This window comes from Carassius auratus, chromosome 12 (genome assembly GCF_003368295.1).
Source record: "Carassius auratus strain Wakin chromosome 12, ASM336829v1, whole genome shotgun sequence".
NCBI lineage: Eukaryota > Metazoa > Chordata > Actinopteri > Cypriniformes > Cyprinidae > Carassius > Carassius auratus.
The window spans coordinates 19,094,709-19,217,983 of record NC_039254.1 but is presented as its reverse complement, the minus strand read 5'-3'; the positions used below and the strand labels follow the sequence as shown (position 1 = coordinate 19,217,983).

The 123,275-nt window shown below is 38.5% G+C and overlaps 7 protein-coding genes across 12 annotated transcripts; 5 read left to right on the top strand and 2 right to left on the bottom strand.

The window, feature by feature from the left end:
- The first annotated feature begins 29,762 nt into the window (after nt 1-29,762).
- Nucleotides 29,763-48,816, top strand: LOC113112073 (collagen alpha-1(I) chain-like). The gene is made up of 51 exons (XM_026277454.1): nt 29,763-29,977; nt 31,127-31,315; nt 31,703-31,722; nt 32,374-32,406; nt 32,745-32,840; nt 33,420-33,485; nt 33,730-33,774; nt 33,947-34,000; nt 34,108-34,161; nt 34,244-34,297; nt 34,509-34,562; nt 35,096-35,149; nt 35,251-35,295; nt 35,364-35,417; nt 35,755-35,799; nt 35,957-36,010; nt 36,237-36,335; nt 36,592-36,636; nt 36,837-36,935; nt 37,409-37,462; nt 37,548-37,655; nt 37,740-37,793; nt 38,403-38,501; nt 38,585-38,638; nt 38,728-38,826; nt 39,072-39,125; nt 39,217-39,270; nt 39,362-39,415; nt 39,515-39,568; nt 39,657-39,701; nt 40,628-40,726; nt 40,816-40,923; nt 41,268-41,375; nt 41,468-41,521; nt 41,955-42,008; nt 42,091-42,198; nt 42,279-42,332; nt 42,768-42,821; nt 42,916-43,077; nt 43,150-43,257; nt 44,044-44,151; nt 44,254-44,307; nt 44,425-44,532; nt 44,706-44,759; nt 44,837-44,944; nt 45,027-45,080; nt 45,609-45,716; nt 45,793-46,069; nt 46,334-46,524; nt 46,759-47,001; nt 47,450-48,816. Exons 1-51 carry the CDS (start codon nt 29,896-29,898, stop codon nt 47,594-47,596), a joined length of 4,332 nt encoding a protein of 1,443 aa, XP_026133239.1. The 5' UTR covers nt 29,763-29,895; the 3' UTR covers nt 47,597-48,816.
- A 4,077-nt stretch (nt 48,817-52,893) lies between these two features.
- LOC113112072 (ras-related C3 botulinum toxin substrate 3-like) lies at nt 52,894-58,906 on the bottom strand. 2 transcript variants are annotated; one of them, XM_026277452.1, is made up of 6 exons: nt 58,727-58,906; nt 57,444-57,515; nt 56,909-57,026; nt 56,069-56,131; nt 55,747-55,966; nt 52,894-54,747 (listed from the first exon to the last, which is right to left on the bottom strand). In XM_026277452.1, the coding sequence occupies exons 1-6, from the start codon at nt 58,759-58,761 to the stop codon at nt 54,617-54,619; spliced, it is 639 nt and encodes a 212-aa protein (XP_026133237.1). In that variant the 5' UTR covers nt 58,762-58,906; the 3' UTR covers nt 52,894-54,616. The 2 variants fall into 2 exon arrangements, with proteins under 2 accessions (XP_026133237.1, XP_026133238.1); XM_026277453.1 differs by having other exon boundaries at nt 52,895-54,747; nt 55,807-55,966.
- A 2,422-nt stretch (nt 58,907-61,328) lies between these two features.
- Nucleotides 61,329-79,458, top strand: LOC113112070 (WD repeat-containing protein on Y chromosome). Of its 2 annotated transcripts, none has more exons than XM_026277450.1 (21): nt 61,329-61,771; nt 62,296-62,368; nt 64,146-64,365; nt 64,457-64,603; nt 64,742-64,864; nt 64,943-65,114; nt 65,210-65,256; nt 65,380-65,517; nt 66,417-66,605; nt 67,495-67,686; nt 67,845-68,090; nt 68,164-68,328; nt 70,676-70,825; nt 71,039-71,223; nt 71,389-71,528; nt 72,352-72,500; nt 72,988-73,205; nt 76,105-76,241; nt 76,893-76,981; nt 77,460-77,597; nt 78,950-79,458. In XM_026277450.1, the coding sequence occupies exons 1-21, from the start codon at nt 61,714-61,716 to the stop codon at nt 79,085-79,087; spliced, it is 3,114 nt and encodes a 1,037-aa protein (XP_026133235.1). In that variant the 5' UTR covers nt 61,329-61,713; the 3' UTR covers nt 79,088-79,458. The 2 variants fall into 2 exon arrangements, with proteins under 2 accessions (XP_026133235.1, XP_026133236.1); XM_026277451.1 differs by having other exon boundaries at nt 61,330-61,648.
- A 9,268-nt stretch (nt 79,459-88,726) lies between these two features.
- Nucleotides 88,727-106,310, top strand: LOC113112067 (pseudokinase FAM20A-like). The gene is made up of 11 exons (XM_026277446.1): nt 88,727-89,218; nt 92,417-92,610; nt 92,703-92,753; nt 92,869-92,947; nt 93,036-93,128; nt 101,936-102,051; nt 102,309-102,489; nt 102,831-102,940; nt 103,089-103,170; nt 104,078-104,137; nt 104,246-106,310. Exons 1-11 carry the CDS (start codon nt 88,878-88,880, stop codon nt 104,496-104,498), a joined length of 1,560 nt encoding a protein of 519 aa, XP_026133231.1. The 5' UTR covers nt 88,727-88,877; the 3' UTR covers nt 104,499-106,310.
- Nucleotides 95,425-97,702, top strand: LOC113112069 (uncharacterized). Its single transcript, XM_026277449.1, has 2 exons — nt 95,425-95,592; nt 96,381-97,702. The coding sequence occupies exons 1-2, from the start codon at nt 95,581-95,583 to the stop codon at nt 97,614-97,616; spliced, it is 1,248 nt and encodes a 415-aa protein (XP_026133234.1). The 5' UTR covers nt 95,425-95,580; the 3' UTR covers nt 97,617-97,702.
- On the bottom strand, nt 97,986-101,340 carry LOC113112068 (THAP domain-containing protein 1-like). 2 transcript variants are annotated; one of them, XM_026277448.1, is made up of 6 exons: nt 101,164-101,338; nt 100,845-100,993; nt 100,530-100,574; nt 99,914-99,946; nt 98,953-99,107; nt 97,986-98,738 (listed from the first exon to the last, which is right to left on the bottom strand). In XM_026277448.1, exons 1-6 carry the CDS (start codon nt 101,305-101,307, stop codon nt 98,665-98,667), a joined length of 600 nt encoding a protein of 199 aa, XP_026133233.1. In that variant the 5' UTR covers nt 101,308-101,338; the 3' UTR covers nt 97,986-98,664. The 2 variants fall into 2 exon arrangements, with proteins under 2 accessions (XP_026133233.1, XP_026133232.1); XM_026277447.1 differs by having other exon boundaries at nt 98,008-99,107; nt 101,164-101,340.
- A 3,310-nt stretch (nt 106,311-109,620) lies between the features above and the next one.
- LOC113112066 (ubiquitin domain-containing protein 1-like) lies at nt 109,621-116,577 on the top strand. Of its 3 annotated transcripts, XM_026277444.1 has the most exons (4): nt 109,622-109,924; nt 110,008-110,149; nt 113,640-113,867; nt 114,431-116,577. In XM_026277444.1, the coding sequence occupies exons 2-4, from the start codon at nt 110,086-110,088 to the stop codon at nt 114,811-114,813; spliced, it is 675 nt and encodes a 224-aa protein (XP_026133229.1). In that variant the 5' UTR covers nt 109,622-109,924; nt 110,008-110,085; the 3' UTR covers nt 114,814-116,577. The 3 variants fall into 3 exon arrangements, with proteins under 3 accessions (XP_026133230.1, XP_026133229.1, XP_026133227.1); XM_026277445.1 differs by lacking the exon at nt 110,008-110,149 and having other exon boundaries at nt 109,621-109,924; XM_026277442.1 differs by having other exon boundaries at nt 109,622-110,149.
- The last annotated feature ends 6,698 nt before the right edge of the window (nt 116,578-123,275 follow it).

The following is a 123,275-nucleotide window of genomic DNA, read 5'->3' as shown; positions in this document are numbered from 1 at the left end:
CATCAGGATTTGGCACCTGCCCACACTGACAAAATCATTAAAAGTTGGTTAAATGACCATGATGTCATTTCTCACCAGACCTGAACCCCAGAGAGAATCTATGAGCTATTGTCAAGAGGAAGATGAGAAACAAGAGACCAAACACTGCAGATGAGCTGAAGATCACTGTCAAAGAAACCTGTGCTTCAGACCACCTCAGCAGTGCCACAAACTGATCACCTCCACGCCACGGCGAACTGAGACAGTAATTAAAGCAAAAGGAGCCCCTACCAAGTACTGAGTACATGTACAGTAAATGAACATACTTTCCAGAAGGCCAACAATTCACTAAATGTTTTTTTTTGGTCTTATGCAGTATTCTAATGAGATAGCAAATTGGTGGGTTTTTGTTAAATGTGAGCCAAAATCATCACGATTAAAAGAACCAAAGTCTTAAACTACTTCAGTCTGTGTGCATTGTATTTAATAAATAAGTTTCACAATTTGAGTTGAATTGCTTAAGTAAATTAACTTTTCCACGACATTCAAATTCATTGAGAAGCACCTGTAATTTACTTTTTTATTTCATGGTGGAAACCTATTGGAAACCTGGTGAAAAAGTAGTCCAAATTGTGAGATGAAAGGTCAGATTTCAGAGAGAAAAGTCAGAAACAAGCTTCCATAGTTTCTCTGTAATTATTTGTGAAACGCTCTTTTTGAGTAGAAATTGTTTCAAAGTAAATCATATGCCATAATCTTTATTATTATTATTATTAATTTTTTTTTATCAGTCTAATGCAATTTATCTATATAATAGAATGCCTATGAATTAAAATGATATGGTAGAATTTCACTAAAAGGTGAAAGTGCAAAGGAAAAAGTTAGTCTGTTCTACTTTCTTAAAGATGTCTGCTGGTTCACTCAGGTAAAGCAGCACGTCTTGATGCGATTCCAACAGTAACGAGGATGTTTTCCACTGGCAGTGTTCACGCTCGTTATAACAGAGCATCTGGAATCATCACTGGGTTTTAAAACATCTCTGAGAACTAAACGTCAGTCAGAAGGTGGCCTGCGAAATGCATTTAACCTGGCAGACGTCTCTGAAGATCAGAAACAAACCTGCAAACTCTAATATCTAATTTTGGATTGTTTCTTTTTATCACTTTGTTTGAGTCAAATCCATTTCTCAGTCAAGATTTTATTAATGAGATGTGTTTTCCTTTAGGTTCTCTGAGGGTTCATGTCTGATTTATGCCACCCAGATCTCCTCCTAGTCTCAAGTCTTCTCTTCTTCTTTACTTCATCCCTGAATTTGTCCTCAGTTTTACTCTGCAAACATTCACAGATAGTTAAAGGGCACGACGTCTGACAGGCTGGGTAGAGTTTTAGAAAGGTGCGTGATGTTGTTGATGAAGTTGAGTTGTGTTGCAGATTCAGATCCAGTGACAGACAGAAGAAGGAGAATAAACTGACTGGATGTCCTCCAGAAGTCTTCTCCCTCTGTTGCTGTGTGGGACATACACATCCCTCTAAACATTTTAAAGAGCTGCTTTGCCACTTTTTTCCCTGTTTGGTTTACAGCGTCTCATTTTGGTCGTTTATTTTAAGCAGAGTTTACTGAGCCTTAACTGAGTGCCCAGTGAGTCCACAGTGATATTGTCTGTGCCCCATTGCTTTCTCTGTGGAAGTGTGTGTCTGACCACAACTGACCTATAATTAAAGCACTCACAGCTTCATTGTATTATAATGTTCATGTGTTCTCTCCCATGAAGAGACAGTCAGTTCTCATGTGTTTATGTGGCTTCATGTGATTTGTAGTTAGGCTACAATGAATGTTAAAACCTCAAGATCAAATCCATGAGAGCATCGAAAGTGTCATTTATGGGAACGCACTTCCGCCTCAGAGTTATATTTTGCAATTCCAACTTCATATTTTGCAATTCTGCCTTAATTTCACACAATTAAAGCAACGTGTGACTTTGTTTCTCATAATTGCAACTAAATTTTGCATAAGCATATTCATAATACCAAATCAGACAGGACAGTTGATTAACTTCGGAGGACTTAAACCTGAACAATAATAAAATATGTTGTGAAGCTCATTCATGTTTATTTCATAGTTTAAGTAAATGTGAAGAAACGATCAGGGGTGCGTTTCCCATACAACGACGTAGCTCGCAGATTAACCACCATAGTACGATGCATCTTTATGAAAACGAACGACCTAGTCACGACTGTTTCCCGAAACCATCGTACCTGTGTCGCAGATCCATAGTTCAAACTACGTTGGTTTGAGCCGTCGTTCTTCTTCTTTTTCGATCTAATGGCTGACTGGAGACATGAGCACATACCGCCTCCTACAGTAATTTGGTTTTATTTTCTCTTTTTTTCGACTCGAATTACGCTTTTGAAATGACGTTACATAGGAGTCGAGTAATAACGAATCATTTGTTTGTTCTGCAATACATTATACACACACAGAGTTAAAAATTTGCTCCTTTCTGGTCCCAGTAATTACACAATTTCAGATAAACACTATTTCTTATTTAATATTGATAGGCTACTTAACCACAATTGAAAAAAGATGGGTTTTGAAAAACCTCTGTGATGTATTGTTGTGGATCGCTTATTTTGCTCAATCTTTCCTATTTATGTCTTCTTGTCATTCTGACGTGTTAATGAAAATGACACGAAAACCCCAGTTCTCAATGCTTGAAATTGCAGTTATTTTTGACAAGGTGGTGGAAAATAGTAAAGTCCAGCTATTTTCAAAGCTGAAAAATAGCATTACAAATAATGACAAAAATAAAATCTGGGCAGAAATCACTCAAAAAATAAACGATGCTAGGTATGGATATGGACAAAGCCCAGACAAAGTCAGGAATAAGTGGAGGGTCTTCGCAAGTGTGACAAAACAGAGGGCTGTGGCACTTAAGAGGGAAGCAAACAAGACTGATGGGGTATCAGTTCAGTTCCTCTTGTCCCCACAGAGGAGAGACAGTTTTGGCCATCCTGGGGCCTGTTGCAGTGGAAGGATCCTTGGAGATATGGATACATGTGCATCAACCAGGCCTTTGCCTTCAAAGTCCAGGCCTCCACCATCAGGCCCTCTCCAGTCTGGCCCTTCAACATCAGGCTTCACATCTTCAGAGGGCAATAAGAAGAAACAATGCTTTAAATTCAGTTGTTAGCTACACTGAATTATTATGTGTTGGAGATTTATGGAGGTGGTGGGTGATGGAAGCACGCATGACTCTTTTGTGTGGGACACTTCTGCAGTTTGCAGGTGGCTGAAGAGGGTACATGGCTTTGGTGATAGCTGGCTGCTGGAGACATGTCCTCTTCACCCATACGTCCTGACACCTGTGCAGCATCCAGCCACCACTGCAGTTTAAACCATTTGTTTAAGCTGACATAATTTCTGTTAAATATTTGGTTTCTTTGCCGATATGTATTAAATGAACACTTAAAAACATTAAAAAAAACTTTTGCAAACTCTCTCTCTCTCTCTCTCTCTCTCTCTCTCTCTCTCTATATATATATGTATTCACACACAAACACATTTGTAGAGAGTATTCTATATTCTAATTCTGTAAAAAAACAAAATAACTCACTTATACATTTTTTGTTATTTTAATTAGGTACATTCATATAAAATTTAAATTTAATTTACTATAAAAATACTGTAATTTGAGTGTTAACATTTTATATGTTGTGAAAACCTCTAACACACTGTTTTACCAATATTGTTATATGAGACATATGTATTTTGGAATGTTTTTAAATTAAAATTAAACAAATAACCCACTTTACAGACTCACAGTTTCTTCGCAAAAACGAAACAATGGCTGCGTTCTAATCGGCAAGGTTAAAGCTTTTAGAGGGCACTTCGAAGGGAGAATAATCGCGAGGGCCACGCTTCTATACAGTTTCAAATTGAATTTGTAATAATAATAAAAAGGCGATTTATGTGATAAACTTAAACCACAACTTCAAGTCTTTTAAATCACTCAAAGTGGATGGTGAAATCTTCTAAAGGAATAGGGCATATGGTCGATAACTCTGAATAGAACACAGCCCACGTGCGGCGCAATCAATGACGTCGACACAGCAAACTAACGACGAACTATGCCTCTAACCACAGGGGGAGTGCTGTCATTCCAACGACACACGTTTGTGATGCAGTTCGCGAATGTTCGTTTGAACTAATGTTTCGGGAAACACCGAATCATTGAACTACATTGGTAACGACAGAAACGCTCCCCAGATCATGTGTGCTGCTTGTGTGACGGATTGAAGATATTACAGTGAAAGAAAAAAGTACTGAGTAATAATAGGTAACCCAAAATTATTATTTTTTCTCTTTCTTCAGTTCAAGTATTTAAAAGAGTCTAAAACGTTATTGTAATGCTACATAGAATTAAGTGTATTTTGATTGAGGCCTGTAGGTGGCACATTGCACTAGAGTGATGAGGAATGACGTTAGGGTCAAAGGGCAAAGTCATTAAAAGAAAGCGCCAGAACGCTGCAGACACTAATGTGTGTTTTCTCATCATTTTATACAGTTACCATATCTCATCCTTCTTTGTTGAGACCGGTAACATTTTGGGGGCTCGTCCAACGATTAGGATCTTGGTATCAGCTTCGAGACTGATGACGTGGGAGACCAGTGTGACCCTCTGGATTGAGCTACAAGGAATGCTGTGAGTTTGTTCACCTTGTGAGTGCAAGTCTTCTGGGTTCCAGTCAAGATGGCATCTTCAGCTCCTCTTCGTGCGTTGCAATGGGATATCCAAAAACAGCTTCATCTGCTGAGTGAAGAACAGCTGTAAAGTCTTGCTTCGTCACTGGAAGATGAAAGGGGCTTGGAGGTTCCTAAAGTGACGGGTACCAATGAACCTGAACTTTTTGAATTCATCGTGGACTACATGAAAAGCGATCAGCTTAGAACGCTTGAAGATGAAGGTATGTCGTGTTTGCTGATCCTCAAAGACAAGATTGATGAACTAAAATCCAGCAAGGGGAGTGAATCAGACATGGACACTGCAAACAATGGTAAAAATGTTAGTGGTGGGTCATCAATGACAGAACAGGTATCTGGGCTGGTTAGATTGACTGATGTTACTGCTTTGTTGCCCCGCAGAGATTTCAAAATGCATGGTGGTGTAATTCAGATGCTAGTTCAGATATGAGTTACAACAGTGTATGCAAACAAATTGATTATGGTTTGAAAGAAAAATGATCTGAATCTGAAATCATACGCACAGTGTTAAGAATGATCAAACCAGGTAACTTTAAAGATATGTTGACCAACAAAGATGATCTCACTGTTGCAGAACTGAAACGGTTTTTAAAGTCGCATATGAGAGAACGAAGTAGCACTGAATTGTTTCAGGAGCTTAGCAATGCTAAGCAGCATGATAAAGAAACTCCACAGCAGTTTGTCTATAGACTAATGGGGTTGAAACAAAAAAAATTCTCTGCATCACAACATGGATCAGAGTTTAACTATGACAAACGACTGGTGCAGGGAGTGTTCCTTCATACACTGTATCAGGGGCTAAATGAGAAAAATGGTAATATAAGATCGGACATTAAGCCTCACATCTCTGACTTGACAGTGACTGATGACTTCATCTTAGAGCAGGTTACTAAATCAGCTAATGAGGAATCCTTTCAAATGAAAATGTCCTTCCAAATGTGCCTATCAAGCCTATAGATGACTTACTTTCTGACCATCAGCTTCTAATTACTGCTGCCAATGGCTGTGTGATATCATTTGTTGGATGGATTGAAGTACTCTTTGAACTCAAAAGTAATGGATCTAGAACCTTTTCCATTCAGGTACCAATGCTTGTAAGCGACTGCTGTAATGACAATCCACTTCTGGGTTTTAATGTCATTGAAGAATTGATCAGTGGAAGCAGTGACCAGACAATTAGCATTGAAAATCTAACCATTCTGCCGAGTAAAGCTATGAATGTAAGACAGGGCATAGCTAACAATATTGTCAATGATGTCATGCAATTAGCAGATTCAGAGGAAATGTGGGACAGTTGTGTGGTAAAAGTAGGGAAGAAAGGACTCACTGTTAAAAGAGGGGAACTCTGCGAAGTCAAATGCAGAATTAGAGGTGGGCCTGAAGGGGGAGTCATGCCATTCGAACCACTTCCAGAATGGCCAGTCCAAGATGGCCTTGAACTATTTCCGACTGTGGTTGATGTGCCAAATGGTGTGTCCAAACTAGTGAAGATACCTGTCCTGAATTCCACTCAACATGACATTTACCTCCCTGCAAGGACAGTGTTGGGTACTATCACTCCGGTATCTGAAGTCCTACCCCTCATTTCAACGGTGGTGCAAGAAAAGAAAACAACAAGGAGGGAAGGGAGGTTCATGTAAATCAGTTGAGCCAGGTGGATAAGGGAAGTCAGTTAGCCGTCAACAAAACAATTAAGTGGCACCCACCTGTCGATTTGGAACACCTATCAAAACCAGAGCAGGAGTTAAACGAATGATTTATGACGAATCTGATGTCTTTGCTCATGATGATGGAGATATAGGATGCATCCCAAATCTGAAGTTGAAGATTAATTTAAAAGATGACACTCCAGTTCAGAAATGTTACAATTCAATTCCAAAACCCCTATACAAGGAAGTTAAAGAGTATGTACAAACCCTCCTCGACAGTGGCTGGATTAAGAAATCTTCCTCGGCGTACTCCTCACCAGCAGTCTGTGTCCGGAAGAAAGACAGTAGCTTACGGCTATGTGTTGACTTTCGAGAGTTGAACCGGAAGACGATTCCAGGTAGACACCCACTACCAAGGATACAAGATTTACTGGACAGTCTAGGAGTATTCACATGGTTCTCCATTCTTGACCAGGGTAGTGCATATAATCAGGGATTTGTGGATGTGGAGTCAGGGCAGATGATGGCATTTAGCACCTGCTGGGGGCTTTATGAGTGGAAGCGGATGCCTTTTGGATTAACTAATGCTCCAGCAGCCTTCCAGAGGTGTATGGAGAGTGTTCTAGAGGGCATAAGAGACAAATGCTGTTCTCCTTACCTGGATGATGTGCTTTGCTATTCAAAAACCTTTCACGAGCATGTCGAAGACCTGAGGCAAGTGCTCTGCCGAATGCGTGAGTATGGTATCAAACTCCGACCAAAGAAATGTGAACTTTTCAAGACGCAGGTCAGATACCTTGGTCGGATGGTGTCAGTAGAAAGGCATTGAGATTGACCCGAAGGATCTTGAGGCTGTATTGCAATTGAAAAAGAAAGAACCAAAAACAGTGGGGGAAGTTAGAACTTTATTATGGTTTTTAAGTTACTACAGATCCTTCATCCAGGATTTCTCAAGAATAGCGAAGCAGCTGTATGAGCTCCTGCAGAACCCCAAGGAAAAGTCAGTTGTGAAAGTAGCAAAGACCAGCCAAAGTAAACAGAACGTGAGGAATGAGACCAAAGAACAAATGCCATTGAGAACCCCTATTCAGTGGACATTTGAACATCGGCCATTGTGTCAAAATTCATAGAGATGCTTACCAATCCACCAATTCTGGCATACCCTGATTTTGACTTGCCTTTCGTGTTGCACACCGATGCATCAAATGAGGACTTAGGTGCTGTACTTTACCAGCGACAAGCCGGTAAACTTTGTGTTATCTGATTTGGCTCAAGAACATTGACTCCAGCAGAGTGCAGTTACCATTTACATTCAGGTAAACTTGAGTTTTTAGCTCTCAAGTGGGCGATCTGTGACAAATTCAGGGATTACTTGTACTATGCCCCAACATTTACCGTGTACACAGACAATAATCCATTGATTTATGTCTTGAGTACCGCCAGATTAAATGCTGTGGGTCATCACTAGGTCTGTGAATTGTCCGATTTCCATTTCGATATAAAGTACAGACCAGGTAAACAGAATGCAGACGCAGATACACTTCCGCGATATCCAGTAGACAACACAGACCACCTGAGGGATTACACGGAGACTGTGCCATCTGAGGTTGTGTCAGCCCTGTGGCAAGGGAGCAAACCTGTCATTGAAGAGGAGGTACCGTGGATGGCTTCACTGACTCTTTATTCAGCAAGTGATGGGGAAGAGGAAATGTTGAAAGGGCAGATGGTATCCCCAATAGCCCAGGAGGATATCAGAGCTTCACAACAGGATGACATAAGTATTAAAGAAGTGATCAAGCTTAAGGAAAGCAGCTGGATCCCAAATAGCAAGGAGAAAAACGTCATGACCAAAGGAACCAGACGTTTGGTTCAGGAATGGAACAAGCTAGTAGTGGAGGAAGGAATTCTATACCGACACTCTGGTAATCGGAAACAGCTAGTCCTACCTGAAAAACTGAAGCCATTGGTCTTGAAGAACCTCCACGACAACATGGGTCACATTGGGACTGACAAGGTAACCCATTTAGCATGGCATAGATATTACTGGCCTTTCATGCAGAAGGAAATTGAAGATTATGTGATCAAAAAGTGCAACTGTATCAAACGGAAGCGTCCAAATGTTCCTGAGAGAGCGCCCATGGGTTCGATTATCACCAGTTCACCCTTCGAATTGGTCTCCATTGATTATCTGCTCTTGGAGCCAAGTCAAGGAGGGCACGAATACATACTCGTCCTGGTGGATCATTTCACGTGCTTTGCACAGGCATATCCGACAAAGAATAAATCAGGGAAAACGGCAGCAGAGAAGATCTAGAGCCAGGTGATCGGGTTTTAGTAAGGAACCTTTCTGAGAGAAAAGCTTTGTCCATACTGGGAGGAGGAAGTGCACAAAGTAGTGGAGAGGATCAAAGAAGGGCCTGTGTACAAGATCCAACTTGAAACTGGTAAAAAGAAAATTCGAGTATTACACAGAAACCTTTTACTACCAGTGAATGATTTACCTGTTGAAGATCACACTGTAAGAGTACCTGTAAAGAACAGAAAAGTGAATAAGAGGAAAGTCACAGAGTCGAGTGTGGATCAGGAAGAGGAAGGCTCGGAGGACGAAAAATGGTACTATCCTTACTTGCCAGTGACTGCAGGAAATCATGACCAAATTGAACTACTACAGAGGTCCCAGACTGAAAAGAGATCTCAGTTAAGACCGATTGCGAGAGAGTTTTACCCTTCGGCAACACCATTGTCAGAACCAGTGACCAGACAGGATGATCAAGCAGAAGGCGAGGAGCAGGTTCTAGAAGAATAGGATATTGTCGGGTACGGCCCAGAAGAGCTGCCACCGTCAAGTTGAGAATTACCTGTAAAGCAAAATGAACAATGTGAGAGTGCTGATGAAGGGGACCAAGAGACTTTACGAAGATCAAACAGACAAGCAAAGCCAAAAGGAATACTGACTTATGACATATTAGGTCAACCGAATTACAGACAAAGTCATTTAAATGCAGTACAGCCTTACATGATTCCGAGAAGTCCAATGACTTACCAGGTATTTAATGCAGTTCCTTGGTGGCAACCAATACCTATCTGGACATGTTAGATGAATGACTGAGAGGAAATAGACTGACCTAGTTTTGATGTCAGGACTCATATAAAAAAATAGGGGAGAGTGTGACGGATTGAAGATATTACTGTAATGATAAAACCTTCCTAATCATCCGGAAGAACGAGGCGGGAACCGGCGCACAATCAAAATGAAACTTTAATGACAAAAATAAACACAAAACAGCGCACCAGCCCCTCACGGATGACTGGTGCGCACAAAATAAAAAGCAAACATAAAATATGTCCCAGGCCTGGTCCTCTCTCGTCCTTCACTATCGTTGCTCCAGTTTTATATCCTTCCATCTCCTACGTGGGACTCGAGACCGGCGGTGGGGCGCAGGTGTCACTGATTTCACAATCATTCTGCCGCCTCCCTCCTTGTTCCCACATCTCTCAGCCTCGCCCCACTCGCCACAATTACAGTGAAAGATAAAAGTACTGAGTAATAATAGGTAATTATTTAATAGTAATAATTTTGCAACCATACTTATTGTAATGATTTCAGTTTTGCAATTCACAATGTGACCTTCTTCCATTTATCACAATTACCTTTTTTTTTTTTACTGAAACAGAAATTCAGGGTTATCTGTGATCTCAATTCATAGCGCAGTTTGATATTAACACTGTCTTTATGACAGTTACTGATGTGGGAAGAGTATCAGTCTGTATCCTTAGGAAAGGTCCTCTTGACTTATGTTCCTCTGTGCATGTTCGGACAGGTTACCAGTCTGTCTTCTCTCTTTGTTCATGAAGTACATGAAAGTTCAAAACATAATCGATAGCAGATTTACAAGACTGACAAGAGGCCCTATATGGAGCTGTCACAAAAAAAGTCAAACCTGAAATATATCATATTGTTTTCCACCTATTTTATGATAAGGAAAATTTTCAAACATTTTGAAGAACAACATATTAATTTGCAATATTTATTGTAATATTGTGAAAATTATGTAAGAAACTTATTTTCAACTCTGAAGAGGAAGTGAAGTGGACTTTCATGGTCATTTGTCATCTCAATTTCTAGCTTAACTTAGTCCTTCCAGGTCTTTGAGCAAAAGGGATCACTTAAAGGCTCTTAATACATTGTTAAATCCTTTCATTATCAAATCCCTTTTGAGTCATATGGTTAGGACATTTCTGTCATACTGTGATGTTGTTCAAAAGTCAGATTTTGGTTTCCAAACAATATAAGAAACATTGGAGAACTAGTGGTAGTGTTTAATGGGGATATTATTGCTGCCTGGGTTCGACAGGATGAAGCTGTGGACATCTGAAAGTGATTAGCAACATTTCCATGGTGAAGAAAATAAATTCTCTTTCTAGTCCCACAATCAGAACATATGGTGAGCACACTTTCTCTCTCTCTCTCTCTCTCTCTCTCTCTCTCTCTCTCTCTCTCTCTCTCTCTCTCTCTCTCTCTCTGTGAGTGTGCGGCTATTCCAAAAACTGGAGTAAAACTCAAGATGGGAAGTAAAGCAGAAACAGTCAATTAATATGGTGCATGTGTCTATAAAGAATACGTTTGATCTTTTCTTTTTTCATTGTTGGGCATTATGATTATGATTATGGTGGACAGCTATGAAAACACTTGTGAGTTGTCCTTACAGAGACTCCAGACTGACTCAGACGGCTGATTTACTCATCTGAAGACATGTTCGTCACTGCTCCGGGTTCGTGAACATACGGGCATCAGACGTGGCAACGCTACAGAAGTGAGCGAGCCAGAGGAAAAGTTAAGGAAGGCTGTGGTCATCACATTGCAGTCCTTCCTATTCACCACAAAACTGTGGGTTTGTAAAAGTGAGAGAGAAAGAGAACATACTGGCCGAGTCTGGGGAGGGTTAAGACATTCTTTTCCATTGAAGTCACTGTATTCTCAAGTGCTCAGCGAGGTCGGAGCAGATGCAGGAGTTAGTTCTTGAGAAGCAGATTCTGTGCAGAGAGAGTACTGATACGGTTCAGATAAACACAGACAGGAATATTTAGGTGATCTAAAGTTTCTGTGCTGGATGTTCACATGCATCACAAACGTGTCTGAGCATAAACTTGTGTATAATCATGAGGAACCCATCATGCCTTTAGTGCACTGTTACGGGCCTGTGTCCTCCTCTTCTCTCTCTCTTTCTGTCTCTAGATGGACAGTGTGATCGTTAGGCTGTTAGAGATCCTTCATTCAGCTTCATTTCGTTCAGTTCCCAGGAATTACTGTCTTACTACACTGAGCTTGAGTGAAGAAACAATGGAACACATTCGGAAGTAAAGACAGAAACAGCATTATCCTGTAAAATGTGCTTAAAATATTTTATCTTTTTAAAATAATTTTTTTTTTAACACTGTAGCACTAGTCATATATGCTGTCAAACAAGTTGCATATTTATATGTATAAAATGTATATTTTTACAGAAAATATACAATTTGTTGTTTCTATATGCATAATCAACAACTTAACTTACATACTTTAAATACTTTTATTTTTAAAAGTATTTTCAGTTCATTTTCAAATAATTTTTTGCTTCAAATCAAAGTTTGTAATTTTGTGATTCTCCTCGTAGCTGGAAGGATGGGTTCATGACTGATTAATCTTAAAAGATGATTAAAAATAATATGAATGGGGAAAAAATACTTTACTGTATTGTTCAAAAAAATGTAAATCTTAATTTATATATATATATATATCCTGTATATTGACAAAATTGATATATTGAAAAAACTGACATAGTAAATCCAGACACACTAAAACAGAAGCAAGTATTATATTACCGAACCTACTAAAATATTATAACTTTTATTTATTTTTCATGTGGAGTGTCCTAAAAGAAGTTTCATTGCAAATAATTTTAGATATACTGCTTTATCTGATATAATTTCCTCTCATAAAGTCTAGAAGAGATTTGTGGATGACTTTGTTGGCATCAGTGGAAGTGCATTAGCATGGTTTAAATCGTACTTATATGACCGCCATCAGTTCGTAGCAGTGAATGAAGATGTATCATATCGATCACAAGTGCAGTATGGAGTACCTCAAGGCTCAGTTCTAGGGCCGCTACTCTTCACGCTTTATATGTTACCCTTGGGAGGTATCATCAGGAAACATGGTGTTAGCTTTCACTGTTATGCTGATGATACGCAGCTTTATATTTCCTCGCAGCCCGGTGAAACACACCAATTTGAAAAACTAATGGAATGCATAGTCGATATAAAAAATTGGATGACGAGTAATTTCATACTGCTAAATTCAGAAAAAACAGAGGTGTTAATCATAGGGCCTAAAAACTCTACTTGTAATAACCTAGAACACTGTCTAAGACTTGATGGTTGCTCTGTCAATTCTTCGTCATCAGTTAGGAACCTAGGTGTGCTACTTGATCGCAATCTTTCCTTAGAAAGCCACGTTTCTAGCATTTGTAAAACTGCATTTTTCCATCTCAAAAATATATCTAAATTACGGCCTATGCTCTCAATGTCAAATGCAGAAATGTTAATCCATGCATTTATGACTTCAAGGTTAGACTATTGTAATGCTTTATTGGGTGGTTGTTCTGCACGCTTGGTAAACAAACTACAGCTAGTCCAAAATGCAGCAGCAAGAGTTCTTACTAGAACCAGGAAGTATGACCATATTAGCCCGGTCCTGTCCACACTGCACTGGCTCCCTATCAAACATCGTATAGATTTTAAAATATTGCTTATTACTTATAAAGCCCTGAATGGTTTAGCACCTCAGTATTTGAATGAGCTCCTTTTACATTATACTCCTCTACGTCCGCTACGTTCTCAAAACTCAGGCAATTTGATAATACCTAGAATATCAAAATCAACTGCGGGCGGCAGATCCTTTTCCTATTTGGCGCCTAAACTCTGGAATAACCTACCTAACATTGTTCGGGAGGCAGACACACTCTTGCAGTTTAAATCTAGATTAAAGACCCATCTCTTTAACCTGGCATACACATAACATACTAATATGCTTTTAATATCCAAATCCGTTAAAGGATTTTTAGGCTGCATTAATTAGGTAAACTGGAACCGGAACACTTCACATAACACCGTACTTTCTACATCATTAGAAGAATGGCATCTACGCTAATATTTGTCTGTTTCTCTCTTGTTCCGAGGTCACCGTGGCCACCAGATCCAGTCTGTGTCCAGATCAGAGGGTCACTGCAGTCACCCGGATCCAGTACGTATCCAGACCAGATGGTGGATCAGCACCTAGAAAGGACCTCTACTGCCCTGAAAGACAGCGGAGACCAGGACAACTAGAGCCCAGATACAGATCCCCTGTAAAGACCTTGTCTCAGAGGAGCACCAGGACAAGACCACAGGAAACAGATGATTCTTCTGCACAATCTGACTTTGCTGCAGCCTGGAATTGAACTACTGGTTTCGTCTGGTCAGAGGAGAACTAACCCCAACTGATCCTGGTTTCTCCCAAGGTTTTTTTCTCCATTCTGTCACCGATGGAGTTTCGGTTCCTTGCCGCTGTCGCCTCTGGCTTGCTTAGTTGGGGTCACTTCATCTACAGCGATATCGTTGACTTGATTGCAAATTAAAACAGACACTATTTCAACTGAACAGAGATGACATCAATGAATTCAATGATGAACTGCCTTTAACTATCATTTTGCATTATTGAGACACTGTTTTCCAAATGAATGTTGTTCAGTGCTTTGGCGCAATGTATTTTGTTTAAAGCACTATATAAATAAAGGTGATTGATTGATTGATTGATGAAGTGATGCTGTTCTTCTTCATACTGTCAGGAGCGGAGTGGGCGGGGCTCAGCAGCTGTGTGTGTGTTTTGATTGGCCAGTTCTCTGGACAGATGGATCTCCCTGATGTGCAGAAGTGAACAGCAGAGATCTGTGATGAACACAGACAGCGACTGGGAACGGGACAGAGCTGGCTCTCTTCAGCAGCAGCAGGACTTGGACGTGTTCAGGGAACTTCTCTCTTGTAAGAGTTTACTTTCAGAGTTACACAGAACCGCTGCCAATCACATCATCTCTTGAGAGTCTTCCACTCCTGTTACACACACCTGTTCAGCTCATCCAACTCAACCAATATACTGCGCACAATTAAAGCCTTTTACATTATTGTCACAACATAACAAATACAAGTAATGCATTGAATTAAAAATAACACTTTAAAGTAGAAAAAAATGAATTTTTTTCCTTGTTAAGAAATTGCTAGTACATTTGACAAAAAATACAAAGAAATGACAAGTAACACATTATATTAATGTGAAATTTCAAAGCAAAACCTTATATATAAACATATATATATATACATAGCATAAATGAGAATTACTTTAAAAAGTACTGTTCGTGTTATTACAGGGTTATTAATCAATGGTACAGTATATGCTTTTAACAAAGCGGTCATTTTGCATGTTTTGTTGTTGTTGTTGTTTTCTGGCGGAAAACCACATTATCCACAATTCTGCAAAGAAATCGCCACCAATCAGAGAGCCAGATGAGCTCTTTAGCCCCGCCCAATCAAATTTGGTAAAAAAAGATGCATTTATATTGTTTCTATGTACACAAATACTCAAAATGAATTAATTATTATTATTAATTTATTATTGATATTATTAATTTATTATTGAAATAAATAGTTTAGTCTCTGACATTGTTAATTAATTGATGTCATTTGCAATGCTTCATGGGATGGTAGTTCTTTCCCTCATTAAACTAGTTAAGTTCACAGTCTTGTACCCTTTTTTGCTTTAAATTAAAGTTTGTAATATTGTGATTCACCTCATTGCTGGTTGGTTTGGATCAATGCTAATAACCCTTAAAAGTTTTTTTTTTTTTTTTTTTAATCCCTATAAAAAGCCAAGACTGCTGACAAAGTGGCCATGCATAATATGCTTTAATTAAAAAAAGAGCCCACCCTTTACAATTCAAAGCTTCTTTCTCAGTACCATTCATGGGGAATAAGATGCAGAAATGGGTCATTCAGAAATCATAACCATATTGTCATCACATCTCGATTCCCATTCAGCAGTTCAGTCCTGAGCGACAGTGAGCAGCCAATCATCAGAGAGGTCCCTTCATTACACACGTCTTAAAGCTACAGGAGCAGCTCTTCATCTCCAGCTCCATCTGTTCTGGAGAATACTTCAACTGTGTGGAGAATATGAGCACTGGAAAAAGGCTTATCTCACTTTCTATTTTTGTCTTGTTTGTAGTCAAAATATATATATATATATATAAAAATCTTAAATTAAGATGCATTTACTCGTTAAGCAAATTGTAGTTTTTGTTCCCATAGGAACAAGATTAAATATGTTGTTTCGCATAACAAGTAAGTGTTGACACACACACACACACACACACTCCTTCTGCTTCTCTTCAGGATTTTCCAGATGCTTCATGAGACGCTCACTGCATCTGTGTGCAAAACAGCTCTCTTTATTCTGTGCACATACAAACTGCTAGAGATCCTTCATTCAGCTTCATTTCTTTCAGTACCCAGGAATTACTGTCTTACTACACTGAGCTTGAGTGAAGAAACAATGGAACACATTCGGAAGTAAAGACAGAAAAACTTTCTTTGTTTGTTTGTGAAATTTACGGGCAATATGTGAGTGAAAATTGTTTCTCCAGCAGATTTTTCTCCATGTCGCCCCACGATCTCTTTCTCTGTCTCAGCTCTGTCATGTCTTCTGACTGCCCTTTTCTCCCCCACATCTCTGTGACTCTTTTTTCCCCTCCTCCATTTCTCTAAGTGCATGCAGCAGTATTTATGAGTTCTTGTGCGGTGGCGTCAGGGAATGATGAGCTTTCCAGACGCTGCGCTGAGCTCATTTCCCCACACATCTCCGAGTCGCTCAGCTCTCTCACAAATACTAAACAAGAGAATGGATTCTCCTCGCCCACAGGCAGATCTCAGGAATGCCACTGCCACACTGTGATGACACATACATTTATCTGATAAATGTGCATCTTATGAAATTAGCAGATGCTTTTAACCAAAGCAACTTCCATTGCATTAATGCATTCAAGGTCCAGCAGCTCATGCATTCAGGCATTGCAGCAAAGCATTTCAAATGTCCATGGAAAATCAAAAAAGGTTGAGATGCCACTGAAATGAACAAACTTTGAAGAAATTAAACAAGTCAAACAAAATAGTCCTTATGTGGAAAAATACTACAATTTATATAATTTATATGATGCCATTATTATTATGATATGCATTAATATTATAACAACTTAACATGCTTCCAACACACTTTAACAATATAATATAATTATTGAAAATGGAATTATGGAGTAATCTATGACAGAGAAATTGGCACTTTTTGTAAAATTCAATAAAATCGAGAATCTGTGATTTGTTCATTCTCTTTAACTTTCATTTACTTTTATTTAATTGACAAAAGAACAAAGGAAAGATTTCCAAAGTTTTCACTGATCTACATAAATGTAATATTTTATTAGTTTTTATTAGTAAACGAATCAGAATGAAAACAATGTAACATCTCAGTGCAACAACATTCAGAAATGTATTTCGTAAATATGAACAAATTTAGTTTTTTATATCTGCAACGTATTACAAAAAAGTTGGGACAGAGGCATGTGTCACATCAACCTTCCTCTTAGTTCCAATCTTTCATTGTTTGGGGATTGAGGAGACCAACTGTTAGAGTTTGTCTTGCTTGATAAAAGACTTCAACTTCAGAACTTCAAATCCATTTATTCCTGGAAACAAGTTGAAACATGGGCTCATTAGGATCTCTTTGACTCTCTGAGATGAGCTCTGGCGCTGCACAGAACTGATCTATACCTGTCTCCTGGAGTAAAGGAGATTCAGGTTCATTTCTTGATGACAGTGGTTTTCTGAAGTACTCCTGAGCCCATGTGGCTGTATTAAACACTGCAGCATGACACTTTCTTGTGCAATGCCATCTAAGGGGTCAGAGGTCAAGCACATTCAACTGAGGTTTACTGCCTTGCCCTACATTATACTGAGATTTCTCTGGATTCCCTGAATCTTTTCAGAATATTATGTATGGTACGTGGTAAAAGACCCAAATTCTTTGTTATTTTGAATTGTGAAATGTGACTTTTGATTTAGTTCGACACTTCTCTCATGAAATTTGGCACAAAGTGATGAGCCATGATCCAGAGAGATGCTCCTTTAATACTCAAACATGACACCTTGACAAAATGATAAGTGATAAGTCAGTGTGAATTGCAAGAATTGCTCGTCCCTGACTGAGCTCTCAAACCTCCTCAGAGAACATGAAATAACTATTTATCTTATGCCTCTGAATCACAGCAGATGTTTAGACACATGGTCCAGTTTACAAACGAATCAATAGTGTAATGTAGCTTCAGATAACTTCTCCTCTCATTGGAAATGTGTTTATCTATTTGGTAGATGGCTTTATTCAAAGCACTTTAAACAGTTTTATCAGTTTGTGTGTTTTTTTTTTTTATGAATTCAACCCATGATCGCAAGTGCTATGCTTTACCGGTTGAGTTACACTGAACACACACAAAAACCACAAAAGAGAAAACAGTTTGTGGCCTCCAGTTGTTTGCCACTTAAAGAAGTGCATACTAACAGAACGAGGAACAAGAGACAGAACAAAACAAGTCAGCAGCGCCAGGGAGTGTTGAACAATGTATTAGAGCTCTTTCTGTGGAAAAGCTCTTTCTCAGATGTTTCTCTAGGCAGAGGTTTCTGACAATGTCTGCCAAAGCGGCTGGAACTTGTGTCTGGAAGAGAATAAAGAATAACCTCAAAGAAACAGATCTGTGGTGTGTTCATCCTGATGTAGTGTGTGTGAACATCCAGTACATCGCATAGTCAACAAATGCAGTGCTTTTCAGGATTCGGTTTCTCTGCATTCTGAGGCTGTTTTTAACTGTTTTTTTCCCCAAGTCTCAGTGTCTTTCGCTTCAGCAGGTTTTGTCATGAGTTCCAGCTGCGCAAATGCATTATCTGCAGTCTGCGTACAATTCAGTCAGATTTTCCATTCTGTTCAGTCTCTTTCTCTCTCTGAATAGGGATGAAGGAGGGACTGAACTTGGAGGAGGAGAACAAGACAAGTAGGTGTGTCTGCAGAAAGTAAAGCCAGCCATTAATGAGAATAAGATGGACTATGAGAGAGAAACTCTGTCATATACACTCTAACTTTCAAAGTTTGGGGTTAGTGCATTAACTGATGCTTCAGGAAAGAGGTATTAAATTGATTTAAAAGTGACAGTAAAGACATTTATAATGTTACAACAGATTATTATATGAATAAATATGGTTCTTTTGAACTTTTTACTCATCTGTGAATCCTGAAAAATAGTCAATTTTCACAAAAACAGTTTTCAATATTGATAATAATCAGAAATAGTAAATCATCATGTTATTCTGATTTCTGAAGATCATGTGACACTGAATCTGATTATCATCTGATCGTGGTTGTATCTCTCTATTAGTTTTATTGGATCTTAGTGCTGTGTTTGACACAATTGACCACAACATTCTTTTGCATAGACTTGAACACTTTGTTGGCATTAATGGAAGTGCATTAGCATGGTTTAAATCATACTTATATGACCGCCATCAGTTCGTAGCAGTGAATGAAGAGATATCATATCGATCACAAGTGCAGTATGGAGTACCTCAAGGCTCAGTACTAGGGCCGCTACTCTTCACGCTTTATATGTTACCCTTGGGAGATATCATCAGGAAACATGGTGTTAGCTTTCACTGTTATGCTGATGATACTCAGCTCTATATTTCTTTGCGGCCCGGTGAAATACACCAAATTGATAAACTAATGGAATGCATAGTGAATATATAAAAAAAACTGCATGACAAGTAATTTCTTACTGCTAAATTCAGAAAAAAACAGAGGTGTTAATTATAGGACCTAAAAACTCTGCTTGTAATAACCTAGAACACTGTCTAAGACTTGATGGTTGCTCTGTCAATTCTTCGTCATCAGTTAGGAACCTAGGTGTGCTACTTGATCGCAATCTTTCCTTAGAAAGCCACGTTTCTAGCATTTGTAAAACTGCATTTTTCCATCTCAAAAATATATCTAGATTACAGCCTATGCTCTCAATGTCAAATGCAGAAATGTTAATCCATGCATTTATGACTTCAAGGTTAGATTATTGTAATGCTTTATTGGGTGGTTGTTCTGCACGCTTAGTAAACAAACTACAGCTAGTCCAAAATGCAGCAGCAAGAGTTCTTACTAGAACCAGGAAGTATGACCATATTAGCCCGGTCCTGTCCACACTGCACTGGCTCCCTATCAAACATCGTATAGATTTTAAAATATTGCTTATTACTTATAAAGCCCTGAATGGTTTAGCACCTCAGTATTTGAATGAGCTCCTTTTACATTATACTCCTCTACGTCCGCTACGTTCTCAAAACTCAGGCAATTTGATAATACCTAAAATATCAAAATCAACTGCGGGCGGCAGATCCTTTTCCTATTTGGCGCCTAAACTCTGGAATAACCTACCTAACATTGTTCGGGAGGCAGACACACTCTTGCAGTTTAAATCTAGATTAAAGACCCATCTCTTTAACCTGGCATACACATAACATACTAATATGCTTTTAATATCCAAATCCGTTAAAGGATTTTTAGGCTGCATTAATTAGGTAAACCGGAACCGGAAACACTTCACATAACACCCGATGTACTTGCTACATCACTAGAAGAATGGCATCTACGCTAATATTAGTCTGTTTCTCTCTTGTTCCGAGGTCACTGTAGCCACCAGATCCAGTCTGTGTCCAGATCAGAGGGTCACTGCAGTCGCCCGGATCCAGTACGTATCCAGAACAGATGGTGGATCAGCACCTAGAAAGGACCTCTACATCCCTGAAAGACAGAGGAGACCAGGACAACTAGAGCCCAGATACAGATCCCCTGTAAAGACCTTGTCTCAGAGGAGCACCAGGACAAGACCACAGGAAACAGATGATTCTTCTGCACAATCTGACTTTGCTGCAGTCTGGAATTGAACTACTGGTTTTGTCTGGTCAGAGGAGAACTGGCCCCCCAACTGAGCCTGGTTTCTCCCAAGGTTTTTTTCTCCATTCTGTCACCGATGGAGTTTCGGTTCCTTGCCGCTGTCGCCTCTGGCTTGCTTAGTTGGGGTCACTTCATCTACAGCGATATCATTGACTTGATTGCAAATAAATGCACAGACACTATTTAAACTGAACAGAGATGACATCACTGAATTCAATGATGAACTGCCTTTAACTATCATTCTGCATTATTGACACACTGTTTTCCTAATGAATGTTGTTCTGTGCTTTGACGCAATGTGTTTAGTTTAACGTGCTATATAAATAAAGGTGACTTGACTTGACCTGACCTGACTGAAGACTGGAGGAATGATGCTGAAAATACAGCTGCACATCACAGAAATAAATTACACTTTAACAGATATTCACAAAGAAAACATCTTTTTTACATTGTAATAATATTCCACTATTTATACTTAATTTTTATTAAATAAATGGAGACGATGGTGTGCAGAAGAGACAAAATTGTCAAAGGTGTTGTTCTATCTATTAATTCAAGTGTATATATATATATATATATATAAAAGCCCATAAGAAGGACGCAATACTACAGAAATTGGCCTTTGTACAAGAATTTTTTATTATGGGGCAAAAAAACTAAACAAATAGGGAGCAGAAGAATAGATATTAATTGCAAAAGTAAAATTAAGGTAACAACCATAAGGAAAACTAGTCGGTGTCTTTTAGTGACTTTTCCAAAGCTGTAAACTCCCTGGAGTCTCCTGAAGGACGAGGTGTCAGGTTCTCAGAGCCTCACTTAACAACAATCACAAGCTGAAGAGATGGGAAATACATGAAGACAGATCTTAGAAGGATTTACAGATGGATTAAGAGTGACTCTTTGTAGCACGCTGTCTGTCTGCCTGAATCTGTATGGCAGGAAGTTTTGGGAGTTTATAAGTCCATCTCACATGAAATATACATCCAATGGTTATTTAACTATGTATAAGGTTGATTCACCAGTGAAACCAATGTAGATGTTGTGGGAAAAACAGAGGTGTCTCTCCTCTGCAGGATTTAAAGTGTATAGCCCACAGACCAGATATCAGAATAATCCCAGTCGTAAATATGACTTGAAAGACTGTTCATGTCCAATTTCTGAATAGGAAACTCAGATTTATGGTAATTCTGATCATATGTGAAGGCAGCGGATGTCCTGCAGAGTGTAGCTCAGACCTGAAGATTAAAATAGAATAGAATACTTGTTTACATCTCACACTTTTTCCGTAGTTATCTCTAAGCTCTATATTTTTTTTCCATCAGACTTGAATTCTATAGTTTGCATTTGTGAGTTATAAAGTCAGAATTGTGTGATATAAAGTATGCAAACAATCGTGATATACATATAAACTTGTGATGCTGACTATTTTCATCACAGTTCTGACCTCTCTAAGAATTGCGAGTTAAACTCATAAATGCGAGTTATAAAATCCCATTCTGAGAGTCTTATGCAGCCCTAGACTCTTGAGCGGAACGAGAAATCATCTTTACGATCTGTACTGGGGTGGTCTGAGTTTGTGACATGTCTGTTTTCTCCTCTTTGCACTTTTTTCCACAGTTCTTCAGCTAGTGATGTGCTAACCAGGACAATGCTTGTCTGGGCTGTCGTCTGAATTCATTTCACACAGCCTTTCGTTAGCCATCAGCTTCCTGCCAGTTTTGGCAACAGAGAAGATTCTCAGAGTAACATCTGAACCTTTAGTCCGTAACAGCTTCACTGAAGTTAACGGCGAGACTCAAAATGAAGCTGAAATGAAGGAGCTGCGCTGGGTTTACAGTGAAAGCCGTGTGATTACTAAATAAATACAAATCACAATGATTCCAGCTTTTCAAAGTGCAAGAGCCAAGCAATCGGAAGCAGATCTTCCATCCTGTAATCAGCGTAAAGCTTTTATGATTCAATGCTTGTTGCATATCACAAAGAAAACATTAAAGCAGCGATGCAGTGAACGGAAGGTGGCATGAAGACACTTGTTGAAGGAGATGTACGAGTTTGCCCTCAGGTGTCTGTCCAAGATTAACTTCTCTTCATCAGTCCTCGTCTTCAGAGGGTGAATGTGATTCTGAAAGCCTGTCCAAGCTGTTTAGATATTTTGCACTGACGCATCTGAACCTATAGATGACGACCTGTTGCAATCTGATCTCCCAGATTCCTGCCTTTAGCCCGAGGACACAGATCTCTTCTGGAGGAGTGAAGGAGGATGGCCTTCCTAACATCAATGAACAACGGAAACATGAGCAGAAATACTGATTAAGATTTGTTTTCAAGTATAGCAATAGTTTTCAGTATTTCTTTCAAAACAGAGAACTTTTGCACTACAGAGTTACTCTTTTAGAAGTGTGCTTCTTTGAACTTCAAATCTTAAAGGTATATTTAAATGTAAAAAAGTGTACTTGCAGATTAATGAAATAAAAGGTCACGTAAAGAGAGTACAGACTTCTAAAAAGTGCACTTCTTTTAACAAGGAAACCACTCAATTCATGTTAATGTAGAGGACATGCCAAATTCAAACTTGACGATGCTTTCTTTTCTCTTTCTCTTTTTCTCTGGTAAGTATGCAGCATGTTAGGATATCTTGCAGAGCTTCTGGAATGCTTCAGACTGAGCTTGATTTTGCAAACAAACGCTGGACACGTTTCAGGAAAGCATTAGTCAGACGCAGATCTTGCTCTCGTGTCACCAGCAGAGACGTCTGGTTATAGACTCCAGGTTTTTAACTCCATTTTTATATTTGTCTGTATTATAGGCTATGCATTGTCAATCTCTTATTGTACAGTCCAACTGAAATGCTAAAATCCAAGATATTTGGATCAGAAGTCAAGACGTTGGTAGTCCAGAAGAAATGTTTTAAACAACTGAGCAAGCGTTGAAGTATTCTCTTGTAGTGTTTGGTTTAGATCTGTGGGAGGCCCTCGGAGGGGGATTGAACAGTGAAGATGCAGCGAGGACTGATGGACAGAATGGAGAAAGGAATCAGGGTTTTGGTCTCTCTCAGCACTTCAGCTGCAGCAAGTAGAAACATGTGTTTCCTGGCTGTGCTTGTAAAGAGAACGGCTGAGGAATCCCCAGCACCTCCCTGTGCACTAAACACCATCCAAAAACACCACTTCCCAGCAGAACATTCATCACATCTGGGACGTCATTTTATGTGAGAGAGGCACTAAAACATTTACTCCATTTTAGTTTAAAACAATGGAATTTTATCAGTGTTAAAACATCAACAATCACTGTCTTTGATCGACTCTTCTGATCTGAGTAACACATCAGCCAATGGTGTGAGTTTGGGGCGGAGCCAACCATGTGTTGACCAATGGCAGAAGAGGGGAGTGTTATTCAAACCTGTTTGAAAATCATTAACTGATTTTTGTGTTTGTTTGTTTTTACAGTTTAGGGTACGTTTACACCAAAACGATGTGCTAATATGGAATAGCTGCTCCTTCGTGTTTACACAAAATAATCTACATTCACAGAAATCTGTGAAAACGCTGTATTATTCACGCCAGGGCCAGTAGATGGCGATGTCACTTTTTAAAGAAATACTACAAATTTGCGTTTTCACAGTTTACGTGGAGATGATAAGGGTATCATACATTACACTTTGATACCTGTTTTCAAAGATTTTAATATTCAGCTCCTGTAACGTAAATGAATGGCCAAAACTATTTAAATGTGAAAACAGTGTTGTGTCAACTCCTCCTCAGGTTATAGTGACTGATTTACAATACATTACAGAAGTATGAACTGACAAAAGAAAACAGATCAAGTAACTGGCAATACTGTGTGTAATATTTACACCACTCAACCTTGTTTTTTGAAATCAATAACACACGTGTGAATAGTAATGTAGGAGATCAGTGAATCTGCGATCACATTTGTTTCTTCCTATTTATGTTAGTTTGCTTACTAGTCAAGACTTTTGGGTAAATGTGTAATAGCTGTTGTTTTAATTGAACATTTTCATTTAAATTTTCAGTTTATATTTAATTCTCGGTAACTTCACATGTGCTATAATGTAAGGCTAGAAGACTGCTAAACTAATGTTTCCAAAGAAATCTATCGAAAAATATTTCTGGAGTCAGTCTGTATCAAACTGGAGAAAGCCTTAAGGATTTCAAGCATGTAAATCTAAACCAAGTTAAACTATTTTACTTACATTAGTATAATTTAATGAGCTAATGTAGTTCCAGTTATCAGCATTTGGTGGCACATGTAAAGATTCCTGATTTCAGATGAAGCATGGTTGTGTTGGTCAGCAATATGTTTTATACAATAAGCACAAAGTAGTTGAGTCAAATCCGAATGAATACATGTGTTTCAGATGAGGCTGGTGTAGTTGTTTGTATAGCATTACTGGTAGCTGTTTGCTTGTTTGTGTGCTTGTTATTTGAATTTGATCTGAAAGTGTGTTTTGGTTTGATGTGATGAGCATTTGAGTGGCTCTAGGGCAGTGTTGTAGCGTCTTGTTTGGTCTCTGGTAAATGTTGGGGAACACGGAAATTTGCAAAGAGCTTTAGAGTGGAAATACAGCTGTGCTAAGAATGAAAGGTGACTTTTGAGTCATATTTGAGCATGTAATAATTCATACACCTGGTTCAGAGAAGGCTATATCTAATTGTGTATACCTCCATCTCAAACGCCGGTCACCACAGAGGTGCAATTTAATTTTAAAATGCACAAAAAAATCACCACTTCTGTTTAAACCTTGTCCAGTCCTCTTTGAAGAGGGAGAAATGATTGTAAGTTGTTGCCTAGCGATGGAATGTTTGGGCTTAGATTTAAATGATGATGAGGATAAGGATGAGGATGAGGATGATGAGGATGATGAGGATGATGATGAGGAGGATGAAGATGATGAGGATGATGAGGATGATGATGATGATGTGGAGGAGGATGAGGATGATGATGAGGATGAGGATGAGGATGATGAGGATGAGGAAGATATGAGGATGAGGATGATGAGGAATAGGATGAGGAAGATGATGAGGATGACGAGGATGAGGATGATGATGATGAGGAGGAGGAGGATGATGATGATGAGGAGGAGGAGGATGATGATGATGAGGAGGAGGAGGATGATGATGAGGATGAGGATGAGGGTGAGGGTGAGGATGAGGATGATGATGATGATGATGAGGATGATGATGAGGGTGAGGATGAGGATGAGTAGGATGAGGATGAGGATGAGGAAGATGATGATGATGATAATGATGATGATGATCAATCAATCACCTTTATTTATATAGCGCTTTAAACAAAATACATTGCGTCAAAGCAACTGAACAACATTCATTAGGAAAACAGTGTCTCAATAATGCAAGATGATAGTTAAAGGCAGTTCACCATTGAATTCAGTGATGTCATCTCTGTTCAGTTTAAATAGTGTCTGTGCATTTATTTGCAATCAAGTCAATGATATCGCTGTAGATGAAGTGACCCCAACTAAGCAAGCCAGAGGCGACAGCGGCAAGGAACCTAAACTCCATCGGTGACAGAATGGAGAAAAAAACCTTGGGAGAAACCAGGCTCAGTTGGGGTCAGTTCTCCTCTGACCAGACGAAACCAGTAGTTCAATTCCAGACTGCAGCAAAGTCAGATTGTGCAGAAGAATCATCTGTTTCCTGTGGTCTTGTCCTGGTGGTCCTCTGAGACAAGGTCTTTACAGGGGATCTGTATCTGGGCTCTAGTTGTCCTGGTCTCCGCTGTCTTTCAGGGATGTAGAGGTCCTTTCTAGGTGCTGATCCACCATCTGTTCTGGATACGTACTGGATCCGGGCGACTGCAGTGACCCTCTGATCTGGACACAGACTGGATCTGGTGGCTACAGTGACCTCGGAACAAGAGAGAAACAGACTAATATTAGCGTAGATGCCATTCTTCTAATGATGTAGCAAGTACATCGGGTGTTATGTGAAGTGTTCCCAGTTCCGGTTTACCCAATTAATGCATCTTAAAAATCCTTTAACGGATTTGGATATTAAAAGCATATTAGTATGTTATGTGTAAGCCAAGCCAAAGAGATGGGTCTTTAATCTAGATTTAAACTGCAAGAGTGTGTCTGCCTCCCGAACAATGTTAGGTAGTTTATTCTAGAGTTTAGGCGCCAAATAGGAAAAGGATCTGCCGCCCGCAGCTGATTTTGATATTCTAGGTATTATCAAATTGCCTGAGTTTTGAGAACATAGCGGACGTAGAGGAGTATAATGTAAAAAGAGCTCATTCAAATACTGAGGTGCTAAACCATTCAGGGCTTTATAAGTAATAAGCAATATTTTAAAATCTATATGATGTTTGATAGGGAGTTTGATAAATGCATGGATTAACATTTCTGCATTTGACATTGAGAGCATAGGGCGTAAATATATTTTTGAGATGTAAAAATGCAGTTTTACAAATGCTAGAAACGTGGCTTTCTAAGGAAAGATTGCGATCAAGTAGCACACCTAGGTTCCTAACTGATGACGAAGAATTGACAGAGCAACCATCAAGTCTTATACAGTGTTCTAGGTTATTACAAGCGGAGTTTTTAGGTCCTATAATTAACACCTCTGTTTTTTCTGAATTTAGCAGTAAGAAATTACTCGTCATCCAATTTTTTATATCGACTTTGCATTCCATTAATTTTTCAAATTGGTGTGTTTCACCGGGCTGTGAAGAAATATAGAGCTGAGTATCATCAGCATAACAGTGAAAGCTAACACCATGTTTCCTGATGATATCTCCCAAGGGTAACATATAAAGCGTGAAGAGTAGCGGCCCTAGTACTGAGCCTTGAGGTACTCCATACTGCACTTGTGATCGATATGATACATCTTCATTCACTGCTACGAACTGATGCCGGTCATATAAGTACGATTTAAACCATGCTAATGCACTTCCACTGATGCCAACAAAGTGTTCAAGTCTATGCAAAAGAATGCTGTGGTCAATTGTGTCAAATGCAGCTCTAAGATCCAATAAAACTAATAGAGAGATACAACCACGATCAGATGATAAGAGAAGATCATTTGTAACTCTATGATGAGGATGATGAGGATGAGGATGATGATGAGGATAATGATGAGGATGAGGATGACGACGATGATGATGATGATGATGATGATGATGTCAGCCTAGTGCATGTCTGCATTACAAAAAAAACACAAAATAATACTGAAACCATTTTAAAAATAAATGGCAGCATTTTCTCATTCATACTGTACCACATCATGAAACTTAAAACAGCTCATTTCTATAAAATCTACATTATAACTTAAAAAGCTGAACTATTGTGAGGTAATTGAAAATGCAGAATGATGATTCTTTCATATGAAAGGCTTGGCTGTAGTAGGCCACACTGGAACGAGTCAGAGGGTCTATCAAACATCTGCTTTACGAGAACAAAACTACAGCTGTGTCTCAAACCCTAACACCTTATAAGTGTCTGATTTGAGATGTTCACCATCAATAACTAAAATACCAATTTCATGATGAATAAAGGCCACAGTCTTGAGAGGTAGCTCCTAAAGATTAAAGACAGTGCCGATTATGTAGAAAAGTGCTGAGTAGGCAGAGACTACAGTAAATGTCATATGTCTGTGTTGGACTAGTGACAACAAAAAAACAAGGGTTTTAACCTCAGCTTAGACTGTATCAGCGTATGGTTTTCCTGGGAAAGGATCCATCTCCAGCTGCACAATAAAAGATGATGGAGGACTTCGCTAGCGTGTGAGCCAGTCGAGCATCTTGAAGCATCCGAAGACAATCCTCAGGCTTTTGCATGTGCATTAAATGCAACAATGCAGAGAAGAAGGAATAAGAATGCATACTGAAAGAAATACCCCTATTCAGCTGCTTTCAACTCAACAGACATGATTCCACATTATTATTAGGAAAAACATTCCTGTGGCGATATACAAGTGATAGTGAGCAGGCAATAAGTGTGTAAATGTAAAGAGAAAGGAGGTCAGACAGGGCCATGGATCTTGAAGTTGCAACGTGTCCACAGAGCATTGAGTGGTTTGATCTGATGCCAGATGTTCTCTCTCTCTCTCTCTCTGTTTGTCTCTTCTTAACATGCTGCATATGGACCTGCTAATAGCTCACAGATTGACTCATGAGTTCAGGCACGCAGTGGTCATTTGCACACGTATTCATGTTCTCTCTCTGGCTGGAACATCAAACATCGTTCATCATATCTCTGTTATCATTTTCTCACTTAACGGCTTTCTTTTCATCTGTGAACTGCAGAAGACAACATGTTGAATGATGCTGGGGTGCTAAACAAGTCAACTTTCATTAAACACGGAGACATTTTTACACAAAATCACTTCTTCTGTGATTCTGCAGGAGAAAATCAGTCACAGAGATTTGGAACGACGTGAGTAAATGATGACTGAATTTTCATATTTGAACATTTGGAAGAAGAGTAAACCCTAATGCTTCATTGCATTCTCAGTCCCTCAAACTCAATCAACTCAATAATGTCCCTGCAGCACAGAAGCAGTCATCGGTATCACAGACGAAGATCTGTAGAAATACACAACAACACACTGTATGAGTCACAATTATACATTTCTCTTTTATGCCAAAAATAATTAGGATATTAAGTAAAGATCATGTTCATGAAGATATTTTGAACATGTTCTACCATAAATATATCATAACTTAATGTTTGATTAGTAATATGCATTGCTAAGAGCTTCATCTGAACAACTTTAAAGATGATTTTCTCAATATTTAGATTTCTTTGCTCCCTCAGATTCCAGATTTTCTAATAGTTGTATCTCAGACAAATATTGTCCTTCGAACAAACCACACATCAGTGGAGAGATGATTTATTCCGCTTCAGATGGACCCTTATGACTGGTTTTGTGCTCCAGAGTCACAGTTCACCGTCATGTAACGCAGCTACAGAATGTGATCATCTCATGGCAGATAAAACAAATGCTTCATGAAATAAAAGCCCATGAAATGATCACAAACACATCCTGGATTCTCAAAACACATCACAGTTTTCTTTCAGGCTGATGCATCTCAAACCCCTGACCCACTTCTTCTCCATGTTTCATACGTCCACGTCGTGAGGAGGACTCTAAACAGTTTGACATGTTCGAGGGCGGCCCTCTGTTTTGGCAGAAGGAGGGACTGGCTCTGACTTGAACATGCAGCAGATATGTTGCGCACTCAGCACCTCCCCAAACCCCAGCCGTATAAAAGCCAGGGTCACAGGTTTGTTTAGGCAGTAGGGTGTTTCTGCTGGGGTCTGGATTGGAGTTACACAGACCGGACCCTACGTGTATGATCGAGGACAAAACAGGATTCCCCTTGCCTCAAAGAGTCTACATGTCTAATATTTAGACATGTTCAGCTTTGTGGATATCCGGTTAGGGCTGCTGCTGTCCGCGGCGGTCCTCGTGGTGAGAGGACAAGGAGAGGATGATAGTGAGTATATGATTCTTACTCCTGCTTTAGCACAGATGCTTGTCTGAGGACGGAGACTGGAGAGCTCCACAGGGGATTTCTCATTGCTCTTGTTTACAACCAACCTGCCACAGAAAACTTTCGGGAATGACTTGAGGAGGAAAAAACGGCCTTTTATTCCCATCAGCACTTGTTTTAATCTTCTAGAGATGTTCATTTTTCCATCTTGGGGAAGTGCTTTGTTTGTTTCGCATTGTATGATGTCCTGAAGCGAAGGATGCGCTGAAAGAAAAACGCAACACGGATAAGAAAGAGAGAAAGAGAAAGAATGAAAGGGATTTTAATGTCACGCATCCTTTTTTCATCTATTAATGCTCTGTCATACTTTTTAGTCTTTTGATAACTGGATATAACTGCCTTTGGATTACAGTGATCTATCGCTTGAGTAATACACATTTTGACAGTTTTAGCCTACTAATATGTTAAGAGAAATTAGCGTTTTAGAATTTTCTAAATGCATTTTGTTTGATGGGGAAAACCTCTGGTTTTGATTTCAATTAATTGCGAGTGATCGGGGTGTGACGGGGTTTTTCTGCGCGAGACTCTGGCGCCCCCCAGCGGTGGGGTGTAGTACTGCATGGGTCTGAAACACACAGAGATGCAGGCCTTTCTTCATCCAGTACTCATCATCGTGTGCACCTCGCTCCATTAGGCTATTTTAGCTCCTGCTTATAACATTTTAATTAAACAATAAGTAAATAATTAACACAGTGCCACAGCAGATCATAGGTTACAATCATCGTTCCTGTTTAGTTAAAACTTTCTGCATACAGAGTGAAACTCTATTGCTCTCATTGTGCCTTCAGATTGTGAAAAGCCAAATTCATTCTCTTGAAAGACACAGAAGTGTGTGTTTTCAGATTTTTTTTATCATTTAAATTGACCTTTTTTATTCCTTGCCTTAAGAGTGAAACCAGTGCTTAACTAGCAACATACTAGCTTAAGTTAAATTAAAAGAGTTTATTTCGCTTCATATATGCAGACAGTCCATATCTAGGATTTGTGTGTCTGTACCATTTAAAAAAACATCTTTTAAATGTTTGTGTGGAATCCTTCAGCGGTGAATGTGATTGACTGTGCTGTGCTGATCCAGGTTTGTCGTCCTCTCAGGCTCATTCGGTAGCTGTACATTGGACGGTCAGAATTACAACGACAGGGATGTGTGGAAACCTGAGCCCTGCCAGATCTGCGTGTGCGACAGCGGGACAGTGATGTGTGACGAGGTGATCTGTGAGGACACATCAGGCTGTGACAATCCAGAGATCCCCGAGGGAGAATGCTGCCCCATCTGCCCCGACGGTACAGACGCTCAGTCCGGCGCCCTCTAGTGGAACTATCTCTGCCTTCACTCATGCGCTCACATGGGACTCAGGGATTCAACCATTTGGCTAATTGCTATTTTTTATCACTGATATATCATTATTATTATCGTTTTTCTTTTAATTGCACTTTCTAATTTGACCTAATTTCTGAACCGTATATAATGCATAGCATTTTTTTCCCCTGTGCATTCAAATATGAATATATATTAATGAAACTTTTTGAATGCACATTAACTGCAGATCTTTTGATCTTTTGTTAATCATTTTCCTGAAGTAGCCCCTATCTCTGAGATACTATATATAAATCACTTAATTTACTTATGCTGATTTAGGTTCTAAAATATATTTGTATTTTGTTCCTTAGATGCAGACTATGTGACTGAGGTTAGTGAGAATTAATTTTCATGTGTGTGTGTGTGTGTGTGTGTTTACATTTTATGCATTTAACAGATGCTTTTATCCAAAGCGACTTACTGTGCATTTGGGCTAACATTTTTTACCTAACATTTATGCATGTATTTATTATTAATATACAGAACAATTATTAATATTAACACACAAACATAAAGATTGAAGTCATACATATATATTTATACACACACACACACACACACACACATTTGTTTCTGATAATTGTGGGGACTTCCCATTGACTTCTCTTGTTTTTATAGTGACTAAATGATATTTTCTATCCCCTAACCCTAAACCTACCCTTTACAGAAACCTGTGTGCATCGTTACACTTTCATATAAACATCATTTACTATTCTTAATCATTTTTTCCTGCAGGTTGGTCCCCACAATGTAAAAAAAAAATGTTTTACTATCCTTGTGGGGACATTTGTTCACACACACACACACACACACACACACACACACACACACACACACACACACACACACACACACACACACACACACACACACACACTACTTTTGTCACAGCATATATGAATGTAGATCAAACACATAATTGTTATGTTTACAACACACACCGATGTAGAGAATCTTAATATTTCTAATTTCCCATCTTTAGGGTCCTGTTGAGGTTGGTCCACCTGGAGATCCAGTGAGTACAGTATTTGTTTATGAACAAGCTGCTTATGATTATCATTGTAATGTATTTATATTTACCTGGGTTAGTCTAGCACAAAGGAAAACAACAACAACTGCACATTTGTTTTCAAGACTTCAAAGTCTGCAGGAGACAAAAAGTTTGCATTGATATGAAATTCTGCTTCAAATGGAAATAATTAGGGTGATTTATGGGACATCGGTGGCTTTTAGCCGGCTGACCTCTAAATGTCCCGGTGACCTTTGACCTTTGTAAACTTGTATGCAACATGAGTGTGTTATCAGATGAACTGAGCGTTGCTGATCTGATTGTGTTCTCTGTTTGTCTGGAAGGGTCCTCCTGGGCCTCCTGGCAGAGACGGTATTCCTGGACAGAACGGACTCCCTGGACCTCCTGGTCCTCCTGGAACCCCTGGCCTCGGCGGCGGAGTAAGCAGCTTATAATATTACAATCTGCACGTGAGGCTTCACTAACATTAGGTTTGAGAGAATCTTGTCAAACTGGCCCGGATTCAGAAACATACATTCTTCTGTTGTCTTCATGATGCACACTGCTGCTGCCCCATAGATTTCTTCATTTGGGATTAAAAAAAAAAAAGTATAAAATAAATAAAAACAAAAAACAATAATTAACATTTTTCAAAAGTTTTATTTTATTTTATTTTAGAACTGGAAAAGAGATGCATGAAGCCTCTGTTTTGGGTAGTTCAGTACCAGCTCCAGTGAACAGCTCCTATAATGAAAACTGTGGGTCGACAGGGATGGAAGCAGACTATGCACTTTATAAAAGCACAATAGCTGTATTTTAAGGGTTTGCCGTAGCTCAGGTACACGGGACATGTCACTCAGGTGATGTCATAGCAGGTGTATTAGCTAAGAGTTGATTCTCTCCAAATACGTCTGAATTAAAGGGCAACTCTCCTCCAGGAGTTCAGTCGTACAGGCTTCAGTAGAGATCCCCACAGAACAAACCTCAGCTCCTCACTCTCTGGTTCTTGTCCCCTACAGTCTTTCCTCTCCCAGATGGCTTACGCCAGTGAGAAATCCAGCGGCCCCCCGGTCCCCGGACTCCCAGTGAGTCAGCTCCTTTCCTTCATTAACTCATAAAATACATCATGTGCAATCTGCCCTCAGGGATCCCTCACTTATTATCCCTGTTGTGTACATCTCATGTCTCATAACTCACTTATATCATGCATTTACCTGATGATTTATGATATATGCTTAACATACATCTGTCATTCAAAAACTGGTTCAAAATTTCAACAGGGTATTAAATGTCAAATATTTTTCTAACATTGTGTTTTCTGGTTCTTAGGGCCCCCCGGGTCCCCGTGGCCCCCCTGGACCTGCAGGTTCACCTGTACGTCTATTTCTAGAGTTTTACCTCATACTACAATGCACTGTTCATTTGTTAGAGATAATAAATCAGCAATTCTTTCTAGACAGTTATTGATTATATTCTTCATTGCTCCAGTGGTTTATTGTGCGTGCAGCGTCTGATATATAACTGTGTTTATCTGTGTTTATCACAGGGCCCTGCGGGATTCACCGGACCCCCAGGTGAGCCTGGAGAGCCTGGTGCTCCTGTGAGTATCTTCTGCCTCCTTTCTGGAAATGTATTCTCAGTATAATATTATGAAAACAGTCAAAAGCATGCACATTGTGATTGTTCTTCTGCTGTTGATGATTGCAGGGCCCCATGGGTTCTCGCGGTCCCCTCGGTCCTCCTGGAAAGAATGGAGAGGATGTGAGTTCTGCTTCCCTCGCTGCATCTGTTATATATAATACCGCTCTGAGTCTCCTCTTATCTTCCTTCTGCTCTTCTGCAGGGTGAAGCTGGTAAATCCGGGCGTCCTGGAGAGCGTGGAGCCGCCGGGCCCCAGGTGTGTTTCACTCATCCACACACACAAACTAACACCATAACACACACATACAGCAGATGATGAATCTCAAACTAGAGAAGAATGAGATATGATGCTTGGTCATTGGAATTAAACCATTCTAAACTCATTATTTCCTTTAGTCAAGTAATCAGTATGGGTGGAAAGAGATTGAAGCAATCATCCTCATTATATTCTCTTGCTTATTACTCAGGGTGCTCGTGGATTCCCAGGAACCCCTGGACTCCCCGGCATCAAGGGACACAGAGTGAGCACCTTACACAACCTTTATTCTGTTTACACACTATTCAATTATTCATGTTGATATATTTATATATGTGTATATTTTATATTTAATTTTTTTTTTTCATTTCATGTGAATATTATTCATTTTAAAGATTTTACATATATTTTATCTATTTGTTCATGCATTTTTATTAATATTTTATTTATTTTTGTTTTGTGTGAAATACTGCTTAAAATGTTTGTGTGTGTGTATATAATTCGATTCATTTATTATTTTACATTTTATATATTTTTATATATTTAACATATCATGTTTTTTTATCTATTTATTATTTTTTAATAATATTGTATTTTTTTGTACAATACTGTGTAATATTTATATATATATATATATATATATATATATATATATATATATATTTAGCACAAAATTTCTATTTAGCATTTTATTACGTTTGATCTTTTTATTCATTAAGATTAGCAACCTATGTTTTGTTCATCTGAAAGTGTGTAGCTGTGTTCCTTCAGCAGTAGTGATGTGGTGTCCTCCTGCAGGGTTTCTCTGGTCTAGATGGAGCTAAGGGAGACACTGGACCTGCTGGACCCAAGGTTGGATTCTCTCACACATGCAGATATGAGTGATGTCAGATCTGACTCTGTGAACACGTGTGTGTTGTGTCTCTGTTGACTGAGTGTGTCTCTGATCGCAGGGAGAGCCCGGTGTTCACGGTGAGAGCGGTGCTGCTGGAGTCATGGTGAGTGTAAGACCAGGTGAAGTTCTTCTCAACGAGGTCCATCTTCTCACATCTTCTGCTTGTTTCAGGGTGCTCGTGGTTTGCCCGGTGAGAGAGGTCGCCCTGGTCCTCCCGGCCCTTCTGTAAGTGTCACGTCCATGCCCTGTTCCTAAACACCTGCTTTGCGTCATCTTGTGGACTAAAACTAGAACACCATCTCCTATTCTGACCAGTCAATTAATAGCAGACTCATTTTTGACTATAATGTCTGAGACACCGTTCAGGTATTCAACACAACACCAGAAGCAAACATGTGTACATGTCAAAATGAGGATGCATCTTGAACCTAACACAATCAAAACAAATGACATGTGCAAACTCAACACATGACACAGTTCTGGAGGCATGCAGATAACATGCTAGCAGGGTTCAAGAGCATGGTAAACGCCGGTGATTGTGATGTTTTCTTGTCTTCTGCAGGGAGCACGTGGTAATGATGGACAACCTGGTGCTGCGGGACCTCCTGTAAGTCTCTGAAGAACAATACCCTCATAATACAGCAGTTACTGTTTACAACAATCGCTTGCAAATTCAAGAATTTCTATTAAAGTAGATGTATTAATACATGAGTTGCAGTTGAGTCAAAGTGCATGAGTAATAAAATGCATTATTATTGTATTAGGGACCCACTGGTCCTTCTGGTGCTCCTGGATTCCCTGGTGGTGCTGGTGCTAAGGTACAAACACACATTTATGTTTTTATGCTCATTAGTGCAGTTTATGTGTCCATAAAGACAAAGCAAAAATGATTGCATGTGCTCGATCATACACTGCATTTTCCTGAAAGCATACAGACAGCGACTGAGTTAACCCCCTGTTGTCGTGCATATAGTCTACCAATATAATATACTAAAAGAATCAATGAGACAAGCTGACGAGCCAGTGGTTTCTTGTGGTCTGCAGGGAGAGAGCGGTCCTGCTGGAGGTCGTGGTTCAGAAGGACCCCAAGGAGCCCGTGGAGAGCCGGGTAACCCTGGACCTGCTGGAGCTGCTGGTCCTGCTGTGAGTGTTCATCTCCTGCTCAAACACACCGCTGGAAAGATTTACAATGAGCTGCGTTCTGTGCATTTGAGTTGATTTAAGAGATAAAAGATGAAATGTAGCTTGAGATTGATATTAATCCATAAAAATGCATGTATTAAATGTATGGAAAATGCCCACCGAGCATTTAAATTATCTGCAAAGCAAAGTAAGAATATATTCTAAATCTAAACTGAGTTAATAAGATGATTCTGTGTTTTTTCTTCTCATTACACAGGGAGCTCCTGGTGCTGATGGTTCTCCTGGTGGCAAAGGATCTCCTGTAAGTGTTTTATATGTACTGTATATACACATACATGCATTTATACATTCATACAAACATATATATGTACTGTATACACACACACACACACACACATACATAAACATACATGTACATCTCACACCAATCTCTGTTTTATGCAGTTTTAGGCCAGTTTTAATCACACAACTGATTTGATTGGTTTGCCTGATGTTTTGCAGGGTGCCGCTGGTATTAGTGGTGCTCCTGGGTTCCCAGGATCTCGTGGACCTGCGGGACCCCCTGGTCCTTCTGGTGCTCCTGGCCCCAAGGGAAACAATGTGTGTAAACGCCATCTTATTATTATACACACATGCATCCGTGCATCCAGGACATAACTTTAGCAGCCTTTAGTTTATCTGCATCTGAGATGACAGGAGATGTGATGTAGTTATAGTTCAAGAACAATCATCTCAGTGCCACCGAGCAGCTGAACCTCTCACAGATGTACTTTAAAGGGGATAGATCATACATCCCTCGTTATGTACTCACCCTGCCATGTGCCATTTAAAACCTGTATCCACAGTCACAGTTCCTGTTGATTTCCATTTACATGGACAAAAATACAACGAAAGTTATAAAGAAATGGAACTGTTTGCTTACCAACATTCTCCTTTAGACGTAAGAAATGCATACAGGTGTACACAAATGATGGAAACACTTTACTTTAAGCCTTTATGTCTAATGCATTATAAATCTGAAGAACGAAGCATGACAGACTGAGATCAGAAACGGTGTGCTCTTTTATTCCCAGGGTGATCCAGGACCCCAAGGCTCTAAGGGAGATGCGGGTCCTAAGGGAGAACCTGTAAGTCTCGCTGAGGCTAACATGATTTCCTAATATTCTCAGAAAGCCCCTCTGTGATGGTAATAGCTGCTGTTGTCTGTCCCAGGGCCCAGTTGGACCGCAGGGTTTGGCCGGACCTGCTGGTGAAGAAGGGAAGCGAGGAGCTCGTGGTGAGCCGGGTGGAGCTGGACCTGTCGGACCCCCCGGAGGCCGTGTAGGTGTCTCTCACCTGTTTGATCCATTCATGACTGCTGTTCTGTTTGTTTGTCTCTCATATTTTGTGTTTTTCTGTCTGAAGGGTGCTCCTGGAAACCGAGGTCTTCCTGGCAGTGATGGAGCTCCTGGACCCGGGGTGAGATTACTGATCCGCACTAAACCAGACCCTAAATCTGGACCCAGCTCTCTCTGATGAATGGAGAATGTGCTTTTAAAGTTTGGAATCACTGAGACTGCATTCACTTTATCGAAAAATACAGTAAAAACGTTTCTTATTTTAATCAGTGTTGAAAAGAGTTCAATGTTTTGTGGAAACTGTTATACATTATCGTTTAAAAGTTTGGGGCAAGCACGATTAACGATAAAGAAAGAAGACAACTATGCATTAAACTGATTACAAGTGACATTTAACATCTTGTTAAATTCTTCTATTTCAAATAAATGCTGTTTATTTGAACTTCCTATCCATCAAAGCATTAAAAAAACATTCAAGCCGCAAAATATTATGCAAAAATATAGGCCAAATATTTTAAAATAGCAAACAGCTTTTTTTAAAGTTGTAATAATATTTTTACTCTATCTTCGATAAAAAGAAAAAGCAGCCTTGGTGAGCGTAAGAGACTTGGAGTGTTTTAGTGTTAGCCTGCAGACTAATGTTTTAATGCATTGAGAAGGAGCTGTCCAGGGTCCTGTAGATGGGTTCTGCTGCTGAGTCACTAAAGCGGGTCCTTTCATCACATTTCAGGGAGGCCCTGGAGAGCGTGGAGCCAACGGACCGATGGGACCCCAAGGAGCCACCGGAGAGTCTGGTCGCCCAGGAGAGGCAGGATTGCCTGGATCCAAGGTGAGATAGAGATTACAGCTCTGTAGAAGCACATCAGCAGCATGAAGAGTCTGCATTGGTTCCTGACCTGATGGTTGTTGTAGGGTATGACTGGTGCCCCTGGGAGCCCTGGACCTGATGGCAAAGCTGGACCCTCTGTAAGACCAATATTACATTCATAACTCACTGCAATATAAGACTCATATGAGATTTTGAATCTTGTGTTAAAGTAATGTGTGTATGACAGGGTGCACCTGGACAAGACGGCCGTCCTGGACCCCCTGGACCGTCTGGATCTCGAGGAGCTCCTGGTGTGATGGGATTCCCTGGACCAAAGGGAGCTGATGTGAGTTACTCCATCGATCATGAACTATACACCTGTGTCCTGCAGCACAGAAGCAGTCTTCAGTAGCACAGGGATATCTGCCAACAATACATGTTCATTAAACTGATGCATTTTCATAAATGTTTTTCTGACTGATATTTCATATGTCAGGCTATATGAGGTTTGTTTTACTGATTTCTTCATGAATGTTGGAATAGCATGCTTTTTTGAAGTGATTTCTAACACATCTGATGTGTTCCTCGTAGGGAGAGGCTGGTAAGACCGGTGAGAGAGGAGTCGCTGGACCTCCTGGTGCTTTGGTGCGTGGCATTTAAAGCGGTTTCTGAGCTTTATTCAACAGTGTAACCTGCAGATCGTGTCTGAGCAGTGCATTGTGGTGTGTTTCTGCAGGGCGCTCCTGGCAAGGATGGAGATACTGGTTCTCCTGGTGCTCCTGGACCTGCTGTAAGTGTGTTTGAGCATCTCAGGGTTCAGGGTGATGTGAATCTGCTGTGGCAGTGTGAACTCTGATTTGTCCCGCTCCGTGGTGTTTTAGGGCCCGTCTGGAGAGAAAGGAGAGCAGGGTCCTGCAGGTTCTCCTGGATTCCAGGTGTGCACATCTTCTTCATCTGACTTCAGATTAGTGCCTGATTATCTTTGGTTTAGTCACTGGCTGGAAGTTAAACCATCCCTGTTTATTCTCTCGCAGGGTCTGCCAGGTACACAGGGTGCGACCGGAGAGTCGGGCAAACCTGGAGATCAGGTCATTAGACACAAGTTTGCTCTCACTATCTACACAGTACAGATCTGTGCTCTGTTTGTTCTTATTTCTTATGTTTGCTGTTCAACAGGGTGCTCCAGGTGAAGCTGGTCCTCATGGTCCTTCTGGTCCAAGAGTGAGTATCTCCTGCATGATAATAATCAAACAAACAGATGAGTCTGAATCAATCAATCATTACAAGAATAATAGAACAAGAGTAGTACAAGACTTACAGTCTGTTCTGATACAATAATGCTTATACTGAAAATAAAATACAATTAGAATCTTGTTAGTATCGTTTTACTCAAAAAAAATGTATTTGGAGTAAATTTAATTTATTTGTATTTCTCATAGCAATGTATCTTAATATATTAAAAAAATAATGTTTTAAATTATATTGCAATTATATATACTTATTATTTATTTATTTATTTATTTATTTATTTATTTATAGTTTAGTCAATATCAAGATACAATTCTTGTAAATCTCGTTTCAAGAATAAAAACTGTCCATGTGCTAATTTTGTAGAAAACGTATAATATCATATTAAGGAATCAAATGATTACATGAATTGTATAATTTGCAGTATACAAATTGAGCTAAACACATTTTTGTCTTTTATCAACTTAGTCTTATTTCAACCACATTAATAACACTTAAACAGGGGGAATGATGCAAAGTTTATATATTTATAAGTAAAAAAAAACACTCGAAATTAGTTTTCCAAATAGTTCAAGAGACCAGAAAAGAGTCCAGTTTATTTATTGAAGCCATTTTTTAAAGCGCAAGTTACAGGCAAACAATTAATTGTTCAATATGACAAAATTTTCCCAAATTCTTATATAAAGAAATAAATACAATTATAATACTTTGGGAGAATTAGCACTGACCTGTTTGGAATTCTTGAAATTAAATTAAATTAAATTAAATTAAAAATGTTTAGAATATATAATATAATATCCGTCTAATGCAGTGGTTTTCCTCTTCCTGCTCCAGTGCACAGATTGTGTTTGTCACTGGATGAGATGCAGGAGACTGATGTTAGTGAATGTCTCACACAGGGTGATAGAGGTTTCCCCGGAGAGCGTGGAAGTAATGGACCTGCTGGCCCCACCGGTCCTCGAGGGGCCCCGGGTTCTCCTGGTAATGAGGGTGCTAAGGTAAGACTCATAGTTCGGTGTCATTGTGACTCAGAATGGTGATATGAGAAATGATGGATCTCTGTCTGTGTGTGTGTGTGTGTGTTTAGGGTGAGCCTGGAGCCGCTGGGGCCCCTGGTGGTGTGGGGCCCGCTGGGATGCAGGGCATGCCTGGAGAGCGCGGCTCCGGAGGGATGCCTGGGGCCAGAGGAGACCGAGTAAGACCTCAAACACTCTGACTGAAGAACTTCAGCTTCTAATATTAAAAGCTGAATAATAGAATGAAAAATCATCTCTCCAGTGATGTCTGGTTTGTTAGGACAGATCAATATTTGTCTGAGATACAACTATTTGAAAATCTGGAATCTGAGGGAGTAAAAAAATCTAAATATTGAGAAAAATCATCTTTAAAGTTGTTCAGATGAAGTTCTTAGCAATGGATATTACTAATCAAAAATGCAGTTTTGATATATTTATGATAAAACATTTACAAAATATCTTCATGGAACATCTTCATGATGTCATATCCTGCTGGACGCTCACACCTTGTCTTCCTCTTCAGGGTGATGGAGGACCCAAGGGTCCTGATGGAGCTCCTGGTAAGGATGGCCTGCGTGGAATGACCGGCCCTATTGGACCTTCTGGACCTTCTGGTGTTCCTGGTGAGAAGGTAAAAAGATCGTTAACACTGGAAGTTATTGATGCTTTACCTAAACTATTTTCAGCTCTGAATCATTTGATCTAAGTTCCTGATTGTTTTAGGGAGAGCCTGGTTCTATTGGACCTCCAGGAATGACTGGTCCTCGTGGATCCCCTGTAAGTTATCAGGATGATACCGAAAACCTCATGAAACATAGACGTAAAGACCAAATACAATCCTAAAACTGCATGCATTCATGTGTATAATCCAAACGAGACTGCACAAGTACTCAATAACTTTTTTTAAAAAGTAAAAACACACAAACAAAAACAAACAAATCACTCACTCTTAAATTGCTAGTAAATGTCACAAATAAAACAGATGACTTGAATTAACCAAGCACTTAAATCAGTTTTCACTTAGAAACTTTCAAAAAGAAATGGCAAGTAAAACATTGATTAAGTTGTGAAATTTTAAAAGTAGAAAAAACAAATATAGTACTTAAGTCATTTTTCTAGCATGTGCTTTTATTTGAAGGAGGGCATCTGAATAGTATGCGAGTGTTTTAATGCGAGCCGGTGTGTGTGTGTGTGTGTGTGTGTGTTCCAGGGAGAGCGTGGAGAGCTCGGTCCTCCTGGACCTGCTGGTTTTGCTGGACCTCCTGTGAGTAACAGTCTCATCCCAGTCAGCTCCATCATCTGGTCTGGAGCTCCACTGAGCTGAAGTTTCTCTGTTCTCAATGCAGGGTGCTAACGGACAGCCTGGAGCTAAGGGTCAGAGCGGTGACTCCGGACCCAAGGGTGACGCTGGGGCTCCTGGACCCACTGGACCGGTCGGAGCCGCTGGCCCTCAGGTGGACACACACAGCCCCAGCTCCACTGCTCTGCTGTATCTGATCATCCCTCACTTACTGACTGCTGTTGTGTTTGACAGGGACCTGCTGGAGCTACTGGAGCTAAGGGTGCTCGAGGCGGTGCTGGACCTCCCGTAAGAGACAGTGCTGTCACCAATCAGAAACACACTACGCAGAATTATCTCGATTTACTTATGATTTTCTGTTTTTATTTCAATTTTAGTTAAAGTTTTAGTTTTATATATATAATATGCCTTATATAGTCTATATGAACTTTATATCATTATTATTTTAGATGACAATAAGAAATGTTAAAAAAAAAAACATTTTATTTTATTTCAGTAAACACTGCAACGTAAAATGGTAGTTATTGCATATTAAAATTATGTTGTTGCATATTGCACACAAACACACAAACACACACAAACACACAAACACACACACACACACACACACACACACACTGACAGTAATATTTTTTAATATGTAGCCATACTCTTTGTTGCCAGTGTTTGTGCTGTCTCCTGTGTAATGTGTGTGTGTGTGTGTGTGTGTGTGTGTGTTAACAGGGTGCTACTGGTTTCCCTGGTGCTGCCGGTCGGGTCGGACCTCCAGGTCCTTCTGTGAGTCATCCTCAAAATCGTTAAAATAAATGTAAAATTAAATTGTTGTCAAACTGTTGAACATTTAATTGAATGGCATGTGTTCTTGGCTCAGGGTGTTGCTGGACCCCCAGGGCCCCTCGGTGCTCCTGGTAAAGAAGGGCCGAGAGGAGCCCGTGGTGATCGAGGTCCCGCAGGTCGCCCTGGAGAAGCCGGAGCCTCTGGACCCCCAGGACCCTCCGGAGAGAAGGGTGGCATCGGCCCCGATGGCCCTGCTGTATGTACTCACTAGCTTCAGCACAGATCCATGAGTCTGAGAGCTGCACATTAACACAGCTCTGCTCTCTAGGGCGCCCCTGGTCTTCCTGGACCCCCTGGTGTTATTGGAACTCGTGGAATCGTCGGTCTTCCTGGACAAAGAGGAGAGAGAGGGTTCGGAGGTCTCCCCGGACCTTCTGTAAGTCATATTTGCTGTTTTAACACATTGAAATCATTTACTTTATTAATGCATGTTCCTGATCGTATTGAGCAGGATTCACTGATGTGCACATTTGATTTCATAATGTTTTATAAAAATGTTCAGCATCACCAAACCGAAGGCTTAATTCCTCCACACCATTGATGGATTTATACATGCTCAATCATCTACAGCCAACAATAACACGAGTCTTTAAGTTTAAATACAGGTTTAAAATCATAAGATATAGTTTAATAGTTACGTTTATAGTTGTTTAAATCAAATCTTTGCACAGGAAACACTGCATCTAACAATGATTTGGAAAAAACAGTTCATCTTAAAAAAATCAAGCATATACACAAACCCAGATAGGAAATAAAACAGTTATGGAAAAATCGTGTCCTACACTGTTCGTTCATGTCTCTTATTTTATAGCAAGCACTGCAATTTTGGAGCAAAATCAATCATATCTATACGTGCGTGAAAATATTCAGATGTAACCTCAGATGAGTTCAGATGTGTGTAATTGTTAACATTTTCATGAGTAACTCTAATTTAACTACACCTTTTTTCTCAGTAACTGTAACAGATTACAGTAAAAAAATAAATGTAGGTAACACTTTATTTTAAGTTGTCTTTGTTTCAGTGTAATTATACATTTAAGGACTGAGTGATATTAATTAACTACATGTACGTACTATGTGACTTGGGGTTACATGCATGTAATTATGCATAATTGTTATTCTAATGGTGTTATTATAAAGAGCATGCCCTTCATCTCCTCAGGGAGAGCCAGGGAAGCAGGGGCCCTCGGGGCTTGTTGGAGAGCGGGGGCCTCCGGGACCCATGGGTCCTCCTGGACTGGGTGGAGCTCCAGGTGAAGCTGGTCGTGAGGTGAGATAACTCCACCCGTCTTGAGAGTTTCCTTTAACCAGAATCAGCTTCATTCTGCGCAGGAAGATGGAGTCATGTGTGTGATGTGCCTCATGTGTGCAGGGTAACCCTGGACATGATGGTGCTCCTGGCCGTGACGGTCCTCCTGGACCAAAGGTGAGCGCAACCCTGTCCAGTCCAGCCGGATCCAATCTGGGAGCATGTATTATCCTATATGTAACCAATGAATGCCTAAGCTGTAGATATGAACGAGCAGTTCTGTGTTTGCTGTAGGGAGACCGCGGTGAGAATGGCAACTCCGGTCCTCCTGGGGCCCCTGGTGCTCCTGGAGCTCCCGGCCCCATGGGTCCATCGGGCAAGACTGGAGATCGTGGAGAGGCTGTGAGTTTCTATACGCAAGCAGATTCTAAAAAATGAATAAATCATTTAACCAGAATCCTTTGAATCAAAAACCTCTGTTTGCATTTTTAAATTGATCAAATAATGAAACACAGGTGCCATGGTATACGTATTGTTTTAGTATCATTTCTAAACTATCTTCTTCCCTCTTCCAGGGTCCCGCTGGTTCTGCTGGTCCTGCCGGTCCTGCTGGTGCTCGTGGTGCTCTAGTATGAGCTTCTCGTTTGATCAGTTCTCCAGCTTGTTGTGCCTCCGCAGGCTGATGGTTGTGGTCTCTGTCCTGCAGGGTCCAGCTGGTCCTCGAGGAGATAAGGGTGAGGCTGGAGAGGCCGGAGAGCGAGGCATGAAGGGACACCGCGGCTTCACTGGAATGGCTGGAGTTCCTGGACCCCCTGTGAGTCAGTCTAAACATCTCCACAAACTCCTTCACAAATGCTCCAAGTGTCTTACTCACGTTGATTTCTAAACGTTTTTAGGGAGCCCCTGGTGACCAAGGACCCGCCGGACCATCTGGCCCTGCTGGACCTCGTGTAAGTAGCACATGGATGATGAACTTTATATAAAGTCTAATTAATTTCCAAAGAGCTTTTCACAGTACAGTGAAAGATGAAAGTAGATGTTCGGAAGAATGTGCATGCTGCTCTTTTCCATACAACAATAGTAAGGTGTGCGACACCTGAAAATACCATGAAAGTATACTTTTCCCGATTTTAATCAATTCTCATTTTTTCAATACAATATAGATTCTTAAATCCCAAGAATCAATTCATCTAGACAGTTCTCAGTCAACGAATGGAACATTGTATACAATAAATCACAATACGTTTTGTACTTTGTTACTCTTAATAAGAAACAAAGTCAAATTCTTACCATTTTATTGGAAAAAATCTAACAATAAATGCTGTTTTGGCTGTGTTTGATGTGAGTGAAATCTGCTGGCCATAAACGTGCTAGTCAGCTGGAGAGATCTAGAGAGGAGCGTTTTGCTAAATATATGCACCATGTAACATATTGACAAGCTGTGATTTAATCCTCAAATGGTTTTCTTCTGCTGATAGGGACCTTCTGGCTCCAATGGCATGCCTGGTAAGGATGGTATGAATGGTGTGCCTGGACCTGTTGGACCTCCTGGACCCCGAGGTCGCTCTGGAGAAATGGGAGCTGCTGTAAGTCTGAAATCAGTTTTACTGCTAAATTAATCTTCTCAGCTTTTGGTCTGATGTGGTTTTCTCTGTTCCCCAGGGTGCTCCTGGTCTCCCCGGACCCCCAGGGCCTCCTGGCCCCCCAGGCATCGGCGAGCAGTTCCAACACATGCCTCTGGGAGAGAAGGGTCCAGATCCTCTGCGTGGAGGCTACAGAGCCGACGACGCCAGCGTTCGTGACCGCGACACCGAGGTGGACACCAGCCTAAAAACTCTGAGCCAGAAGATCGAGAACATCCGCAGCCCCGAGGGAACCAAGACCAACCCTGTCCGCATGTGCCGCGACGTGAGGATGAGCCATCCAGACTGGAAGAGCGGTCAGCAGCTTCAGACTCCTGGACACTAGTCGTAGCAAGCTAAAACTCACTGCATTATTACAATTAATGGCTAAATTAATGTTTGGGAATGTGGCCTGATATTTCCTACTGACACACTACAGCATAAGATAGAAATAACTGACTCAAAACCATTCTTTAGCTGCTGGACATACTGTGTTCTTATCGTTTTGGCCAGCACTGTGTGTTGTACTTGTCTTGCACTTTGAAGCTCTGAAATTCACTGGAACCTGTGTTTGCTGCAAGGTTCCTACTGGGTGGATCCCAACGAGGGCTCTCCTCTGGATGCCATCAAAGTCTTCTGCAACATGGAGACCGGTGAGACCTGCGTCAACCCATCTCAGAACACCGTTCCCATGAAGAACTGGTACACCAGCAAGAACATCAGAGAGAAGAAGCACGTGTGGTTCGGAGAGTCCATGCCCAATGGCTTCCAGGTACATCAAGAGCTTACAGAGAGAGTTACAGTCTGAGAAGAAACCTGAGAGTTTATAAAACATATTACATTGTTTAAAATATATTTGACATTTGAAATAATATTTAAATACATGTTTACCCATTTCCACTCAAGCATAAGATCTTTGGAACATGAAAGTACAACACTGCAGCAAGTTCTCTGGTGCTCTGGAACCCTGCGACGGTAGTCATGTTCTGCTGTGTCTTCTGTACAGTTCCAGTATGGCAGCGAGGGCTCTGATCCTGAGGATGTTAGCATCCAGCTGACCTTCATGCGTCTGATGTCCAACGAGGCTTCTCAGAACATCACCTACCACTGCAAGAACAGCATCGCCTACATGGACCAGACCACAGGGAACCTGAAGAAGGCTCTGCTGCTGCAGGGCTCCAACGACATCGAGATCAGAGCAGAGGGCAACAGCCGCTTCACATACAGAGTCAGCGAGGACGGCTGCACGGTGAGAGCTTGTTCATCATATATGACCACCCTGGAACACAAAACCCGTCACAAGGGTCTATTTCGTGAAATTGAGATTTATACATCATCTAGAAGCTGAATAAATCATCTCTCCATTGGTGTCTGGTTTGTTAGGAGGACAATACTGTCTGAGATACGAGTATTAGAAAATCTGGAATCTGAGGGAGCAAAAAAATCTAAATATTGAGAAAATCATCTTTAAAGTTGTTCAGTTCTTAGCAATGTATATGACAGTTTATGACAGCTCACTGATGTTACCGATACATTTTCTGTTGTCTGTTGTAGAATAAAGTGGTAAAATATCCTGAGCTTGGTTTCTAACCACAGATTGATGTCAGGATAGTCAATTTGGGGTTTGAACTACAAAAATGCACGAATGCTTCTCTTCTAATTGCATCCGTCTTTTTCTTCCTTGTTTTTCTCCGCAGTCACACACTGGCACATGGGGCAAGACAGTCATTGACTATAAGACAACGAAAACATCTCGTCTGCCGATCATTGATATCGCTCCTATGGACATTGGTGCTCCCGATCAGGAATTCGGTGTAGAAGTTGGCCCAGTCTGCTTCTTGTAAAAAGAAAAATCTGGACTTTGCTGTTTTGTTTTTTCTAGCAGTCATCTTCAAATCTTTTCCTGTTCATAAAAAAATCCCGAACTCTTATTCGGCTGCAATCGGTCCATGTGCTTAACCCTGAATCCCTGAGGACGGTGCCATTCCAATCTCGAAAAAAAAAAAAGTTCTTAAACCTAAATTGAGGACCACTGCATCGCCATCATGGACACTTATCGAGAATCCTTTGCATCAGCTGACAACAAGAAAATAATATATACATGTAAATTGCCCCACCCCCTGGAGTCCACAGAAAAATGACCATCTGGTGACTTTCTGTGCCGTTTTTTTTTTTTTTACCACTGCAAAAGGACAATGAGAAACACGCAAATGCTAATGTACCATTCTCTGGTGTTGAATAAATATGACAAACGACAGCCGAGTGTCTTGTTCCTTCTAAGTGAGGAAACTCACCAAACATCACAGTTAGCTCAATGGTGCAACGTCATCTTGATATAAAGGCTACCTCAGGACAGAAACAGATGTTGGGGGGAACACAATGGGACTTTTTTTTTTTTTTTTTAATTCACGTGAAGTTAGCGATTAGTAACAGGTATGAAACGGTGCTACTTGCTCTCCAGGTCCTGTCTGTGGTGTGTTTGTTTGCTAGAAAACCAAGCGCTTGATTTGGTGCTGTCACTCGCAGGGCCGTTTTGGTGCTAATTGTCAACAGAATGTCAATGTGATGCATTTACCAAAGTGTCAGCAGATGAGGAGAATAAAACGGCTGGTTACTGTAGATTTGCACTTAATCTGATATGGCTTAAGCGAATGGACTGATTGCCAGTTCGTCTCATTTCCGTTTCCCCTTCCTGAGAAGTTTTATTTTTGTCTGTACATGCCACTTCCCCCCATTTCCAGATTTTATTTCTACTTTCAAAATGCAATGCACATCTCTTTTCACTTTTTGATTTTGTTTGTTTGATTTGTTTCCAGTGAAAGGTTTATCAAGGTGGCAAAAAAGAATAACCACAAATGCGAAAAAGACCTTCAGACAGTTTCCAACAAAGGATCTGTACTTATTTTGTACATGTATAGTATTTCGAGATGTTTTTAATTATTTTGGATGTTGAAATAAAGCATGACTGTGTGGTCAACTGGATGCTGGATATGTTATCTTCTTGCCATGGCCTCAATGCCTTTCTCTAAGCATGAATTAAACAAACCATGATGCTTTCACTCAACTACCTTATTTTCTACTTTATTTCCAGGGGGTTGTGCTTGGGATGGATGTGGATAAACGGGTTGTAAAATTGTTTTATTTTTTCATTTTATTTTAAAATAATGATCCTATTCATAAGCAATTTCTACATTACAGTCTAGCAAGAAAAAATAGGCTATATAGTCAAGCCATAATTCAGTTCCCTTTCAAGGGAATTCGAACTGAATCCTCGAGGGGTCACTATGGGGAATGCCTCGACTTGACCAATGTCTGAAGCATACACTCAAAACAACAACGACACAATGGCCGGCAACAGCCTTTTCCGGGGTGCCCACAGTATAGGTGCCAGGAGAACACGTCATCCTCTTCTTCATTTTCAAGTGACTGTTCTGTTTGAAGCGTGCATTCCTGTGGTAAGAACAATCTTTTCTTCCCATGTTAAGGCATGCAGTAGCAAGACGTTTAAGAGGTGGATCCGTGTCCTCGTTATCTGACACCTGATGATCTCTGCATTGTTTGTTTTGGTGAAGAGCACGCACGTAATGTCCTCGAGGGCAGTCTCTATCCACTGCAATATGAAAAAGCTCTGCTCTTGTCTGTCTCTCTTTTCGGGGAAACAGGGGCAGTTGTCTGCTCCCTGCAGTTCAGGAGCCGCCGCTGCTGAGGCATGGAGAAGATGAGTTTGTAGGGATCGCAGGCGGATCAGGCCGATGACTTTAAGGATGTGATTTCAAAGTTGAGGCTGAGCCCTCCCAATCCTCCTGTCCTGCGAATAATGCATTATTTCAGGTTATGGAACATGGCACAGCTTTCTACTTGATACTCTAGTTTCACATTCAGAACTTTTTGATACGTCCGTAGAAACGGTGGTCGAGAAGTTTTGGGAGGTGAAGGTGCACTCAGCGGCCTTCAAAACATTCATTACACAAAGTTCCAGGACTGAGCCTGAACAAATGAAGGGATCCTGCCCAGTCTCGGTGTGAGGATCAGAGACGGGCACAGAAGGCTAGTGTCACGTCCCGTACCCCTCCCGACCCGTGGGTGGGGTTAGGAATAAGCACAGGTTAATGGGAGGTAGGCAAGATCTGAGGGAGGTGATCCAGACAATGCATTCCCAACACTCTGAACCAGAGAAAGATCTAAACATCTCATCTCCTTCAGGGGGCTTAATATCTGCCTTAATATCTCATCTTACCATTCCTAAATTCCCCTATAACCACCATCAAATCCACCTGACCAAGGCTTACGCCTCTTAGGCGGCACTGACTCGGGCGCCATATCCATGTTTGTCCAGAGGAGCTTCCTGTGTCAAGATGGGGCTCTTCTCACTGAGGTGTCAAGCGGGTTTATTCCATTCTGCAGTCCTCTTATTGCATAGTACTGCCATCATGGTGAGCCAGCGGGTCACCCCTCTGTGGAGTGAGTCTCAGTGCACTGGGTTCCCTGAGGTATAATGGGGCGGCATTTCTGCGTAAACTCTTCCTGAGTGTTCTGGCTCTGAGAAGAAACAGCTCTCTGCCCTCACTGATGAGAAGGTCCCTTTGAGCTCACAGATTCTGGCTAGGTCCTCTACCCTGAGCTATTGGTCACTTCGGTCGAGCTGGTTTCCTCTCTCTCTTTGCTAGGGGTTGAACCCTCCGCTCTTGAGCTCTGTGGCAGTGACAACATAGTTGGACCAATTGCTGCTTCCCTGATAAGTTACCTCCATTTGGTTAAAGCCAGGCAGTGCTCCACTCACCTCAGAGGTTTGTCTTTGAGCCTACCACTCCCGACTGAGTGTCTGAGGACTTCTGAGCATATGTGAGCAGATGCTTGGGAATCTTTCTACATCCATGCTATGGTAAGTGCACACGCTAAGCTTTTGTGCACATTCTTAAATCCACACTGTGGTAAGTGTGCACTCTAAGCACTTTGCACACTTTCTAAAATCCTGTATGGTAAGGGTTATACAATGTCAGCCTCATTCCCTTTCTCTGATTTGGCTTAGGCTCTGGTACTCACCTTGGGCTCCACTCAACTAATGTATCTCTGTTGATATATTTCTGAGTGAAAAAATTATAAAAATAAATGCATGTGTAATGATGAGTCAGCTGTGGAGAGTGAGGATAAATTTGCAGTTTATTTAACAGCAGAATGATCAGGAAATGGAATCATAAACAGTACTGGCCATGATCAGGGCAGGCAGCAGAGAATCACAGTCCAGTAAACAATACAGGTCACAACGTAAATAATAATCCACAATGAATAAATGCAAATGATTACCTAGGCAAATCAAGACTTCTGGCTGATGTGTATGTTTGGTGTGCTCATATGGAGAGAGGATGGTGATTAGCAGGTGTGTGTTTGCAATCAGTCCCAGGTAAGTGGGTTTAAGGGAATTGGAGTCCGAATTGAAACAGTCAGTACTCTGGTGAGTGTTCCCTCTGATGGTGCGGAGGAGGTGGTGCAGAAGCCTCACTTGTGACAGCATGTTTGGGCTCTTCCAGGCTCTGCAGGTCTGGTTAAAGCAGGACCCATGCTCTCTATCGGGTAGATTGGGATGCTACATATGAACACACTACCACTTTGTTTTAGTTATTTTGAGTTCACATAAGTTCTTCTCTCATGTGGAGAGTTGAGTTCTCTGTTTCTCAGAACTTGCAGAATGCGTACCCTTCTGGATTTCTATGAACAAGCTGTAGGTTGAGAGGTGGGTGTTATTCTACCTCCGCTAGGTAACTTACTTCTAGCCAGACCAGCATTATAACCATGAGGATGAATTGGTGACTTCTCAGACGTATTGTTCTATGGGATGGGCCATTTCCATTCATGGATCTCTGTGCATGTCAACTGAGACTGCCCTGCTCTCGGTTACTGAAGCCCTGTGACTGGCAAGAGCAGCTTCAAAATCCTCAGTACTCATCTTACTGGACCTGTCTGCTGCTTTTGACACCATTAATCACCAGATTCTCCTGTCCACCCTCAGAAAGATGGGCATCTCTGGAACTAAGTCCTACCTCTCTGACAGATCCTTCAGTGTGTCTTGGAGGGGTGATGTTTCTAAGTCACACCACCTTGCTACTGGGGTTCCTCAAGGCTCAGTACTTGGACCACTTCTCTTCTCCATCTACATGACATCTTTAGGATCTGTCATTCAGAAGCATGGCTTTTCTTATCACTGCTATGCTGATGACACCCAACTCTACCTCTCATTCCAGCCAGATGACCCGACGGTAGCTGCTCACATTTCAGCCTGTCTGAGTGACATTTCTAGCTGGATGAATGACCATCACCTTCAGCTTAACTTTACGAAGACAGAACTCCTGGTGATTCCAGCTAACCCATTGTTTCATCACAACTTCTCTATACAGCTGGGCTCGTCAACCATAACTCCATCGAGGACAGCCAGAAACCTAGGAGTTGTGATGGATCATCAATTAAGCTTCACTGACCATATTGCTACAACGCCCCGGTCCTGCAGGTTTGCCTTATACAACATTAGGAAGATTAGACCCTTCCTGTCAGAGCAAGCAACCCAACTTCTTGTCCAAGCTCTTGTTCTCTCCAGACTGGACTATTGTAATGCTCTCCTGGCTCTTCCTGCATGTACTGTCAAGCCTCTGCAATTGATCCAGAATGCAGCAGCGAGGGTTGTCTTCAATGAGGCAAAAAAAGCTCACGTTACTCCTCTCCTCATCAGGTTACACTGGCTACCAGTAGCTGCTCGCATCAAATTCAAGGTACTGATGCTTGCCTACAAGACGATCACTGGCACGGGACCAACTTACCTAAACTCACTGGTTCAAACTCACTGGTTCACACTGAACACAACATAATCCACATTCTGCAACAATATAAACAATCACAGAGCTGAGATATGATAAATTGCTATTTATTTTAATGATAAAAAGGCCTCAACAGAAATAAATTTACTGCAACTGAACTTGGAAAAACTTTTAAAAAAGCATTTAAAAAGCATTGCAAATGAGCATAGTAAAGAAATGGTCCACAGACAACACTATATTCAGTCTGTTCCTCACAAGAAGCTGTTGTCCGGCTTCAGAAGACTTGTGCATTACATTCTATTATACTTTTATTGTCATTTTCTCCAATGAATGAAAGCAGAGAGTCAGAGTAAGGGTAAAACATGAATACATTTATTCATTAATGCATTCCTCATCTAAAACATTTTTGTGTAAATATACTATCTTACATCATGGAAATGTCTTTTGGCAGCTGTGAAGATCATCTTTTTGTCCTTTTTGAGCTTTTTGCAAAGAAAGGAAGTGCAGGAGCACAGATGCAGGGACCGGTTGTGATCATGTCGACTCCAACACACGTGCAGACGAGACTTAAACCAGGTTTGCAAGGAGGGAAAGATCAGGAACTAATGTGTTCCTTACAGCTGGTGGCACGCAAGTCCCTTCATGATGATGATGATGATGATGATGATGGGCATTTGTTCAGACAGAGCGCAGATGTGTACCATAAAACTCTCAGTAGTGCTTCATCTGTACATAAAAATAACATCAAAAAACTAGAAATGAAAGAAAATCCAAAGCCAGTGTATTCACTAACCACAGAGATACGACACAGTTTGCTTCTCCAGTGTTCAGAACGGCCAAGAGTCAAGAAGAAGAAGACATCTAGTGTTCATGAATACATGAGAAGTCCACATGAAATCAAACAGAGCCTATTCTTCATTCACGTATCTGCTCATACAGTGCATGCACCTTATTCCAAAGATCAAACTCTTTCAGCAAAACGTAACCCAGCTAACAGAAAACATGAAGGAACGTTCTTCCAGTAATCAGAACCAGCTTTTGAATGAGGAATTTGTTTTGTTGACAAAAGTATTCAAATTAATACTGTAATGTTATTATTTAGTCTTTATTAGTGTTAAAACGTTAGCACCAGTTATACATTGTTTGTGAAACATTTATGAAACTTTTTTTTCAATGATATTAGTTTAAAAAAAAAACATTTTAGATAACATTCCCATAATGTGTTCCCTGAACACAGAAAAAAAAAAAATTAATAACAAGTTCTGAGAAGATTATGTGTTTGTGAGCAAACGTTTTTCCTGTAACGTTATTGCAATGTTCAAGGTTAAAAGGTAGCACACAAATGTTATTATACATCATTCAAAGAATGTTTGATTTGAAACATTGTGTTTTTTAAATGTTACGTTCAGAGAACATTCAAATGTAACATTTTGCAAAATGATCAAATAAAAAAAACTGGGCATTTCGAACATTCAGAGAACATTTAAAAGTAACGTTTGCCAAATAATAATATGGAGCGTTCACTTGACGTTTGCATTAAAATTAAAAATTGTTCAGAAACAATGTTTTCAAAACTTACTGGGAATGTTAGCAAAGAATTCTTAGAACAAATTTCTGTAAGCTGGGCGCAAAACTGAACTTGATCTTTAACCCTTCCATGACCAGCTTCGCTTTTCACAATACAAACATTTGCAACCTTTCTTGTTTGACTCGCTCCTGATGTGAAATGGGATGTAAACTAATACTGCGAATGGTTAGCATCTAAATAAACAGAACTTTCCCATGTCTTTGACACACTTCCTTTACAACACCAAGAAACACTTCCTTACAGCATGTCAACATTTACACTGTACCACTAAAACTCATAGAAACGATATGAAATGGAATATGATGTCTCGGGGCCCGTGAGGCCGTGAAAAACAAAAGCCATCAGCCACGAGGTGTCCCAATGGTTCATATTCATGTGATGTGCATTAGAGCTTCATGGACAGCTGTCCCCGACCCTGCGACAGCAGTTCAGTATATCTTCCAAGAGGCTGATTATAAATGTGTGTGTGCTCAGAGGAGAGTGCAGCGCTTGCCGCGTTTTTTGACGGGCGGAGGGCAGAGGACGGCGCGGATGGCTTCGTCAAATACAGTCTTTAGCCCACGCTGAGTGAGAGCAGAGCACTCCAGATACTTCACAGCCCCTGCGGCACAAACACAACACTGCTTCAGTCGGACCACACAATACACTTCTGTTTAAACATTTGTTCTGCTTGGAACAATATTTCTTGAGTCAAACTGATTAAGTAACGATATACTCCCACAGGGGATGAGTGATTAACCAAAAATAAATACTTTTACTTGTAACAAGAAGCACTAATCAACAAATGAGTAGTTTTAAGGCCACCCTATAGTATTGTGTCAGAGTCAAAAGGGTGATGCATTGTTTGAAAAATAATTAACAGCAATAAATATTAATGTAATTTGACATGAAATGTTAAATCAAATTGTCTTATTATTTTTTTATTAATTATTACATTTTATCTTAAGTAGTAGATTTTTTATTTAACAGTGAAATGTTACAATATTAATATTTCTTGTTTTGTTTTTATTTATATTTTTAATAATAATAATAATAATAATATTTTTTATTTAATATAAATAAAACAAAACACAAAATATACCAGGTTAGGTATGCATTATTTATTTACTGTCACACTGATAAATAATAATTTGTATATATATTTTTGTTTGAAAAAGATTTGTAGCCCTACTCTCCTTTATTCTTCATTTATTTATTTATTTATTTATTTTATTTATTTTAAGGCGTCCTTGTTACACATGTTGCATGTACTTAATTTAAAGTAACAATAAATTATGCATAATTGCATGCAAGTAACCCTAAGCCAAACCCTTAACCTAACCTAAACATTATAGTAAGTACATGTAGTTCATTAATATTACTCACTACTTATAATTATGATAATTAACATATAATTACAGTGTAACAAGGAAACATTAAAATAAAGTAACCAAATAGATAAAAAAATGTGAAATAGTATTACAATATTAAAAAGCTGCGTTCTATGTGAATATCTGTAAAGTTGTAATTTATTTCTGTGATCAAAGCTGATTTTTCAGCATCATTACTCCGAGACGATAAGCATCTCTGTGCATCAGAACATCAGCAGCGCTCCACTCACTCAGTAGCTGCATGAATGCATGCACAGATCTGCTGCGGTCTCGAGTCTGTCGGTACGCACCGATCTCTCGGGCCATGGCCAGACCCTGTGGGTATGTGATGGGCGACAGCTTCTTGTCCCGCAGCCGCTCGATGGTGTCCTTATCATCCCGCAGGTCCAGTTTGGTGCCCACCAGGATGATGGGTGTGTTGGGGCAGTGGTGTCGCACCTCGGGGTACCACTGGAGCACAGAAACACTCACTCTTACACTACGCTCTGCTGTCAGTACTGTGCTTTTGTCTGCTGTACTTTCAAAAGCACCTGAAAGATGATTTGCACCTACCTTTGCACGGACGTTCTCAAAGGACGCTGGGCTCACCAATGAGAAGCATATTAAAAACACATCCTGTGGAGAAAACAGCCCAGTTCACTTACACCGCACTGCATCATATTTGCTGAATGAAATCCAGTACTTGTTTCACACTCATTCTGATTAGCTGATTTCACACGTCCTCACAAAACATGCATTTCATAGTGTTTTTGCTTTCAATAACCATTTTTAAGAGGAGGAAATATTGAATTATTCGTCAATTAGTGGAAAAACTGCCTCAAATACAAGATTCCTGAAAAATCTTCACTCTTATTTTTAACTTCTCTTATGTCACACACACACACACACACACACACACACACACACACACACGTGTATATATGTGTGTATATATATCATATCATATATATTTAAAATTCATCAAATTCAGCATTGCTTTTCAATACATCTTTCCAAAACAATAAAACAATAATAAAATAAAATAAAATAAAATAAAATAAGAGAATAAATAAAATAATACAATAAATTCAATTAAAACAAATTTTTAAATAAAGAAAAAAAAATACACCTTCTAAGAAAAAAAAAATATTTTAGATTATTTTGCTTGAGATAATTTGGGCAAATAAATGCTAACTATGGACTTTTTGGAGTGTACAATTTATTTAGGCTCAATGCCCCCAAATATTACAGCAATAAATTACCAATATTTATTTATAATAATGTGATAATTTACTGAGATTTTTAATTCAGCATCATTAAATTAGGTCTATATTTTCATTGCCATGCTTTTGAAGTGTAAGTCCTCAGAATGTGATGCTCAGAATGTGATGCTCAGAATGTGAGGACACACACCGTCTGTGGGTACGAGAGCGGACGGAGCCGGTCGTAGTCCTCCTGTCCCGCTGTGTCCCATAAGCCCAGGTTGACTGGTTTGCCATCCACCATCACATTGGCAGAGTAGTTGTCAAATCTGAACAAAGCACATTGACATAATGCTCAATAAAACATCATAAAAAATTAAGAACGAGACAAACAGCATCAGTTCAGAATCTGACTTCTGTTCCGATCCATCACCTCATTCATCTCTGTGAACTAGATGTCTCGTTACGGTTATCCCGTAAAAGCTCTTTTTTTAGATCCGTTTATGTCAGTATCTGCTGTATACTGTTATTAAGATCTCACTGATTTACATCACAAGCATCATTCTCACTATACAGTATCAGACTATTTGAACCTTAAAAACCTGATGCATCAAATATAACACAAACATAAAACACATATGCATGCAAATGTTTTTTTGTATTGTTTTATATTTGTCTAAATGTTCCATAATGTGCTCCATTGTTTTATAGTGTTTTTGAAGCAGATGCACACACTCTATACTCACACTGTAGGGATGTACTCGCCGGGGAAGGCATTTGTGGTGTAGCTGATCAGCAGACAGGTTTTACCCACCGCACTGAAGAGGAAACACACACCACACAGCTCAGCTGGGCATAAACACACAGATGCTGAAAGAGCACTAGGCTCAAGTAAAAGTAGTTAGTGCTGCTAGTGTGCTGTTTCTGTGAGTGTGTGTGTGTCAGATAGTGACAGACACACACACACAGATACACACCATCACTAATGAAATGTGCACTGGAAGAACATTCGTTCGTTTGAGTCGAATGAATCACTCAAATAATAGCAGTTCAGTAACAGATTACGGTTTGTCAGCTCTGTTCACACGTGCTGTAAAAAAGCCTTTCATATTTTCCGTGCATTGATTTATAATGCACAAAATGTGTTATTTATCAAGATGCCAGTATACCATCTTTTTTCATTACTTTATTTCTGTTGTATTAGAATACTATTTGACATAACTTGTACCAAATTTGACACTTGTCATAATTAGGTAGTTAAAGTCAGAAGAAGAAAAAAATATGTAATTTGGGAATTGATGAAGAAAATGTACATTTACGAATATTTAGCCGATAAAATAAATACATCCCTTATATATTCTGTTATGTTCAAAATTAGAAAAATGACAGAATATATCACACATAATGAAATCAATGTATTTTGTAGCAGACCAAAATTATTAAAAGATTATCTATTGACTCAGTACTGAAATTACTGAAATTACAATTCGAGTGAGCATTTAACTTACGCCTGGCTTTGGATCCACGCAATTATGACGTAAAATAATTGCGAATCATGTTTCTGAACCGGCTCTTCAAAAGAACCGACTCACGGAATGACTAGGACTCGGCTCACATGCACGCGCTCCACACTCTTCTCGTGCACGCTACAGGAGGGAGTGGTAACCATAGGCTTCAGCTTCAGGCTTTTGCCATTCAACACCCAATGCATTACACGAAAACGACACATTAACGTCTAATAACCAGTGCATGCTGCCAAGCCGCACATGCATTAGCAATTAAAATAATACACGAAACAATTATTAATGTATCACGCTTTGATGCGCTAATTACAATAGCTATGATTCCGATCATATTACAATTTTGAGTGCATTCTGCACGCATGCACACGCTTAGGATCAAATAGAGGTTATAACTTTGATCAAATAATCAAATGCACAGGTCAGAACTGGTCAAGGATGCATTGCAATACCCCACACGGCTTTTCCAATGATGCTCCTCTCCATCAGCTCCCAAAAACACTACTCACCCGTCGCCGACCACCACGCATTTGATAGCTTGCATTTGTGGAGAGGAAGGTTACTTCACTTCACGGCCGTAAATGTATGTTATTATACCACGGGTCCAACTTTAACGAGAAATGATAGATATCTGCAAAAACACGGTCACTTGCCCTCCTTGCAGCAGCGGGTTTGACAGCGAACCTCACCGAGACTCTCCGGAAAAAGACGAAGAAATTTAAAGGGACAGGATCCCCACACCGCGAATAATGATCTACTACTAGCTACTACACACGGGGAATCTATTCAGTACTTTTTATCCCCTAAATAATTGTGACAGTTGGCGTTATACAAAACTAAATATTTTACTTAGGTGCAGGGTAGATGTTTGTCACGTGACATTACCTCGCTAATGTGAGTCGTGTCCAGTTATTAATTTGAAAATGTTACTCTTTTCATTTAAGTTTGTGTTAATTGTTTAACATGTTGAAACTGAAATATTTCTTCATAGTAGGCTATATTATGTTTTACATGTGCCAGGAGTCTAGGAAAACAAAATTGTTCAGATAGAAATAAAAATATGCTCTGACTCAGGCCTTCTAAGATACGGATGAGTTTGTTTCTTTATCAGATCTGGAGAATCACTTGTTTCACTGGAGGAAGTGTTGTTATGGATTATAGACTCTATGTGTTTGAGTTAAAATCATCTTAATGCTGGATGTGTTTCAGGTTTTGTCTTCTCCAGATGTTCACTGATGGACTGGAGTGCTGTGGATTATTGTGATGTTTTTATCAGACTCTCATTCTGACGGCACCCATTCACTGCACAGCATCCATTGATGAGACACTGATGCAGTGCTGCATTTCTACAAACCTGATGAAGAAATAAACTCATCCTGATCTCTGATGAACTGAGTGGGAGGATATCTTCAGCAAATTATTATAAGTAGTTTCTTTTGTATGAACTATTCATTTTTTCATTACATATAAACAACTTAAGAGTTTCATAAAAAGCGCAGACTTTATTTAATAGCTAACACACACATTACAGAAGTGGAAGAACGCCAACCAATTTTCAAATATACAATTTGCAAGCGCCATATTTGATGGTCAGCGTGGCACATTTTAAAATACATTATTTGTGAAAACATTTTTAATAAAAGTAAATATTTATTAAAGAAAGGTGAAATATTCAAATGTAGAAGTTTTAAAAACGGAAGCCCATTTTTGCAACTGAATAAAATAATTAAAACAGGTCATTGCAAGTTTTTATCTCAATTTTCTCATTAACTGCTAATTCAGACTTTTTTCTCAGAATTGCATGATACAACCTCGTAATGGCAAGTTTATATCCCACAATTCTGTTTATACATATTTAAATTCTGCCTTTATACAGCGCAGTTGTGAGATAAAAGTTGCAATTACCTTTTCTTTTTTTTTTCAGGCGGCAGAAACGGGCTCCCATTGTTTCCTGATTATTCACCAAGGCAAACTCCTTTTCCAAACCAAATATATAAACTTTCATATTTTAATTTTTCCAATTAATTAAAAAATGCCACTCAAATACGAAAAAAACAATGTAGACACATGCTATAAGCAGTAGATGTATTATGCAGAGTTGCAAGCACTTGTTGGGGCTGAAGTGAGTGAGAGGAGAGCTCTGGAGGAAGCTGGCTCTCTGGGCCTCGTCCTCATGGATGCACTGGATCTCTTCCTCTGTAATGTGCAGCCGCTCGAGCAGAGACGAGATCCAGAAGGACCTCTCTGTGGGCGCTGCTCAGAACTGATCCAAAACACACACACACACACACACACACACACACACACACACACACACACACACACACACACAGTGAGTCTCAGCATCAGGTTACATAGCAAACACTCATGAACAGAACAAAAACAACTATGTAAAATGAGTTGCATGAAGAAACATGACATTATTATATGATCAAACTCAAAGTATAAAGAATGGTGATGCATATGTCTCTCTCAGAGATCAGAAATCTTCTCTCAGCTTGCAGATGTCTCATTTGCTCCTGTTGTTCACTTCTGCCACTCCCTCCTGCTCTCTACCTGCAAGCTTCTGTGGCTAAAAAAAAAAGAATAAAAATAAATTGTAGTGCAGTGTTTATCAACTAAGCCTCTTTCGTGCATTCAAATGAGCTAAAATAACAATTAACAATTATTTATTTATAATTTTCTAACTCGTTAAATATATGCCCACAGGAATTTTTGTAAATAACAAATATTTTTGGAAAATGGGGACCTTAAGCCACTTAGGGTAATTATAGTTAACTAATATTAAATCCATTTAAAAATGGATTTTTCTATCTATCTGCCATTTTGAGAACAAAGCTATTTTTGTAACAAACTGAAAACTGAAAAATTTTATTTTTGTTTGTAATTCAGGAAATTATTACATTACATTTTACTGTTTTTAATTTACTTGTTTTACATTGTAGGCTGATTTAGAACACAAACATGTGTTTTTGCAGATGTAACTGTTTAGTTGATAATTTATTTATTCTCAGGCTATTTCTATATTTCTGTGTACCCACGTGGTATAGAAATCTGTGGAACCTTCGCAAACGTTTCAAATTGAATATCTATTATGTCAGTATCTTAATTAAAAAGATGTCTCTTTGATTATTGACAGTAATAGTGCTCTTCTGAAGATTGCACAGGGTTAAGTTCTTCATTTAAATCAAATCAATATCTCCGAACGCGCCGTTTTTAATTTGAATGTGCGAGACTTCCGGCGTCATTCGCTTCCAGTTATTTTACCTGTACAAAAAGAGTCCGTTATGCTGCGTAACATAGCAAACTGTCATTTTAATATACATATTTTAAATTATCCTCATAATCATAATAAACACTGACAGGCGCTTTATCGTCAGCGGGATCTGAATGTGTCTCTATCGCCCTCTTCAGGACGGAGCGTCGTCACGGTATTTCTGTTACTGTATGAAACTGCGATCATCAAACTCCACAAACTAACCGAGAGTAGTTTCAGATGAACCAAATAATGAAATCTGAGACTTATCTGACCAGAAGAGAGGAAACTAAGCAAGGTTTCATCCTTACTATTGTGTATTTGTCACATGAAAGAGCTTTTATAGACTGTAGCTGTAACAGTTGTAACATTGTAACGGTAAACATTTGTTTGTTTTTCAAATGTAACGTTAGCGCTCGGCTTCACGCGCTGGACGATGTTTCTTTAATAAATGACTGTTTCTGCTATAATACTGTCATACATTTACATTTGTACTACACACTGTACATGGAAAGTGTTTTGTCTAACTTAAGAGTAACAAACAGCAAAGAAATAATTCTGGCCACAAATAGACTACATGAAAAACATTATACAAATAAACGGTGTTTGTTTAGTTAATAAATGTGTTCAGTAGATGGGCCAAGGCTGCTCTTTAATTGTGTTGTTGTAGGACATTGTCTTGGTAACTAATGGATGATTAATCTAGAAAGCTGAGTATAACTGTCTCTTGTTGAGGAAAGATAAGAGACAGCAAACACACACCGAGGACAGGAAAAGACTGATCATTTAGTTTCCTGCTCTAAACTGTGTATCTGTTATTAGATATGGACTCTCTGAAAGCACACAAGGATCCATGGAAGGTCTATAAGCAGGAAACCCCCAGCTCTATTCAATAGTAAGTGCAGTCTGATTTAACACATCATACAGCACAGCATTACTGCAAACACAGACATCTATACATGCAATCATATTTATTATAGTTATTATACATTTAATTTGATAATTCAAGTAAATCCTAAAGTAGCAGGAGTGCACAAAATATTGGCAATTTAATGGTAACTGATAAATATTCACTTTTAATGTTATTGTTATTGTTCAGAGGGAAATTAAGCTGATATATTAAAGCTGATAAATTATGGTTTACCTTGAATTAAAAAAAAGAAAGATGTATAATAAAAATGAAGTGCTCGGGACGCGTCTTTTAATAGTGAGAGTTTTGTTTAATTTAGATTCGAGATTCAAGATGTAGATTTATTGGACCAAATATATCAGTTATAGTCTTCCAACTATAAAGAATCTTTCGCTTAGTTTTTATATGCATCCCAATCAATTAGTATTTGAATGTAATGAACATATTGTCATCTTCTCGTGTGGTTTTTAAAGCTGTCCATCCGTGTCTTCTGTGATTAGGGCTGATGTTTAAATCAGGAACTTCTCCGGCTCATTTAGTTTAGTTGTCAGGTTACACAGGGCAACAACAGCGTGCTTTCATGATACATCACTGAAGCTGATTGGTTGAAGAATGTCATTGCTTTCACTGCACAGTGGAACGGATGGCATGTGTTGCCTCATTAAAGAGCATTACACTTATTTCTTAATATTTTATAATCATGTTACATGTCAGAGACAAATTATACATGGTTTAAACCAAACTGATTTTCACGACTGTGTGGTAAAATATATATATATATAAATATATATAATTGTATATATTATATTATTTTATAGTTATAATTTTCTGTGTTATTATTTGTTTCATTTTTCATTTTTATCCTTTGAACAATTTGGACATAGCTTTGTGTCTCTAATCATTATTCTCTAATGCATTATGATTTGTTGTTATTATATTTATGTCTATATTTTCATTGTCATTACAGAAAATACAGAAATGTACAATTTTGTTCATGTACAAATCTGTAAAAGTGTGGTCTATCAGCATAACAAACACCAGAATGAATATTGTTCTAAACTTAAAATAAAACTTAAGAAAATGCTGTTTGATTTTCAAACAACGCATGGCTTTTAACATCAGCATGAAAATAAAGTGAAATTAAAATAAAGTTTTTTCATTTTATAACATTATAAGTTTATGTATTTCAGAACTTTAAAAGTGTGTTGCTTTCTCTCTCCTCACAACTCTTGACACTCTTGAATGGGAAGCATTTCTTCCATTTTTTATCTTTACAAGTTTATTTGATTATTTGCATTTTTTATATTTTATAAAATAGTAAAAAATAAAGACATAAATAATAATAATAATAATAATAATGCACAATTATATGTCAGAAGATCCAACAGTGATAAGCACTTACATGTGTACACACAGTGAGAAAGTAACTGCAATTACAGTTTGCTCCACATGAGGTCTCTGTCTCTCTGTCATTCGCTCCTTTAGTAATATGCATTGCTAAGAACTTCATCTGAACAACTTTAAAGATGATTTTCTCAATATTTAGATTGTTTTGCTCCCTCAGATTCCAGATTTTCAAATAGTTGTATCTCAGACAGATATTGTCCTCCGAAAAACCACACATAAATGGAGAGATCATTTATTCAGCATTATTAATATGATGCATACATCTCAATGTCAAAAAATGTACACTTATGACTGGTTTTGTGCCCCAGGGTCACATATATGCATATGTTTATTTCTCTCGCTCCATTAAATGCAGTTTTGCCGGCCGGAGTGTGCGTCTGCTGGAGTCGCTGCAGTCGAGTCATCTGAGGGCCCTGATGGAGTCGTTCTTTAGACAGCGTTCAGTCAGATCCAAACCCAACAGAAGAGTCCCAGTCTCAGCTAACTCCATGAGTTTTGAGGATTTCTTCTCCTCTCTGAAAGAAGCGACAGGCCAGGACTACCAGAGAAGAGACGTGGAGGAGTTATTCAATGAGGCCGGTGCTCTTCCATCTCTGATTATTCACTTTAAACACTTCTCTGCTGGTCCTTTCTCGTTTTCTGACAGGTGTGTCTTCTTCTGTGCAGATGGACGTCTCGTGTGATGGTTGTGTAGGATGGCAAACGTTCCACAACTTCATTCTGCAGCATCTCAAGCATATGAAAGACTCGATGTGGGCCTGTAAACATGTCCCCATCTCACAGCCGTCAATACACCACTGTACCTACAACAAGGTGACATTTCTGCATCACCTTTAACTTTGTCTGTATTAGTTATGTTTCCTAGCTATCTGTATATTGATGTTGTTCATTAGTGTTTTAGGTTCATAGAATGTTTGTTCCGCACTAATTGTAAATCCCTCATTACTTCAGCAAGAGCCGATTGTGCGAGTCTTGGCTTTGAGTCAGTCTCCACCCATGCGTTACATCAGCGTCAGCAAGAGAGGGACTCTCATCGTGTGGAACAGACATCTGAACAGCATTAAGCCTCTGGAGGTGTCAGATTAACACTTAATTCTCAGAATGATATGTTTACAGTCATATCTTGTGTAAACCTCTCCCTCGTCCCTGCAGATGTGTGCCGGCCCCTTTAATAAAAGGCAGTATCGAAAGAGCTTCCAGGGCTGGACCACTGATGCTGTCTACTTGGGAAATGTTCACAAAATTGCTGTTGCGACCCTGAGCAGGGGCATCCACTTCTTTGACGTGACTACCACATGCAGTTTTGAGCAGGTTCACCTGTTCGGTATGACAACAAGCCTGTCAGATGTGCACAAGACGCTCGCTCTTCTGCTTCGTGTTGACCGTGTTGTGTTCCTCTCTCTCTGTGTGTGTTTCCAGGACTGAGTCATATTGCTACTGCTCTGTGTTATTGGTACGACACAGAGGTAGGCTGCTGACATTTCGTGCCCCGGTGTTGAACTTGAGTTTATTTTAAGCTTGCTGATTTTCCAAAGCTGGTTTGGTTTGGTTTTAGTTCACCGTGAGTCACGTTTGATCTGTGTGTCCAGGCTCCGGGAGAAAAGTGCGTGCTGATGTGGGGCGATGACAGAGGCTCTGTGAATTTGCTGTGGTTTCTTCAGCCTTTCAAGGGACTCTTTGAAATGCCTTTCACCAACCAGAGCGGCCCAGTCCAAATCTTCATGCCAGTGAGTGAATGCATTTCCACGTGAGGAGGAGTATTGTGCCAAGGCAACTTGGACAATGTGTACAATAAAATGAGCATATTTAAAGGGGTCATGACATGAATTGACTTTTTTTATTATTTGGTACTGTATTAATTGGGCTAAACGAGCAGTGATGTATAATCGGTGGGCGGGGCTTAATGGGCAGTGATGTATAATCGGTGGGCGGGGCTAAACGGGCAGTGATGTATAATCGGTGGGCGGGGCTAAAGGGCAGTGATGTATAATCGGTAGGCGGGGCTAAAGGGCAGCGATGTAAAATCTGTTGGCGGGGCTTAATGGGCAGTGATGTATAATCGGTGGGCGGGGCTAAACGGGCAGTGATGTAAAATCGGTAGGCGGGGCTAAACGGGCAGTGATGTACAATCGGTGGGCGGGGCTAAACGGGCAGTGATGTATAATCGGTAGGCGGGGCTAAAGGGCAGCGATGTAAAATCGGTGGGCGGGGCTAAAGGGCAGTGATGTATAATCGGTAGGCGGGGCTAAAGGGCAGCGATGTAAAATCGGTGGGCGGGGCTAAACGGGCAGTGATGTATAATCGCTGGGCGGGGCTAAACGGGTAGTGATAAAGAATATGTGGGTGGGGCTAAGCAGTCAGTGACTTAGAAGCAGGTGCTGATGTTCTTTGGTGGAGGCGGGGCCTATCCACACCATTACATCATATAATCATACATTCCACAAGATGTCGTTTTGGCAGACTGCATTCAATAAGCTGTTTTTAGACTAATGACAAAGTTTTGAGTTCTGAAAGTTACAGGATGTCTACTGTACAATGAATTTTGGTTTCTCAGTCCATGACCCTTTTAAATGCATTTGAGATACATCTAAAATTGTGTATTGTAAAAATGATTTCATGATTACAGGATATACATGCACACAGCGCACTGGTCTCCTATCAGCACATCCCAAAAATCCACAATGAGCCGATTAACAGAATCCTGTTTGAGCCGCATGATGAGCTCATTATTACTTCATCAGAAAGTCCAGCCAGCTCTGTGGTCATCATTGATGTCAGTCAGAAGAGAGAGGAATACATCTGGAGAATAGAAAAGGTGATTATACACTATATAATAGCTTATTCTCTGTGTACTATATTGTTGTGAGCCAGGTTTACAGTATAGGATATTGTAGCAACATATATACTGTACATAATGTGCACATGATCAATGCCAGACTTTGAAGGCATGTTGTTTTCTAGGGTAAAAGGACAGTCACAGAGAACTGAAGTCTAAAACACACTCATGATTCAGAGAGGTTGGTGTTGTGGTTTTTAAAGGGAGTGTCCAGACCCAAATAAAAAGTCTTCATTTAGTTGTTTTGACGGATTTATTAGAACAGACTATTCCCCAACATTTTCCATTCTGTTATATTCAGAGAAGTAATAAGCCGCCCCCACATTAGTCACAAATTTAATTGCTTGAGAAAAAAACCCTACAGAGTCTAGATATTGTGTAAAACAAGACTAAATGTGTCCCTGCAGCACAGAAGCAGTCACCAGTGTCACAGACGAAGATCTGTAGAAATACAATACACTGTGTGAGTCACAATTATACATCTCTCTTTTATACCAAAAACCATTAGGATATTAAGTAAAGATCATGTTCATGAAGATATTTAGTAAATTTCCTATAGTAAATATATCAAAACTTAATTTTAGATTAGTAATATGCATTGCTAAGAACTTCATCTGAACAACTTTAAAGATGATTTTCTCAATATTTAGATTTTTTTGCTCCCTCAGATTCCAGATTTTCTAATAGTTGTATCTCAGACAGATATTGTCCTCCGAACAAACCACACATCAATGGAGAGATCATTTATTCAGCTTCAGATGATGCATAAATCTCAATTTAAAAAAAATGATGACAAACAGCAACACGAAAATAAGGACACAACATTGAAACCCCGTGACCATGTCTTCATGTCCTTCTGCTCCTGCAGGGAGTCAGGTGTTTTGACTTCAGCTTCTCTCTGGGGCTGCTGGTGACCGCTGGAGTGGGTTCTGCGGTCAGACTGTGGAACCGTTATGTGACCTCTCGCCCGACTGCGGTTCTGCGCAGTCACCAGACCACTGTGCTGGATGTGGTTATTCACCAAACACTGGGCAAGATCTTCAGCTACTCCAAGGACGCGGTTAGTTTTCCTCCTAACAGATGTCAGAGTGCAGAACAGAGAGAGAGGAATATATTATAAAAAACCTGCGGTCGGATTTCACAAGAAACAAAAGAAATTATTATAAGTCAAAGATAGTTCATTGAAATGCTCTGGTTTCTCTCTGTATTACCTTTCAGGTGCTGAAAATATGGGATATTCCTTCTCAGCACTGCTTAAAGACGATTCCCCTGCAGTTCCCTAATATCCAGCTAGGCTTCGCTCCGGAGCATGGCAGCGTTCCTCTGCTCCTCAGCCTGACTCCAGATCCTGTGCTCCTGGTGACCTGCAGAGAGTTTCTGGCCACACTACATCTGCACAAGAGCCAACCCAACAGCAGGTCTGGGATTTACACCTATGCCCTCTATAATCCCCATCTTCAGCAGGTTGGTGTTTGAGTTTGTCTGATTGATGGTTTGTGGACAGAACATTATATGTTAATGTTGTAATGTGGTCTAGGTGATCACAGCCTGCGCTGACTCCACACTGACGGTGTGGGATGTGAAGACAGGCATCAAGACGATGGAGATAAGGAACGCTCACGGTACGGAGGAGGTCTCCTGTATGGCACTAGATGTACATCAGCGCAGACTGATCTCTGCAGCCACCAATGGCACTATCAAGGCAAGTGTCACGAGCAGGACACATTAATAATAGCACAGTCCCTTTCTTTGAAACACCTCTCAGACAGCTGTTTCAGACATGCAATACAGCTCATATCTCTTTGAAGGGGAAAGGATTTAATTATCCAAATGTGTTCACTAAGCTTACAATTAAGTTTCATATTTGAGATCACCAATGAAAACTGACTGTCTCTTAAATTCTTGGTGGAACTCAATCCGAGCAGCCATCTTCAAGAAATGGCTAAAAACACATATCTTCCATCTTCTTTTGATCCTCTAACTCTAGCACTCTCTATTCTAACTCTATTTTTTTATTTTATCAGGTTTTTTTTTCTATTAAAAAATAAACAATGCACCCTGTAACACTTGTGCTCTATTTTATATTTAGTTTTCTTTAAATAAGAGCCTCTAAAACTAGCGTTTCCTTATTTGTTTCCTATTCTATTTACTTGTTTTCTTTTTATTTACTATATAAGAAAAACCTTGCAACGTGTACTGCATTAAGCTAACTGAGACTTGTCACAGCAATTATACTGTATATTGTTGCTCTTTTGTAGGTTTTAAATGCTTCTTTTGTCCTCATTTCTAAGTTGCTTTGGATAAAATTTTCTGCTACATTTCTAAATGTAAATGTAATAAATGTAGTTTTTCTGGCTTGGATTTGCCAAAGTGGGGCTTATGCATCCTTGACAGACATTTGGGGATTTAGTTTGAACCTACACTTATTAACAAGTAACAGTATATTGCATTACTGTATTGTATATGGCAATTTGCACTGCACCGACAGATGAAGCCAAACAGCCACAGACATGTTTATCTGGTTTTATGGGACCAGTGTTTTACTCTTGGTAGTCAGTTCTCTTTTTTTCTCAGACATTTAACATGTTAAATTGTCTTTTTTGGGGGGTGCCAGTTAGGGATGCACGATATATCTGCCACCATATCAGTATCGGCCAAATCGGTATCGGCCAATAAATGCTACATTTTTCTGTTATCAGTATCGGCCCGATAAATAATGCATTATTTCCTTCAGAAACACTTGACTTGAGATGACTTGTTTGCATTATTTATGCATTATTTTAGTCTTTTTATGATGAAATTTTTTGAGAGAGTAAAACTATTTTTAAGATGTACACTAGGCTGCTTATGTTGAAGTGTTTAGGATGTGGCTTTTAACTATAAGACCTTTTTTGTAGTCAGGCTAAAAATTATATATATAGATATAGATTTATCAACCAAAATATCAGTTATCGACTTTAAAATAAATAAAAATGTATCGGTTATCGGTAGACAAAATGTTCATATTGGTGCACCCCTGGTTTATCTGAAAAGTGACTGAAATGCTTTAATCTGTTGACCGTTTGCACCTGTCAGTGTGGTGTAACTTTGTCTTAATATGTTTGTATTAAAAATGTGGATTATTAAAATCTGAACGTGTTTTATTGATTTTAAACTCATGACAGATGATAACTATGTTTACATTTATTAATATAGTTGATGTGTGTAACCAAAGCAGCACACAAGCGTGGAATACAACAAGCGATTTTTCATAAAGATTCAAATTAACACCAGAATTGTATTATTATTATTTTTCTGTTGGAAGCAGCTAGGTCATCAAGGAAGGCATTGTTATTATTATGTTGAAAACAGCTGAGTAGAATTTTTCAGGTTTCTTTGATGAATAGAAAGATCAGATGAACAGCATTTATCTGAAATAGAAATGTTATAAATGTCTTTATTTTCTTTATTTGATCAATTGAATGTATCATTGCTAAATAAAGCGGAGCATCACAGAAATAAATTAGAGTTTAACAATATATTATAATAGAAAGCCATTACTTTGAAGGGGGTCATATGATGCAATTGAAATTTTTCTTTTCTCTTTGGAGTGTTAGTCTAAAGTGTCAAATCCAAAGAGAAATCCTTTATGAAAGTTAAGGCTCATCCACACCCTCCTAAAACGGCTCGTTCTAACACGCCCCCACATCTCTACATCACTATGTGGGAAGATTTGCATAACAGAGTCCAGCCCGGGGTTGGTATTCGGCCAATCACAATGCACTGGATAGCTGGCCAATCAGAGCGCACCTCGCTTTTCAGATTGATGAGCTTTGTAAAAATCGACGTGTTTCAGAAGTCGGGCATAAAGGAGAAACAATAATGCACAGTTTGTGGAAAATAATGTGTTTTTGAACCTTAAGCCAAATAAACACATTTCAGTACACCAAATAATGGTTTTTTTAGCGTTATTATATGACCCCTTTAATAAGTAAAAACATTTCACAATATTATTGCTTATACTTTTACAAACAAAGTTTCTAAGTATGTTCTGTGTTCTCTTGCTATAGGTGTGGAACTTACTGAATGGCCTCAATCTTCACAAACTAGAAACCGTCTCCAATTCAGAGGTCACCGGGGTCATCTGTCACCATGACAACCAGCTTCTAGCCACAGGCTGGAGTCGACTGATCGCTCAGTATAGCATTGCATTTTCAGAAGTAAGGGCCAGTTTTTAATGGCTACTTAAAAGCAAATGCATGCTTTTAGCCAGAATACATGCATAAAGTGCATTTTTTTCTGATTCTGTTCAGCTCTGCGTGTGCTTTTGTGGTCATACCTTGATATGTCTATGATAAAAAAAAATTGGGTTTTAATGGTGGTCTGACACAGCAGAATTGTAGACGTTTACTGAAGTGTATCTGTGAGTACAGGACATCTATATAAATGCAGACCTGTCCTGGAACTCTGGTCATCAGCACAGTGAGGATATCCTGGCCATGGATCACTGTCCGGGTCTGGGTCTTCTGGCTACTGGGAGTTATGATGGAGAGATCATTATATGGAGCCTGGCTCTGCAGAAACCCATCACTCGACTGCAGACACACAAGCTACTGAAGTCCGTATGAAATCAGACTGCAAACCATTGCATTTTACTTAATCCTAAGAAAACATGCTTGTTTTGTTTTTATGATGTTCATTTAACAGTCTTTGGATTGTGAATCAGCAGTTTCCTGCAGAACCTCTGCAGTAAGAGGGAAATAATGTGCTTGTTTGTGTGTAGAGCTCATCTGCCTGTTCATAGACTGCTGTTCCTGCAAAGACGAGCCGAGCAGAGTCACCTGAGGAGCGGTGCGGTGCTGCTCAGCTCACAGAAGGGATCTGTCTGCTGCTGGAGCATCTCCGGGCCCACACACAACCACGGTTCACACAATCACAAACACTTTAACATACACCTTTAAACTGAGCACTGACTTAAACCGCACTTCACTTCAGAAACCATAATACATACTGTAAGCTGGAGAAAATATCTGGAATAATTAAGATTTTTAAAGATGTCTGCTCACCAAGGATGCATTTATTTTATCAAAAAGACAGTAACAACTAATATTGTGAGTTATTATTACGATTTAAAATAACTATTTTCTATTTTTGATATATTTTAAAGTTTATAGTGGAATTATTTAGATGTGTAGGGCAATACACTTTCTGTTTAGAATATTTAAACATTTTATTTATTCATGTGATAATATGGTGATTTGCTGTTTCATTTTATTTTTATTTTTATATATGATTAATATTATAAAAACAAATAGTGTATATATTTATTTTTTTTTGCACTAGCATCAAAAAGTTTGGGATCAATAACTTAAAAAAATAAATTAATACTTTTATTCAGCAAGGAAGCATTAAATTGATCAAAATTGACAGACATTTATAATGCTACAAAACAAAAAATGTAGTTGAAATAAAGCTGTTCTTTTGAATTTTCTATTCATCAAAAATATATATAACTGTTTCCACAAAATTATGAAGCAGCACAACTGTTTTGAACAGTGATAATAATAAAAAGAGCAAATTTGCATGTTTAAGGAGTAACGAAGCTTAAAAAGTTAGCATTGCTTCAGGAATAAATTCCATTTTACAATATACATACACATAAAACACTTCTTTGAATCTGTAATAACATAACATTTTACTGTATTTCTGATCAAATATTTGAAGCTTTATTTAATTCGTGATGTAGGACAGTTCTATGCACCTGATGGAGCTGACGAGTGTGTGATGGGTTTAAGCACAGACCACGAAAACAGTCTGCTTGTGACCGGAGACACAGCCGGATTCATTAAGGTCTGGGACATCTCACACTACGCTTTATCTGCTGCAGATTCACAGGTATGGACATTAATGAGCATGTTTACATCCACACCTCAGCTTATTCAAATATCCAGCTTCCCTGTTTGCATGCACACCAGTAACAGTCTTTTGTATTTGACTCAGAGTATTCCATACATTGTCAGTTGTGATTGTAAATAAAGCTTGCAACATGTACAGCAGACAAACTGTATGTTTTGTAGAAACAGACAACAATACATCGTATGGGTCAAAATCATAGATTTTTCTTCTATGCCAAAAAATCATTAGGATACATTTCATACTGAATGTATGAAATAACCCTAACCCTTTCATACTATAAGTCAAGTTTAAAAGAAGTATACTAATAGCACACTTGAACACACTTATTTTTCATAAGGGTATACTTACAGCGTTTACTCCAATAAAAGAAAACATGACCAGATGCATTTTCAGCTCATTAATCATAACCAGTTTAAGGATATGTCTGAAGGAGTCTCAGCTGTGAGCTGATGAGTGTTTGTCTCAGTCTGCAGAAAGTCGTCCCTCACTGCTGCAGTCTTGGAGGGGTCATGAGAGGGCGATAGTGAGCAGCGAGCTGCTGGTGTACGAGTCTCAGCTCTTGGTTCTGAGCGTCTCGGTGGACCGCAGGGCCTGTCTCTGGACCCCTCAGGGAAGTTGTGTGGGCTGGTTTGGACAGGAACAGCAGTGGGATCTGAGCAACCCGGACACTTACCAAACCAACAGGTATAACTGTGCATACGACTCAGAGCAAGATCTTCTCTTCTCTTTAACTCTCTTGTGAAGGAGACACTTGACCCCAGGTGTTCAGAGGCTGACCTTTGACCTGGCTACCATCTGTCTGCGCAAGTTTCCAAAGACAGACTTTCAAAGATAATTGACCAATTGATTCTTAAAAGGGTCAGGTGACCTGTTTCCACAATGCCAAATATTAAAATATCTGCAACAATTACAACACATCCAGGCCAACTACCTATTTCTTTACAGATTTATGTATTTTCCGACAAAAAAAGCAAGATATTTGTGAATTGCATTAAAAGCACCCCACTCATGCATTTCAAAAATGAAACACGAACCATCTTTAAAAATTTGTAAAAAGAGTCATTTATTATTCTTTTTCCACTAAATAAATGTAATTTGAAATAGGTTTGAAAATAAGTTTTTATATATAGCTACATAGCATAGACAGCTTTATACCTATACATATCCATGCATATTCTTAAATATCAATCATCATATACCTGCATACCTAAAAAGATATGCGCTAACCCCCCCCCCCCCCCATTGATAAAAAAAGAACAACAAAGCCAACTCGGTGAGGTTAATCATTCTAATAGCCATTAATGTTTACTTAGTTGAGGATGTCTTTAAATTCTTTATAATTCAACCACTTTTCCCAGTCCCTTTAAAAACAACTTTCTTTGTTCTTAAAATATATGTAAGTTCTTCCATAACCATGATTTCTTCAATAATTCCAAACCATTGTTTACACTTCAAAGTAGTATCTTTGAGCCAATTCCTAGTTATAGTTTTTTTGCAAGCTGCAAGAAGGATCTTACATAAATATTGATCACTTTTAGGGACTATGCCTTTAATATTTCCCATAAGTAAAAAAATAGAGGTTCTGGGTATTTTAAATCCAAACACTTCCGTCATAACTACCTGCACATTGTCCCAAAAAGACTGAATTTCCTCACAGCTCCAGAAAATATGTGTGTGATCCGCTTCTGATTGTCCACACTGCCTCCAGCAAGCTCGCTGTTCAGAGACGTGTTTGTTTCTGATCTTAGGTGTTATAAAGAAGCGGAGAAGGCACTTCCAGCAAAACTCCCTCCATATTTGTGAACTGGTAGTAGTTTGGTGTATTGACCACAAGTCATACCAATCCGTTTCTGGTATTTCAATCTTTAGTTCTTTATCCCATTTCAATTTTATAAATAATGTAGAGGAGGGACCACTACACTGGAACACTTCATACAAAAAAGAAATTATTCTGGGTAGTGTATGCTCATATGCGTCCAGGGGGGTGGATATCATTTACTCTAACTTTCCTTTTTTTGTTGTAGTAATCCCTTAACTGGAAGTATCTAAATAAGTCCTGATTTCTTAATCCGAAGTTTTCCTTTAAGTCCTGGAAACTTCTAATTTCACCCTCTGCAATTACACAGCACAATGCTGTTATTCCCCTATCCCTCCACTGTTGAAATATTGGGTCATCCCTTCCTGACTTTTATTCCTCATCATGAGTAATCCACCTAAGTATTCCAATTTCCTTCTCCAATTTGAATTGTTTAACAATAGAATGCCATATCTTCAATGAGAATGTTGTTATTGGGTCTAGTTTATCTTTAATATATCGAAGGATTTTACTCTCTCCTATAAGTGACTGAACTTGAAGGTCTTGTATATGTGTTTCTATGTCTTGCCACTTGGCTATGTAATTCTTAAATACTATTTAAGTGAAATTGGTTTAGAAATAAGTTTATCTATTAATCAATCAAATATGTTTTAACAGTTTTATGCTTTAACAGATCATGGGTCAGATATATCTGAGATTGAAGCCTCTGGCAGAACGTGTTGAAACGTAGAAAAGTCCCTCATTTGGTTATTATTTCTGGAGATAGAGTAGACCTCAGTCTGTTAGATGTGCTTTGGGCTTAATCCATCACAAATACTTACAAGACTCTGTCTTAAAGAGACACACACAGACAAAACAAAAGTTCTGTCATTATCGGTTTACCACCACGGATCAAATTTGACATTATTATATAAAAAATACTGAAACCAGTGCTGTCCTCTTGATATGGCAGGTTTTTCTGCTAATAATAACTTATTTCACTTTATTCTTCTGACATTAGAAGACAGTGGAGTCATTTTTATTTCATTTAAGGAGACTGTTTTGTTCCTACAGCACAAACCCATAAAACCCTCCCAAAACGAATGGTATCTCTCAGATTATTTTAATTAATTAAATGGGCTTACTTATTAGCAAAGCAAGTTTAAAATACCCAAGGCAGGTTTATTTGATAGAGTATATATTGAAATAAGTTGATATGGTAGATATGCTTACGGATTGAAAATTTGCTCATGTACTAATGAGTGGACTCTTATTTTGAAATGTCTATGCTTTACTATTTTTAGCTGCACATTAAAACAGATGAGATAAAACTGTTCTACAACATGTGATATAAAAACCATATGTCACAATTCATCAGCAGCAGATCATAATCAATCACTTTGATATAAATGTGTGTTAATCACTGATTCGCTGAAAGATCAGTCCCAGTTGTATACTTTGAACACGCAGAGCTCACATTTATTTAGTTAAACACTACTTCTGAAGTTTAGGGGTCACATTAGTCCATATCAAGATTACTGTTTTCTTCCATTCCCAAATTTATGATTTCTCAAAATGATCATTAAGACTTTTGTTATATGACCTTTTATGATCTTAAAGTTGATGAAGCTCACTTTTAGGACTGTGTTTGTAGCCTTTGCTGTATGTGTGTTTGTGTCACTGAGATCCGTGTGATAGCATCATGTGACCGCGTGTCATCACTTACATGTGCTCACTGACCTCATCCATCACTGATGTCTTCTGATGATACATTAATGTCCCCCACAGAGAAGCTACCAGTCCAATCAAAGAGGAGGAGGAGGAGGACAGCCAATCACGTGTCGGTGCTGGGAGTTTCATCTGCTGGGGTGAAAGTTCAGAGGTCACTGGGACAAGCCTTAGTGCGGGTGATAGTCAACAAACAGGTGAACTGAAACTCTCTTTACCACACACACACACACACACACACACACACACACACACACACACACACACACACACACATGGGCGCACACACACACACACACACACACACACACATGGGTGCACGCACACACACACACACACACACACACACACACACACACACACACATGGGCGCACACACACACACGCACACACACACATGGGCGCACGCACACACACACACACACACGCACGCATGCACCAAACATACACACCCACACACACACACAAACACACACACACACACACATAATTTAACAGCTCTACTATTACTATATGAAAATAATATAAATAAAACCTAACTGAAATAAAAAATAACTTAAACCTAAACAGTAATATTTAAAATAAATAAAAACGAACACAAATGACAAAAGCACATAACAAAATTACTACAATCTTAACTAAAATTTAAATTAAAGTATAAAATTCAAAATTATCATAAAACTTAAATATTACGGTACATAACTAATACTAAAATAACACACTGGATCAGAAAGATGTCATTACAGAAGTTCAATGCATTCTATTGTCAAATGTTGTCTTTAAACTTTTATTCCGGATTAGATCAGATTTATTTATGTGTGAACATCTAACGTCTATTTCTGCTCTAGACCTGCAGAGAAGCGTTCTGACTCTACAGACCCCAGACCCTGACCTCAGGAGCTCTTTAGGGAGAGTCACACTGCCCAAATACAGTGAGGTCAGTCAGTTGAGTTCATGTGTGTCCTGCAGCACAGAATCAGTCACCAGTATCTCAGGGATATCTGGAGAAATAGATACAATACACTGTATGAGTCACAATTATACATTTCCCTTTTATACCAGAAAACATTAGGACATTAATTAAAGATCATGTTCCATGAAGATAATTAGTCAATGTCCTACTTTAACTTAATGTTTGATTAGTAACATGCATTGCTAAGAACTTCATCTGAACAACTTTAAAGATGATTTTCTCAATATTTAGATTGTTTTGCTCCCTCAGATTCCAGATTTTCTAATAGTTGTATCTCAGACAGATATTGTCCTCCTCACACACCACACTTTACTGAGAGATTAATTATTGATCTCTTATGACTGGTTGTGTGGTCCAGGGTCTCGTATGCTAACACTACAGTACTTACTGTTTGTAAAGGATTTCTCTACACAGTGTGGTCTTACTTCAGCGTGTGTCTCAGGTTCTGTCTGGAGATCATGTGTTTAGGGATCTGGAGATTCAGATGAGTGCGAGGCAACACAGGCCACGGGAAACTGTCCGAGAGAAGCTCTGTCGCTTCGGGAACGAGTTCATGCCGCTTCAGGCTCTGGAGCTGCCGGTCAGTCAGTCTCTCCTCATGTGTTAACATCACTGATGGTCAGGATACAGGGGACAGCTGGTGTGGCAAAGCCCATACTTATTAATGAAGTTATGCACGAATACTGTGATATTATCTTTTATTGTTTTGAATAAATAAATGGTCTATGAATTTTGGTTCCCAACCAGGAACACAGAACAAGATTAAAAGCCTCTTATCTCTAAGACCAAATGAGATGAATTGATACATAAATGTGTTTAAAACTAATCTAAAAATTAAATAAAAGAGAACGATTTAAACAAATAAACATAATTAAAATTTAAATAATACATTTTAAATAGTTAAAAATAATTACATTTAAAATTGTTGCTAAAATCAAATGATACAACCACCTGTCATTATGACACACACACATATATATATACACATATACACACATATACACACACAGACACATATACACACATATACACACATATACACACACAGACACATATACTGCACACACACATACACACATATACATATATATATATATATAAATTCCTACTGAAGATGCTTTTAATTTACAAAGTGTTGGGGAAAAGTTGACCATGATGAGAAGTGGTGACACACACAGACCTGTGGCTACATGACACTGGGCACGGATTGAAAGGTTTGCAAAACCAGGAGGAGAAAAACAAAGACACCACCCAATGTATTATGTGTTATGAGAGCAGCAGCAGAGTTTGGTGTTCAGTGTTTGTTGCCATGAACGCCTCAACACACTGAAGTTTGCTTGGCCAAGGGAATGAGGATGAGAAGACTCAAATGGGTTTTCTCTGTAAATTGTTGAAGTGAACGCCTGGCTGGAAATGAAATGAGAAATGCATGATGGAGAATGGTGAGATTATGGTGAAAGAGTGCCAGGATGGGATATTGGCTGTAACGGCACGTTTATGGGAGCGAGACACGGTTATGGATACCACATCACACAAATCAGACAGTGGACAAAAAGAGCTTGAAGCATTTCAAATCCTCACCTAATTTAAGCAAGAAGCAGTTATCAGTAGCTATGTTGCCATTCAAAGATGTGATTTTAACTGGAATATTCCATAAAACATTCACGAATAAAGCACTGGTTCCATCCAACAAGTTAAAGAGAACAACATCATCTCTTCCTGATAAACGGGCACTAATAAACCACTGAATATAAACATTTATTTATTTATGCTGATCTTTGCATTTCCATCCAGCATGTCTGAATGCATTATTCCAAAAATGTGCACAAAGATAGATGGATGGAAACATAGCTGGTATTTTATTAGAAAGTTCACCACACTCATGAGAACTGTGACTGTAATTAGAGATTAAATAAGTCTAACTCTTTCCAGGAGATCAGTGAGCTGAAAGATGTCCCTTTGAAGCCTTGGAGATTGAAGATCCGTCAGATTTCCTCCAGAAGAGCAGAGACAAGCTCTCGCACGCTCTCGTCTGAAGCTCCTCTGCTCTGTGAAACTCTGGAGGACTAGACAGCCATACGATGGAGGACACAGCCCGGTGACTGAACACTGATTTACACTGTTTTACACCCAAATTCACCTCCTCTGCCTTAACAGCTTAATAGAGATTGCTTTTGTGCCATCACTGTTAAGTCACAACAATTTTTGTATGCAATATGTATTATTTATTATAATATAGAGGATAATAATTTTAAAATGTTTTTGAAATTTGACTGTGTATGCATTTTAGCAATAAATCATTTTTCTTAATTAAAAATTAGGTTGTATTAGGTTGTAATTATTACGTTTATTGACAACATTAAAATGTGTCTTTCTAAAAAATCCTGGCAAGAAAAACATTTTTTAATTCACACTTTGAACGACATGGAAAATCACTCCGAATACCTTAGCAACCATATAAAAACAATGAAACACCTTAGCAACCATATAAAAACAATGAAACACCTTAGCAACCATATAGAAGCAACACCCTAGCAACTGTATAATAATGTCTAAAAAACAGAAAATCAGACCATAATCCGAATTTAATAGGAAAAAACTCTCTGGTCTAATGTTATCTATTTTATCAGTGAAGAAATTCATAAAGTCATTACTATTTAACGTTGGTGGAATATTTGAATCAGGTGGCGTCTGGTAATTTGTTAACTTAGCCACTGTGTTAAATAAAAATGTTTTGGTTATTTTCAATGAGTTTGTGTATATGCTCTGCCCTAGCAGTTTTTAGAGCCTGTCTATAGCTGGACATACTGTTTTTCCATGCAATTCTAAAAACTTCTAAGTTAGTTTTTCTCCATTTGCGTTCAAGACTACGAGTTAATTTCTTGAGAGAGTGAGTATTACTGTTATACCATGGTACAGTACGTTTTTCTCTAACTTTTTTCAATTTGATTGGGGCAACAGCTTCTAATGTATTAGAGAAAATAGTGCCCATGTTGTCAGTAATTTCGTCTAATTCGTGTGTATTTTTGGGTATAATTAGCAGTTGAGATAGATCAGGCAGGTTATTTGCGAATCTTTCTTTGGTGGCTGGAACAATAGTTCTGCCCAGATGGTAACGCTGAGACATATAGTTAATATCAGTTATACGCAGCATGCACGATACAAGGAAATGGTCTGTAATATCATCACTTTGAGGTACAATATCTATAGCAGTAAGATCGATTCCGTGCGATATAATTAAATCTAGTGTATGATTAAAACGATGAGTGGGCCCGGTGACATTTTGCTTGACTCCAAAGGAGTTTATTAGGTCAGTAAACGCAAGTCCTAATGTATCATTTGCATTATCTAGGTGAATATTAAAATCTCCCATGATTAGCGCCTTATCAACTGTAACTAGAAGGTCTGAGAGGAAATCTGCAAATTCTTTTAGGAATTCTGTATACGGCCCTGGTGGTCTATACACAGTAGCCAGAGCAAGAGATACATTAGATTTCTTTTGCATGTCTGACAGAGTAACATTTAGCAGAAGTATTTCAAAAGAGTTAAACCTGTATCCTGTTTTCTGGGTAACATTGAGAATATCACTATAATTGTTGCAACACCCCCGCCACGACCAGTCTGACGGGGCTCATGCTTATAACAGTAGTTTGGTGGAGTAGACTCATTTAGACCAAAATAATCATTTGGTTTTAGCCAGGTTTCAGTCAAGCAGAGTACATGAAAACTATTATCTGTGATCATTTCATTTACAATAACTGCTTTTGGTGCGAGTGATCTAATATTTATCAGCCCAAACTAAATTTTTTCGTTGTTGTTGTTCATTTACTTTACATTTTTCTGGTTTAATAACGATAAGATTTTTTCTAGATCCTACATTATATTTATATTTTGACCTCACTATTCGGGGAACAGACACAGTCTTAATAGTTTTTACAGTGCAAGTACTTTTATCATTTAAGCGGGTGGAACAAAACTCATCATAATGGTTATTTGAGAATTGTCTTACTAGTCACATGGAGCGAAGTGTCCTGGAGATGTTGTCAGAGAGCAGCTCCGCTCCGATTTTGCTGGGGTGTAATCCATCAGCGCGAAACAGTCTAGCACGCTCCCAGAAAAGATTCCATTTACTAATTAATATAACAGTTTCTGTTCTTTATGAGTAAAGTAATGGTAATGTGTGTGAATAGAGTAGTATCAATGCACGCAGGATTAGCGACAACTACGCTGGCGATGCTAACGGGCTATAAGCTAAATAGTGTACTCTGGAAAATCTAAAAATAACTAGTGATAACAAGGTGTTCTGATTGTTTTTGTTGTAGAATATGATAGAGCATAGATTCACACATTATAGAAACAAAAATAATGGTGTATAAAATAGATTTTAATAAAGAATTAACATGAACTCAAATTCAAGACAAAATGCAGCAACAAACAGGAAGTGACGAGGTTTACAGTGTATCAGTACCTTAGCAACCACCCATAACACCCTAGCAATGCATTAGCAACAACAGAACCCCGTAACGACAATACAGAAGAACAGCATGCAGCATGCTTGAACTGAGTGAGACGTTACACTGTAGGGTCCAGGCCAGGGGCTCCATGTGAGCGACTCATGCATCTCCAGCGCTGTGGCCTCAGGAGACAGTGATTGTGCTCGCTGGAAGCACATTTAGACCATCGCTGCAGTTCAGACCTCAGAGGGGATAGTGTCCACTGCAGCACCGCTCCAAACAAAATAAATGCTTCCCTGAACACAACCCTTCAAAACCCAAACATAAGCAGCCAGTTAGCAATTTGTTAATTATATATTGGTTAAATATTTAAGATAGGCTTATTTATTTTATTATATTTTATTTAGATTATTTTATTCAGTTTTTTTTGTTGTAATTTCATTTCATTTTTTCTTTTGGGTTGTATGGCAGGGCAAGTTTATGTATATAGCACATTTCGTACACAATGGTAATTCAAAGAGCTTAACATAAAAGAAAGTAAAATAATCATGAAGAAAAATAACAAAAATAAAACAAGCAATTTGAAATTTTGTAAAAAAAAAAATAATTAAAACATTTACTTAAAATTAATTAAAAAAAATGATTTTACATTAAAAAAAAACCAGTGAAAATATAGTTCAATAAGTTCGGGCATCGCACAGTGCTCATTAAAAAATGCACAGCTAAACAGATGAGTTTTGAGTCTAGATTTAAATGTGACTAGTGTTTTAGCACATCTGATCTCTTCTGGAAGCTGATTCCAACTGCGGGCAGCATAGTAACTAAAGGAGGACTCCCCTTGTTTTGTGTGAACCCTTGCTATTTCTAACTGACTCGATCCTAATGATCTGAGTGGTCTGTTAGGTTTATATTCAGTGAACATATCTGCAATATATTTCGGTCCTAGGTCATTTAGTGACTTATATACGAGTAAAAGTACTTTAAAATCAATCCTAAATGTAACTGGAAGCCAGTGTAAGGACCTGAGGACTGGTGTGATATGCTCAGATTTTCTGGTTCTAGTCAGAATCCTGGCAGCAGTGTTCTGGATGAGCTGCAGCTGTCTAATGGTCTTTTTGGGATGGCCAGTGAGGAGCCCATTACAATAGTCCACCCTGCTGGTGATAAAGGCATGAACAAGTTTCTCCAAGTCCTGGCTGGAAACAAAACATCTAATTCTTGCAATGTTTTTTAAATGATAGTATGGTGATTTAGTTACTGCTTTGACATGACTACTGAAACTAAGGTCTGTCTCCAGAATCACACCAAGATTCCTGACTTGATTTTTAGTTGTTTGACCCCTAGAGTCAAGGTATGCATTCACCTTGAACACTTCATCTTTGTTTCCAAATGCAATGACAGTTTTTTTCCTTGTTTAACTGAAGATAGTTCTGGCACATCCAACTATTCATTTCATCAATGCATTGGCAGAGGGAGTCAATGGGGCTGTAGTCATTTGGAGATAAGGCTAGGTAAATCTGGGTATCATCAGCATAGCTGTGATAGGCAATTTGGTTCTTTCTCATTATTTGACTTAGAGGGAGCATATACAGGCTAAACAAAAGCGGTGCAAGAATTGAGCCTTGTGGGACTCCGCATGTCATGGACGTCCACTTAGACTCATGCTCTCTGTGACAGGTGGGGCGGATACAAGAGAAACGTGGGAACAGAGCGAGGCTGGTGGAGTGATTGGAGATGAGCGACATCTGCTCAACCCACCGGTTTCGAGTCCCACGGAGGAGATGGAAGGATATAAAACTGGAGCGACGGTTCCCGCCTCCTTCTTCCCGATGATTATGGAGTTTTAATTTGTTACAGTGGTGCCAAAACCCGGGAGAAGGAGGGACGTGCTGCTGAAGAAAGAAGTGAGGTGTTCTTGACTTCTAAAAGATCTGCTTCTAAGCAGTTAAGCACCCTTTTTAAAAAAGATGTGGGAAGTGTGTCAAGACAGCAGGTTGATGATTTTAGGTGCTGCACTATTTGTTCCCGAATTTTGCTATCAATTGTTTCAAAAATAGACATAGTATCATTTTGATAGTTTGGCAGAATCTGTCTGATCTCTGCATTACTTGAGGATGTGCTAATCGCCTTCCTGATATTGATGATCTTCTCGGAAAAGAAGGAAGCAAACTCATTGCATTTGCTTTCTGAGAGCATTTCACTGGGAATCTGACTTGGGGGTTTGCCAGTCTCTCAACAGTGCCAAAAAGAGTAGAAGTGTTGTTGAAGTTAATGTTTATAAGGTTTGAGAAGAAGTTCTGTCTAGCTGTGGCTAGTTTCACATTAAAATCACGAAGGCTCTCTTTATAGATGCTATAGTGAATTTCAAGTTTCGTCTTCCTCCACATCCGCTCGGCTTTTCTGCATTGTCTTTTCATAGTCTGAACTGCTGTTGATCTTCTCCAAACTGATTTCTGTCTGTTTGTTTTCTTACTGACTATTATTGGCGCAATATCATCAATAACATTCTTAACTTTTGAGTTGAAGGAATCAAGGAGAATATCAACAGAGTCTGCAGAAATGCTTGGTGTTAAAGATATAGCCTCCGTAAATAGTTCACTTGTGTTCTCGTTTATGCATCTCCTTCTGACAGAGACCGATCTAGATTCAGTGGTAGCAGAGATCAATATATCAAAGAAAATACAGAAGTGATCAGTTAGTGCTACGTCCTTAATAACAATGGATGAAATGTTTAGACCCCTACTGATGATTAAATCCAGAGTGTGTCCACCTTTGTGTGTGGGTCCATGCACATGCTGAGTCAAGTCAAAAGTGTTTAAAACCGTTATCATTTCTTTTGTAGTTTTGTTTTCTGCAGTTTCTATGTGAATATTAAAATCCCCTGCAATTGCAAAACAGTCAAACTCTGAGGAAATTATTGATAACATTTCTGTGACCTCTTCAACAAAGGCTGGAGAGTATTTTGGATGCCTGTAAATAATAATAAACAGAATGCGTGGAGCACCTTTCAGCACAATCCCTAGATATTCAAAAGACAAGTACTGACCAAATGACACTTGCTTGCATTGATAGACATCTTTAAATAGAGCAGCTACACCCCCCCCCCCCCTCCTAACAGTCCTGCAAACACTCATGTAAGTGAAGTTAGGAGGCGCTGCTTCATTGAGGATTGTTGCACTGCAGTTGTCTTCTAGCTAAGTTTCGTTTAGAAACATACAATCCAGATTGTTTGTGGTTATAAAGTCATTGATTAGAAATTATTTATTTTTTAGTGATCGAATGTTTAAAAGTGCTAACTTAATGGCAGTGTTTTTTTTTTTGTTTTTTTTTTTTCTTTTACATCAATCTTATTTTGATGCATAACAGGCCACAGATTAGATGAGTTTGCCCTTCGGCTTGAGAAGACCTTAGACTTTCTATCACATGATAAAACTGAAATAGAGAAAGCTACAGGCACACTGGGTTCCCGCTTGTTCTGTAAGCATTTGTGAATGTTGCGGTTATTATAGCAGGGACCCGACACATATCACTGAGAGCTGCTATCAGTTGTTTTTGGTTCACCTTCAGCAGATAGAGGGTTTGGGCCCTGACGTTGTGGCAGCGGTCGGAGAGCTCTCATAGGAACAGGGCCCACAGGCTTTGGTGGTTGGGGGGCCAACCAACACCAATTCCTCCATTTTCAGTGAGAAGCACAGAAGTGGAGATGCTGGAGAGAGGGATAATGTGTCTGGTGAGATGGGCTGTGTCTCTGGTGTTTCCGGTGGCTGTGATGTGTTGTCCTGGCTTCCCTGGCTGTTTTCCAGAAAGTCGTCCCTGGGTGCTGAATCTTGTAGCGGTTTTGATACATCACAGTCTGTCTGTGAGGAGCTCTGTGGGCAGGGCTCAGCCGGGATAGTGTCTATCAGCAGTGCTTGTTTTGGCTGCGTGGTGTTATCAGTGTCCTTGTGGGATATGTCAACCACATGATGACTCGGACCCGGTGTGTGTGTGCTGAATGGATTGACACAGTCTGCTGAAGGATGATGGAGGGAGAAGTAGATATTGTCCTTAAACACCCTAGCACCAAGTTTGTTTGGGTGGAGGCCATCCGGTTTAAACAGTTGTCTATGGCACTAGAATATTTTGAAGTTGTCGATGAAATTTACTCCTTTTGTATTACAAGATCTTTGTAGCCATGTGTTCAGCCCAAGCAACCGTGAAAACATATTTGCTCCCCTGCTGGGAGTGGTCCACTGATGAACGACTGAACTTTGAGTCTTTAAAGTGTTTCAAAGAGTTCACTGAAGTCCTTCTTAAGAAATTCTGACTGCTCTTTCCAAATATCATTCTTCCCCACATGGATGATGATTTGATTTGCAGTCTTGTGCTTCATCAGAATGTTCTGAACTTCCTTGTTCACATCAGAGACCGTTGCTTGAGGAAGGCAGCATGTTGTTGTAGTCCTGCTACGGATGTTTCTGATAACAGAGTCACCCACTATCAGAGTCCTGGGCTCGGCTGCGCTCTGAGCTGAAAGCTGATGTCTGCTCGTCCTTGAGCGCCTTTTAGTAGCGGTGTTAGCTGCTGGTTGATCCGATCCATGTTTAATCACATTTGGGGATTCCTCACCCACATTTATTAATGCTTGAAATCTGTTCTCCAGATGTATAGGGGGAGGTTGAATGACTGTATTCACAAGCCTTGTCATAGTCGAATCTGGGGTAGAGGAAGCTATGGCAGCAATACGAGAAACTCGTGACAATCAGATGTCTCGTGTTCCTTTGGGTCTCGCTCCCTGTTTGTGTCATCGATTAGTGTGGAGATCAGTTTCGGCTTGTTCCTCTACACTTGGTATAAACTGTTGAGATTCAGAAGATTCGTGGGACTCACCGGCTGTTTGCTGAGAGGGTCCGTGATGACGGTCTGCTGAGTGTTCCCTCTGTTTTGGAAGTCCAGAAAGTAACTTTGTTTCAAGAATCACAATCCTTTTGTAGAAGTTTGCAGCAGTTCATGCAACAAGTAGATCCAACAGGAGGCATTTTCTCTCTCTTCTGTTTGAATGTAGGCAGTTGTTTTCCCGTCTCAGGAATGTAAGCTGCTGAATGTGGGAGGCAAAGTCTTCTTTTTGAAGTATTATTCCAGTCCAAATGTTTTTAGTTTTAATGTTTGTGCCAAAAGTCTGTTGTTTGAGCACTGTGCTGATCTGCTGAAGTAAAACTCTTAGAAAACTCAGAGAAAAGTACAGAAATAAGAAGCAAAGCGTAGAGCAGTAAGCTGGAACGTCCGAAAGGAAGCAAAGCCGGAAGGTAGCCCGCCTATTATTTTTGTACTTTATTTTTGTGTTGTGGCTTGTTTCTGTTACACACAAAATGTATGACTTTGTATATAAATGTGGTTGTCACGTCTGAAATTATCAACGTGGTGCGCAGGTCCCAGAAGCATCGTTAGCTATCTATGGTGGTGAGTTCCACTGAACAAAGGCTAGGTACCTCAAATCATCCCTACACAAATTATTTTCCAGGAAAACACAAAATTCGTAAATTGTGGCATTCAAATCAAATTTAAACAGTTTTATATGATTCATAAGACACAGTTTGGAATGATTGTAGTTCTTCCATCAATCCATTGAGATTGTACTGGACTGAACTGGACTCTGAAAGGTTACGGCCTGCGAATGCAGTCTGATAGCAAGACAAGTGAGTACAAATGAAGTTCTCTTGTCATGGATTCTGTATGCATTATTATTTCAGTTTATTTTCTGACTAGGAAACTTTCTTCAACACTTCTCGCCAATATTTCCCAAAAGCCAGCTTTTGACATGCTGTTATGTAATTTGTTGAAAGGATTCCTGGAAGCTTTGGAGCTGCTCTGCATGAATAATCCAAGACAGATAATGAAGAGTACAAGTAAACAAAGCGCGAGGCTTTGGAAAATGAACAAAACAAGCTTATAAATCTTCAAGCTTCAGTGACACTTCAGCTTGGGCAGAAAAATGAAGTGTGATGTGAGTGTTCCCGAGCCGAATCCAGCAGCATGAAGTACACTCCACACACCTGAACGTCTAAACACAGGGTTGGCTGATGAGCATTACCCAGAAGCCACCTCTTTCTGAAAGTACCGCCACACTCTAAATGCTGGCAATTAGTCAACTTTGAGGTCATCTGGTAGCAGCAATGAACACGCTGTTCAACAGCTGCTAACAACATGTGATTTCATTCAGAATGACCTGTTTGTTTTTGAGTATGAGGTGGAGTGCATTTCAAAATAGCAATGGATTTTGGACTCATGGACTCCTGCAGTGTTGGGAAAGACTTTGTTTTGGGTTTTTTGTAAATATTCATGCCTGGATTTAAAGGAATGGTTCACCCAAAAATTACAATTCTGTCATTATTATTCATCCCTGAGTTGTTCCAAACATGTAATTGCTGGTCCAATGAAAATACTATGTAAACTGTCTCATTATCCTCATTGTTCAAAATATCTTCTTTTGTGTTCGACAGAAAGAAGCAGCTCACAGGTTTGGAACTATATCCATTTTCATTTTTGGGGAAACTATCCTTTTGAGATTTATAGTTGGATTGCATATACTATTTCCATCTATTTGCATTACACAGTTTTTTTAACATACTAATAAACTCAATGTGATGCGTATTTGTCAATCATACAGGATTTCTGTAATAGTACTTATAAAGTGAATGGGTTTTTATTACAAAATAAGCATGTTTATCTCTATCTCTTTACATTTCAACTAATTGCATATTGTCATTAGTCATATTTTAACCATGTTCATACTGAATAAATGTCAAAATGTCAAAAACCTTAGAAACCTACCCAGTGAATGCATTCTCTAAAATCTATTTTTAGACTGGTTAAAGCCTCTGTAGTTCTGCATCCGTTCATCTTTTTCCTACTCATCCCCAACACAGAATAATTTGAAAATTACACAGAACCTCAGAAATATGATTTTACAGTTGATCCACAAACACCCAACCCAAAGTCCAAGCCCAAACGGCAGATGTTCGGCACAGATGCAGTCTGGGAAACTTCCCATCCATCTCACACAGCAGTGTTTCAATGAAACATGCAGATTCCACCAGCGGTGGAGAAAAACCCAGGCCTTGTTATTTCTCCAGTGAAAACACTGGCTTTATGTGCGCTGGCACTCAGACCTGCTTTCCGTCTCTCTCTCTCTCTCTCTCCAGCGCATGTGTGTCTGATGGGAGGCTACATGGGAAGTGGGAAGGTGCAGCTGGAATGTTGCCTGAAGCTTCAACACAGAGAGAGAGAGAGAGAGAGAGAGAGAGAGCAGCTTGACTCAGAAGGGCACGGTGCTGTCTGCTCAGAGGAACACATGGAATAAACCGAGAACACAGCACTGGTCAGAACAGAAGCTGCAGGAGATCAACCGGTCCCTTCAATCGGCTGACATGAGAAGAGATCGGCTTCTGGTGGCCGTCACTTTGGTCGCCCTTTTGGCAGCAGACGTCCATTTCATCCTGCTTCCCAGACTCAGAACCTGGTGTCACCTTCCCAGAGGAAGCTGCTCATGCACCAACAGCAGCCCGGAGAACACGTCCGCTGCGACCGTCCCGTGGACCACCAGCCTGAACATGACCGCGGTCTCCACCGAGAGAGGCTCTAAGCTGGAGCGGCTCTTTAGACACCCGCTCTATAACATCCGTCCTCCAGATCTGGGTCCTGAGGAGCAGCTGCTGCAAGAGGACGAGCTCATGAACTACTGCAAGAGGAAAGTGAGCCGCTGGGAGAGGTGGGTTTACTAATGTGACCAGTTCAGACTGAGGAACACACTGAAGGAATCGCTGGGGATGCTTGTTAAATCAGCTTCTGTATACACACACGAGCACTGGGAGTTTCACCAGTGTTTAACACACACTGACCATAGGGGGCAAGTTGTCACAACAATAAACTTCTGTTTGGCTAACTTTAACGAACAATGAGCAATGCATCTGTTGCAGTATTTAATTAATCTTTGTTAAGGTTGGCTAATCAAAATACAGCTATTCAGTGTTAGCTTTGGTGCTTTAAATAATATAAAATTGTACGGTTTCAATAATAATAAACACTGAAATTAACATTAACCAAATGCTTTAGCAGTATTTTTATTGCTAATTCGTTATCTAATGTATTTAATAAAATTATCTCAATTAATTAATTAATTAATTAATAGTAGTATTATGTTATGCCTACAATAGGCAGAAACAACACACACACACACACACACACACACACACACACATACTTAAATGAACCATTGGTGTTTAAATAAGTAAAAATAAAAAAGACGTATAAAATAATATTTATTTCTTTATTCATTATTATATGAATTTATATAATAGTGCATTATTATTGCCTTGTTATACCTTTGTTTAAAAAAAAATACGCAAAATTATTACTTACTATTTTATTTGTTTAAATAAATTATTATTATTACTTTTATGTATTACTATTATTATTGTATTAATCTAATAGTAATATTAGATTTTATACATATATGATGTATAAAAAATAAATAAAGTGAAATTATAATATATATATATAAAATAAATGTAAAAGTTATTTTAAATTCTGTGATTTTAATGTGATTATATTCTCTTTGTAAGGCAATGCTACAGATTCTTTGACTCAAAGGATCACTTTTTATAGTAAATCTCCCTCTTGCTGCTCCACAGAAAGGGTATTTTCAGTTGTTTTGTAGGTTATATGTTGTGTTTTACAGGCAGTGGTGTAGATAAATCACACTTTTAATTGCACTGACTGTGATCCCGTTCAGTTCAAGTGCAGACAGGACAATGAGCCACACATGATCACAGCTTTGCCATAAACCACCCACTTTAATCATCACCACTAGTCCAGAGTTTGTTGATCCAGAAGTTTTGGGTTGGTCAGTGGTCAACATCTCTGATTGGGGTGAAAAACGCCTCAAAAGTGTGCTTGAACTATATTTAGCATAACCCTGCTGTGAGAACTCAGTATGAACGACCGCTGAAGTGCAGAGAGCTCCTGCTAAACATTTCTGGAGTTTATATTTGTCTCCCAACTGATTTCTCTCGTCATGATGCTGTCTCAAGCTGAAGCATTTACAGGTCATGGATTGCTCTAAATAGCAACTTGATTCATGATGCATTATTTTGATCAGATGTATGAATTGAATACAAAATGATTTAAAAAGTTGTACAGATGCATGCAAAGTTAAATGTTAAAAGTTAAACCAATAATAGTGATTAAACACATTATTATCATATTATAATCTCATTATAAATGCATTTCTCATGTAATATCTTATGTTATTTACCTGAAAAATATATCACACTATGGCAATCAATATTATGCCTTCATGTAAAAATAAAGCAAAATTATACATTTATTTATTTAAATGCATATTTATTGTTATATTAATATAGTACCTTTGTGGTTTAAAAAAATAAAGCAAAATATGTATTCATTTAAATAAATATTGTTATTATATTAATATAATAGTAATATATTATTCATTTATTAAATTCTATCATATTGTTTTATCCTTTTTTATTGTTTATTTGTACTCTTTCATGCTATTTCATTTAATAATAGTATTATGTTATGACTTTGTGATTAAAAAACTAAATGTTACAAAATGATAATATATTTATAATATATCTACACTACTGTTCAAAAATTTGGGATCAAAAAACATTTTCAGTTTTTGTTTTTTAAGAAGTCTCTTATGATCATCAAATGTGCATTTATTTGATTAAAGGACAGAAAATATTATCAAATATTATTGCCGTTTGCAGTAGAGTAATAGATGATGAAAATTCAGCTTTGCATCACATGAATAAATCATATTTTACAGTATATTAAAATACAAATCCATTATTTTAAATTGTAACAATATTTCACAATATTACTGTTTTGTTTTTGTATTTTAGATCAAATAAATGCCAGAATAAACATCAAAAAAAAAAAAAAAAAAACATTATTAATCTTACTGATTCCAAACTTTTGAATGGCAATGTATTTTTTATCTATATATATTTATAAATTTAAATATTTATTCTTATTATATTAATTAATATTATTATATTCATGCTGGCTTTTAAGTGCTGTTAAATACATATATATGAATATATATACATATATAAATAATAGAGATGCACCTATATGAAAATTTTGTCTGATACCGATAACCGATAATAATTTTTATTTTATTTTATTTGAAAGCAGAAAACAGATATTTTGCCCAATAAATCTATATCCAAATTTTTAGCCTGATTTTTAGCAACAAAAAAAGGTCTCATCATTAAAAGCCACACCCCAAACACTTCAACATAAGCAACCTAGTGTACATTTTAAAAATTGTTTTTCTCTCCCATTACCAAATTTTGTCATAAAAAGCCTTACACATAAATAAAATAATGAATAAATAATGCAAAAAAAAGTCATCTCAAGTCAAGTGTTTCTGAAGGAAATAATGCATTATTTATCATCTTTAAGATATCGGCCTAATTTTCTTATCGGCCAGATACCGATAACAGACAAATGTAGCATTTATTGGCCGATACCGATATGGTAGCGATATATCGTGCATCCCTTATATAAATATAGACGTATGTATGTTAACGTGTGTGTGTGGCTTGGTTCTACAGTAATAAAACATAAAGTCTCTTTCTATGGGAGCCAAAGAAGGCTGTTGGCAGGCTGCTAAAGCTTTGGAATCAGATTGTGCTGTTTTACATCTTAAAGTTACTACATGTGCAGACCTGTGATCACTTGAGGAACTCATTATTTTAAGAGCTAATAATACCTATCTAGGTCGATGACTTAAAAGAGAGCTCACCAAATGTGTAATTTCTACTCATTTCATTCCAAGTTTTGTGTGGGAGAGTTACTCTCATATTTAAAAATATAAAAAAAAAATCAGAATCTAAATACCAACATTAAGCTCTCATTGTCTGCTCTCGTTCAGACTGAAGAAGTTCTACATCGAGGCGGCAGCAGCTTCAAACATCACTATACCGGATCACCCTGTGACCTTTGACCCCGAGGCCAGCTGGCTGCAGTTCCATCTAGGGATCAGTCGCTATGCGCTGTATTCAGGAGACGACAGCATCATCGACAGACTCCTGCGAGACATGCAGACGGCCACCATCATCAGCGCAGGTCATGCTCTCTCCTAGAAGACAGAAATACAGCCTAAATATGAAATATGCTGATCATGATCTCATCCTGCTGTATTATACTGTGTCTGACAGATTTCACTCAGGATGAGAAAGCACTGAAGGGTGCATGCGACTGCTCACAAGGTGATTTTGTCTTTACTGTTTTAATACTCATGGAGGGCACTGTATGTGTGTATATTCCTGTACATTCATATTAAGGAAACAAAACGGTTTTCTCTTATTCTGAATGTCCAATCAGTGGTTAAACCCAGCGGTCTTCACCTGAAGTTGGCTCTGAAGCTCCAAGACTTTGGCAAAGCTATGTTTAAACCAATGAGGTAGCACTGTTATTTCGATGTGCAGATTACTATGTATCGGTTTATGTTATGAACTTATAGAACTGATAGAAGTCCTTGTTGATTTCAGACAGGAGCGACACGAAGAGACTCCGGAAAACTTCTTCTATTTTGTCGACTTTCAGAGGCACAATGCTGAGATAGCAGCTTTCCACCTGGACAGGTGAGACGAACCAGCGCCGATCAGAGTCAGAGTCGGCCCTCGAGGGCAGGGATGAATTATACTGTGAAGGATCTGATATGAGTGTACATCAGTGTGTAGGCCTGTCGAGACAATGAGCTTCAGCATGATTGTGGACGATTATAGAGAGATGAAACCCTAGAGCAGAGGAATTCACTAAAAAAGAGACCATAAAATCTCACTTTAAAAAGATCTCATATATTACAGACACAAAAACTCTGTCAGCCGTTTGCATGTTTACATTTTATGGGCTTTCCTTAACCACTTTTACCAGATTACTGACTAACTACTAACTACTGAACACTACTAACAAGATTACTTAACTCCGTAGAGAACAACAGTCGGATTTTGAAAGTAAAAATCCCATTCATTTGTTCCATATGGGAAGTGATTTTTAAACAATAATTTATAATCTGTTCAAGGCCGACTAGTTGTGACATATGAGGTTGTTAATCATTAGTACACACACACACACACCCATGCTAAAAATTCAGCTTTGAAATGACAGGAATAAATCACATTTTAATATATATTCAAATAAAAAGCAGTTATTTTAAAAAGTAAAAATATTTCACAATATTACTGCTTTTGCTGTATAAATGCAGGCTTGGTGAACAGAAGATAATCCTTCAAAAAAACTTCTGACTGGTAGTGAATGGATAGATGGATGGATGGATGGATGGAAGGAAGGAAGGAAGAAAGGAAGGATGGATGGATAGATGGAAGGAAAGATGGAAGGAAGGAAGGATGGATGGATGGAAGGATGGAAGGAAGGATAGAGGGAAGGACGGACCATCCATCCAGATGGATAGATGGAAGGAAGGAAGGAAGGAAGGAAGGAAGGAAGGATGGATGGATGGATGGATAGATGGAAGGATAGATGGAAGAAGGGAAGGGATGGATGGATGGACGGTTGGATGGAAGGAAGGAAGGAAGGAAGGAAGGATGTATGGATGGATGGAAGGATGGAAGGAAGGATAGATGGAAGGACGGAACATCCATCCAGATGGATGGAAGGAAGGAAGGAAGGAAGGAAGGAAGGATAGATGGATGTACGGACAATCCATCCAGATGGACAGATAGAAGGAAGACAGGAAGAAAGTAAGGAAAGATGGACAGATGGAAGGAAGGAAGGAAGGAAGGATGGATGGATGGATGGAAGGAAGGAAGGAACGATAGAAAGAAGGATGGAAGGAAGAAAGGATAGATGGAAGGACGGACCATCCATCCAGATGGACAGAAGGAAGGAAGGAAGTAAGGAAGGAAGGAAGGAAGGATGGATGGATGGAATGATGGATGGATGGATGGAATGATGGATAGATGGATGGACAGATGGAAGGAAGGGAGGAAGGAAGGAAGGAAGGATGATGTATGGATGGATGGATTCAAGGAAGGAAGGAAGGAAGGAAGGAAGGATGGATGGATGGAAGGACGGAAGGAAGGATGGATAGATGGAAGGACGGACCATCCATCCAGATGGACAGATAGAAGGAAAACAGGAAGAAAGTAAGGAAAGATGGACAGATGGAAGGAAGGAAGGATGGATGGATGGATGGACGGTTGGATGGAAGGGAGGAAGGATGGAAGGAAGGAAGGAAGGATGGATGGAAGGAAGGATAGATGGAAGGACGGACCATCCATCCAGATGGTCCTTCTATCTGTCAGATGGACAGATAGAAGGAAGGAAGTAAGGATGGATGGATGAATTGATGGAAGGAAGGAAGAAAGAAAGAAAGAAAAGAAGGAAGGATGGATGGATGGATGAATGGATGGAAGGAAGGATAGATGGATTGACAGACAGATGGATGGACAGATGGTTGTAAAAAATGAAGGAAGGAAGGAATGGATAGATGGATGTACGGATGGATGGATGGATAGAATGATGGATGGGTGGATGGATGGAATGATGGATGGATGGACGGACAGACGGGTGGACAGATGGATGGATGCATGGATGGATGCATGGATGGAAGGATGGATGCATTGATGGAAGGATGGATGGATGGACAGATGGAAGGAAGGGAGGAAGGAAGGAAGGATGATGTATGGATGGATGGATTCAAGAAAGGAAGGATGGATGGGTGGATAAAAGGAAGGAAGAAAGGATGGATGGAAGGGTGGATAAAAGGAAGGAAGGATAGATTTTACATTTTTGTTGTGATTCTCTTCATAAATGTTTGGTTTAGTTCATGATTGAGCACTTATACAACATCTCTATACGCCTTATTCAGCCCGCCGCCATTTTGAATCGAAAACGAGGCTGTGAGGGTAAACCGGAAATAACAACAACTAAACATGGCTGTGTGGACTACGAACCTGTCATTTCTTCCTCCTCTTACGCTCAATATTGTGGAGTCATGGGCGGACGAAGGATCAAAAATTCCCAGGTCTATCCTCCTGAAGGGTTACAGCAACTGGATCGAGGGTTATATCCATGATGTTGAAGGTAAACCGTTACTTTTTCAACTTTCTTGTGAGGTTAGCTTAGCATTCTGCATTGAAGATCACGATAGCGCAAATGTTGCCGAACGACCTATCGTTACATACTGATTGTATGTGCTGCTAACATTAGTCTCTTAGCCAACTCGAAGTGTTGAACTGTAGTGTTTGATGTCCATGATACCTGTGGTTTTACAGTGAAGAGAAACGAAGCAGGCTGTAGTGTTAGGGCCCGGTCTTTTCGCTCGATGCGAAAGAACGAGCCGCCTTACAACATGAAGGTATTTTGTGTTATTGTGAGGAAATTTCTACGTTACACCCTCCATGTTCAGGAGGGTTCATGTTGAGTTCAAGTTTTGGTCCTTCGTTCATTTTTGGACCTTGTTTGTATGTTTGTTCGTTCGTTCATACTAAATACCAGGTGTTTCTAGTAAGCAGCGTCATTTTAAAATGCAAGTTGTTATTGTTGACATGAATATGGTCTTAAGTAGTTTTTCTGATCTTTAATGTTGTATATACATTTCTTTATATAAGTACTACTGGGGGAATAAAACGGTTAGGCTGATAGCTGTTTGGGATATAAAAAAACAAACAAACAAAAAAACATTAACTGACATATCTTATTACACAGATGTAATAAGTAGATTCTAACTAATTACTTTTTTATATCTTGTTGTAACATAAGTGTAACTTAGTTATACCAACAACCGTTATAGTTGTGAAATACTTTAAGACCAAAGTATTAAAAAAAATTAGTTAATGTCTTTTTCTTAACATTTTGTTGCTTTTTTGCAGGTGGAGCTGGCTTCAGAAAACCCTTTTATCCGAGACACCCACTGCACTTGTAAAGCAGGATTGGGGCACTGTAATCATTTACTAGGACTACTATACACACTGGCTCACTACCTAAAAATGGAGCATAAATCTGTACCACCAAGAGCAAGTAAAACCTCTTTGCCTCAAACATGGCATGTGCCATCAAGAACATTAGGACTAAAGCCAAAGCCAATCAGCACAGTATCGGTTTCCAAAGTAAAACCACCAAATAGTAGTACCCATAGAGTAAACCGCACAAGTGAGGGAATTCTTCCAAATGTTTACTGCCCAGTCCCTGTCCCATTGCCCTGTAGTGAATTTGAAGAGAATCTGAGGGAAAACCTAAAAGCATCAGGCAGCAGAAGCCACATGTTTAAACTATTAACTGCCAGTAACCAACAAAAACAACTTGTCACCACAGAGTTCGGCGACTTACCTTTAGGGTCTGTTTTATCCTACCAATTACCCCAGCAGACTGTGTCCTTTGAAGAGCACCCTACACTGCCTCTTCCTCCACAACCATGCTCCTACGCAACTGTATTAAACCAGGAAGAACATGATTTCTACGGAGGTCTGATAATTACATCAGAAGATTCACTGCACCTGGAAAGTGGAACCAGGGACCAAAGCAGCATCACTTGGCATCGGCTACGCGCAGAGAGGATCACATCAACATCTTTTAAGCGGGTCTGTTCTAGAGTTAAAGACTTTGACAAGTTAGCTGCTGACATGTGTGCAAAACAAACCATTCAGACCAAAGCTATGAAAAGAGGCATACAACTTGAGCCTGTTGCTGCTGCAGAATATGAAAAACTCACTGGAAACAAATTGTTTCCCTGTGGCTTAATAATTAATCATCATGCCCCTCACCTAGGAGCCTCACCTGACAGGAAAGTAGTTGACCTTACAGCAGATCCTGTCCACGGTCTTCTCGAGATCAAATGCCCAAACAAAGACAGCTTCAAAAACTGCTCATATTTGACAAATGCAGCAGGGAACTTCACTCTAAAAAAGACCCACGAGTACTACTATCAGACTGTTGGACAAATGGGGATTAGTGGGTTTACCTGGTGTGACTTTTTTGTCAAATGCAATAGTGATTACCACCTGGAACGTATCCATTTCAACAAAGATGAATGGGAGGAGCTGAAGTGTAAGCTTGATTTTTTCTTTTTCAGCTGTTTCTTACCTGTTCTCTGCAACAGGAGAGTGTAAACCGAAACAAGACCTCAAATTACCCTTTGAAGGGATAGTGTAAAACCTGTAGTGATTTTAATTCACCATCTTTATAAAGTGTAAATATGACAAATGAAACTGTATTCCTATGAAATGCAGAATGTTTTAATTCTCTCAAACTTCAGACATGTCTGTAAATAATTAATAGTACAAGTGTTATTACAAAGAGAAACTAATTAAAAGGTACATTTTTATATTGAAATGCTTTTGTAACAAAAATGTGGTAAGAATTACAATATTTAAAAATTCAGTATTATAGAAATTGTATCATTTTATTTAAAAAATATCTAAAAATTTTAAAATTTTTCTTAAATATACATGTAATCCAGTGTATAAACTATATAATAAATATACAAAATTGCACTTTTGTGATTCCATGTGCACTTTTTTTGTTTTTATATGTTAACTCAAAACAGTGGACCGTGAAAATTTGTGAGGATAGAACACACAGTCCAGAGCTGATTTACAGAACCAGCCAATGACAAAGGAATCACACGATCAAAAATGTGATATTCCTTGATTCGTCGAATGGCCCGTTCAATGTGAATCCTCAAACGAGCAATGTTGTGTGTGTGTGCAAGATCCTCATGGCTGAACTGTCCACTTGGGCCGAGAAAAGGTGGAATAACTACTGTGGCATTAATTTCATCAAGTAGGTCTTTGATTAAAAAGCCTTTGTCTACCATCACAGCATCACCCTCTTCGAGAAGATTCAAAATGCCAGATGACTTGGTGATCTCTTTATCAGAGATGCTTCCGGTGTAAAGACTGCTCACAAAAGTCATGCTCCCATCCGGGGAAATTCCAACCAGAGATTTGAGTGTAGTCGTGCCTTTGTAGTGTGAGTAAGTCTCAGAGTTCAGTACCTTAGAGCTGGCAGATTGGACTCGAATTTCAGTACAATCCAGGATGACTCTGGTTTTGGGGTAGAGAGCTTTAAAATACTCTGGCATAAGTTCATCAACTGCAGATCTACTTGGCCATATAGGCAGACTCCCCAGCATGAAGTACAAATAATTTGCCCAGGTTACACAAATTCTACTGACTGTACTTTGTGAAACACTGAAACGCACAGCAAGGTCTTGTTCAAGAAGGCCCAATCTAATCCGGCAAAGAAACAAAAAAAACTGATTAAACAGGGAGAGATGTTGAGCCTGGAATCCAACCCTCAGTGAGTGTTGGTTTGTTTGATTGATTCTTTGCACTTGAGCCCATGAGGCCATGCTCTGTGCTGTGGGCTGTAGAGCCAAGAAAACGGCTCTTACAGTGTCATAGTCAGGGAACCCAGTGTAAAACTGTATGAGTTTTGGATTACCCATAAAGTTCTGAATGCCAAACTGATTACTTCTGAGTGCTTCATTTTCAGCAGACAGACGAGAAATTTCCTCTTGTGCAGCCACAAGCTTCTCCTCTGTAGTCATGGGCTCCACACAATAGTCATGATCAGTGTTTGGCATCTCTGTGACATGACTAGATTGAGAAACTGAGAGTGTTAATGGGACATGTACATTTTCTTATAATTAATCCACAAGTTTTGACGCATATCTGTCTTGTTGCACTCGCTTATTCAACGACACAAGAGTCCATGATGTCCTTTTATTTCTTAGTTTATTTTCAACATCAATCGTTTAACACTTCTTACAGTCTTTCTCACATAAATCCACTTGGTTTACAACTTATATATTACAAAAAATAATATATATATATATATATATATATATATATATATATATATATATACATACACACAACAAAATATAACCAGAACATGCAACATAACACAAATAGTTGTGATACTCAATTTAAATAATTAATTATGCAATATGGCTCTTACAGAGAGAGAGAGAGAATGAGAGCAGGCAAGTAAGATTTTATACACCTATTCTATATTCATGTTTATTTCTCATTTGATGCATTTATATACCGTATTTCCGCACTGTAAGGCACACCATAAGGCACACCTTCAATGAATGGCCTATTAGAACTGTTTTCATATATAGGGCGCACTGGATTATAAGGCGCATAGAATAGAAGATACTGCAGTCAAACGTTTGACTGGGTTTGTGTTAAGCATCCACTAGATAGAGCTGTGATAAAGGGAATGTCAACAAAACAGTCATATAAAGACGCCTTGAGCGCCTTGATCCATATATAAAGCGCTCCGGGTTATGGGTTATAAGGCTTACTGTCATTTTTTGAGAAAATTAAAGGCTTTTAAGTGCGCCTTATAGTGCAGAAAATATGGTACACATTTTGTATGATAGATTTCTACTAACCATTCTTCGTTGCTTGGTCCATCCTTTGTAGAACTGTAGAGAAAGAAGAGAACAGTCATGTAACAATAGTAAACAGTTGGTTGCATAAAATAATGTGAACACCAATTATTATAGGGGTTAATAACATGTATGTAGTTTGTGGGGGGATATTGTGAATATAATTTATTCATATTTTCTTGTTTGTCTATTATTGGTTTTACGCAGTGTTTAGTACTGGCTGTACTTGAGTGTGAAATTGGTAACAGGTTAGATATCCAAATAGAGCTAATTATCAGAGCCTATTTAACAAAAACATCTGTAACCTTAAGCTCAGTTGTTGTGCATTTAAAAAAAAACAGATTTTAAGATTAGGCCTATGACTAATTATTATTATGACTAAATCAGTGAAAAAGAATATAAAACAAAAAGTGAATGATGGGGGCCATCAAACACTAATAAAGATTGTGAACAAACAACTTAAAGAAATATTAGCTATTTTTGCAGGTATTAATATTTTGTGCAACCTCTGTTCTGTCATTGATTGAACTATACAACTTGCATATCAAGATAATGAGACACAAAACTTTTAGAGTAACGTTAATTTACATGTTTATTAGTTTCCTCCATTTCTGCTCACCTTTCATCTTCCTCATGTTCTTCCTCTAAATGCCATTTTTCTTGTCTAAAGCAGAAACAAAAATAATGTTCTGAACATAAATTTGATATTTTAAAAGGGGTTGATACCAAACAGTACACAGCAAACTATTAAATACATTTCACTTTGCATAAAAATAAAGTTTCTAACCAGTAGTATTTTGTAAGACTTGACATGTTTATATTTATTTCATGTAAATGTATGAAAGGTGCTTATGACCTAGCTGTACGCTCTTATAACAAATTAATTATTTTAATCTATATAACATCATTTGAAGAATAGATCTTTTTCACTTACGATCGTAAGGTTTTCCTTTCGTTTGGCTGTTGAGTCCATGTAAACACGGAGGGAACTGAACCTCCCTTTAGCTTCCTGATTCCAGTCAGTGTCCTTGAAAAACATTCCGGAGAGAAATGTTTCGAGCACACTCGTGTGTTCTTTGTAATCTATGAAAAATTGAGATTTTGAACTTAGTTGTTGTGGTAAAATATTATATTTTAGCTATATGCAGGTGTTTACAGGAAAATAAACATGCTCCCGTTAGAAATTAGCGTTTAGCCAAAAGGCTAACGTTAGGGTACACAGTCCTTTTTTTCCATAAATGCAATATTGTTACCTGAAAATTAGGTCCAATGTCCCGTCGAATTTTAACAATCCACTTTTTCTGAAGTTCTCTGTCCTGTGGAAATTTGTGAAATGACGTATTGTCTTTATTTTGACGGCTAAACGACCGGCATCCCGGTACACAACAATACGCCATAGTGAACGCTGCTGACCGCTATCCCTCACAGCCTCGTTTTCGAATCAAAATGGCGGCGGGCTGAATAAGGCGTATTGGATAAACAAATGGGAAAAAATACCAGAACCAAAACATGGGTGGGCTTTATCTATTTTACCAACGCAAGAGGTGGCGATGTTACATAATTGGTCTTAATATTGTTGTTGTATTTTAAGCTATTGTAAAACATGTTGCTGAATCTCCATTTTTCTCCCTGAGAGTGTTTCTGCAGTCTGAGGATTTCCAGTTCAGTTCAGTTTATTTGTATAGTCTTCTCACAAAGCATATCATTTCTGAAGCATCTTTTCAAAGAGCAAACCCCCAGTGAACAGGCCTGTCGACAGCGGCGAGGGAAAATTCCCCAAGAGATCCACCCTGTCATTAGTGGTGTACGCTAAGAGACTGGGGTGAAGGTTATTCCTTGATTGAACACTCAGCGTAATCTCTTCAAATTAAGAATAATGACTTGTTGAAGGAAAGCAGTGGAATTGCTATTTTAGGTTAGAGATGAATTAAAAGTCCTCTGAGAATCAATCTGTTTCATGAGTTTTTCATAATAACATGAGTAGCATGTTATTCACTATTGAGTGAATCTGTGGGTTTTGTGCAGAGTGCTGGACTTCCGGAGAGTTCCACCGGTGACGGGACGCTTCATCAACGTGACGGGGGAAATTCTGGACATAACACACAATGAAGAACTGCGCAGTGTGTTCTTCACCTCTCCAGGTTGACTTTACCAGTCAAAAAACAAAAACATATTATCTAATACACACTACTGTAGTTGGCATCAAATGTTTGGGGTAAGCACTTTTGTTCAGCATGGATGCATTAAACTGATTAAAGGTGGAAGTAAAGGCATTTATAATAATACAGATGATACTTGATTTAAAAACATTAAAAAGAGCCCAAACTTTTATATACAGTGTCTCTAATCTGTCTAAGAGCGTGAGATGATTTGAATGGTTTTCTTTGTTCTTGAGCAGCCAACAACACATGTTTCTTCGCCAAGTGTTTATACGTGTGTAAGTCGGAGTACGCGGTGTGTGGTCACCCGGATCTGCTGGAGGGCTCCATGTCTGCTTATCTGCCGGGTCTGAGCATCGCCCCTCGAATCTCCATCCCAAACCCCTGGATCCGCGCCTACAGTTTCACCGGGAGAGAGGAGTAGGCTGGGACTTTCACTCACACTAAATCACTCGAGTTCAGTTTTGAGTTAAAGAATGTTTGTTTTCTCTTTGTGCCTTCATCAGAACAGGAATGTGTTTTAAGAAAGTTAGAAAGCATCTATTTAGACTTGATTTATACGGTAAATAAAACAATATTCCAGACACACAGGTTGTTTTATGGAAAGTAGAATGTCCTTATTTGGAGAATTCCAGCTCTTGATCCAAACCGTGGCTAAGAAGCAAAATATTTTGTCGCGCTCACAGAAGGGTCTAAAGTTCAGTAACGTTCAGATGAGTCCAACAGCCTGAAGCAATTAGCGTCTTGTCTTTCTTTCTCAGGTGGGAGGTCAACCCGTTATACTGTGATAACGTCAAAAAACTATATCCCTACAACTCTGGGAACAGACTGCTCAACATTATTGACATGGCAATATTTGACTTCCTCACAGGCATGTTAACATCCACATTTGATGTCAGATAAAGCGATTCATACCTGACAATGCGCCAAAATAAGCCTCACATTAACAATAAGGACACTTTAAACCCAGTGTACTGACCTTAAAGCAAAAAAAGATATATTTTTCCTCCATACTTTAGGAAACATGGACAGACACCACTATGAGATTTTCACCAAGTTTGGAGATGATGGTTTCCTGCTCCACTTAGACAACGCCAGAGGGTATGTGCTCATCATTCACACTCAACTCATTTCTGCAATGCTTCAGCTTTCAAAGCGGGTCTTGAGACCTTTTGTTTCTTTTTTTAAATTTATTATTATTCCACTGCCTTACATCTTGTATTTTTAAATGCAAAAAGTAAAGGTTGTGTGTGAATGGCCCCTCTCACTGTTTAATTATCAACGCCATTTCTTATCAAAACCCATTTTCAAGATTAAGAAATAAAATGTAATGCTTTGTTGAAATTGACAGTCAAAATTATTAGACATAAAGTCATAATTGAGTCAAAGTTGAGACAAAAGGCCAAAACCATGACAAAAATAAAACTTATTTATGAGATAAATATTTGAAAGTGTGACAAAATCATAACTGAGATAAGTTGAAAGTCATAATTATGAGACAAGAAGTTGGCATTTTGACAAAAAAAGTCATAATAATAAAGATAAAGGTTGAAAAGGACAGTCAAAATTATGAGATAAAAGTGAAAGTATCACAAAAAAAAAACTACAAAGTAAAAAGTCCATTTTTTGTCATAATTTTGACTTCTTGTCTATTTTCACTATGATTATGACTATCTCATAATTTCTGTTTTTGTCATCACTTGGACTTTTTCTAATCATGATTTACCAAAGCAAAGTTTTGTTTACATAAAAAGTCATAATAATAATAAAGATAAAAGGTCGAAAAGGACAAAGTCAAAATTATGAGATAAAAGTGAAAGTATCAAAAAAACTGAAATACAAGATAAAAGTAACATTTTATGTCATTGTTTTAACTATGATTATGACTTAGTATCATTTCTGTTTTTGTCATCACTTGGACTTTTCCTAATTATGATTTATCAAAGCAAAGTTTTATATTAATAGTTACGTGGCTAAACGGGCTTCTTCCTCCTCTTGTCTGATGCAGATTTGGCCGGCATTCTCATGATGAGGTGTCCATCCTTGCTCCGTTGACCCAGTGTTGCATGTAAGGATCTTCCTCAAATGTTTTTTCAATTATCAAATGATATTCTTCAGAAGTTGATCTGAAGGATGGTGTCAGACATACACGTAATAAAGCTGTGGCGTCTGACAGGATCAAGCGCTCCACGCTGTTCAGACTGAAGCTTCTGGCTCAGTCCGAGTACCGTCTGAGCGACGTCATGAGGGAATCCCTCTCCAGAGACCCTCTCACACCAGTCCTGACCGAGGAACACCTGCAGGCCTTGGACCGCCGGCTGGGACACGTGCTCAGGACGGTGGGGAACTGTGTAAAGAAGCTGGGAGAACCACAAGTGCTGATCACAGACTTTGTAGAGTCATCCAGAGTAACTTCCAGCCACAGGTGACAGAAGGAGAAGATACCAGCGATCCACTGTGTCACTGACTGTGCCACTGAACTAAATCTGGACCCTAATGTTCATCTAAAGACATCGGGAAGATAAACTATCTGTATTTCTGATAAATGCTCTGGGGATGTGTCATATTATCAGTCTTAATTGTCACAATTTACCAGAAGTTGAAGTTATGAGATAAATGTCAAGAGATAAATAATCAAAATGATTGCCGTCATAATTATGAGAATTATCGAGTTAAAGTTGGCTAAAACTTAATTATGAGATCCATAATTGATGGTGAAATATTGTGTCTTGATGACTATGCAATTTTACCTGTCATGATGACTTAGTATCTCATAATTTCTATAAACATGAAGTATATATAATATAAATACATATGAATTACTTTTTTATCATAATTTTTAAATTTTATTCTCATATTTGTGACTTTGTATCACAATTGATTTGCTTGATATTACTTAAAAGCTTTAAAGGGGTCATGAACAGAGAAACCACAATTCTGATTCTACATCACTGGATACAACTATGAGATAAATAAGTCATAACTGAGAAAAAGAGTTGAAATTGAATTAAAAATCAAAACTATGAGATAAAAAGTCAAAATTAAAATGAGTGTCTCATAATTTCAACTTTCTATCTCATAAGTATTACTATTTATCTCATAATTTTGACCTTTTATCTCATGTTTATAACTGTCTACTAAAGTTGATTGTGTGATATTACAAAAAAAGCTAAATTGAGGTACAAAGACATAATTATAACAAAGTCAAAATGACCACAAGAGTCAAACTTATGAGATCAGAGAGATAAAAAGTTACTATTATGACGGATATAATTATAAGTCATTATTGAGATAAAGTGTTGAAACTGACTTTAAACTAAATCAAACTATGACAGTCAAAATTATCATGATATTTAAATAAAAAAAGTAAACTATAATCAATCAGAACGTGTCAATTTCAACGATCATGACGACTATCTCATAACTTCATCTTTCTATCTCATAATTATGATTGGCTAAAATTGTCTGTGATATTACTAAAACATTAAATTGAAGTACAAAGTCATGATTATAACAAAGTCAAAATGATCACAAATGTCTAATTTATGAGAAATCAGAGAGATAAATAGTTACAATTATGACAGATATAATTATGATATAGTCAAAATTATGAAATAAGTCACAATTGAGATAAAGTGTGAAAGTGTAGATAAAAGAATGAAAGATAAAAGAAAGTGTCATAATCAGGAATTGTCAAGTTCAGCTGTCATCATGACTATCTCATAATTTCATCTTTCTATCAGTATACCTCATAATTAAGAGGGGCTAATAAGAGCGGTGTAATATGTGACCTGAAGCCCCCTAACAACACATTTAAGAGGTTGTCCTGATCCGGTTTAGACTGAAATCCCGAGCCAGCATTCACAGGAAAGTTAAGATCCTCAGATCTCCATTCATGTGCAGCTTTAACTGCACAGCGGGAAGCGTTTCCTCTGATTAACCCTTCCCTTTCTGTCCATGATTCTACAAACACCCGTCAGAGCTGATGATGCAGCACTCAAACAGGCACATCAGCACAGAAACAGCTTCTCTACTCTCCAGATGTGATCCTCCGCCGTCTCATCCGCTCCTACGTCACAGGATCTTTGAAAATAAATAAAACCAAACCATTTGGAGGATTTAAGCTTAGGTGCAACTTCTGGTTCTCCACACTGTTGCACTATTGTCTTGTAAGCTGAAACATGTCACCATTATTGAGACCTTAAATTTGGGTTTATGAAATAAATCAAATGCAAACCAAATGCTCAAAATGTTAACTTCTGAACTGGTGGTGGTGGATAAACATAATCAGAAAAACTGTAAATTAAAACCCGGCCATAATTATTCATGACTGTTTGTCACATTCTCACATTGCCTTATTAAAACGACAAAACATTTGCATGCTTTCCGATTCAGTCAAGCCTCGTGTGATTTATGTAATAACTATTTGAGTATGATCATAAATTTCTAATTTAAGTATAAAAACATGATCTGATTTTAACACTCAAGCAGTCATGACTTGACTGAGTTCATGAAATGCAAAATTAAAATTAATAAATTCAGTCCCATCTGTATTGGAACTTGATAACTTGATAACTTTTCTTATTTGAGGCCATAATAATGAGCATTTCAACAACTAGCAGAGACTTCTGGGTTGGAAGGAGCATCGAAGCCTTGAAAACAGCTCCATATCATCTGAAGATGGAAATCAACCTAATAAACATTACACAGATGAAGCCGAAAGAGTTTGAAAATCCTTTGTGTTACGCCATTTTAATATGCATTTCTCAAAAACTGAGCATTTTGTGAATGAAGAGAATCAAACAATGATCGCTCTGGATTGTTTAACAGCAAAAAAACATTCTGGACATGTAAACAACAAATCTTCCGTTTAGCGTAAATAAAACAAGAACAAAACTCCTTGTAGGATTTTCATAAAAACATATTCCAGGTGTAGACGTCATGGCGTCGTGAGAAGAATGAATTTCACTGTGTTTAAACAGAACCGCTAGAAAAAAAGACAATTATATTATTGTTTCTGCCTTTTATTTCAACATTTAAACTGCTACAAGCCTGTTTAAAGGCACAGTTCTCCCAGAATTGTTTTCATCCTCAGGTCATCCAAGATCAGGATGAGATTGTGTCTTCATCAGGTTTGTAGAAATGTAGCGCTGCATCAGTGTCTCATCAATGGATGCTCTGCAGTGAATGGGTGCCGTCAGAATGAGAGTCTGATAAAAACATCCCAATAATCCACAGCACTCCAGTCCATCAGTGAACATCTGGAGAAGACAAAACCTGAAACACATCCAGCATTAAGATGATTTTAACTCAAATAATCCATAATAACACTTCCTCCAGTGAAAAAGTGTTCTGGTCTGAATCAGGAGAGAAATCTGCACAGATCAAGCAGCGTTTAAACAGATCTAAACTAATCTGTGAGAGACAACAGCAGATGCACTTTTCACTGGAGGAAGTGTTATTATGGATTATAGACATGATTTTCTTTCAAAGTAAAAAAAAAAATGTTTCATGATATCAGGACGACTGGAATTGTGATACAGATTTTATAAAATAGTTCAATAATCAAGAGGTTAAATGTAAGATAATATTATATGTCTTGCTCAATTTTGCAAACAAAAAAGTCCCAAGCAAAGCCACAGCAGAACAAATCTGAATCGAGTGAGTAAGTGATTCAGTGAATCATTCAGAAAGATTCAGTTCATTTCTGAATCAATCATCCGTTTGAAGGAATCGTTTGAATGTATGACTCATTTAGACAGCAATTTGTCGCCACCTGCTGGTGAGTTTAGTTTCATATTTATTGTAGAATTTAATTTTGGTAATAATTTAATTTAGAGACCAATTTTCACTAACATCATTAATAAATGAAGTGAAAATAAATATATATTTTTATCTTATCCTTAAATTTTTAAATTATGAAAATAATTGTTACTATTTTAAGGTGTGCTTGTTACATGTACTTACTATTATAATAACAATACATAAATAATAACTGCATGAATCCTAACCATACAGTAATACATGAACTCAGTATACAAGTGAGTTGTTTGTTGAAGGATGTTTGATATTAAGATGCCACTAATATGGAGCAGAAGCCCATCTTTATCTGGATCATCAACAAACGGCATTTCCATCGTGTCGCGAGAACAGCTTAAGTTTAGAGGTGCATCTCACTCATGCGACAGGACACGACTCGTCCATTATTCCTCACCTGTTTTCTGCTCAAATGTGTGTTTATGGGTCAGTCTGAGATCCTTTTTCAGCACAAGCAGAGTTCAGAGCTGTACTTGGTGCCAAAGACTTCTTGTGACTGGGTTATAGTGCGAATATTCACTTCTGATGGTGATCATGGGCCTCTTTATGATATGATTTGAATTTCCAGATGTTTCATGCATTTTGTTGAAAATTACTTTACATTCTTGTGCAAATGTAATGTGCTGTAAATGTGCTCTACATATTATGCATGAATAGTTTTGTGCATGCCATTCAGGAGACGTGCATGCATTTAAAAGGCTACATTTTATATTCTCTGCAGAAATGCAATATAACAATATATTATATTTACAACACTTTCAAGAAGAAGTGTTTTGAAGTTTGGCATCAGTAAAAAACTATATACATTTATTCTGCAGGGACACATTAAAGCAGTGTTTCCTAACCTAAGTTGCTCAGTGTTTCTCACAGTCACCCAGTGTGAGACACTTTTATTATCATTTATTTAATTTTCTTCATGAAAAGGCACTTTTTATTTCACATCTTTTGGACTGAAGGAATGTTGATTGCAAAGACAGGGCTTAAATGATCAAAGACAGTTTTTAATATAACTGCGACTGGAGGTAATATACACACAGGATGCCTCGGCTGAGTAAAACAGCCTCATTTACATTTTGGGGTGAATTAACCCTTTAAGGTTGACTTGGGAATTTTGCCAAAACTATTAAAACATTAATTGCATAATTTTGTTTTTCAGAAAGAAAGTGTTGTGTTTATTAACAAAGTAAAGTAAAATATCAAAAGGTTTATTATTATTATTATTATTTTAATCTGCCATGTCCATTTTAAAATTACAAATAAAAAAAATATTTATTTTTTAAAATAAAAGATTAACAGTACACTGACTGAACATTTGTTGTTCTGTTATCTGATTGATTTGATATATTTGCTTATATCTGAGAATATATATATATATATATATATATATATATATATATATATATATATATATATATATATATATATATATATATATAATATATGAGAAAATAGAATACAAATAGATTAGAAAGGTAGTTAGATTTTTTTAAGAATAGAATTATAATAGTGAGTGCTAAGGTTAGAGGGTCAAATAAAGAAACTTTAAATCGCTTTTCACTGCACTGTAAAGAAATCAACAAATAGCCTACAGCTCACGTCAAAAAAAGACGTGCTGAGTATACTGTAGATCAGAGGACACGTGGTCTACTCTGTTCGCAAACTTTCACGAGTTTTGATCGGAGTTTGAGTCTCCTCTGGGGGAGGGGCTCTGGCGCAGGGCAGTCACGTGGCCAGAGCGCGCACGCGCGGTGTGCGTCAGTAATGTGAACTCGTCGGAAACATCAGTGAGAGGAAAGGTAACGTTAGACTAGCGACAGATAACGAGCTGAGACAGTGATATACAACAAAACCAGCACGGAGGAACAAAGGAAGCTCAACTACCAGTCTCGCTGATGTTGTTTTATTCTTTCAGACTGGATTTAGAAGAGTTCGGGATAAAGCTAGCCGCTGTAAGTTACCGTTAGCTCGTCGAACAAAGCCAGAACGCGATTCTCCGGCCAGATAACTTCACCCCAGACGTCCTCAGTCTGGAGGTCTGGTAAGTGTTTTCGCGGGAGTCTTCTCTTAACTGCGCGTGCTGCTGATCGATCACACAGCATGTAAGGTTAGCTCTGTGTTTAGTCACGTGACCAGATGATCAGAGACCGGGAGAGGATTTTGAAGACGTCTCGAGATGTGTCCTGTGTTTGATTGACAGTCATGGGAGGCTGCGTGGGGCGCGAGCGCGAGGAGTCACGTGGACGCGCATCGAGGAAGCGCGGAGGTGAGGCTCGTGCGTGTATTGCTGCTGTGTGGTTTTCTTCAAAACACGCAGTGTACTGACTTAACAACAGACACAACACAAACTAAAACACCAGGACATTATTTATGAACTTACACATGCTAAGCATGGAGTGGTTTAAGATATTCATCAATCTAACATGAAATAATGATTGTTTTGCAGTGAGACTGTGCTTTTTATGTTTATTTTATTAGCAATGAATAAATGCTGTTTTTATACAGTCTATGATAAATTCATGCATATTCCAAAACTAAGGAGTGTCATGGTTCTGCACACGCATGCACATTATTCTTTACTCTTGTACTATGGTTTTCAATGGTGAAATGTAATTGGTTGGTTACCATAGATGCTATGTACTAGGAAAACGCTATACCACATTGCATTGCTTTAAAATGTTAGTTTTTTTACAACCTTTCTCAAAAGAATGTATGCATGTAGGAGCTTGCAGTCTGTGTGATCTCAGAGCGTGTTTCTGCATGTTTACTGATGGGACTGTTCTTCTGTGTTTCATCAGCCGTAGTGTAAATGATCTGGGATAGAGACCAGCAGTGAGGTGTGTGTGTGTGTGTGTGTGTGTGTGTGTGTGTGTGGGGTCACCTGTGCTTCAGCAGGAGATCAGAGCTGCTGTGACCGTGCATCTCTCTCTCAGTGCTGTCTGTCTGTCTTCACAATCACATAATAGTCATTAGTTCTTATGTCAAATATCAGCCCTAAACAATGAGAAATACATCTGCTACAGTTGTGCACACATATGATAACGAAAACTGCAATATTATTACCGGTACAAAAAATTGGAAGTTCAAAACTGTATTATTATTTAAAGTTTTTCACTTAGCTTAATAAGATGAAATGTATAAGTATTAATCAGTCTGACCACACTATCATTATTGTAATTATTATTATCAAAGCAAAAAAACTTATTATTATTGTTGTTGTTGTTGTTACACAAATTCTCAAAATGTTCTTACATAAAATATTCATAATACACATATAAAAGTGTTGGCCTTTAAGTGTTTTTAACTTTTTAATCACAATGTCAAATATTCTCACTTTGTGTAAATCTGTTCATTTGTAAATCTGATAACAAGACGGAATAATTATTATATTAGTAGTGACACGGATTCTGAGAAGTTTAAATATTTACAAATATATTTTATTTTAATTATTATTGATTTAAAACGTTTGTACTTCTCAAACTTTGCGTAATATATATTAGTCTGATTGGTGTGTGTCAGAATCTGATTATTATTATTATTATTATATTGGTAGTATAACTATAGTTTTTAAAATCTTTGAAAATAATTATTTAAATGTATTATTATTCCTGTGTGGTACCCAAACCTTGTTTAATAACGATGTATAATATTCATAGCTCGTACTGAGTTGTGAGTGTTTTCTTCTGAAGTGAATCAGTTCGTAAGAGTCGTTTGTTGTGAATCGTTTGTTTCTTCACGTTGTCACTGGAACAAACCCTGATGCATCACACAAGACACAAAACACATGCAGACTTCATCTAAACTCTAGTGTTCATGTTATTTCTGGCTTCGCTGTACTGAATACTGAAGTGTTCTGGGTGGAGCGCTGTAAATCACACCTGTGTCCTGATGATGATGACTTCTTCTCACAGCTCTCTGCTATAAATAATGTGTTTGGATGAAAGCACGGAGTCATCTGTATCTCTCCATCAGTGTGGACTTCCTGTTTCTGCACAGGTTTATCACCGAGGGTCATGAGAAGTTTTAAACTGTTGTTAAATCTTCGAAGCATTACTATCAGAGATGTGTGTGTACAGGTGCAGTGACTGAACTCTAATGCCAGAGACGCTGTTGTCTTCAGTGGAGATGCTAGTTTTGATGAACTGTGAATGTATTGTGTGTGTGTGTGTGTGTCATCAACACTTGAACTGAAGGACTAGTTAACATCCTGATGCAGACAGCGAGTGTGTGTAGTAATCTCAGTAATGTGGTGGTGATCTCTGATTGTTGACCGCAGGGTCAGGAGCTGCTGCTGATGGAGGGAGGCTGTTAGTTTTTGGGGAGGGCAGTATTTGCAGACAAACAGTCCTGAATACACAACCTTTGCTCAGTCGTGGGAATATGAGCGAGCGGAGCTCACTTCTGCTTTTATTGAGCTTGAGCTTACTGTACTATCAGAAAAACATCTTTTATATGCATACTAATAACACATTATATTTAATAATAATAATAATAAGATCAAACTACGGTATATGTAAAATTTATACTGTGTGTGTGTGTGTGTGTGATGTTTCTTTTCTTATACTCGCTGAGGCTGTTTATTAGATTAAAAGTACAGCAAAAAAAAAAAAAAAAACACTTTTTAGTACAGCTAAACCATTTAGGGCATTATAGGTAAGTAATGATAATTTGTAACTGATACAGAACTTAATAGGTAGCCAGTGCAGAGACTGTAAAATTGGGGTAATATGATCATATCTTCTTGACCTGGTAAGGACTCTAGCTGCTGTATTTTGGACGACCTGTAGCTTGTTTATTGAAGAAGCAGGACAACCACCTAGAAGTGCATTACAATAGTCCAGTCTAGAGGTCATGAATGCATGAACTAGCTTTTCTGCATCAGAAACAGATAACATGTTTCGTAGCTTGGCAATGTTTCTAAGATGGAAGAATGCAGTTTTTGTAACATTGGAAATATGATTTTCAAAAGACAAATTGCTTTCTAATATAACAATCTACAAGATTCTGTGTAGTGTTAATTTTTCTAAAAATCCTGTCAAACTTGCACAAACAGACAGTCACCACCATAAGCTACTACTAAATATTGTAGAAACATAATTTTCTGTAAAGTTGCTTTGTAACGATTCGTATTGTAAAAAGCACTATACAAATAAACTTGAATTGAATAGTGTTTTTTGGTCCAATAATTACTATCTCTTGTCTTTTTGTCTTGTCTCTTGAATTTTGTCTGAAAATTATTGATCACCCAATCTTTTACATTTTTAACACACTCTGTTAGCTTAGATAATTGGGAAGTTTCATCTGGTCTCGTTGAGATATATAGCTGAGTATCATCAGTATAACAGTGGAAGCTAATTCCGTATTTTCTAATAATATTACCAAGGGGCAACATGTATATTGAAAATAGAAGGGGACCTAGGACGGATCCTTGTGGCACTCCATATTTTACTGGTGATAAATGAGATGACTCCCCATTTAAATAAACAAAATGGTAGCGATCGGACAGGTAGGATCTAAACCATCTTAGAGCCTGCCCTTGAATACCTGTATAGTTTTGTAATCGATCTATGAGTATGTCATGATCTATGGTGTCGAACGCAGCACTAAGATCAAGTAAGACTAGAAATGAGTTAATAATATTGAGAAGGTAACAACACTTTCAGTAATTTAGTGGGTACAGGATCTAATAAACATGTTGTTGGTTTAGAAGCAGAGATAACGTAATGTTAATGTGTTAATCCACACTTCGTCTGCAGGTCGTAATGAGCCGCTGAAGAAAGACAAGCCCAAGTGGAAGAGTGATTACCCCATGACAGAGGGCCAGCTCCGCAGTAAGAGAGATGAGTTCTGGGACACGGCTCCAGCGTTCGAGGGCCGGAAGGAGATCTGGGACGCCCTGAAGGCCGCCGCTGTGGCTCTGGAGTGTAACGATCATGAACTGGCTCAGGCTGTGGTGGACGGAGCCAACATCACGTTACCACACGGTGAGCATCTCTGACCACAACCGCTCTGTGTGTCTGACTTGCCGTCTTTTGAGCAGTTGGAAAAATGGATTGAGCAAAATTTGGTCAAAACAGTTTAGTTAGTGTTGCATGCACTAGTGGTGTGTATCGGAACTGGTTTAACGATGCAATTCGATTACGATTATCATGTCAACTAAGGTTGTGCATTTAATTGAAATACAATTTAGATTTCTGCCTCCAACGATTATGAATTCAGCCTTCACCCAGTGATTCATTTTGTTTCGCTTCGGCCAAGAATTTTCATTTCGAAGAAGAGAAACAAGAGTCCATCTGTTGTCCAGTGGAGAATCTCATAGCACACTGATAAAATTACGGAAAATTAGGGGAGCAGCCCACAAAATAAAGGTTAAATAAAAAGCCAACATGAGACCTAATCCATATTTATATGCATACCTCTCATTTGTTACAAATCCAGTTGTATTTAATAACATGAACACAAAAGAGATGATGGCACCCACCAACCCTCTGTCTGTCGCTCTTTATTTCCCATCTCTGATGGTTGTGTGTGCTTTCAATCCCTCCAGGATCCCTGACCGAGTGTTACGACGAACTAGGAAACCGATACCAGCTCCCGGTGTATTGTCTGGCTCCGCCGGTCAATCTGATCACCGAAAGAAGCGAAGAAGACCTGTCTGAAAACCCCGAGCCCCCTTCCACACAGAAGAAAGAGTTCCAGCTGAAAGTACGGCTCTCCACCGGCAAAGACGTGCGTCTGAACGCCAGCATGAGCGACACCATCGGCCTGCTCAAGAAACAGCTGCAAGCTCAGGAGGACATCGAGCCCATCCACCAGCGCTGGTTCTTCTCCGGGAAGCTCCTCACAGACAAGACCCGGCTGCAAGACACCAAGATCCAGAAGGACTTTGTTATCCAGGTCATCGTGAACCAGCCCACGCCGGACCACTAGGATGGACTAGACCGGGATAGAGGACCAAACCACAGCAGCTGAGAGAACATCGAGCGACTCGATCCTGCTGGAACAAATACACCAAACGCTGACTTGAGCAGAAGTGCCTGCGTGTGTTTGGTAGCGAAGCACACTGATTCGAGTCTCTCTGAAAGCCATCTCTCCCTGTTTAAGATAATCCAACCTGAGCTTCATTTTGCACACTTGAGTACCTTCGAATAGCTGTGCCTTGAAAGAAGAGTAAATGCTGGGTTTATTTCGCTTCGGTCACTTTCACTCGCTTTGTATTTCAGGACTGACGTCTTTGAGCACAACTGTACTTTCTATGCAATCCTAAAACTAAAAAAAAAAGACTTTTTAATGCTTCTTACACCTCTATCAGTGGCATTACGAGGCTGTTATATTTTGAGAATGCATTGCAACATATTCGTCAGATCTGTATCAGGCCGGCGAAGTCTGTTCATTTCAGTCGTTTGTTTTTCTGCTCCTGATTATATCAGCGAGTGACTCACACCGGTTAGAAACAGCTCATTAACTCAATAACAACTGCTCCTCATTACGCCGTGTTTCTAGTCTCACGCCATTCCTTCTACTTCACTCTCTTTTTAAGCATTTTTTGTTGTTAAAAGATACGTGGAGATTTATGGACGAGAGAAATCATATTAATTTATCATTGCAAATTGCTAGTTTCACTGGGCATGCATCTTTCTGCATTCAAGCAATATTCCAGGTTAAATACAAGTACTCTGCATTGAATAGAAAACACGCAACTCCATCATTTTAACATGTATGCACTTTCAGTATAAGTCCATGTGGTGTTTATCTCAGATATTTACAGTATGCAGTAGATTTAAGGGGTTTTTCAGCAGAAAATTAAAATACTGTCATCCTTCCCTGTGCATCACAAAATCTGAAAATGTCTTACACTTTTCTTTTATTGTCTTTACATTGTATTATTGTGGTCCGGTGTTATTTTGTTTGACATAAAAAGTTGAAATTATGATATAAAAAGTAATGTTTAATAAAATTAGAAAATTGCAATCAAAATAAAAAGTTGAGATCATAATTCTGACAATAATTTAACCTTGACAAGTCAAAAATATGACTACTGTTATGATAAATACGATCTCAAAGTCAAAAGTCACAACTTATAACTTCTCTCAGTTATGGCTCATACATATATAATTTTTTTGTAAGTTTGAATATTTGTCAGAATTACAATTAAGTGAAATTGAGATTTGAATTTTCATAAGTTGCTTTTTGTCTCATACTTTTGTCGTCTTTTCAAAGTTTTCTCATTTTTATTTCATAATAAAAGCCAGTGTGGTCCTTTCATGTACAAAGCATTTCTATAATCACACGGGTCTGGAGCATGAGGGTGAGTAAATGATGAACACTTCGAGTTTTGGGTGAACTGTCCCTTTAACCTGGAACATGCCCAGTTTGTCATCTGTTTGAATGTATGTGTGATGTGTGATTAGGTGTTTCTCGTGACATCAAGTTTCCAGATTTGAGTGAGGAAGCCGTACATGAGGATCTTTTTAGCCCCACAATGTTGGGACAATTTCAGGAGACTCGTTTTGAATTTTTTTTCCTTAAAATCCCAGAATATAAGCAGCCATTTCTCTTACCTCAAGCCTGTGTTGTATGGAAGCTGTTTCTGCCACATAAGAAAAAACAGTGTTTTACTGAATCATAATTGTGACGTTATTATGAAATCATGTAAAAATTGAGATTACAAAGTAAAACGCATAAGAGAAGTGATAACGTTGTATTTGTCATGATTCATGTAGATTTAGTTTCGACTGTTCTGTTGTAATAATGTCTTTGCATTTCAGAATTTTAACATTCATTAGTTTTTTGGATCATTTTGACTATCTCATAATGTTTTTATCTCATTATTTACGTATTTCATAATATAGACTTTCTTATGAATTTGAATCTCAATTATTTTTGTCAAAATGTATATATCTCTTAATTATGATTTATCATTATGGTTTACCAAAGGATGTTTTTTTTTTGTTGTTGTTCTTGCATGGCAGAAATATTACAAACACAAAACACATGAACTTTTCATAAACCCTTTCTTCATAGATAAATATCTGTATATTATTAAGAGACCAAAATAAAATCTGCTTACGGACTATTTTAGAAAAGCTATGTACATTTACAAGGTAATTAGTTTTTTTAGATATTTTAATTGTCAATTAAAATGAACAGCTGGGAAAGCAAACATATGTTTGTCAGTAAACTGTTAATTATTTCAATATGTTCTCCGATCAGCTATTGGTCATGGCTTCCTCTTTAACGAGAAGTGTTTTGTGTGTGTAGGACAAGTTCGTCAGACCATAACTCATAAAACAAATGTTTATGTCATTTATAATGTTAAGTTGACCCTTGACCTAGCGTTTATTAGGAACCATACTGTATACAGTATAGTTCTTGGAAATGCACTTTTTTTCATGTCATTATTTTTGTTATTTACAAATATGACATCTCACAAGTTTAATATTAAATTAAATATATAAAACTTATACGCGTAAATGAAGGTCCAATATTTCCATAACTCTGATAATTGAAAAAATCTATTATCAGGATAGCGCCATGTTAAAATGTTGTTTGTACTGTTATGGACAGAAGTAGTTTAATAACATTTCAATTGTTTAGCTTTCAAGACAAACCTATTTCTAAAACCGTTTCATATTTCAATAAAAACGAAGTAAATCCATCATCTCAGCCTTGTTTTGATCCGTGTAAAATTCAAGATGGCGTCTACTATCAGGTCTATGAGTGTTGTGCTCACTATATGGTGTTAAAGGCTCCAGTAATGTGTTTGAGGGCTGTTGGAAGTCTGGAATAAACGAGGTGTTTCTGGAGTCCTGTAGAGAGCTGTCTCATCCGGTTAAATCTGCGGACTCGGGGTTTAGTCTTCCTTGTTTTGTTCCCGACTCTCGATCTGCGATCCCTGGTTGAGAAACATTCCCGCGCTTTGACCTTCTTCCCGCCCACGCGGGAAAATCTGGCGCGCTTTGAACCTCACACGTGTCTTTAGCAGCCACACGATGGCGCTATTTGCAAAGAAATACGCTTGAAATGTGCTGATTTAGTGGAATATGTTTTAAAATAACTGTACATTTCATCCGTGTATTAGTGTCACACATGTCTTCTGTTGATCTGAGCACACCTGAGTCTTGTGTGATATTGTGTTGTACAGGTAGATTATTGATATTTCCAGATGTTTTTATGATGATGATGTTTGGGATGTGACCTCAGCTGACTGAAGCCTTCAAACTCAGGCCTAGAAGTTTTTGTTTTTTCTTCTGAAATCTATAAATCATTAAATAAACAGAAAAGGTCAGGGATTTATGGTTGTTTTGAGCTAATAAACATATACTTCTATTTGTGTGGGTCATTGACTGTATGGAAAAAAATAGCTAAAAAAAACGTGTTGATTTTTATATATTTTATATATATATATATTTATTTTACATATAATATCTTAATAGCAATAACTGTTTTACTTACACTTCTGTGTGAGTGTACACATCTTTAATCTTTACTTTCTAAAACGTTTAATTATTTAAAAAGTTGTTTTATTTGTTTGTTTACTTTATTTATTTTCCATCCAATTAGTTAACTGACACATAAACTAACACTGAGCATTTAGTACAGTATTTATTCATCTTTATGTTAGTAACTGATATTTTGTTTCATATTATTTTGTTAGTTTTTGATCAGCTGGAAAAAAAAAGTTTAAATGTAAACAAATACAACTTTTGATTTTAATTATGAATATTACTAAATGTTGAAATTAACATTTATTTTAAAAGTATTTTTCTATTTAACTAACAGTAAAATGTTGGCATTTTTTATTTTATTTTTTTATACTTATTATTATTATTATTATTTACAAATATTAAGAATGATTAATTAATAAATATCATAGATGTGTCCCTGCAGCACACAAGCAGTCTTGAGTCTCAGACGTGTATTTGTAGAAATAGACAACAATACATCGTATGGGTCAAAATTACAGATTTCTCTTTTATTCCAAAAATCACTAGGATATTCAGTAAAGATCATGTTCCATGAAGATATTTAGTAAATTTCCTACCACAAATATATCAAAACATCCTTTTTGATTAGTGATATGTATTGCTAATAACCTTTTAAAGAAAATGATGGTAAAAAATAATTGACAAATTACAAATCTTTGTCACTGCTTTTTTTTTTTTTTTTTTTTTTCATTGTTTGACCCATGCACATGTTTGTGTTACCCACACAGAGTTCAGCTTCACTGGAAATAACCCTTTCATCACGGTGTGGTTCCTTACATAACTCCAGCTCCCTTTAGGATTCAAATCTGCTTTCCAGGCAGAAAAACACAACAGCTGCGGCCCAAAGAAAGTCCCTAAGATGATGGGAATGATGAGTAATGAATGCCTCAGGAAGACGAAGCGTTTATATCCGGGAGAGATGAGGAAGTGTGCTGTCTCAAACACACATTCATGGCCTGCAGGAAGCCTCCAGTGATGTGGACCCACAGCGAGCCGTGTGTTCTTCTGTCCTGCTCCAGTCTCGAGAGCTCTGAAGAGAGCCTTGATTTGGGTTTTATATGACGTCTGAGTGTCAGCTTATTCAGTGATATTAAGATTTCAACTTTATGGAAATTCAGCTTTTTGATTCTGAGGGGCTTTTGTTGTTGTTGTGGACTCAGTTCAGTCAGATGTTGGCTGTGATGTTGGCAGTTTTCACTTCAGTATTGTTGATTTTGCCTCACCGAAGCACATCTGTGATGAAATCATGGCAGCTGGAAGTTGCATAAAACATCAGTTTAACTTGTGCTCCCTTCTGTTCTGCACGTAGACATAAAACAATGCTAAATTCAGACAATAAAAGCTCAAAATGTTGCATACATATTTATTTGTGCACTACATGAAATGTTTATAAAAACGTCTGGTAACATAATGCACTGTAAAGGTATTCATCATGAAGGTTGTGAATGCATTATGTGAAGGTTTGTTTGTCATGCATAACACTTTCTAAAGGTGTAACAATGAAAATATAAATATTATACTGTACTGGTTTCTATTATTCATGAGATCAGGTGCATTACAAGGGATAGCCATGCATCAAAACTACTTCTATAATGCATTTTATTTAAAAGCTTAGTTTAAAAGTAAAGTCCTGGATAAAGCTGCCATGAAAAGAACATGTTTCTTCTTTCTCATCCTTGACACACATCAGATGAACACAGTAAGTTCAGGAGCTCGTCTTTGGCAAATGTTGAGGGAAGAGACTTGCTGAAGCTGAGCTGTTCCTCTTTGGAAACTATGAGCGTCTCCTCCCACACTCTCTAGACGCTCCACATCTGCCTGAAACACCAGCAGCAATGCAGACTCGATTTCACCATCTTAAAAGCTGTCTTCTTCCAGAGAAGAGTTTCTTTCACAAACGGGCGATTTCTTTCACCGAGCCCCTCCGGGGTTTCATGAATGGATCATGTGTCTGTCCAGGTCCAGTATCAGAGTGTGTTTCCAGCTGGACAGACTGGTAAACTGGACTCAGCACAGGAGGAAGGCCTTGGAGGTCACAGAACACACGAGAGACTCTCACAGGTGAACTTATCTCTCCTTGTCGAAAGATCCAACCAGAACAGAGCTGCTCAAAACCACTGCGATGTGGTTCAGTGGAAGAGAGACGATTTACTTCTGGTTGTAAAAAAAACAATAGACACATTCTAACTGTAAATTTGATAACGCTAACAAACGTGGCTACTGTGATGTGCCACACAGACTGTGACACACATTTTGTCCCAGATCAGGCTTAGCAGGCGTGTGGGTACAGGACATTGGATGTGTTTAATCTGGATTAGAGAGGTTTGTAAAGCAGACACAAATCTCAAAAGAACATCTGAACCCCTGCACACTGCCAAACACTGATCTCTGACATTTCCTAATGTCTTAAAAGGACTTGAATGTAACCCTGCACCCTCACCTCCTTTAGTAAAGGCGGAGCCATGAATATGCTAATTAGTCTCCGCCTCCACTTGATTGCACCAGCTCAGAGCTGCACTTTCACTCAGTTAAAACTAGGGTAGATTATATAGACCACTTTAATTATTTAATTATTGTTTGCTATTGCATTGCTATTGAAGGCCGTGTAATAACAAGATATCTTACCTGTGTGTTCTTAACAAGAAACAATGAGAGATTTCCCCTTATTGACTCATTAAAAATGATAAAACACCATGACTTCTCTTTATCATACATGTTTTTAGGAGAAGCAGCTAGTGAGTAATATTTTGTAGTTTTTTTTTTTTTTGTATGATATGATAATTTTGTTCATTTATAAAAGAAAGTAGGCTATATTAAAGGTAGGGTAGGTGATTTCAGCTTTGAAAGCATAATTAGTCTCTAAAGCCACGCCTCCTCCAAACACATCATCGTACACAGACAGAGTTGTTATAGACAAAAATAACCAGATTTGAATGCAATGAAGACACAACTATAATTAAGAATCTACCATGTAAAGAGAATCTTAATCTGACTGAAGTCATGCTCAGAGTAACCACAAACTGAATCAAGACATGTGGAGTATTCTTTTCATTCTAGATTTATTTTATTTTGCTGGTCCAGTCTGGTAATGAGTGGGTTTGCCATCCACCAATAAATAAATAAGAAGCAGAAGAAGTGCATGTCTTGTGAAAATACACAGAGACATAAGACACAAGGTCAATGTAAAAGTAAATCAATTACCAGTTGTTGTTTTTTTTTAACATAATGGAGGAATTTGATGGAGTGGTCCTTGCCTTCTTGGCTTTAATTATTTTAAGTTTAAGAGGCCAAACCTGCAGTAATTGTGTTGTAAAGCGCTAATTATTAATCCCAGACTCCTCTCTTTGCAGACACTGGAATGAGATGATTAGAGATAAACCCTAAACACAGAACCACTAGGTCTTTATGTGAGTTTAGATGATTTATTATTAAATGCAGCAACACTCTTCATCTGAATGTGACTGACACCTCCTGCAATCTTTATATTACTAGAAACATCCTCTGTTCGGCATTAAAGCCTATTTTCATTCTCTCCAAATAAGTCTGCTCACATACTGAAGTGCACATGGCTGTATAACATGAACATTATATCTTCAATCTAAACATGTCACTCAGCAGCATTGCTCTTGTATACTTATTCTGTATGATTTGTGTGGAATATAAAAGAAGATATTTAGCAGAATGTCAAGGCTGCCATTTCTCATGATGAAATTTAATTGTGAGTTCATCTATATAGTGACAATATGTGACAATTATAATAGTTAAACTATTCAAATATTAAAAATAATTACGTATATACAATATAATATATAGATTTATGAAAATATTGCAATACATTACATTATTAGTCATTACATTTAAACCTTCAATGAAAAATAAATAGTTAAGTATTTGCAAGTATTTCCCACACATATGAAACCAGATTTTTTAATAATAATTTTACCTTTTTACTTTCTATATTAATAAATTATATATATATAATTTATATATATATATATATAAATTATACACATATATATATATATATATATATATATATATATATATATATGTGTGTGTGTGTGTGTGTGTGTGTGTGTGTGTGTGTGTGCGTGTGTGCGTATAAACTTTTATGAACATATTAAAATGTGGACACATTTGATGGTTGCACCAAATGACATTTTCACCTTCATAAAATTTTCATGATAAAACAGGAAATTACATCATACAGATGACCCATTTTGACAAGGTTTTATCAGATAATTTGCCCTTTTAATGACAAGCCAACATAATTTGAGAAAATGTCATGTGGTGCAACTTTTTTATGAATTAATAATTCATGATAAACCAGATTTGTCCTTTTCTTTATCTTTATTATTATTTTTTTTTACTTTATGATGCCAATAAATAACGCACTCAGTCATGTCTGTAAATGGCATGGGGTTTGGATGATCAGAGAAGACACCTGAAGACGACACTTTCCAATGCTGAGACGTTAGGAAGATTAAACTCACTCAGACTCGCTGTTATTAAGCAGGAGTCATTATTCACAGGAAACAACTGAGACTTGTGTCCAAGTATTTTCATATGTAGACCCCAGACCAGCCAGACATTATGCAAATGTGATAATGAAAGCATTCCTGGTAAAGGCTGTGTGCTGGGTTCATGTCTTGATTACAGTGTTTTCGTATAGTCAGACTGCTCTCCCTGTACTTGTCTTCTGACCGAGACACATCTGTGTCTGTGTGTTTCCATGCAGTCCACGGAGGAACGCAGGAGTTCACATGGGGTTGCAATGTGAGAAGGACTCCGAAAAGCCTGACAATCAGCACATTCTCTTGGTTTGTGAGCAGAGAAGAATGAGTGAGTGTCGGTGGACGCATAAACAGAGCTGAGGGGGTTTACAGCTCGGCCTGCTGCACATGA

Coding starts and splice junctions, on each gene's coding strand:
- LOC113112073 (XM_026277454.1), top strand. CDS start 29,896: ATGTTCAGCTTTGTGGATATCCGGTTAGGGCTGCTGCTGTCCGCGGCG. Junction 37,463..37,547: donor CGGGTCCTAAGGGAGAACCT/GTAAGTCTCGCT, acceptor TGTCTGTCCCAG/GGCCCAGTTGGACCGCAGGG. Junction 44,945..45,026: donor CTGGAGTTCCTGGACCCCCT/GTGAGTCAGTCT, acceptor AAACGTTTTTAG/GGAGCCCCTGGTGACCAAGG.
- LOC113112072 (XM_026277452.1), bottom strand. CDS start 58,761: ATGCAAGCTATCAAATGCGTGGTGGTCGGCGACGG. Junction 57,027..57,443: donor GGCGAGTACATCCCTACAGT/GTGAGTATAGAG, acceptor TGCTTTGTTCAG/ATTTGACAACTACTCTGCCA. Junction 54,748..55,746: donor TGCATTCATGCAGCTACTGA/GTGAGTGGAGCG, acceptor TTTGTGCCGCAG/GGGCTGTGAAGTATCTGGAG.
- LOC113112070 (XM_026277450.1), top strand. CDS start 61,714: ATGAACCAAATAATGAAATCTGAGACTTATCTGACCAGAAGAGAGGAA. Junction 65,115..65,209: donor TGAGCAGGTTCACCTGTTCG/GTATGACAACAA, acceptor GTGTGTTTCCAG/GACTGAGTCATATTGCTACT. Junction 68,329..70,675: donor CCACCAATGGCACTATCAAG/GCAAGTGTCACG, acceptor CTCTTGCTATAG/GTGTGGAACTTACTGAATGG.
- LOC113112067 (XM_026277446.1), top strand. CDS start 88,878: ATGAGAAGAGATCGGCTTCTGGTGGCCGTCACTTTGGTCGCCCTTTTG. Junction 92,611..92,702: donor GGCCACCATCATCAGCGCAG/GTCATGCTCTCT, acceptor TGTGTCTGACAG/ATTTCACTCAGGATGAGAAA. Junction 92,948..93,035: donor GCTATGTTTAAACCAATGAG/GTAGCACTGTTA, acceptor TGTTGATTTCAG/ACAGGAGCGACACGAAGAGA.
- LOC113112068 (XM_026277447.1), bottom strand. CDS start 101,307: ATGGCGTATTGTTGTGTACCGGGATGCCGGTCGTTTAGCCGTCAAAAT. Junction 100,994..101,163: donor ACATTGGACCTAATTTTCAG/GTAACAATATTG, acceptor AATTTTTCATAG/ATTACAAAGAACACACGAGT. Junction 99,108..99,913: donor GGACCAAGCAACGAAGAATG/GTTAGTAGAAAT, acceptor TTCTCAATCTAG/TCATGTCACAGAGATGCCAA.
- LOC113112066 (XM_026277444.1), top strand. CDS start 110,086: ATGGGAGGCTGCGTGGGGCGCGAGCGCGAGGAGTCACGTGGACGCGCA. Junction 110,150..113,639: donor CGCATCGAGGAAGCGCGGAG/GTGAGGCTCGTG, acceptor CTTCGTCTGCAG/GTCGTAATGAGCCGCTGAAG. Junction 113,868..114,430: donor CAACATCACGTTACCACACG/GTGAGCATCTCT, acceptor CAATCCCTCCAG/GATCCCTGACCGAGTGTTAC.